This window comes from Vigna unguiculata, chromosome 5, assembly GCF_037176805.1.
Source record: "Vigna unguiculata cultivar grain cowpea cultivar isolate G323 ecotype 2 chromosome 5, ASM3717680v1, whole genome shotgun sequence".
Classification (NCBI taxonomy): domain Eukaryota; kingdom Viridiplantae; phylum Streptophyta; class Magnoliopsida; order Fabales; family Fabaceae; genus Vigna; species Vigna unguiculata.
In genome coordinates, this window is record NC_140796.1 from 6395343 (window position 1) to 6517238 (window position 121896).

Sequence of the window (121896 nt, forward strand, 5' to 3'; positions counted from 1 at the left end):
AATCTCGAAACCTGAAACACGAAACCCCAAACCACAAACCTGTAACAAGAAACCCGTAACCGTAACCCGAAACTCGAAACGCGAAACCCCAAAATTGAAAACCCGAAACCCGAAACCCTAAATCTGAAACTCCAAACGCGAAACCTGAAACTCGTAATCTAAAATTCGAAACCCGAAACTCAAATCTCGAAACTTGAAACCCGTAAGCTGAAAACCCCAACCAGAAACCCGAAACTTTAAACCTGAAACCCAAAACACAAAACCCCAAACCCCAAACCCGTTACCCTAAACCGTCACCCGAAACTCAAAACGCCAAACCCTAAATTCCAAACCCCAAAATCAGAAACCCGAAACCCAAAATCCGAAACTCAAAACCTGAAACTGAAAACCTGAAACATGAATCGTGAAACCCGAAATCGGAAACATGTAACTCGAAACCGTAATCCGGAAACCCGTAACACAAGCCGCAACCCGAAATCCCCAATCCGAAACACCAAATCTCAACCCCAAACCGCAAACCTCAAACTCGAAACCTGAAACTCGAATCGCAAAACCCGAAATTCGAAACATGAAACCCGAAACCTGAATCTCGAAACTCGATCCTCGAAACCCGTAACCCGAAATCCCCCACCCGAAACTTCAAACCTCAAACCCAAAACCCGAAACAAGAAACCCACTACCTGAAACCCGAAAGTCCGAACCCAGAACCCGAAACTCAAAACTCAAAACCGGAAACCCGTAACCCGTAACCCGAAATCCGAAACCCGAAACCTCAAACCCGAAACCCGAAATCCTAAACCTCAAACCCGAAACCCGAAGCCCGAAACTCGAAACAAAAACCTGAATCCCAAAACCCGAAACCGGAAACATGTAACTAGAAACCCTAATCCGGACACCCGTAAGCCGTAACCCGAAATCTGTAACCGGAAATCCAAAACTCGAAACCGGAAACTTGAAACATGAATCCCGAAACCCGAAACCGGAAACATGTAACTCGAAACCTTAAACCAGAAACCCATAACCCTAGATCCCCAACCCGAAACCCAAAACCTCAAACCCGAAACCCAAAATTCGAAACTCGATACCCGAAACCTGAAATTCCAGACTCACAACCCGAAACTCAAAACTGGAAACAAGAAACCCGTAACCCGAGATCTTAAACCCGAAACGCCAAAACCTCAAACCCGAAACCCCAAACCTTATATCCGAAATCCGAAACCTGAAACCCGAAACTCGAAACAAGAATCTCGAAACTCGAAACCCGTAACCCAAAATCCCCAACCCGACACCCAAAATCAAAAACTCGATTCCTGAAAACCGAAATTCCAAACCCACAATCCGAAACTCAAAACTCAAAACCAGAAACCCGTAACCCAAAACTCGAAACCCGTAACCCGAAATCCCCAACCCGAAACCAGAAACCGAAAACCCGAAACCCGAAACCCGAAACTTGAAACCCCAAACTCGAAACCTGGAGTTGGAAACCCAAAACTCGAATCCCAAAACCCGAAACTGGAAACATGTAACTCGAAACCCTAATCCGGAAACCCATAAACCGTAACCCAAAATCCATAACCCGAAACCCAAAATCAGAAACCCGAAACTCGAAACCCGAAACATGTAACTCGAAACCCTAAACCGGAAACCCGTAACCCGAAATCCCCAACACGAAACACCAAACCTGAAACCCCAAAGCTCGTGACCCGAAATCCGAAACATGAATCTCGAAACCCGAAACACGAAACCCCAAACCACAAACCCGTAACCAGAAACACGTAACCATAACCAAAAACTCGAACCGCGAAACCCCTAAATTGAAAACCAGAAACCTGAAACCCCAAATCTGAAACTCCAAACGCCAAACCTGAAACTCGTAATTCGAAATCTGAAACCCGAATCATGAAACTCAAAACCCGTAAGTTGAAATCCCCAACCCGAAACTCGAAACCTCAAACCCGAAACCCGAAACACGAAACCCCAAACCCCAAACCCGTAACCCTAAACCGTAACGCGAAACTCGAAACACCAAACCCTAAATTCCAAACCCCAAAATCGGAAACCAGAAACCCAAAATCGGAAACCCAATACCCAAAACCCATAACCCGAAACCTGAAACCTCAAACCTCAAACCCTAAACCCAAAACCCAAAACATATAACCCGAAATCCGAAACTCCAACCTCAAACTTGAAACCTGAAACGCGTTACTCGAAACCCGTAACCCAAAACTCGAAACCCAAACCTCAAACCCGAAAACCAACCGAAACTCGAAACCCGAAACATGAATCCCGAAACCCGAAACTCGAAACCGGAAACATGTAACTCGAAACCCAAAACCGGAAATCCGTAACCTGAAACCCGAAACTCGAAACTCGAAACCGGAAACCTGACACATGAATCTCGAAACCCGAAACTAGAAACATGTAACTCGAAACTCTAAACTGTAAACCCGTAACCCGAAACCCGTACCCCGAAATCCCCAACCCGAAACCCTAAACCCTTAACCTGAAACCCAAAACTCGTAACCCGAAATACGAAACTCCCAACCTCAAACCCGAAACGCGTAACTCGAAACCCGTAACCCGAAAACCTGAAAACCGAAACCTGAAAACTACAAACCCATAATCCGAAACTCAGAACTCGAAACCAAAAAGTCGTAACCCGAAACACGAAACCCGTAAATCGAAATGCCCAACCCGAAACTCGAAACCCGAAACCCGAATCCCAAAACCCGAAACCGGAAACATGTGACTCGAAACCCTAATTCGGAAACCCATAAACCGTAACACGAAATCCGTAACCTGAAACCCAAAATCGGAAACATGTAACTTGAAACCCTAAATCGAAAACCCGTTACCCGAAATCCCCAACCCGAAACACCAAACCTGAAACCCCAAACCCTACACCCTACACCCGAAACCCAAAACGTGTAACCCGAAATCTGAAACACGAATCTCGAAACCTGAAACACGAAACCCCAAACCACAAACCTGTAACAAGAAACCCGTAACCGTAACCCGAAACTCGAAACGCGAAACCCCAAAATTGAAAACCCGAAACCCGAAACCCTAAATCTGAAACTCCAAACGCGAAACCTGAAACTCGTAATCTAAAATTCGAAACCCGAAACTCAAATCTCGAAACTTGAAACCCGTAAGCTGAAAACCCCAACCAGAAACCCGAAACTTTAAACCTGAAACCCAAAACACAAAACCCCAAACCCCAAACCCGTTACCCTAAACCGTCACCCGAAACTCAAAACGCCAAACCCTAAATTCCAAACCCCAAAATCAGAAACCCGAAACCCAAAATCCGAAACTCAAAACCTGAAACTGAAAACCTGAAACATGAATCGTGAAACCCGAAATCGGAAACATGTAACTCGAAACCGTAATCCGGAAACCCGTAACACAAGCCGCAACCCGAAATCCCCAATCCGAAACACCAAATCTCAACCCCAAACCGCAAACCTCAAACTCGAAACCTGAAACTCGAATCGCAAAACCCGAAATTCGAAACATGAAACCCGAAACCTGAATCTCGAAACTCGATCCTCGAAACCCGTAACCCGAAATCCCCCACCCGAAACTTCAAACCTCAAACCCAAAACCCGAAACAAGAAACCCACTACCTGAAACCCGAAAGTCCGAACCCAGAACCCGAAACTCAAAACTCAAAACCGGAAACCCGTAACCCGTAACCCGAAATCCGAAACCCGAAACCTCAAACCCGAAACCCGAAATCCTAAACCTCAAACCCGAAACCCGAAGCCCGAAACTCGAAACAAAAACCTGAATCCCAAAACCCGAAACCGGAAACATGTAACTAGAAACCCTAATCCGGACACCCGTAAGCCGTAACCCGAAATCTGTAACCGGAAATCCAAAACTCGAAACCGGAAACTTGAAACATGAATCCCGAAACCCGAAACCGGAAACATGTAACTCGAAACCTTAAACCAGAAACCCATAACCCTAGATCCCCAACCCGAAACCCAAAACCTCAAACCCGAAACCCAAAATTCGAAACTCGATACCCGAAACCTGAAATTCCAGACTCACAACCCGAAACTCAAAACTGGAAACAAGAAACCCGTAACCCGAGATCTTAAACCCGAAACGCCAAAACCTCAAACCCGAAACCCCAAACCTTATATCCGAAATCCGAAACCTGAAACCCGAAACTCGAAACAAGAATCTCGAAACTCGAAACCCGTAACCCAAAATCCCCAACCCGACACCCAAAATCAAAAACTCGATTCCTGAAAACCGAAATTCCAAACCCACAATCCGAAACTCAAAACTCAAAACCAGAAACCCGTAACCCAAAACTCGAAACCCGTAACCCGAAATCCCCAACCCGAAACCAGAAACCGAAAACCCGAAACCCGAAACCCGAAACTTGAAACCCCAAACTCGAAACCTGGAGTTGGAAACCCAAAACTCGAATCCCAAAACCCGAAACTGGAAACATGTAACTCGAAACCCTAATCCGGAAACCCATAAACCGTAACCCAAAATCCATAACCCGAAACCCAAAATCAGAAACCCGAAACTCGAAACCCGAAACATGTAACTCGAAACCCTAAACCGGAAACCCGTAACCCGAAATCCCCAACACGAAACACGAAACCTGAAACCCCAAAGCTCGTGACCCGAAATCCGAAACATGAATCTCGAAACCCGAAACACGAAACCCCAAACCACAAACCCGTAACCAGAAACACGTAACCATAACCAAAAACTCGAACCGCGAAACCCCTAAATTGAAAACCAGAAACCTGAAACCCCAAATCTGAAACTCCAAACGCCAAAACTGAAACTCGTAATTCGAAATCTGAAACCCGAATCATGAAACTCAAAACCCGTAAGTTGAAATCCCCAACCCGAAACTCGAAACCTCAAACCCGAAACCCGAAACACGAAACCCCAAACCCCAAACCCGTAACCCTAAACCGTAACGCGAAACTCGAAACACCAAACCCTAAATTCCAAACCCCAAAATCGGAAACCAGAAACCCAAAATCGGAAACCCAATACCCAAAACCCATAACCCGAAACCTGAAACCTCAAACCTCAAACCCTAAACCCAAAACCCAAAACATATAACCCGAAATCCGAAACTCCAACCTCAAACTTGAAACCTGAAACGCGTTACTCGAAACCCGTAACCCAAAACTCGAAACCCAAACCTCAAACCCGAAAACCAACCGAAACTCGAAACCCGAAACATGAATCCCGAAACCCGAAACTCGAAACCGGAAACATGTAACTCGAAACCCAAAACCGGAAATCCGTAACCTGAAACCCGAAACTCGAAACTCGAAACCGGAAACCTGACACATGAATCTCGAAACCCGAAACTAGAAACATGTAACTCGAAACTCTAAACTGTAAACCCGTAACCCGAAACCCGTACCCCGAAATCCCCAACCCGAAACCCTAAACCCTTAACCTGAAACCCAAAACTCGTAACCCGAAATACGAAACTCCCAACCTCAAACCCGAAACGCGTAACTCGAAACCCGTAACCCGAAAACCTGAAAACCGAAACCTGAAAACTACAAACCCATAATCCGAAACTCAGAACTCGAAACCAAAAAGTCGTAACCCGAAACACGAAACCCGTAAATCGAAATGCCCAACCCGAAACTCGAAACCCGAAACCGGAAACATGTGACTCGAAACCCTAATTCGGAAACCCATAAACCGTAACACGAAATCCGTAACCTGAAACCCAAAATCGGAAACATGTAACTTGAAACCCTAAATCGAAAACCCGTTACCCGAAATCCCCAACCCGAAACACCAAACCTGAAACCCCAAACCCTACACCCTACACCCGAAACCCAAAACGTGTAACCCGAAATCTGAAACACGAATCTCGAAACCTGAAACACGAAACCCCAAACCACAAACCTGTAACAAGAAACCCGTAACCGTAACCCGAAACTCGAAACGCGAAACCCCAAAATTGAAAACCCGAAACCCGAAACCCTAAATCTGAAACTCCAAACGCGAAACCTGAAACTCGTAATCTAAAATTCGAAACCCGAAACTCAAATCTCGAAACTTGAAACCCGTAAGCTGAAAACCCCAACCAGAAACCCGAAACTTTAAACCTGAAACCCAAAACACAAAACCCCAAACCCCAAACCCGTTACCCTAAACCGTCACCCGAAACTCAAAACGCCAAACCCTAAATTCCAAACCCCAAAATCAGAAACCCGAAACCCAAAATCCGAAACTCAAAACCTGAAACTGAAAACCTGAAACATGAATCGTGAAACCCGAAATCGGAAACATGTAACTCGAAACCGTAATCCGGAAACCCGTAACACAAGCCGCAACCCGAAATCCCCAATCCGAAACACCAAATCTCAACCCCAAACCGCAAACCTCAAACTCGAAACCTGAAACTCGAATCGCAAAACCCGAAATTCGAAACATGAAACCCGAAACCTGAATCTCGAAACTCGATCCTCGAAACCCGTAACCCGAAATCCCCCACCCGAAACTTCAAACCTCAAACCCAAAACCCGAAACAAGAAACCCACTACCTGAAACCCGAAAGTCCGAACCCAGAACCCGAAACTCAAAACTCAAAACCGGAAACCCGTAACCCGTAACCCGAAATCCGAAACCCGAAACCTCAAACCCGAAACCCGAAATCCTAAACCTCAAACCCGAAACCCGAAGCCCGAAACTCGAAACAAAAACCTGAATCCCAAAACCCGAAACCGGAAACATGTAACTAGAAACCCTAATCCGGACACCCGTAAGCCGTAACCCGAAATCTGTAACCGGAAATCCAAAACTCGAAACCGGAAACTTGAAACATGAATCCCGAAACCCGAAACCGGAAACATGTAACTCGAAACCTTAAACCAGAAACCCATAACCCTAGATCCCCAACCCGAAACCCAAAACCTCAAACCCGAAACCCAAAATTCGAAACTCGATACCCGAAACCTGAAATTCCAGACTCACAACCCGAAACTCAAAACTGGAAACAAGAAACCCGTAACCCGAGATCTTAAACCCGAAACGCCAAAACCTCAAACCCGAAACCCCAAACCTTATATCCGAAATCCGAAACCTGAAACCCGAAACTCGAAACAAGAATCTCGAAACTCGAAACCCGTAACCCAAAATCCCCAACCCGACACCCAAAATCAAAAACTCGATTCCTGAAAACCGAAATTCCAAACCCACAATCCGAAACTCAAAACTCAAAACCAGAAACCCGTAACCCAAAACTCGAAACCCGTAACCCGAAATCCCCAACCCGAAACCAGAAACCGAAAACCCGAAACCCGAAACCCGAAACTTGAAACCCCAAACTCGAAACCTGGAGTTGGAAACCCAAAACTCGAATCCCAAAACCCGAAACTGGAAACATGTAACTCGAAACCCTAATCCGGAAACCCATAAACCGTAACCCAAAATCCATAACCCGAAACCCAAAATCAGAAACCCGAAACTCGAAACCCGAAACATGTAACTCGAAACCCTAAACCGGAAACCCGTAACCCGAAATCCCCAACACGAAACACGAAACCTGAAACCCCAAAGCTCGTGACCCGAAATCCGAAACATGAATCTCGAAACCCGAAACACGAAACCCCAAACCACAAACCCGTAACCAGAAACACGTAACCATAACCAAAAACTCGAACCGCGAAACCCCTAAATTGAAAACCAGAAACCTGAAACCCCAAATCTGAAACTCCAAACGCCAAACCTGAAACTCGTAATTCGAAATCTGAAACCCGAATCATGAAACTCAAAACCCGTAAGTTGAAATCCCCAACCCGAAACTCGAAACCTCAAACCCGAAACCCGAAACACGAAACCCCAAACCCCAAACCCGTAACCCTAAACCGTAACGCGAAACTCGAAACACCAAACCCTAAATTCCAAACCCCAAAATCGGAAACCAGAAACCCAAAATCGGAAACCCAATACCCAAAACCCATAACCCGAAACCTGAAACCTCAAACCTCAAACCCTAAACCCAAAACCCAAAACATATAACCCGAAATCCGAAACTCCAACCTCAAACTTGAAACCTGAAACGCGTTACTCGAAACCCGTAACCCAAAACTCGAAACCCAAACCTCAAACCCGAAAACCAACCGAAACTCGAAACCCGAAACATGAATCCCGAAACCCGAAACTCGAAACCGGAAACATGTAACTCGAAACCCAAAACCGGAAATCCGTAACCTGAAACCCGAAACTCGAAACTCGAAACCGGAAACCTGACACATGAATCTCGAAACCCGAAACTAGAAACATGTAACTCGAAACTCTAAACTGTAAACCCGTAACCCGAAACCCGTACCCCGAAATCCCCAACCCGAAACCCTAAACCCTTAACCTGAAACCCAAAACTCGTAACCCGAAATACGAAACTCCCAACCTCAAACCCGAAACGCGTAACTCGAAACCCGTAACCCGAAAACCTGAAAACCGAAACCTGAAAACTACAAACCCATAATCCGAAACTCAGAACTCGAAACCAAAAAGTCGTAACCCGAAACACGAAACCCGTAAATCGAAATGCCCAACCCGAAACTCGAAACCCGAAACCCGAATCCCAAAACCCGAAACCGGAAACATGTGACTCGAAACCCTAATTCGGAAACCCATAAACCGTAACACGAAATCCGTAACCTGAAACCCAAAATCGGAAACATGTAACTTGAAACCCTAAATCGAAAACCCGTTACCCGAAATCCCCAACCCGAAACACCAAACCTGAAACCCCAAACCCTACACCCTACACCCGAAACCCAAAACGTGTAACCCGAAATCTGAAACACGAATCTCGAAACCTGAAACACGAAACCCCAAACCACAAACCTGTAACAAGAAACCCGTAACCGTAACCCGAAACTCGAAACGCGAAACCCCAAAATTGAAAACCCGAAACCCGAAACCCTAAATCTGAAACTCCAAACGCGAAACCTGAAACTCGTAATCTAAAATTCGAAACCCGAAACTCAAATCTCGAAACTTGAAACCCGTAAGCTGAAAACCCCAACCAGAAACCCGAAACTTTAAACCTGAAACCCAAAACACAAAACCCCAAACCCCAAACCCGTTACCCTAAACCGTCACCCGAAACTCAAAACGCCAAACCCTAAATTCCAAACCCCAAAATCAGAAACCCGAAACCCAAAATCCGAAACTCAAAACCTGAAACTGAAAACCTGAAACATGAATCGTGAAACCCGAAATCGGAAACATGTAACTCGAAACCGTAATCCGGAAACCCGTAACACAAGCCGCAACCCGAAATCCCCAATCCGAAACACCAAATCTCAACCCCAAACCGCAAACCTCAAACTCGAAACCTGAAACTCGAATCGCAAAACCCGAAATTCGAAACATGAAACCCGAAACCTGAATCTCGAAACTCGATCCTCGAAACCCGTAACCCGAAATCCCCCACCCGAAACTTCAAACCTCAAACCCAAAACCCGAAACAAGAAACCCACTACCTGAAACCCGAAAGTCCGAACCCAGAACCCGAAACTCAAAACTCAAAACCGGAAACCCGTAACCCGTAACCCGAAATCCGAAACCCGAAACCTCAAACCCGAAACCCGAAATCCTAAACCTCAAACCCGAAACCCGAAGCCCGAAACTCAAAACAAAAACCTGAATCCCAAAACCCGAAACCGGAAACATGTAACTAGAAACCCTAATCCGGACACCCGTAAGCCGTAACCCGAAATCTGTAACCGGAAATCCAAAACTCGAAACCGGAAACTTGAAACATGAATCCCGAAACCCGAAACCGGAAACATGTAACTCGAAACCTTAAACCAGAAACCCATAACCCTAGATCCCCAACCCGAAACCCAAAACCTCAAACCCGAAACCCAAAATTCGAAACTCGATACCCGAAACCTGAAATTCCAGACTCACAACCCGAAACTCAAAACTGGAAACAAGAAACCCGTAACCCGAGATCTTAAACCCGAAACGCCAAAACCTCAAACCCGAAACCCCAAACCTTATATCCGAAATCCGAAACCTGAAACCCGAAACTCGAAACAAGAATCTCGAAACTCGAAACCCGTAACCCAAAATCCCCAACCCGACACCCAAAATCAAAAACTCGATTCCTGAAAACCGAAATTCCAAACCCACAATCCGAAACTCAAAACTCAAAACCAGAAACCCGTAACCCAAAACTCGAAACCCGTAACCCGAAATCCCCAACCCGAAACCAGAAACCGAAAACCCGAAACCCGAAACCCGAAACTTGAAACCCCAAACTCGAAACCTGGAGTTGGAAACCCAAAACTCGAATCCCAAAACCCGAAACTGGAAACATGTAACTCGAAACCCTAATCCGGAAACCCATAAACCGTAACCCAAAATCCATAACCCGAAACCCAAAATCAGAAACCCGAAACTCGAAACCCGAAACATGTAACTCGAAACCCTAAACCGGAAACCCGTAACCCGAAATCCCCAACACGAAACACCAAACCTGAAACCCCAAAGCTCGTGACCCGAAATCCGAAACATGAATCTCGAAACCCGAAACACGAAACCCCAAACCACAAACCCGTAACCAGAAACACGTAACCATAACCAAAAACTCGAACCGCGAAACCCCTAAATTGAAAACCAGAAACCTGAAACCCCAAATCTGAAACTCCAAACGCCAAACCTGAAACTCGTAATTCGAAATCTGAAACCCGAATCATGAAACTCAAAACCCGTAAGTTGAAATCCCCAACCCGAAACTCGAAACCTCAAACCCGAAACCCGAAACACGAAACCCCAAACCCCAAACCCGTAACCCTAAACCGTAACGCGAAACTCGAAACACCAAACCCTAAATTCCAAACCCCAAAATCGGAAACCAGAAACCCAAAATCGGAAACCCAATACCCAAAACCCATAACCCGAAACCTGAAACCTCAAACCTCAAACCCTAAACCCAAAACCCAAAACATATAACCCGAAATCCGAAACTCCAACCTCAAACTTGAAACCTGAAACGCGTTACTCGAAACCCGTAACCCAAAACTCGAAACCCAAACCTCAAACCCGAAAACCAACCGAAACTCGAAACCCGAAACATGAATCCCGAAACCCGAAACTCGAAACCGGAAACATGTAACTCGAAACCCAAAACCGGAAATCCGTAACCTGAAACCCGAAACTCGAAACTCGAAACCGGAAACCTGACACATGAATCTCGAAACCCGAAACTAGAAACATGTAACTCGAAACTCTAAACTGTAAACCCGTAACCCGAAACCCGTACCCCGAAATCCCCAACCCGAAACCCTAAACCCTTAACCTGAAACCCAAAACTCGTAACCCGAAATACGAAACTCCCAACCTCAAACCCGAAACGCGTAACTCGAAACCCGTAACCCGAAAACCTGAAAACCGAAACCTGAAAACTACAAACCCATAATCCGAAACTCAGAACTCGAAACCAAAAAGTCGTAACCCGAAACACGAAACCCGTAAATCGAAATGCCCAACCCGAAACTCGAAACCCGAAACCCGAATCCCAAAACCCGAAACCGGAAACATGTGACTCGAAACCCTAATTCGGAAACCCATAAACCGTAACACGAAATCCGTAACCTGAAACCCAAAATCGGAAACATGTAACTTGAAACCCTAAATCGAAAACCCGTTACCCGAAATCCCCAACCCGAAACACCAAACCTGAAACCCCAAACCCTACACCCTACACCCGAAACCCAAAACGTGTAACCCGAAATCTGAAACACGAATCTCGAAACCTGAAACACGAAACCCCAAACCACAAACCTGTAACAAGAAACCCGTAACCGTAACCCGAAACTCGAAACGCGAAACCCCAAAATTGAAAACCCGAAACCCGAAACCCTAAATCTGAAACTCCAAACGCGAAACCTGAAACTCGTAATCTAAAATTCGAAACCCGAAACTCAAATCTCGAAACTTGAAACCCGTAAGCTGAAAACCCCAACCAGAAACCCGAAACTTTAAACCTGAAACCCAAAACACAAAACCCCAAACCCCAAACCCGTTACCCTAAACCGTCACCCGAAACTCAAAACGCCAAACCCTAAATTCCAAACCCCAAAATCAGAAACCCGAAACCCAAAATCCGAAACTCAAAACCTGAAACTGAAAACCTGAAACATGAATCGTGAAACCCGAAATCGGAAACATGTAACTCGAAACCGTAATCCGGAAACCCGTAACACAAGCCGCAACCCGAAATCCCCAATCCGAAACACCAAATCTCAACCCCAAACCGCAAACCTCAAACTCGAAACCTGAAACTCGAATCGCAAAACCCGAAATTCGAAACATGAAACCCGAAACCTGAATCTCGAAACTCGATCCTCGAAACCCGTAACCCGAAATCCCCCACCCGAAACTTCAAACCTCAAACCCAAAACCCGAAACAAGAAACCCACTACCTGAAACCCGAAAGTCCGAACCCAGAACCCGAAACTCAAAACTCAAAACCGGAAACCCGTAACCCGTAACCCGAAATCCGAAACCCGAAACCTCAAACCCGAAACCCGAAATCCTAAACCTCAAACCCGAAACCCGAAGCCCGAAACTCGAAACAAAAACCTGAATCCCAAAACCCGAAACCGGAAACATGTAACTAGAAACCCTAATCCGGACACCCGTAAGCCGTAACCCGAAATCTGTAACCGGAAATCCAAAACTCGAAACCGGAAACTTGAAACATGAATCCCGAAACCCGAAACCGGAAACATGTAACTCGAAACCTTAAACCAGAAACCCATAACCCTAGATCCCCAACCCGAAACCCAAAACCTCAAACCCGAAACCCAAAATCCGAAACTCGATACCCGAAACCTGAAATTCCAGACTCACAACCCGAAACTCAAAACTGGAAACAAGAAACCCGTAACCCGAGATCTTAAACCCGAAACGCCAAAACCTCAAACCCGAAACCCCAAACCTTATATCCGAAATCCGAAACCTGAAACCCGAAACTCGAAACAAGAATCTCGAAACTCGAAACCCGTAACCCAAAATCCCCAACCCGACACCCAAAATCAAAAACTCGATTCCTGAAAACCGAAATTCCAAACCCACAATCCGAAACTCAAAACTCAAAACCAGAAACCCGTAACCCAAAACTCGAAACCCGTAACCCGAAATCCCCAACCCGAAACCAGAAACCGAAAACCCGAAACCCGAAACCCGAAACTTGAAACCCCAAACTCGAAACCTGGAGTTGGAAACCCAAAACTCGAATCCCAAAACCCGAAACTGGAAACATGTAACTCGAAACCCTAATCCGGAAACCCATAAACCGTAACCCAAAATCCATAACCCGAAACCCAAAATCAGAAACCCGAAACTCGAAACCCGAAACATGTAACTCGAAACCCTAAACCGGAAACCCGTAACCCGAAATCCCCAACACGAAACACCAAACCTGAAACCCCAAAGCTCGTGACCCGAAATCCGAAACATGAATCTCGAAACCCGAAACACGAAACCCCAAACCACAAACCCGTAACCAGAAACACGTAACCATAACCAAAAACTCGAACCGCGAAACCCCTAAATTGAAAACCAGAAACCTGAAACCCCAAATCTGAAACTCCAAACGCCAAACCTGAAACTCGTAATTCGAAATCTGAAACCCGAATCATGAAACTCAAAACCCGTAAGTTGAAATCCCCAACCCGAAACTCGAAACCTCAAACCCGAAACCCGAAACACGAAACCCCAAACCCCAAACCCGTAACCCTAAACCGTAACGCGAAACTCGAAACACCAAACCCTAAATTCCAAACCCCAAAATCGGAAACCAGAAACCCAAAATCGGAAACCCAATACCCAAAACCCATAACCCGAAACCTGAAACCTCAAACCTCAAACCCTAAACCCAAAACCCAAAACATATAACCCGAAATCCGAAACTCCAACCTCAAACTTGAAACCTGAAACGCGTTACTCGAAACCCGTAACCCGAAACTCGAAACCCAAACCTCAAACCCGAAAACCAACCGAAACTCGAAACCCGAAACATGAATCCCGAAACCCGAAACTCGAAACCGGAAACATGTAACTCGAAACCCAAAACCGGAAATCCGTAACCTGAAACCCGAAACTCGAAACTCGAAACCGGAAACCTGACACATGAATCTCGAAACCCGAAACTAGAAACATGTAACTCGAAACTCTAAACTGTAAACCCGTAACCCGAAACCCGTACCCCGAAATCCCCAACCCGAAACCCTAAACCCTTAACCTGAAACCCAAAACTCGTAACCCGAAATACGAAACTCCCAACCTCAAACCCGAAACGCGTAACTCGAAACCCGTAACCCGAAAACCTGAAAACCGAAACCTGAAAACTACAAACCCATAATCCGAAACTCAGAACTCGAAACCAAAAAGTCGTAACCCGAAACACGAAACCCGTAAATCGAAATGCCCAACCCGAAACTCGAAACCCGAAACCCGAATCCCAAAACCCGAAACCGGAAACATGTGACTCGAAACCCTAATTCGGAAACCCATAAACCGTAACACGAAATCCGTAACCTGAAACCCAAAATCGGAAACATGTAACTTGAAACCCTAAATCGAAAACCCGTTACCCGAAATCCCCAACCCGAAACACCAAACCTGAAACCCCAAACCCTACACCCTACACCCGAAACCCAAAACGTGTAACCCGAAATCTGAAACACGAATCTCGAAACCTGAAACACGAAACCCCAAACCACAAACCTGTAACAAGAAACCCGTAACCGTAACCCGAAACTCGAAACGCGAAACCCCAAAATTGAAAACCCGAAACCCGAAACCCTAAATCTGAAACTCCAAACGCGAAACCTGAAACTCGTAATCTAAAATTCGAAACCCGAAACTCAAATCTCGAAACTTGAAACCCGTAAGCTGAAAACCCCAACCAGAAACCCGAAACTTTAAACCTGAAACCCAAAACACAAAACCCCAAACCCCAAACCCGTTACCCTAAACCGTCACCCGAAACTCAAAACGCCAAACCCTAAATTCCAAACCCCAAAATCAGAAACCCGAAACCCAAAATCCGAAACTCAAAACCTGAAACTGAAAACCTGAAACATGAATCGTGAAACCCGAAATCGGAAACATGTAACTCGAAACCGTAATCCGGAAACCCGTAACACAAGCCGCAACCCGAAATCCCCAATCCGAAACACCAAATCTCAACCCCAAACCGCAAACCTCAAACTCGAAACCTGAAACTCGAATCGCAAAACCCGAAATTCGAAACATGAAACCCGAAACCTGAATCTCGAAACTCGATCCTCGAAACCCGTAACCCGAAATCCCCCACCCGAAACTTCAAACCTCAAACCCAAAACCCGAAACAAGAAACCCACTACCTGAAACCCGAAAGTCCGAACCCAGAACCCGAAACTCAAAACTCAAAACCGGAAACCCGTAACCCGTAACCCGAAATCCGAAACCCGAAACCTCAAACCCGAAACCCGAAATCCTAAACCTCAAACCCGAAACCCGAAGCCCGAAACTCGAAACAAAAACCTGAATCCCAAAACCCGAAACCGGAAACATGTAACTAGAAACCCTAATCCGGACACCCGTAAGCCGTAACCCGAAATCTGTAACCGGAAATCCAAAACTCGAAACCGGAAACTTGAAACATGAATCCCGAAACCCGAAACCGGAAACATGTAACTCGAAACCTTAAACCAGAAACCCATAACCCTAGATCCCCAACCCGAAACCCAAAACCTCAAACCCGAAACCCAAAATTCGAAACTCGATACCCGAAACCTGAAATTCCAGACTCACAACCCGAAACTCAAAACTGGAAACAAGAAACCCGTAACCCGAGATCTTAAACCCGAAACGCCAAAACCTCAAACCCGAAACCCCAAACCTTATATCCGAAATCCGAAACCTGAAACCCGAAACTCGAAACAAGAATCTCGAAACTCGAAACCCGTAACCCAAAATCCCCAACCCGACACCCAAAATCAAAAACTCGATTCCTGAAAACCGAAATTCCAAACCCACAATCCGAAACTCAAAACTCAAAACCAGAAACCCGTAACCCAAAACTCGAAACCCGTAACCCGAAATCCCCAACCCGAAACCAGAAACCGAAAACCCGAAACCCGAAACCCGAAACTTGAAACCCCAAACTCGAAACCTGGAGTTGGAAACCCAAAACTCGAATCCCAAAACCCGAAACTGGAAACATGTAACTCGAAACCCTAATCCGGAAACCCATAAACCGTAACCCAAAATCCATAACCCGAAACCCAAAATCAGAAACCCGAAACTCGAAACCCGAAACATGTAACTCGAAACCCTAAACCGGAAACCCGTAACCCGAAATCCCCAACACGAAACACCAAACCTGAAACCCCAAAGCTCGTGACCCGAAATCCGAAACATGAATCTCGAAACCCGAAACACGAAACCCCAAACCACAAACCCGTAACCAGAAACACGTAACCATAACCAAAAACTCGAACCGCGAAACCCCTAAATTGAAAACCAGAAACCTGAAACCCCAAATCTGAAACTCCAAACGCCAAACCTGAAACTCGTAATTCGAAATCTGAAACCCGAATCATGAAACTCAAAACCCGTAAGTTGAAATCCCCAACCCGAAACTCGAAACCTCAAACCCGAAACCCGAAACACGAAACCCCAAACCCCAAACCCGTAACCCTAAACCGTAACGCGAAACTCGAAACACCAAACCCTAAATTCCAAACCCCAAAATCGGAAACCAGAAACCCAAAATCGGAAACCCAATACCCAAAACCCATAACCCGAAACCTGAAACCTCAAACCTCAAACCCTAAACCCAAAACCCAAAACATATAACCCGAAATCCGAAACTCCAACCTCAAACTTGAAACCTGAAACGCGTTACTCGAAACCCGTAACCCGAAACTCGAAACCCAAACCTCAAACCCGAAAACCAACCGAAACTCGAAACCCGAAACATGAATCCCGAAACCCGAAACTCGAAACCGGAAACATGTAACTCGAAACCCAAAACCGGAAATCCGTAACCTGAAACCCGAAACTCGAAACTCGAAACCGGAAACCTGACACATGAATCTCGAAACCCGAAACTAGAAACATGTAACTCGAAACTCTAAACTGTAAACCCGTAACCCGAAACCCGTACCCCGAAATCCCCAACCCGAAACCCTAAACCCTTAACCTGAAACCCAAAACTCGTAACCCGAAATACGAAACTCCCAACCTCAAACCCGAAACGCGTAACTCGAAACCCGTAACCCGAAAACCTGAAAACCGAAACCTGAAAACTACAAACCCATAATCCGAAACTCAGAACTCGAAACCAAAAAGTCGTAACCCGAAACACGAAACCCGTAAATCGAAATGCCCAACCCGAAACTCGAAACCCGAAACCCGAATCCCAAAACCCGAAACCGGAAACATGTGACTCGAAACCCTAATTCGGAAACCCATAAACCGTAACACGAAATCCGTAACCTGAAACCCAAAATCGGAAACATGTAACTTGAAACCCTAAATCGAAAACCCGTTACCCGAAATCCCCAACCCGAAACACCAAACCTGAAACCCCAAACCCTACACCCTACACCCGAAACCCAAAACGTGTAACCCGAAATCTGAAACACGAATCTCGAAACCTGAAACACGAAACCCCAAACCACAAACCTGTAACAAGAAACCCGTAACCGTAACCCGAAACTCGAAACGCGAAACCCCAAAATTGAAAACCCGAAACCCGAAACCCTAAATCTGAAACTCCAAACGCGAAACCTGAAACTCGTAATCTAAAATTCGAAACCCGAAACTCAAATCTCGAAACTTGAAACCCGTAAGCTGAAAACCCCAACCAGAAACCCGAAACTTTAAACCTGAAACCCAAAACACAAAACCCCAAACCCCAAACCCGTTACCCTAAACCGTCACCCGAAACTCAAAACGCCAAACCCTAAATTCCAAACCCCAAAATCAGAAACCCGAAACCCAAAATCCGAAACTCAAAACCTGAAACTGAAAACCTGAAACATGAATCGTGAAACCCGAAATCGGAAACATGTAACTCGAAACCGTAATCCGGAAACCCGTAACACAAGCCGCAACCCGAAATCCCCAATCCGAAACACCAAATCTCAACCCCAAACCGCAAACCTCAAACTCGAAACCTGAAACTCGAATCGCAAAACCCGAAATTCGAAACATGAAACCCGAAACCTGAATCTCGAAACTCGATCCTCGAAACCCGTAACCCGAAATCCCCCACCCGAAACTTCAAACCTCAAACCCAAAACCCGAAACAAGAAACCCACTACCTGAAACCCGAAAGTCCGAACCCAGAACCCGAAACTCAAAACTCAAAACCGGAAACCCGTAACCCGTAACCCGAAATCCGAAACCCGAAACCTCAAACCCGAAACCCGAAATCCTAAACCTCAAACCCGAAACCCGAAGCCCGAAACTCGAAACAAAAACCTGAATCCCAAAACCCGAAACCGGAAACATGTAACTAGAAACCCTAATCCGGACACCCGTAAGCCGTAACCCGAAATCTGTAACCGGAAATCCAAAACTCGAAACCGGAAACTTGAAACATGAATCCCGAAACCCGAAACCGGAAACATGTAACTCGAAACCTTAAACCAGAAACCCATAACCCTAGATCCCCAACCCGAAACCCAAAACCTCAAACCCGAAACCCAAAATCCGAAACTCGATACCCGAAACCTGAAATTCCAGACTCACAACCCGAAACTCAAAACTGGAAACAAGAAACCCGTAACCCGAGATCTTAAACCCGAAACGCCAAAACCTCAAACCCGAAACCCCAAACCTTATATCCGAAATCCGAAACCTGAAACCCGAAACTCGAAACAAGAATCTCGAAACTCGAAACCCGTAACCCAAAATCCCCAACCCGACACCCAAAATCAAAAACTCGATTCCTGAAAACCGAAATTCCAAACCCACAATCCGAAACTCAAAACTCAAAACCAGAAACCCGTAACCCAAAACTCGAAACCCGTAACCCGAAATCCCCAACCCGAAACCAGAAACCGAAAACCCGAAACCCGAAACCCGAAACTTGAAACCCCAAACTCGAAACCTGGAGTTGGAAACCCAAAACTCGAATCCCAAAACCCGAAACTGGAAACATGTAACTCGAAACCCTAATCCGGAAACCCATAAACCGTAACCCAAAATCCATAACCCGAAACCCAAAATCAGAAACCCGAAACTCGAAACCCGAAACATGTAACTCGAAACCCTAAACCGGAAACCCGTAACCCGAAATCCCCAACACGAAACACCAAACCTGAAACCCCAAAGCTCGTGACCCGAAATCCGAAACATGAATCTCGAAACCCGAAACACGAAACCTTAAACCACAAACCCGTAACCAGAAACACGTAACCATAACCAAAAACTCGAACCGCGAAACCCCTAAATTGAAAACCAGAAACCTGAAACCCCAAATCTGAAACTCCAAACGCCAAACCTGAAACTCGTAATTCGAAATCTGAAACCCGAATCATGAAACTCAAAACCCGTAAGTTGAAATCCCCAACCCGAAACTCGAAACCTCAAACCCGAAACCCGAAACACGAAACCCCAAACCCCAAACCCGTAACCCTAAACCGTAACGCGAAACTCGAAACACCAAACCCTAAATTCCAAACCCCAAAATCGGAAACCAGAAACCCAAAATCGGAAACCCAATACCCAAAACCCATAACCCGAAACCTGAAACCTCAAACCTCAAACCCTAAACCCAAAACCCAAAACATATAACCCGAAATCCGAAACTCCAACCTCAAACTTGAAACCTGAAACGCGTTACTCGAAACCCGTAACCCGAAACTCGAAACCCAAACCTCAAACCCGAAAACCAACCGAAACTCGAAACCCGAAACATGAATCCCGAAACCCGAAACTCGAAACCGGAAACATGTAACTCGAAACCCAAAACCGGAAATCCGTAACCTGAAACCCGAAACTCGAAACTCGAAACCGGAAACCTGACACATGAATCTCGAAACCCGAAACTAGAAACATGTAACTCGAAACTCTAAACTGTAAACCCGTAACCCGAAACCCGTACCCCGAAATCCCCAACCCGAAACCCTAAACCCTTAACCTGAAACCCAAAACTCGTAACCCGAAATACGAAACTCCCAACCTCAAACCCGAAACGCGTAACTCGAAACCCGTAACCCGAAAACCTGAAAACCGAAACCTGAAAACTACAAACCCATAATCCGAAACTCAGAACTCGAAACCAAAAAGTCGTAACCCGAAACACGAAACCCGTAAATCGAAATGCCCAACCCGAAACTCGAAACCCGAAACCCGAATCCCAAAACCCGAAACCGGAAACATGTGACTCGAAACCCTAATTCGGAAACCCATAAACCGTAACACGAAATCCGTAACCTGAAACCCAAAATCGGAAACATGTAACTTGAAACCCTAAATCGAAAACCCGTTACCCGAAATCCCCAACCCGAAACACCAAACCTGAAACCCCAAACCCTACACCCTACACCCGAAACCCAAAACGTGTAACCCGAAATCTGAAACACGAATCTCGAAACCTGAAACACGAAACCCCAAACCACAAACCTGTAACAAGAAACCCGTAACCGTAACCCGAAACTCGAAACGCGAAACCCCAAAATTGAAAACCCGAAACCCGAAACCCTAAATCTGAAACTCCAAACGCGAAACCTGAAACTCGTAATCTAAAATTCGAAACCCGAAACTCAAATCTCGAAACTTGAAACCCGTAAGCTGAAAACCCCAACCAGAAACCCGAAACTTTAAACCTGAAACCCAAAACACAAAACCCCAAACCCCAAACCCGTTACCCTAAACCGTCACCCGAAACTCAAAACGCCAAACCCTAAATTCCAAACCCCAAAATCAGAAACCCGAAACCCAAAATCCGAAACTCAAAACCTGAAACTGAAAACCTGAAACATGAATCGTGAAACCCGAAATCGGAAACATGTAACTCGAAACCGTAATCCGGAAACCCGTAACACAAGCCGCAACCCGAAATCCCCAATCCGAAACACCAAATCTCAACCCCAAACCGCAAACCTCAAACTCGAAACCTGAAACTCGAATCGCAAAACCCGAAATTCGAAACATGAAACCCGAAACCTGAATCTCGAAACTCGATCCTCGAAACCCGTAACCCGAAATCCCCCACCCGAAACTTCAAACCTCAAACCCAAAACCCGAAACAAGAAACCCACTACCTGAAACCCGAAAGTCCGAACCCAGAACCCGAAACTCAAAACTCAAAACCGGAAACCCGTAACCCGTAACCCGAAATCCGAAACCCGAAACCTCAAACCCGAAACCCGAAATCCTAAACCTCAAACCCGAAACCCGAAGCCCGAAACTCGAAACAAAAACCTGAATCCCAAAACCCGAAACCGGAAACATGTAACTAGAAACCCTAATCCGGACACCCGTAAGCCGTAACCCGAAATCTGTAACCGGAAATCCAAAACTCGAAACCGGAAACTTGAAACATGAATCCCGAAACCCGAAACCGGAAACATGTAACTCGAAACCTTAAACCAGAAACCCATAACCCTAGATCCCCAACCCGAAACCCAAAACCTCAAACCCGAAACCCAAAATCCGAAACTCGATACCCGAAACCTGAAATTCCAGACTCACAACCCGAAACTCAAAACTGGAAACAAGAAACCCGTAACCCGAGATCTTAAACCCGAAACGCCAAAACCTCAAACCCGAAACCCCAAACCTTATATCCGAAATCCGAAACCTGAAACCCGAAACTCGAAACAAGAATCTCGAAACTCGAAACCCGTAACCCAAAATCCCCAACCCGACACCCAAAATCAAAAACTCGATTCCTGAAAACCGAAATTCCAAACCCACAATCCGAAACTCAAAACTCAAAACCAGAAACCCGTAACCCAAAACTCGAAACCCGTAACCCGAAATCCCCAACCCGAAACCAGAAACCGAAAACCCGAAACCCGAAACCCGAAACTTGAAACCCCAAACTCGAAACCTGGAGTTGGAAACCCAAAACTCGAATCCCAAAACCCGAAACTGGAAACATGTAACTCGAAACCCTAATCCGGAAACCCATAAACCGTAACCCAAAATCCATAACCCGAAACCCAAAATCAGAAACCCGAAACTCGAAACCCGAAACATGTAACTCGAAACCCTAAACCGGAAACCCGTAACCCGAAATCCCCAACACGAAACACCAAACCTGAAACCCCAAAGCTCGTGACCCGAAATCCGAAACATGAATCTCGAAACCCGAAACACGAAACCCCAAACCACAAACCCGTAACCAGAAACACGTAACCATAACCAAAAACTCGAACCGCGAAACCCCTAAATTGAAAACCAGAAACCTGAAACCCCAAATCTGAAACTCCAAACGCCAAACCTGAAACTCGTAATTCGAAATCTGAAACCCGAATCATGAAACTCAAAACCCGTAAGTTGAAATCCCCAACCCGAAACTCGAAACCTCAAACCCGAAACCCGAAACACGAAACCCCAAACCCCAAACCCGTAACCCTAAACCGTAACGCGAAACTCGAAACACCAAACCCTAAATTCCAAACCCCAAAATCGGAAACCAGAAACCCAAAATCGGAAACCCAATACCCAAAACCCATAACCCGAAACCTGAAACCTCAAACCTCAAACCCTAAACCCAAAACCCAAAACATATAACCCGAAATCCGAAACTCCAACCTCAAACTTGAAACCTGAAACGCGTTACTCGAAACCCGTAACCCGAAACTCGAAACCCAAACCTCAAACCCGAAAACCAACCGAAACTCGAAACCCGAAACATGAATCCCGAAACCCGAAACTCGAAACCGGAAACATGTAACTCGAAACCCAAAACCGGAAATCCGTAACCTGAAACCCGAAACTCGAAACTCGAAACCGGAAACCTGACACATGAATCTCGAAACCCGAAACTAGAAACATGTAACTCGAAACTCTAAACTGTAAACCCGTAACCCGAAACCCGTACCCCGAAATCCCCAACCCGAAACCCTAAACCCTTAACCTGAAACCCAAAACTCGTAACCCGAAATACGAAACTCCCAACCTCAAACCCGAAACGCGTAACTCGAAACCCGTAACCCGAAAACCTGAAAACCGAAACCTGAAAACTACAAACCCATAATCCGAAACTCAGAACTCGAAACCAAAAAGTCGTAACCCGAAACACGAAACCCGTAAATCGAAATGCCCAACCCGAAACTCGAAACCCGAAACCCGAATCCCAAAACCCGAAACCGGAAACATGTGACTCGAAACCCTAATTCGGAAACCCATAAACCGTAACACGAAATCCGTAACCTGAAACCCAAAATCGGAAACATGTAACTTGAAACCCTAAATCGAAAACCCGTTACCCGAAATCCCCAACCCGAAACACCAAACCTGAAACCCCAAACCCTACACCCTACACCCGAAACCCAAAACGTGTAACCCGAAATCTGAAACACGAATCTCGAAACCTGAAACACGAAACCCCAAACCACAAACCTGTAACAAGAAACCCGTAACCGTAACCCGAAACTCGAAACGCGAAACCCCAAAATTGAAAACCCGAAACCCGAAACCCTAAATCTGAAACTCCAAACGCGAAACCTGAAACTCGTAATCTAAAATTCGAAACCCGAAACTCAAATCTCGAAACTTGAAACCCGTAAGCTGAAAACCCCAACCAGAAACCCGAAACTTTAAACCTGAAACCCAAAACACAAAACCCCAAACCCCAAACCCGTTACCCTAAACCGTCACCCGAAACTCAAAACGCCAAACCCTAAATTCCAAACCCCAAAATCAGAAACCCGAAACCCAAAATCCGAAACTCAAAACCTGAAACTGAAAACCTGAAACATGAATCGTGAAACCCGAAATCGGAAACATGTAACTCGAAACCGTAATCCGGAAACCCGTAACACAAGCCGCAACCCGAAATCCCCAATCCGAAACACCAAATCTCAACCCCAAACCGCAAACCTCAAACTCGAAACCTGAAACTCGAATCGCAAAACCCGAAATTCGAAACATGAAACCCGAAACCTGAATCTCGAAACTCGATCCTCGAAACCCGTAACCCGAAATCCCCCACCCGAAACTTCAAACCTCAAACCCAAAACCCGAAACAAGAAACCCACTACCTGAAACCCGAAAGTCCGAACCCAGAACCCGAAACTCAAAACTCAAAACCGGAAACCCGTAACCCGTAACCCGAAATCCGAAACCCGAAACCTCAAACCCGAAACCCGAAATCCTAAACCTCAAACCCGAAACCCGAAGCCCGAAACTCGAAACAAAAACCTGAATCCCAAAACCCGAAACCGGAAACATGTAACTAGAAACCCTAATCCGGACACCCGTAAGCCGTAACCCGAAATCTGTAACCGGAAATCCAAAACTCGAAACCGGAAACTTGAAACATGAATCCCGAAACCCGAAACCGGAAACATGTAACTCGAAACCTTAAACCAGAAACCCATAACCCTAGATCCCCAACCCGAAACCCAAAACCTCAAACCCGAAACCCAAAATCCGAAACTCGATACCCGAAACCTGAAATTCCAGACTCACAACCCGAAACTCAAAACTGGAAACAAGAAACCCGTAACCCGAGATCTTAAACCCGAAACGCCAAAACCTCAAACCCGAAACCCCAAACCTTATATCCGAAATCCGAAACCTGAAACCCGAAACTCGAAACAAGAATCTCGAAACTCGAAACCCGTAACCCAAAATCCCCAACCCGACACCCAAAATCAAAAACTCGATTCCTGAAAACCGAAATTCCAAACCCACAATCCGAAACTCAAAACTCAAAACCAGAAACCCGTAACCCAAAACTCGAAACCCGTAACCCGAAATCCCCAACCCGAAACCAGAAACCGAAAACCCGAAACCCGAAACCCGAAACTTGAAACCCCAAACTCGAAACCTGGAGTTGGAAACCCAAAACTCGAATCCCAAAACCCGAAACTGGAAACATGTAACTCGAAACCCTAATCCGGAAACCCATAAACCGTAACCCAAAATCCATAACCCGAAACCCAAAATCAGAAACCCGAAACTCGAAACCCGAAACATGTAACTCGAAACCCTAAACCGGAAACCCGTAACCCGAAATCCCCAACACGAAACACCAAACCTGAAACCCCAAAGCTCGTGACCCGAAATCCGAAACATGAATCTCGAAACCCGAAACACGAAACCCCAAACCACAAACCCGTAACCAGAAACACGTAACCATAACCAAAAACTCGAACCGCGAAACCCCTAAATTGAAAACCAGAAACCTGAAACCCCAAATCTGAAACTCCAAACGCCAAACCTGAAACTCGTAATTCGAAATCTGAAACCCGAATCATGAAACTCAAAACCCGTAAGTTGAAATCCCCAACCCGAAACTCGAAACCTCAAACCCGAAACCCGAAACACGAAACCCCAAACCCCAAACCCGTAACCCTAAACCGTAACGCGAAACTCGAAACACCAAACCCTAAATTCCAAACCCCAAAATCGGAAACCAGAAACCCAAAATCGGAAACCCAATACCCAAAACCCATAACCCGAAACCTGAAACCTCAAACCTCAAACCCTAAACCCAAAACCCAAAACATATAACCCGAAATCCGAAACTCCAACCTCAAACTTGAAACCTGAAACGCGTTACTCGAAACCCGTAACCCGAAACTCGAAACCCAAACCTCAAACCCGAAAACCAACCGAAACTCGAAACCCGAAACATGAATCCCGAAACCCGAAACTCGAAACCGGAAACATGTAACTCGAAACCCAAAACCGGAAATCCGTAACCTGAAACCCGAAACTCGAAACTCGAAACCGGAAACCTGACACATGAATCTCGAAACCCGAAACTAGAAACATGTAACTCGAAACTCTAAACTGTAAACCCGTAACCCGAAACCCGTACCCCGAAATCCCCAACCCGAAACCCTAAACCCTTAACCTGAAACCCAAAACTCGTAACCCGAAATACGAAACTCCCAACCTCAAACCCGAAACGCGTAACTCGAAACCCGTAACCCGAAAACCTGAAAACCGAAACCTGAAAACTACAAACCCATAATCCGAAACTCAGAACTCGAAACCAAAAAGTCGTAACCCGAAACACGAAACCCGTAAATCGAAATGCCCAACCCGAAACTCGAAACCCGAAACCCGAATCCCAAAACCCGAAACCGGAAACATGTGACTCGAAACCCTAATTCGGAAACCCATAAACCGTAACACGAAATCCGTAACCTGAAACCCAAAATCGGAAACATGTAACTTGAAACCCTAAATCGAAAACCCGTTACCCGAAATCCCCAACCCGAAACACCAAACCTGAAACCCCAAACCCTACACCCTACACCCGAAACCCAAAACGTGTAACCCGAAATCTGAAACACGAATCTCGAAACCTGAAACACGAAACCCCAAACCACAAACCTGTAACAAGAAACCCGTAACCGTAACCCGAAACTCGAAACGCGAAACCCCAAAATTGAAAACCCGAAACCCGAAACCCTAAATCTGAAACTCCAAACGCGAAACCTGAAACTCGTAATCTAAAATTCGAAACCCGAAACTCAAATCTCGAAACTTGAAACCCGTAAGCTGAAAACCCCAACCAGAAACCCGAAACTTTAAACCTGAAACCCAAAACACAAAACCCCAAACCCCAAACCCGTTACCCTAAACCGTCACCCGAAACTCAAAACGCCAAACCCTAAATTCCAAACCCCAAAATCAGAAACCCGAAACCCAAAATCCGAAACTCAAAACCTGAAACTGAAAACCTGAAACATGAATCGTGAAACCCGAAATCGGAAACATGTAACTCGAAACCGTAATCCGGAAACCCGTAACACAAGCCGCAACCCGAAATCCCCAATCCGAAACACCAAATCTCAACCCCAAACCGCAAACCTCAAACTCGAAACCTGAAACTCGAATCGCAAAACCCGAAATTCGAAACATGAAACCCGAAACCTGAATCTCGAAACTCGATCCTCGAAACCCGTAACCCGAAATCCCCCACCCGAAACTTCAAACCTCAAACCCAAAACCCGAAACAAGAAACCCACTACCTGAAACCCGAAAGTCCGAACCCAGAACCCGAAACTCAAAACTCAAAACCGGAAACCCGTAACCCGTAACCCGAAATCCGAAACCCGAAACCTCAAACCCGAAACCCGAAATCCTAAACCTCAAACCCGAAACCCGAAGCCCGAAACTCGAAACAAAAACCTGAATCCCAAAACCCGAAACCGGAAACATGTAACTAGAAACCCTAATCCGGACACCCGTAAGCCGTAACCCGAAATCTGTAACCGGAAATCCAAAACTCGAAACCGGAAACTTGAAACATGAATCCCGAAACCCGAAACCGGAAACATGTAACTCGAAACCTTAAACCAGAAACCCATAACCCTAGATCCCCAACCCGAAACCCAAAACCTCAAACCCGAAACCCAAAATCCGAAACTCGATACCCGAAACCTGAAATTCCAGACTCACAACCCGAAACTCAAAACTGGAAACAAGAAACCCGTAACCCGAGATCTTAAACCCGAAACGCCAAAACCTCAAACCCGAAACCCCAAACCTTATATCCGAAATCCGAAACCTGAAACCCGAAACTCGAAACAAGAATCTCGAAACTCGAAACCCGTAACCCAAAATCCCCAACCCGACACCCAAAATCAAAAACTCGATTCCTGAAAACCGAAATTCCAAACCCACAATCCGAAACTCAAAACTCAAAACCAGAAACCCGTAACCCAAAACTCGAAACCCGTAACCCGAAATCCCCAACCCGAAACCAGAAACCGAAAACCCGAAACCCGAAACCCGAAACTTGAAACCCCAAACTCGAAACCTGGAGTTGGAAAACCATAACTCGAAACCCGTAAAACGAAGCCCCAAACTCGAAACTCGAAACCCGAAACCCGAAATTCGAAACCCCATACCACGAACCCGAATCCCGTAACCAGAAACTCGAAACCCGAAACCTGGAACCCGAAACCTGAAACCCAAAACCCTTAAACCCAAAACCCAAAACGCGTAACCCAAAACTCGAAACTCCAACCTCAAACTTCAAATCCGAAACACGTAACTCGAAACCCGTAACCCAAAATCTGTAACCCGAAACCCGAAATCGGAAACCTGAAACATGAATCCCGAAACCCGAAACCGGAAACATGTAACTCGTAACCCTAAACCGGAAACCCGTACCTAGATATCCCTACACCCGAAACACCAAACCTGAAACCCCAAACCCTACACCCGAAACCCAAAACTCGTAACCCGAAATTCGAAACACGAATCTCAAAACCTGAAACACGAAACCCCAAACCACAAACCCATAACAAGAAACCCGTAACTGTAACGCGAAACCCCAAAATTGAAAACTCGAAACCCGAAACCCCAAATCCGAAACTCCAAACGCCAAACCCGAAACTCCAAACGCCAAACCCGAAACTCGTAATCTGAAATTCGAAGCCCGAAACATGAATCTCGAAACTCGAAACCCGTAAGTTGAAATACCCAACCCGAAATCCGAAACCTTAAACTTGAAACCCGAAACCTTAAACCCGAAACACGAAATCCCAAACCCCAAACCCGTAACTCTAAACTGTAACCCGAAACTCGAAACACCAAACCCTAAATTCCAAACCCCAAAATCAGAAACCCGAAACCCAAAATCTGAAACTCGAAACCTGAAACCAAAAACCTTAAACATGAATCGTGAAACCTAAACCCGTCAACCGGAAACCCGTAATCCGAAATCCCCAACCCGAAACACCAAACCTGAAACCCCAAACCCAAAAACCGAAATCTGAAACTCCAAACCTGAAACCTGAAATCCGAAACGCGTAACTCGAAACCCGTAACCTGAAACCCGAAACCTAAAACCTCAAACCCGAAACCTGAAATCCAAAACTCGATACCCGAAACCCAAAATTCCAAACCCACAACCCGAAACTCAAAACTCGAAACCAGAAACCTGAAACCCGTAACCCGAAATCCCCAACCCGAAACCCCATACCTCAAACCCGAAATTCAAAATCCCAAACCTCAAACCCGAAACCCGAAACTGGAAACCCGAATTTTGAAACCGACACCCGAATCCCAAAACCCGAAACCGGAAACATGTAACTCGAAAACCAAATCCGGAAATCCGTAACCCTGTAACCCGAAATCCAAAACTCTAAACCTCAAACTCGAAACCCCAAAATCGGAAACCCGAACCTTAAACCCAAAACCCGAAACCCAAAACCTGAAACCCGAAACCCCAAACCTAAAACTCGAAACTCGAAACTCGTAACCCGAAATTCGAAACCGAAACCTCAAACCCGAAACCCGAAACCCGAAACACGAAACCCCAAACCTGTAACCCGAAACTCGAAACACCAAACCCTACACCCCAAACCCAAAAATCGGAAACCAGAAATTCGAAATCCGAAACTCGAAACCTGAAACCGAAAACATGAAACATGAATCCTGAAACCTGAAACCAGAAACATGTAACTTGAAACCCTAAACCGGAAACCCGAAACCCCAAAATTGGAAATACGAAACCCGAAACCCGAAACTTCAAACCTCATACCCGAAACTCGAAATCCGAAATTCGAAACACAAATCTTGAAACTCGAAACCCGTATCCCAAAATCCCCAACACGAAACCCGAAACCTCAAACCCTAAACCGTAACCCGAAATTCAAAACACCAAACCCCAAAATCGGGAACCCGAAACACGAAATCCGAAACTCGAAACCTGAATCCGAAAACCTGAAACATGAATCCCGAAACCAGAAACCGAAAACATGTAAATCGAAACCCTAATCCGAAAACCCATAACCCGAAACCCGTAACCTGAATTCCCCAACCCGAAACACCCCACCTCAAACCCGAAACCCTACACCTCGAACTTTAAACCTGAAACTCGAAACACGAAACTCGAAACACGAACCTCGAAACCAGAAACCCAAAACCTGAATCTCAAAACTCGAAACCCGTAACCCGAAATCCCCAACCCAAAACTTCAAACCTCAAACCCAAAACCTGAAATCCAAAACCCGCTACCCGAAACCCGAAATTCCGAACTCAACCAAAAACTCAAAACTCAAAACCAGAAACTCATAACCCGAAATCCCCGACCTGAAACACCAAACCTCAAACACGAAACCTTAAATCTGAAACCCGAAATCCGAAACTCAAAACCCGAAACACGAATCTCAAAACTCGTAACCCGAAATTCCCAACGAAACCCGAAACCTCAAACCCCAAACACGTAACCCTAAACCGTAACCCGAAACTCAAAACACCAAACCCTAAACCCCAAACCCCAAAATCAGAAACCGAAAACCCGAAACCGATACCCCAAACCCGAAACTCAAAACCCTAAACCCAAAACTCCAAACCTGGAGTTGGAAAACAATAACTCGAAAGTCGTAACACGAAGCCCCAAACTCGAAACTCGAAACCCGAAATCTGAAACCCGAAACTCGAAAAACGAAACCCCATACCACAAACCCAAATCCCGTAACCAGAAACCTGTAACCCGAAATCCTAAACCCGAAACCAAAAACGCGTAACCCGAAATCTGAAACTCCAACCTCAAACTTGAAACCCGAAACGCGTAACTCAAAACCCGTAACCCGAAACTTGAAACATGAAAACCTCAAACCCGAAACCTAGAACACAAATCCCGAAATCGGAAATATGTAACTCGAAATCCTAAACCGGAAACCCGTAACCTGAAATCCGTAACCCGAAACCCGAAATTCGAAGCTCGAACCCGAAACCCGAATCCCAAAACCCGAAACCGGAAACATGTAACTCGAAACCCAATATCGGAAATCCGTAACCCGAAACCTGAAACTCGAAACCCGAAACCTGAAACATGAATCTCGAAACCCGAAACCGGAAACATGTAACTTGAAACCCTGAACCGGAAACCCGAAACATGAATCTCAAAACTCGAAACCCGTAACCTGAAACCTGAAACCCGAAACCCGAAACACGAAACCCCAAACCCCAAAACCCAAAACTCGAAACACCAAACCCTAAACCCCAAACCTCAAAATTGAAAACCCAAAACCCGAAACTCGAAACACCAAGCCCAAAATTCGAAACCCGGAGTTGGAACACCATAACCCGAAACCTGTGACACGAAGCCCCAAACTCGAAACCCGAAACCCGAGACTCGAAACCCGAAACCCGTAACCCGAAACCTGAAAGCCGAAACCTGAAACCCCAAACCCTAAACCCAAAACCCAAAACGCGTAACCCGAAATCCGAAACTCCAACCTCAAACTTGAAACCCGAAATGCGTAACTCTAAACCTGTAACTCGAAACTCCAAACCCCAAACCTCAAACCCGAAATCTGAAACCCGAAATCTGAAACTCAAAACCCGGAACACGAATCCCGAAACCCGAAACTGGAAACATGTAACTCGAAAACCAAAACCGGAAACCCGTAACCTGAAATCCGAAACTCGAAACCCAAAACCGGAAACCTGAAACATAACTCTCGAAACCCGAAACCAGAAACATGTAACTCGAAACCCTAAATTGTAAACCCGTATCCTGAAACTCGTACCCCAAAATCCCTAACCCGAAACACCAAAGTTGAAACCCCAAACCCTAAACCTGAAACCCCAAACCCGTAACCCAAAATCTGAAACTCCAAACCTAAAACCCGAAACCCGAAACGCGAAACACGAAACCCGTAACCCGAAAACCTGAAAACCGAAACCTCAAACCCAAAACCCGAAATCTGAAACTCGATACCCGAAACCCGTAATTCCAAACCCACAATCCGAAACTCAAAACTCGAAACGAAAAAGCCGTAACACGAAACTCGAAACCCGTAACCCGAAATGCCCAACCCGAAACACAAAACCTCAAACCCGAAACCCGAAATCCCAAACCTCAAACCCGAAACTCGACACCCGAACGAATCCCGAAACCCGAAACTGGAAACATGTAACTCAAAACCCTAATCCGAAAACACATAAACCGTAACCCAAAATCCATAACCTGAAACATGAATCCCGAAACCCGAAACCCGAAACATGTAACTCGAAACCCTAAACCGAAACACCAAACCTAAAACCCCAAACCCTACACCCGAAACCCAAAACTCGTGACCCGAAATCCGAAACACGAATCTCGCAACCCGAAACCCGAAACACTAAACCCCAAACCCCAAACCCGTAACCAGAAACCCGTAACCGTAACCCAAAACTCGAAACGCGAAACCCCCAAATTGAAAACCCGAAACCCGAAACCCCAAATCCGAAACTCCAAACGCCAAACCTGAAACTCCTAATCCGAAATCTGAAACCCGAATCTCGAAACTCAAAACCCGTAAGCTGAAATCCCCAACCCAAAACTCGAAACCTCAAACCCGAAACCCGAAACACGAAACCCCAAACCCCAAACCCGTAACCCTAAACCATAACCTGAAATTCGAAACACCAAACCCTAAATTCCAAACCCCAAAATCGGAAACCCGAAACCCAAAATCCAAAACCCAAAACCCAAAACCTGAAACCTGAAACCCCAAACCCTAAACCCAAAATCCAAAACGCGTAACCCGAAATCCGAAACTCCAACCTCAAACTTGAAACCTGTAACGCGTTACTCGAAACCCGTAACCCGAAACTCGAAACCCCAAACCTCAAACCCGAAAACCGACCGAAACTTGAAACCCGGAACACGAATCCCGAAACCTGAAACCGGAAACATGTAACTCGAAAACCTAAACTGTAAACCCGTAACCCGAAACCCGTACCCCAAAATCCCCAACTCGAAACACTAAACCTGAAACCCAAAACTCGTAACCAGAAATCCGAAACTCCCAACCTCAAACCCGAAACGGGTAACTCAAAACCCATAACCCGAAACCCTGAAAACCGAAACCTCAAACCCGAAACCTGAAATCCGAAACTCGATACCCGAAACCTGAAATTCCAAACCCAAAATACGAAACTCAGAACTCGAAACCAAAAAGCCGTAACCCGAAACTCGAAACCCGTAACCCGAAATGCCCAACCCGAAACACAAAACCTCAAACCCGAAACCCAAAACTCGAAACCCGAAACCCGAATCCCAAAACCCGAAACCGGAAACATGTGACTCGACACCCTAATCCGGAAACCCATAAACCGTAACCCGAAATCCGTAACCCGAAACCCAAAACCGAAAACATGTAACTCGAAACCCTAAATCGAAAACCCGTTACCCGAAATCCCCAACCCGAAACACCAAACCTGAAACCCCAAACCCTACACCCGAAACCCAAAACTCGTAACCCAAAATCTGAAACACGAATCTCGAAACCCGAAACCTGAAACACGAAACCCCAAACCACAAACCTGTAAAAAGAAACCCGTATCCGGAACCCGAAACTCAAAACGCGATACCCCAAAATTGAAAACCTGAAACCCGAAACCCCAAATCTGAAACTCCAAACGCCAAACCTGAAACTCGTAATCTGAAATCCGAAACCCGAAACACAAATCTCGAAACTCGAAACCCGTAAGCTGAAAACCCCAACCCGAAACCCGAAACCCGAAACACAAAATCCCAAACCCCAAACCCGTTACCCTAAACCGTCACCCGAAACTCGAAACGCCAAACCCTAAATTCCAAACCCCAAAATCGGAAACCCGAAACCCAAAATCCGAAACTCGAAACCTGAAACTGAAAACCTGAAACATGAATCGCGAAACTCAAAACCGTAAACCGGAAACCCGTAACCCAAAACCCGCAACCCGAAACACCAAACCTCAAACCCCAAACCGCAAACCTCAAACTCGAAACCTGAAACTCGAATCCCGAAACCCGAAATTCAAAACATGAAACCCGAAACCTGAATCTCGAAACTTGAACCTCGAAACCCGTAACCCGAATTCCCCAACCCGAAACTTCAAACCTCAAACCCAAAACCCGAAACAAGAAATCCGCTACCTGTAACCCGAAATTCCGAAATTCTGAACCCAGAACCCGAAACTCAAAACTCAAAATCGGAAACCCGTATCCCGAAACTCGAAACCCGTAACCTGAAATCCCAAACCCGAAACCCCAAACCTCAAACCCGAAACCCGAAATTCCAAACCTCAAACCTGAAACCCGAAGCCCAAAACTTGAAACCCGAATCCCAAAACCCGAAACCGGAAACATGTAACTCGAAACCCTAATCCGGAAACCCGTAAACCGTAACCCAAAATCCATAACCTGAAACATGAATCCCGAAACCGAAACCCGAAACTTGAAACCGGAAATCCAAAACTCGAAACCCGAAACCAGAAACTCGAAACCCGAATCCCAAAACCCAAAACTGGAAACATGTAACTTGAAACCCTAATCCGGAAACCCATAAATCGTAACCCAAAATCCATAACCTAAAACATGAATCCTGAAGCCCGAAACATGTAACTCGAAACCCTAAACCGAAAACCCGTAACCCGTAATCCCCAACCCGGAACACCAAACCTGAAACCCCAAACCCTACACCCGAAACACAAAACTCGTGACACGAAATCCGAAACACGAATCTCGAAACCCGAAACCTGAAACACGAAACCCCAAACCACAAACCCGTAACCAGAAACCCGTAACCGTAACCCAAAACTCGAAACGCGAAACCCTCAAATTGAAAACCCGAAACCAGAAACCCCAAATCCGAAACTCCAAACTCCAAACCTGAAACTCATAATCCGAAATCTGAAACCCAAAACCCGAATCCTAGAACACGAATCCCGAAAACCGAAACCGGAAACATGTAACTCGAAACCCTAAATCGGAAACCCGTAACCTGAAATCCGTAACCTGAAATCTGAAACTCGAAACCCAAAATAGGAAACTTGAAACATGAATCTCGAAACCCAAAACCAAAAACATATAACTCAAAACCTTAAACTGTAAACTCGTAACCCGAAACCCGTACCCCGAAATCACCAACTCGAAACACCAAACCTGAAACCCCAAACCCTAAACCTGAAACCCAAAACCCGTAACCCAAAATCCGAAACTCCAAACCTCAAACCCGAAAACCGAAATGCGTAACTCGAAACCCGTAACACGAAAACCTGAAACTCGAAACCTTTAACCCGTAACCCAAAACTCGAAACGCGTAACGCGACACTCGAAACCCGTAACCTGTAACACGAAGCCCCAAACTCGAAACCCGAAACCCGAAACCCGAAACCCGTAACCCGAAACCTGAAAGACGAAACCTGAAACCCCAAACCCTAAACACAAAACCCAAAACGCGTAACCCGAAATCCGAAACTCCAACCTCAAACTTGAAACCCGAAATGCGTAACTCTAAACCTGTAACTCGAAACTCCAAACCCCAAACCTCAAACCCGAAATCCGAAACTCGAAACCCGAAACACGAATCCCGAAACCCGAAACTGGAAACATGTAACTCGAAAACCAAAACTGGAAACCCGTAACCCGAAATCCGAAACTCGAAACCCAAAACCGGAAACCTGAAACATAACTCTCGAAACCCGAAATCAGAAACATGTAACTTGAAACCCTAAACTGTAAACCCGTAACCTGAAACCCGTACCCCAAAATCCCTAACCCGAAACACCAAACCTGAAACCCCAAACCCTAAACCTGAAACCCCAAACCCGTAACCCAAAATCCGAAACTCCAAACCTAAAACCCGAAACCCGAAACGCGAAACTCGAAACCCGTAACCCGAAAACCTGAAAACCGAAACCTCAAACCCGAAACCCGAAATCTGAAACTCGATACCCGAAACCCGTAATTCCAAACCCACAATCCGAAACTCAAAACTCGAAATGAAAAAGCCGTAACACGAAACTCGAAACCCGTAACCCGAAATGCCCAACCCGAAACACAAAACCTCAAACCCGAAATCCCAAACCTCAAACCCGAAACTCGAAACCCGAAACTCGACACCCGAAACCCGAATCCCAAAACCCGAAACTGGAAACATGTAACTCAAAACCCTAATCCGGAAACACATAAACCGTAACCCAAAATCCATTACCTGAAACATGAATCCCGAAACCCGAAACCCGAAACATGTAACTCGAAACCCTAAACCGAAATCCCTAACCCGAAACACCAAATCTGAAACCCCAAACCCTACACCCGAAACCCAAAACTCGTGACCCGAAATCCGAAACACGAATCTCGCAACCCGAAACCCGAAACACTAAACCCCAAACCCCAAACCCGTAACCAGAAACTCGTAACCGTAACCCAAAACTCGAAACGCGAAACCCCCAAATTGAAAACCCGAAACTCGAAACCCTAAATCCGAAACTCCAAACGCCAAACCTGAAACTCGTAATCCGAAATCTGAAACCCGAATCTCGAAACTCAAAACCCGTAAGCTGAAATCCCCAACCCAAAACTCGAAACCTAAAACCCGAAACCCGAAACACGAAACCCCAAACCCCAAACCCGTAACCCTAAACCGTAACCTGAAACTCGAAACACCAAACCCTAAATTCCAAACCCCAAAATCAGAAACCCGAAACCCAAAATCCGAAACCCAAAACCCAAAACTCGTAACCCGAAACCTGAAACCTGAAACCCCAAACCCTAAACCCAAAACCCAAAACGCGTAACCCGAAATCCGAAACTCCAATCTCAAACTTGAAACCTGTAACGCGTTACTCGAAACCCGTAACTCAAAACTTGAAACCCCAAACCTCAAACCCGAAAATCGATCGAAACTCGAAACCCGGAACACAAATCCCGAAACCTGAAACCAGAAACATGTAACTCGAAACCAAAAACCGGAAATCCGTAACCTAAAACTCGAAACTTGAAACTCGAAACCGGAAACCTGAAACATGAATCTCGAAATCGAAACCAGAAACATGTAACTCGAAACCCTAAACTGTAAACCCGTAACCCGAAACCCGTACCTCAAAATCCCCAACTCGAAACACTAAACCTGAAACCCCAAACCCTTAACCTGAAACCCAAAACTCGTAACCCGAAATCCGAAACTCCCAACCTCAAACCCGAAACGCGTAACTTGAAACCCGTAACCCGAAACCTGAAAACTGAAACCTCAAACCCGAAACCTGAAATCCGAAACTCGATACCCAAAACCTGAAATTCCAAACCCAAAATACGAAACTCAGAACTCGAAACTAAAAAGCCGTAACCCGAAACTCGAAACCCGTAATCCGAAATGCCAACCCGCAACACAAAACCTCAAACCCGAAACCCAAAACTCGAAACCCGAATCCCAAAACCCGAAACCGGAAACATGTGACTCGACACCCTAATCCGGAAACCCATAAACCGTAACCCGAAACCCAAAACCGGAAACATGTAACTCGAAACACTAAATCGAAAACCCGTTACCCGAAATCCCCAACCCGAAACACCAAACCTGAAACCCCAAACCCTACACCCGAAACCCTAAACTCGTAACCCAAAATCTGAAACACGAATCTCGAAACTCGAAACCTGAAACACGAAACCCCAAACCACAAACCTGTAACCAGAAACCCGTATCCGGAACCCGAAACTCAAAACGCGATACCCCAAAATTAAAAACCTGAAACCCGAAACCCCAAATCTGAAACTCCAAACGCCAAACCTGAAACTCGTAATTTGAAATCCGAAACCCGAAACACAAATCTCGAAACTCGAAACCCGTAAGCTGAAAACCCCAACCCGAAACCCGAAACCCGAAACACAAAATCCCAAACCCCAAACCCGTTACCCTAAACCGTCACCCGAAACTCGAAACGCCAAACCCTAAATTCCAAACCCCAAAATCGGAAACCCGAAACCCAAAATCCGAAACTCGAAACCTGAAACTGAAAACCTGAAACATGAATCGCGAAACTCAAAACCGTAAACCGGAAACCCGTAACCCAAAACCCGCAACCCGAAATCCCCAACCCGAAACACCAAACCTCAAACCCCAAACCGCAAACCTCAAACTCGAAACCTGAAACTCGAATCCCGAAACCCGAAATTCAAAACATGAAACCCGAAACCTGAATCTCGAAACTTGAACCTTGAAACCCGTAACCCAAATTCCCCAACCCGAAACTTCAAACCTCAAACCCAAAACCTGAAACAAGAAACCCGCTACCTGTAACCCGAAATTCCGAAATTCCGAACCCAGAACCCGAAACTCAAAACTCAAAATCGGAAACCCGTAACCCGAAACTCAAAACTCGTAACCCGAAATCCCAAACCCGAAACCCCAAACCTCAAACCTGAAACCCGAAATTCCAAACCTCAAACCTCAAACCTGAAGCCCGAAACTCGAAACCCGAAACTCGAAGCAAAAACCGGAATCCCAAAACCCGAAACCGGAAACATGTAACTCGAAACCCTAATCCGGAAACCCGTAAACCGTAACCCAAAATCCATAACCTGAAACATGAATCCCGAAACCCGAAACTCGAAACCCAAAACCCCAAACCCCAAAATCAGAAACCCGAAACCCAAAACCTGAAACCCCAAACCCGAAACTCGAAACCCAAAGTTGGAAAACCGTAACCCAAACCCCGTAACACGAAGCCCCAAACTCAAAACTCGAAGCCTCAAACCTGAAACCTGAAACTCGAAATCTGAAACCCGAAACCCGAAACACGAAACACCAAACCACAAACCCGAAACCCGTAACCCGTAACCTGAAACCCGTAATCCGAAACCCGAAACCCCAAACCCTAAACCCGAAACCCAAAACGCGTAACCCAAAATTCGAAACTCCAACCTCAAACTAGAAACCCGGAACACGTAACTCGAAACCCGGAACCCGAAACCCCAAACCTCAAACCCGAAATCCAAAACCTGAAACCCGAAACCCAGAACACGAATCCCGAAACCCGAAACCGGAAACATGTAACTCGAAACACTAAACCGGAAACTCGTAACCTGAAATCCGTAACCCGAAACTCGAAACCCGAAACTCGAAACCCGAAACCCGAATCCCAAAACCCGAAACCGGAAACATGTAACTCGAAACCCTAATCCAAAAACCCGTAACCCGAAATCTTTATCCCGAAACCCGAAATCTGAAACTCAAAACACGAAACCCGAAACCCGAAACCCAGAACACGAATCCCGAAACTGAAAACATGTAACTCGAAACCTTAAACCAGAAACCCGTAACCTGAAATCTGTAACCCGAAACTCAAAATCTAAAACTTGAAACCCGAAACCCGAATCCCAAAACTCGTAACCCAAAATCCAAAACTCGAAACTCGAAACTGGAAACCTGAAACATGAATCCCGAAACCCAAAACCGGAAACATGTAACTCGAAACCCTAAACCGGAAACCCGTAACCCGAAATCCCCAACCCGAAACACCAAACCTAAAACCCCAAACCCTAAACCCGAAACCGAAAACCCGTAACCCGAAATCCGAAACTCCAAACCTCAAACCCGAAACCCGAAACGCGCAACTCGATACCCGTAACCTCAAACCCGAAACCCGAAATTCCAAACCCACAACTCGAAACTCAAAACTCGAAACCAGAACCCGTAACCCAAAACTCGAAACCCGTAACCCGAAATCCCCAACCCGAAACACCAAACCTCAAACCCAAAACCAACTCCAACCTCAAACTTGAAACCCGAAATGCGTAACTCGAAACCCGTAACCCTAAACCCCAAACCCGAAGTCCGAAATCCGAAACTCGAAACCTGAAACCCAAAACCCAAAACCCATAACACGAATCCCGAAACCCGAAACCGGAAACATGTAACTCGAAACACTAAATCGGAAACTCGTAACCTGAAATCCGTAACCCGAAACTCGAAACCCGAAACCTGAATCCCAAAACTCGAAATCGGAAACATGTAACTCGAAACCCTAATCCGGAAACCCGTAACCCGAAATCCGTAACCCGAAACCCGAAACTCGAAACCAGAAACTGGAAACCTGAAACATGAATCCTGAAATCGAAACCAGAAACATGTAACTCGAAACCCTAAACCAGAAACCCGTAACACGAAACACCAAACCTGAAACCCAAAATTCTAAACCAAAACCCAAAACTCGTAACCCAAAATCCGAAACTCCAAACTTCAAACTCAAAACCCAAAACGCTTAACTTGAAAAGGTGAAAAAATACGGTGATGGGTTTGAAAGGTTAGAAACTGAAAAAGAAAATACGGCTATGAACATTCATGGTCGACTTCTAATTTGAAATGTTTTCTAAATGTAACTCAAGTTGCATAATGTAAGTGAGAACAAGAATTTAGTGAAGGGGCATGTAAGTAATTATCAACTATCGAATGCACTTGGGAATCTTCTCCTTATGTTCTTTTCTTTACAACGACGCATATTCAACTGATAGCTCGCTAGTTTGGGATACGTGTTAGTATGTTGGTATATACTAACATAACATTTCAGTTTTTTTTTTTCTCTAATTTTGAATTGTACTACTTTAACTACTATAAGCGTTAGTTAAGTTATTATTTTTTCTTTAATAAAACATTATCAAAAATACAAAAAATGGGCGTAATTTGATTTTTCAAATTTTTTCGCTCAAAAATTCAAAACTTATAATTTTAGTTTATATAAAATAACTAGGAGAGTGCATTTATGGTTTCACTTATTTATTGTCAAATCAGTAATCTGTAAATAGGAGAGTGCTTTATCACTTTTGGATAACTTTTTTTCAAATAGTTATCAGACATTAATTAATTTGTCATTTGTATATAATCTTAAAAATGATATAACATTTATGCTTATTGAAAATCTATTATTTGTAGATTAAAGTTAGAACAAACCCTACACTACTGGTTATTAGGTTGTAGTTCGGCAGTAAACATGGAACAGTGGAAAGATTAACATGGCATAGTTATTTGATATTAGATTATCATGAATGTAAGTGAGTTAGGACCATTCTCCGTACCCAAATTCAATTAAGTCATTTCTTTTTCCATACATATTAGGCTTAACAGTTTATTTGTATTGATAATCAACTCAAAGATGACAAACATGAAAACAATGTGAGAAGTGCAAGTGATCCTCCACAATTCCACTCAACACATCATGCAAGAGTAAAACATGATAAAGAAAAAGAGTAGAACATATGAGCAAGAGGCACTTTGTGCCATTGCATTTCATTATTGCAGCTGCATGAATGCAAAGCTTTTGAAATCATTTAAAAGTTGGACAATTCTTGCCTAACATAGAAAAGGCCAGAAGGGGAACCATCAGGCAAAAGTGCCAATCTCACAACACTAGCAGCACCTTCATCAACTGATAAGATGCCAGAGTTTTTGTTGATGTCTGTTTTCACAAAACCAGGGCACAGACTGTTAATAATCATGTTTTGATGCTCCTTTGCTAGAATCCTTGTGTATGAATTCATGGCTGCTTTTGAGACCATATAGGCAGACAAGAAGGTTGGCCAGCCTTTAGTTTTTAAGGAATCTTCTTTGAAGTCTTTTATAAACTCTTTGAGCACCTCATCTATTTTCTCTTCTGTAAGATTTTCAGCATCATTAAGCACTCCTTTAGCCCATTCATTTGCTATGAGCTGAAACATCACCATAACAAAATTTTGCCAACGTTTAGAAGGGAAAGTAAACATCTTTCAAATGAATTGTTTTGGCATTCTTATACCTTTAACAATCCTCCTTGGGAGGAAACATTCACAATCCTAGGAGAGTTGGATAATTGCAGAAGGGGAAGAAATGCCTCAGTTACTTTCTTTGCACCATAGTAGTTTGTTGTTAGGCACTCTTCAACCATAGCATAAGTTTGAGTGAGTTCCTCCCAGCTAAATTTTGATCCCTCCTCCTGAATTCATGTTGAAGAAACTCAAAAAAACATTAACAGAGGCTCCACAGAGACAATAATCATATATATATACACACACACACATTCTCACCACTTCATCCAGATTGACTCCACTTATTCCTGCATTGTTCACCTGCACAAGAATTTGTTATTCTTAAATGGTTAAAAATTGATTTGTTCATAGTAAGCTAAAGAATAAAAAGTTCTTAAGTACATTCTACAAATGCAACATTCCATCATATTTCCAAATTGCAATTCATTAATTTGCTGCTTTTACTGATAACAGCAACAAGAAATGAGAAATTGGATCTTCTTACCAAAATATCAAGTTTTCCAAACTGTGTCTTAACATACTCTGCTAGAGAATCAATACTAGCAGAGTGAGTGACATCAAGCTGGTGAAAAGTCACCAAATCAGAGAGACCATAGTCTTTCAATTTCCCAATGGCTTCTTGGCCTCTGTTCTCATCTCTGGCTGTGAGCACCACCTTGACTCCATTTGAGGCCAACTGTTTAACTGTCTCAAACCCTATTCCTTTATTTGCTCCAGTAACAACAGCGTATCTTTCAGAAAAAACCACACACATATATAAGTACAATACTTTTTCTCTCCTGGTTTTGTAGATTGGTCTTTAATTCAAATTATAAAGTAAACAATCATGATAATTCTAGAAATTGAAAGAAGCTATTGCATTAGTTTCTGAAATGAAAAGAGTTTCAAACAAGTTCGTACACTTAGGTTTCCAAGTCACATTTTTAAACTTTTGAACTAATACCTCTGTAAATTTGTATTTTCAGGAAACCCTTTGACAGATGTTAGTTTCTATCAGTAAAAGATTCAAACTTCTTACCTATCCCTCCTTTTCATCAACTTTTACTGTCAAGTGAAGCTATTTTCAGGAACTTAGAGACTAATTTAACACTAACTTCAAATAAATTGGTGTTTATTCCAAGTTATAAGTGTGGTAAGTTGGAATAGTGTGGCCATGTCTAATGAAGAAAGCATGGCCTAAAGTGGTGCAATACTAACCTTAGTTTTGGCTCTGCCATAGAAATGCTGAAACTCAACGGATGTGTTAATAATGTTTGTGGTTTTCTCCAAAACCAAGTGCCAAATATAATGAAGTGTATGAGCTTGTTTTATAGCTGATGTTTTTTTTTTTTTTGCATAGCTTCATTGATTTGGACACGAACAATTTTTGTAGTGGTGGTGGAACATTGGCGCAAGTGGCGACGTGGGTGCATCAACAACGTACAATTTTTTTCATCATTATTCAGATATTTTTCAGATATATTATGATTTGTGTTGGAAACAAAATAAGATATATGAAAGTGAGTGGTTAATACACATGCATATATATGGATTGAAAATAACTAAAGCTTATATATTTAAGAATATTTCATCATTAAACATTATATTATAAATAATTAATATATCAACATTCAATTCATAGAATCGCTTTTCATATATCTCTTACAATTTTAAATTGTAACTGTAAAATTCTCTCACAATTTAATCATTGACAACAAAATAAAAATTCTCTTCAAAATTCCATTTCAAAATTAAAAAAATTGAACACATAAATATAAGAACTAAGAAAAAATGTTAAACCATCAATATAAAGATAAAAGATGACATTAATTTATTATTCATAATCAATAGAAGATAATAGACTTAATTTAAAAATTGTGACAACATGATAATTTTTATACCAATAAAAATTATTAAATTAAAATATCCATCACTAAATTATGTTTAGGCTTAAATACCTTTTTTGTCATCATTTTCGTAGTGTTTATTGCGGATGGTCCTTATTTTCACAGAATGTTTAGAATGGTCCTCATTTTCGCAATTCGTGTTTTATTTGATCTTTTTCTATAACGTCGTTTAAATCATTAACGGAACATTATACAGGTGGCACGATTTGTATTAGGGTGTGTTACATGTACTGTACAAGTGGCTAATTAACGTTAATTTTTCAATTTAGGGGAAATTTTGCAAATAGGGAAATTTCTTCATTTTCGTCTTTCTTGAGCTCAGATTTGCAGAGGAAGCAACTAATGCTTTTCATTTCATCATTGGATTGCAGTTGCACTCTTCATTTCAATTTTCCAATTAATCATCATCAACGAGGTAAATGAGTTTAGGGTTTTCTGGGTTGTGTTTGCTCGTGGGTTAGGGTTTTCGTAATTCTATTTTTGGGTTTGTTTGTCTTTCGATTGTTGTGATGTTCTGCATGGTTTCTAAATTACTTCCATGATTTTGTGTAGTTTGTGTCTGTAGGTGGGGTTCAGTGGGGTATTATTTTAGTTGGTTTGGTTGTTGGTTGTCGATGTTGGTGTAATGGTCCCCATTATTTTATTTGTAATTGATTGTAGCAGTGGTCCCCCATTGCGTTAAAGTAGGCTTAATAATACATCTTTTTTATCTGTTTAATTTACTTTAGGGCAATGAGTGATGATAGGTTCGATGTTATTGTCCACCACGGTGGTGAAGTAGAAGCCCATGAAGAGGCTGCTGAAGTAGAGATTGGGGATGCCAGTGGTCTGAATAGTGATGTTGAAGTGGGAGGTGAAATTGAAGTGGAAACTATGCATGAAAGTGATGATTCTAGCAGAGGTAAATTTGAAAATAGAGCACGTCATTATCTGATGATGAATGGCATTCAGAAGAATCACTTAGTGGGCCAGATAGCGAGAGTGAAACAGCTAGGGATGAAGAAAACAATGATGAAAGGACAGGATGTGGTCCATTCCAGACATTTGTAATGCCAAAAAGTATGGCGGATTACAAATGGGAAGTAGGAACTGTTTTTCTAGACAACAACCACTTCAAGGATGCCATTAGGGCTTCTATTCATGCAGGGAGAAATCTGAAATTCTTGAAAAATGATAATAAGCGAGTTAGGGTTGGTTGTTTGGGTGCACAAAATAAATGTCAATGGTCCGCATATTGTTCCTATGTTCGTAGCCGTAAGATTTGGCAATTAAGGAAACTATTTGATGTTCATTCTTGTAGCAGAGAGTTCAAGATTAATATCATTAAAGCAAAGTGGCTTAGTGAAACCTTGGACCAAACTCTAATAGAGAATCCAAATCTAAAGATAAATGATGTAAGACAAAGGACTTTAAGAAAATGGAATACACATGTGTCAATATCAACAGCTCGTAAAGCAAGGGCAATAGCTGCAGATATAGTAGATGGGTCATTTAAAGAGCAATATAAAAGAATCTACGACTATGCACATGAATTACTAAAATGTAATCCTGGATCAACTATAAAAATCAAAGTGGAAAATGATAATGATGAAGCAATTTTTCAGAGGTTTTACTCCTGTTTAAAAGCATGTAAAGATTCCTTTGTCTTCTGTAGACCCATCATAGGTTTGGATGGTTGTTTTTTAAAAGGAAAATACGGAGGTGAGTTGTTGAGTGTTGTGGGTAGAGATGCTAATGATCAGTTACTGCCCTTAGCGTATGCTGTTGTGGAAGTTGAAAATAAAGAAACTTGGACATGGTTCTTGGAATTGCTTATTGGTGATCTTGGAGGTATTGACGTGTGTGGGACAATGACCTTTATGTCTGACCAACAAAAAGTATGTTTAATATATGTTAAATTTATTAATTTTTGTTTAATGTTGTAAGTACTAATAATCTTATCATTGCACAGGGATTAGTGTCTGCCATTCAGGACCTATTACCGACTGTTGAGCATAGGTTTTGCATGAGACATTTGTATGCAAATTTCAGAAAAAGATTCTCTGGCCAAAAATTAAAGATACTCATGTGGAAGGCTGCTAGGAGCACACACCCAGCAGTTTGGGAAAGAGTGATGTTAACAATTAAAGAGTTAAATATTGATGCTTACAGATATCTTATTGTCATACCTCCAAGGTATCTCTACTGTACAAATACCTGATTTCTATACAAATACCTGATTTCTGTACAAATACCTGGATTTTGTACAAATACCTTATTTCTGTACAAATACCTGATATCAATACTGACATTATTATTTATGCAGGTTCTGGTCCAAGTCTAGATTTAGTGGTCGAGCCATATGCAACACAATTGTCAACAATATGAGTGAAGCTTTTAATAGTGTCATAGTGGATGCAAGAGGCAAACCCATAATCACCATGCTTGAGGAAATCAGAGTTTATTTAATGGAAAGGTGGGTCACCAAGAGAAAAAAAGTTACAACTTTTGAAGGAAACATTTGCCCCAAGGTCCTTGACAGACTACATAAAGAAAAGGAGTTAACCAAATATTGGATCCCAAGGTTAGATTTTTGTCTTTTTTTTAACACAATCAACTTATTTGTGTACTGATATGTGTAATGATATTTGCAGCTGGTCGGGAGAAAAGCTATTTGAAGTGAGGCACATATCCATGATTGGAGATAAGTACACGGTGGATGTGGATGCTCAACATTGCAGCTGTAGGAAATGGCTTCTGACTGCTATCCCTTGCTGCCATGCTATTGCAGCAATGAATTTCATCAATGTCAATGCTGAGGACTCCATACCAATCTGTTTCAGGAGATCCACCAATGAAGAAATATATCAATCCATCATCTTTCCAGTCAATGGTGAAGTCTTATGGGAAAGAACTCCCTACCCTGACGTCCATCCACCACATAAGAGGATCTTACCAGGAAGACCCAAGAAAAAAAGAAGGTTGGAAGAGTGGGAGTTGAGAAAGGATAACACACAAATCAGCAAAGGAGGTCATAGAAAAAAAATGTAGCATATGCCGTCAGATTGGACATAACAGGAACAATTGCCCAGATAAGCCTATGGATGAGCAGACTACAACACCTGCTGAGATTGCACCAGATGCCCAACCTGTTGAGAATGCACCAACTGCTGAGAATGTACCAACTGCTGAAATTGTTGAGAATGCACCAACTGTTGAAACTCAAATAACTCAACCACCAAGGAATGAAGTGGAGAGTCAAGCAACCCCACTACCAACACCAGAAGAACCATCTCAGCAGTTTATGATGAAATTACAGATTAGGAGGAGGCCATGATAGCAACTACAAACGTCTTAGTTATTTTTTAGAATTTCTGATGTAGAATTCATTATTGATGTACTGTATTTTGACTTTCCTTAAACTTCGTTCAGTTTCACTTTTGCCAAACATTGATGTAGTGCATTTTGATGAGGATGAATTAATGTTATGAATTTAACTTCTTCCACACTTATATCAATTTAATTTTTCCCAAACTTAAATCAATATCACTTACTTCAATCTCAAATTAAGATGTCATTTTGAACATGTTGAGACTAATATCAACATAATCAAACTAATTCATTTCTTCATTTAACAATAGTACAAAACAGATTGGACTTTAAAAGATTACACACAATAACAGTACGAATAATACAATAACAACACAAGTGAACCATATTATTAATTGCAGCCTCTTCTCGGCAACCTTCAATGACTTCTCCAAATCATTAATCTGTCTCATTTGTGTCATGATGATGACATCCTTTTCATCAATACCACCATTTGAAAAAGTTGCAGCCCACATTATTGGAATCACCACTCTGTAAATCAATAAACCAAAAATTAAAACCAATTTATTATTAACACAAAAATAAAAACAGATTGTACCCAAAATTTTCTACCAATATTCTTTGGAGTTCTTCCATCCTCAAAGCTGCCATCTCTCTGCAACTACAAATCAGGATTAATTTGTTTCTCGTTGAACCACCAATAGTGCACGAAGTGATACAACACGGTTGCCTCCAACGATTACAACCAGAGGTAAAGGAAGAAGATTGAAATCGTAACATACCTATATAATGGGATTGCAGGAAGAAGAAGATTGCAGCAGCACCAATGAGGACCATTCTAAACATTCGGTAAAAATGAGGACCATTTTAAACATTCTGTGAAAATGAGGATCATCCGCAACAAACACTACGAAAATGAGGACCAAAAAGGTATTTAAGCCATTATGTTTAATATGTTGATTCTTAATATGTATATAGGCTCCAATGTAAGTTTTACAAATTGTCATGGGCTTAAGCTATCATCTCTATTTGTCTTTTCATCCTCTTGCCCACTACTTAAATATTTTTGTTTTCTTTTTTCTTCTTCTGTGTAAAGGATGTAAAAATTAAAATTTATTATCATTATAAAAAAATTATTAAATAATAATCAAATTTAAAAAAAAATAGTCATTATATTAAATAAGTTAAACATCATTTTATAAATTAAAAATTATTGACATATAAATAATTTCTATTATTAATAAAAAAAATTATACTTAATTAATTTATAAATTAGAATCTAAACTAGTTTCTAACATTATTATCAAGGTTTTAATTGATTTTAGTTTCTTTTAAGTGATTTTCTATAACACAAATCAAAAGTTATGAACAACAAATAGTTAATCTATAGGTTCCTAAAAACATCAAGTGTTTCGAACATGTCAAACAAGAAATATTAGATGGAAACAAAATAGAAAAGAAAACATGAAGGAAACTAAATTGTAAAGTATTATACACAGAAAATATGTATTACTCAGCATTTTAAAAAGATTAACATAACTGTGTATATAGAACTAAGTCAATTCATAAAATAATTAAGAAAACATCTTCTAGGAATTCTTCATCTTAACACAGCTAAATATAAACTGGTTGACGATTTTCTGCTATCTTATTAAGTCAATTATAATTCAGAATCAAAACATCATAAGGACTTTTGATCATGCTAAGTGATCAATGTGAGAATCAAAGTCTAGAACTGGCATGTATTCTTCAGCAATTATGAATCTATCATGGAAAAGAAAGAAATTAATTATTGAACATAAAATATCCTCTTCTGGATTTCTCCTCTAGCTCTTACTAATAATCTCTTCCTTCTTTTATTCCTAATTCCTAACAGTGACACAGATATAAGGGTAAGAACAATATCATCAACAGGAACATTCTCTAGTGTTTGTTCTTGAATCTGCACCATCTATAAGCTTTTTTAATGATTCAAAAATTTGACATTTCTTGCCTACTATAGAAGAAGCCAGAAGGGGAACCATTGGGAAGCAATGCTAATCTCACAACACTAGCAGCACCTTGATCAACAGATAAGAAACCAGTGTTTCTGTTTATGTCTGTTTTTACAAAACCAGGACACACACAATTGATGCAGAAGTTTGGATACTTCTTTGCTAGAATCCTTGTGTATGAATTCATGGCTGCTTTTGAGACCATATAGGCAGATAAGAAGGTTGGCCAACCTTTGTTTCTGAATGAACCTTCTTCAAAGTCTTTCATAAACTCTTTCAGTACCTCATCTATTCTATCTTCTGTAAGATTTTCAGCATCATCAAACACCCCTTTTGCCATTTTGTTTGCAATCCCCTGAAACATCACCACATCACAGTTTTTCCAATGTTAAGAGTTTTGAGAACTGATAAAATCATGTTATGGCACTCTTGTACCTTTAACAACCCTGCTTGGGAAGAAACATTAACAATCCTAGGTGAGTTGGATAGTTTCAAAAGGGGAAGAAATGCCTCAGTTGTTTCCTTTGCACCATAGTAGTTTGTTCTTACACACTTTTCTGCCATTTCATAAGTTTGAGTAAGTTCCCTCCAGTTAATTGTTGATCCTTGCTGCATACATGTAGAAGAAACTCAGCTTCAATAAAGTTTTTACATATACCATAAATCTCTTACATTAACAAAAAAATGCACACTGACCATTTCATATGGATTGACACCACTGATTCCTGCATTGTTCACCTGTACAAGAATTTGGGATTTTTCAAGGGTTAAAATGATGCATTCATATAAAGTTAGAGGGATACAAAGAAGATGACTTATAATTTAGACATTCTTATAAGCATGAAGAAAAACTTTTTTAAGTACTTTTTTTGTGGTTTTGTGTGTAGTCATAAGAAGTTATGAATGTTGATAAACCATATTGAAATTACTAGGAACAGATATAGAATTGAGTACTTAGAATACACTTTTTATAGCTATAGGAAAAAAACCTTAGCTATCTTTACTAATGGATCGATAGTCCAAATTTTATTTCTTTTTATATGATTTAAAGGATCGAGGATAGAACAACCCTAGCACAATAAAAAAAATGCTCTTATTAGACATGCAAGGGTGTACTACTAGACAACAAACTATAGTAAAAAAAAAAAAACTTATAATATTTCAAGGTTTTAAAAGAGTATATTGCTTAGGAATTAGGATTAAAAATAATTTAAATACATATTTTTCTTTCTATCTTCCAAGACATCTTTTTCGAAAACAAAATTCTGATGAGAGTTTCAGATTTTAAGAGGATAATATCTTAAATGTAACCCTATCAATACTATCTCAAGGTACTTGAAGTGAGGTAAAAGGAAGAATCAACCTATATTGATCACTATAATTTTTCACATAATGCACAAAACTAAGTGGGTGCACTTGCACAATTTATGCATAAGGTTTTAGTTTCAATTTTCTCTTGTTTCTCTTTTCTGGAATGGATTTGCTAGTTCTAGCAATTTTTTCATACCCTTTGTGTTAACCTTGCATTATTTTGTGTTAATGGTAATATTTTACTTACTTTTTGATGGTTCAGACTATCAACTTTTTCATTTGATTTTCTATATATAGTTTTCTATTTGATCCTCGATTTACTAGAGCCAGGTATAAGAAAATGTTTTAGATAGACTGGACTGCAACTATTTTAAAAATGGGAGAAAAAAACTCAGACCAAAAGTCATGCTTAAGTCAAGTCACAAATTAAAAAATTTAACTTTGTATATGAAGAAGGAAAGAATAAGAAAAAAGTTATAAAACAGTTTAAGATTTTCATGTGTCTACATTAAGGACATAGAATGGTTCCTAATCATATAATAATTTCTAAAACATAAGAGATTGAAAATGAAGCATCCACTGTTATATGAATATTCAGCATGTCTTCTTCTTACCAAGATATCAAGTCTCCCAAACTGTGTCTTGACAAAGTCCACTAGTGAATAAATACTAGCAGAGTGAGTGACATCAAGCTGATGAAAAAGCACCAACTCAGAGAGACCACATTCTTTCAAAATCTCAATGGCTTCATAGCCTCTTCTCTCATCTCTGGCAGTGAGCACCACCTTCACTCCATTTGAGGCCAACTGGTTAACACTCTCTAACCCTATCCCTTTGTTTGCCCCAGTAACAACAGCATACCTGAAATCACAAACAACAACCACATCATAACATACAAAAACAACATGCAAAATGAATCGTTGAATGTCAACAATGTTGTTTCACTTGAGTAACCAGCCAACAAACCTAGGTTTTGGCTCTGTCATAGATGCTGAAACTTGATGAACTGCTTAAGGAGAGAGATGAATATGTATAAGAAAAAGGTAGAGGTGTAGCTTTCTCAAAACAAAAAGAAAGAAATGGCGGCTAGTCAAATGGGTTAGTTGTGTTGTTACTTGTTACTGCACTTGTTGTTGTTGTAGTTTATTCCACAGCATCATTGTTCTAGATATGAAAAAATTTGTTAGTGTTTGTTGCACAGTGTGGTGCATGATGAAATGAGAGTGGTCACAACATGTGAAGAAAGAGACAATGCAAAAATCCAAAGAATGCTTCACCTAATCAGGTATGGACATTCTCATGTGGTCCATATAAAGTAAAATATAAGTTTTCATGGTATAACTCTTAAGTTGATTTGTAAATTTAAATTGAATAGCCAAATTTGGGATTTAGGGTTAGGTATCCTAATCCAAACTAAAGTTTTTAAATTTTTTCTACCCATTTAGAACTTGAGTTTTTTTTTTACAACCTGGATTCCAACCATCTTTTTTAAGAAAAGTTGTCTTTTAAAAAATTATATAAACTATAATATTTTAAAATATTCTAAACAAATCAATGAATTAATTCATAGCTTAAATCAATTAAGAAAATAATGAATTGGTAAACTAATAACCAATAATTTAGTAAAATTATTTATTTATTAAGTAATAAAATAATAATTAAATGAATTGATGAAGTAACAATTTATAATTAACGAGTTAATGAATTTAAATTAGTAAGTTGTTGAAATGATAAGGAATTAATAGTGAAGCAATATAAAAATATGTACAATGTCCAAAGACAGAAAGGAAAACAATAATTTAAAGAGACAACAATTAAAATAGCTTAGAAATAGAAATTTTGTACTTTGGTCTCTGAAGTCAATACTTAAGATGTTGCTTTCAATTATTCTGTAAAAACAATTGTGTGAGAGAGTAAGAGAAAATTCAGTATACAATGTATTTATTTAATTAGAAAAATTAATGTAAACAGAAAAAAAAAAAACACAAACCTCGGCAATATTATTCATGATGACGTTCAAAATTAACATAATTAAAAACAATAAATATGAATTTTAAACATGTTTTGACATTTTTGTTTACGTAACAAGTATTCATCAACTTTGTTGTTGATTTTTTGTTCGTCAAATTTACTGAAATCTCTCTTCTCTGCCAAATATGTTTCATCCAAAACTTGATCTCCAACTATATTATCTTGTTAGTGCCTAGTGTAATGACGTGAAAATGAAATAAATATAAATAATAAATTTAAAGTGTTCAATACAGTAAAACCTTTAACTATAAAAAGAGAAACCAACGTAATGTTAGAAAAACATAAACTTTTTATATAATTCTACGAAATTTTATGGTGATATATTTTTAACAGTCTAGTTTGACCGGTTTATTTATTATTATTAAAGCGTAAATAAGGTTGAATAAAATATCTCCATCAAGTTTAATTTTAATCTTCCAACCTTCTTTCATTATTACAATCTTCTAGAACGACTACCACACACACGTCCTACATTAATTGTCTCAATTCACCAAAAAATTCTCTTCTGAAATTTTTTTATGCTCAAACTGCAACTTGGAGCTGTTGTTTGTTGATCAATGGTAAGTGGAATCACTTAACTATTGTTGGTCAAAATGAGGCAACTTCATACACATCAAAGATTGAGATCATTCTCAATATAGTATATTATGTGTCACTTGTTCTTTAGAGTTTAATTTTTCTCTTCTTCTTTTTTTTAACAAGAGACGTGCAGTCTAGGAAACAAACTACTCTCATATCAATCTTATTTGTTCGCAACTCAATGTCTCATCAATGATTATGCAAATCTAAAACTCAAACTTAGGCTTATTTGACTCAATCACCAAAAACATTCCACATAGTGTATTTGACTTGGATTATCTTAATTGGGTTATCTAATGAACTCCTATTATAAAATAGTATATGGTTGAATACAAGAAGAGCATTAGGTTGTGACACTAGAACAAGTGAAACAATAAAAAATGGGTAAATAAAAGGAGAGTTACGTGAGATGAATAAACCATTTTTCTCTTGCCTTGGTCATTATAGTGTGTTCTTTCCTTGGTTAATTGAGATTGAACTCATAGGAAAAGTCCTAGTTGTTCCGTGTAACTCTTTCTGATTTAAAAATTAATCACTTGTTAATTTTAATTAGATAGATTATCTTTAAATTACTTTTCACCAAAAGTTAAAATCAATATATCTTAATGGAGAAATTAGAGTCATCCAATAGTTCAAAAATTTTAACATTTAGAAATTAAAATTGTTGTGTTAGAATAAATATAATTATATAGTTATTTTATTTTCAGATATTATAAATATTATATATAATTAGCTATTTAATTTCAAGATATTATAAATATTATATATGATTAGTTATTATACTTATAGAGTCATACAATAAAAAAATACAAATTTTCTTTACAAATGCTTCAGAAGTCGAGAAGCCAACATTTAGATACATGTGAGAGCTCCCTCAAAGTCTTCAACATATATGACATGTTAAGAACTCTCTCAAAGTTCCTTTACATTTAAAGACATGAATTTTTTGAAAGTTTTAAGAAGACTTTGCAGAGTATACTTCAATCTTGCAAGAACAATTATTTCTTTTATTTCAATTATAGATATTATTTTAGCATATTAGATAGTAAAATATTAAAGATTATCGTAACCTTATACAATTTACATATTTTATTACATGAGAAAACTTTTTTTCAAAATCATATATTTCCTAATAGAATATTATCAATCACTAACAACACAAGCGAAATGGTTGAAGTTAAAATTTAGAAAATTTTATTTAAGATTTACAATGTACAGCAGATATTAAATATATTGACTTTATTTTTAACTGAAACAAATGTTAAGAGACATAGTTTTCAATCATTTAAAATATAAGTTGTGTATACCAAAACAACTTCAAAAAAGAAGTAAACTTAGAACAAAGTATAATCATTTAATAAAATAGTTATTATTACTATTTTATACAAAAGATATAATTTAGTAAAAGTCTCTCAACTCACATCTCATTAACCTAAAATCAGGGCGGAGCTGCTTTATACTTTAGGGGAGCTATGACCCTCTCAAAATAATTTTAATACAAAAAAATATATATAAATAAAAAAATTCTTTTAAATTTTATTAAATGTTATATACTTGACTTCTTCAAATTCATTAATATTAATAAAAGAAAATTTTGACACCCCAAATATTTGTTCTCCGTACCTAAAATATACATGAGATAATTCAAATCTTAATATTCTTCCGTCTATCATTATAAATTTAAAAGAATGCATTAGGTCTTACATTTAGCGTGAAAAAAGAAAGAAAAGTCGAACTGCACTGCGTTTTTGTTGGTCTAACCTTCATAAAAATATATAATGTTTAAGTGTCAATTGGTCTATCATAGCACTTTTTAAAATTAGGGTCGATCAACATGAAATTAATTGGGTTTAACCTAGATGTATGTTTAATAGTTTATTTTGTTATAAAATCTTTAAAAGACTGATTAACTTATTATATTCTTAACCTAAAGTCTATTAATAATTATAACTTTTATATTATGATATATATATATATATATATATATAACATATAATATAATATAAGATATAATATAATATAAGATATAAATTTAACTTTTATAATTTTAAATTTGTGTAAATCAACATGGTTAATAGATAATGAATTATATTACAACAAATATAGTAAAAAAAATAAAAAATATTAACATTTTATAAATAAGTTATAATCTATTACACATAAAAGGTTTTTTTTTACCTTTTTAAACAAGCAAGTTACTATGAAAGTTTAGATTTGATTTAATTCTTAAAGAGCGAAGTCTAGCTAGGCCTAATAATGTAAGTTAAATGATAGGTTCACTTTTCTGATCCAAAACATTACAAGTAAACTCTATTCTTAAAAACAAATTATGAAATCATTGTCCATGAACTCTAGGTATCTTTCAAACGAATTTTTAAAACTATTTATTAACGTGAATCAGATTGTAAGAATGCATGATTTTCACAGTTGTAAATGTGAATAAGCAAATGAAGCAGTGTAAGGCAGTTGTCTATAATACTAGTGAAGCTTCACAATGAAAGGGACTAAAACAGAATTCACTGCCTACGCAGCCTTTTCCCCTTCTCACCCACCACTTCAACAATCAAAACCTTGCTAGTCATCAATAGCTAAGATCAAAAATGAAAAATAGTAAACGGCTTAGTTGAGGAACTGAACTGAGCTACGATTACCAAAAGGACTTCCTTCAAACAATTTCATTTTTCATGAACAAGGGGGCAATACTCAGGTAACCACATATTGCTTCTCACATACTCCACAGTATCCTCCTGCAACCAAACCAACAAGCATGAGTTAGCAGCAGCAGAATTATACATCAGACCAAGGTAGCATCCACATGCTCAGAACTAAGGCACAAAATATGGGGACTAGTCAATTTGCAATATTTAGACGCAAACTGCAACTGTATTAAACTTCAGAACTTCACCCTCTCCTCAGAACATGCAAATTTAACAGTACAGTCAACCAGATTATGAATATATAATGTATTATTAGTGAGAAATTTGAAATTCCCATACTTTTGACATGTTTGCTAGTTCTCTCAACCCTACTTCACCATGTCCTTCAGCCTGATTTTCTGCAACCGCAGCACCAATAACAGCAGCTCCAACCTCAGCTGTAACATTCCGAATACTGCCCAACAAAGTACCGTTTGATTACAGAAGGCCACAATGAACATCTTTGTTAAGGGATGAGTAAACCAAAACTATATTGTTAGATTTAGTACCGTACATGGCATCCATATCCAATATACGTTCCAAGAATCAGTTTTAGTGTTTATACAGATTAAGTTTTAATTATCATAGTGGTTCAAAAAGGATCCATGGAAAAGGAGAGGAGAGCCCTGACAAAATGAAAAACAAGTCGTAACAAGGAAAAAAGGGAACGTTACCAGTCAATAGATGGAAACAAGATTCCTTTTTGGACCTCCTCATCTGTCATATATGAAGCAAGGCTGAGAGGATAAAACAGCAAGTTAGTAATGTATTTAAAACGGCCCAAAGAGGCATCTCATCAGAGCGGAAGTTATTTATTAATGAGCGGCAATGTACACCCAGAAAACTTATTAAGCTTTTCAACGAAAGTAGGTAAAGAACAGATAAAATGACTTACACAACACAACAAAGAATACAAGGTCAGACTGCTCAATTGAGAGCAGCCCTACATACATCAAGAAAATAATTCATACATTTCCATTGAAATCGAGTCTAATAGCTTTTGGTTGAACAAAAGAACTGTACAAATTAAATATACCATTCAGCTGCTGCTCGCAACATTTCGTCTGTTATATGACGAGCACCCGATAGAAGTGTACCCAAACCAACCCTGAATGAAATGTTGCAATATAATTACGTCAATGTTTCCACTGAGTGGCATGATTTGTGAAAAAAAAAAATACAGGGCCACAAAGGCACGCCTACCCTGGGAACAGATACATATTGTTGGCTTGATTGACATGGCCAACTTCATTTCCTGTACAAAAATTCATTTGGAGGCTATGGTAAAACATAATATTGAAATGAACGTCGAAAATGTAAAGAAACAAGAATCTTCCTACAACAAAGCCTCCGCGGCTGAAGAATTTTGAACTTGACAGCATACTTCAAAAACCAATGAATCATATTACAGAGTGATAATTACCGAGATCTACATTGTCAAAAGGGCTTCCACTCGCAAAAACTATATTCTTTCCAGCATGACTGAAAGCTTCAATAGCAGTGCACTCAGCTGTCCCAGTGATAACGAAACAGGTGTCAAAATGAAAACGTTGGACATAATTAAGCAATTGCCCGTACTGAATAAGCCTTGTAGAAACAAACCATTCACGGTGGGATTAGACATTGCAAAGATAGCAGGCTTTGTTGAAGCAGATTCTCTCATTGCCTTAAGCACCTGAGTTGAATCTCAACCATTAAATTGAAGAAACCCAATTGCAATAAAATGAAGGAAGCAGAACTCAAAGATATAAAAACAAGACATTTTTTCAATGCAAATGTATTTCACTTAATCAAATATACTTCACTGAGGAATAAACATAAGGTAATTACCTCCGTGTCGAAAACACCACCAACTCCAGACAATCCAAGTAGCACGTGTGGCTTAACCTTCTTAACCTAAGGACCATTAAACAATTAAAGTATGGCTTAGAATGCATAATTTTTATTCTTCATAAGCATTATTTAATTTACTCTTACACAAAAATAATTGTTCATTATGATATAAATGTAAAATAAATAACATATGAAAGTGAATAAAGTTTTTCTCCAACAAATTCCGTAGCATTTACCACTTCAATTATACTAGCACCCTCTGTAAGTCCTTCAAGATCTCTTGGATTTTTGGCAAATGGAACAGCAGCTGGATCTAGATTGCTCCTTTCCGTGGTGACAAGACCCTACATTCAACAATCACATCATTATTAAAAACGTGATGTATCATAATAAAAATAGAAAAAAAGAAGCATGCACAGAAATAACAGAATCCAAAAGAGGATACAAAAAAATATGTATGACGATGTTACTCATAAATGAAGAGAATTTAAGACAGAATTTGAAAATAAAAAATGAAGATATTTGAATAACAAAGTTGAGCCAAAATCACGAGGGATCCAGATAATATATTATTACGAATACAATTTTTATTTTTGAGAGTTGTAACTTAATGCACACTGAAAGCAAAGAACATGAAAGCATACATCTTTATCAATTAAAAAAAACGGGCTGTTAGCAGTGGTAGCCGTTCCACTGCCCCCTGACATTCTTGAAACAGCCTGGGCAGCCATCTTAAGAACACCAAGCCCTGCACTGCCCACCAGGCAAAAAAGTATCACGTAAAACAGAATTTTGGCAGCAAGATTAAAGCAGAAAATACCAATATAAGGAGCATGATAGAACAACAAAACAAACAGATACATCAAAATTAGTTTTGCAAGTACCTCCCAGCTCCAACAACAACTATCTTTTGTTTCAAAAAATCAGACAATGGTCGACCTTGGGATCTTATAGCTCCCAATAGCCCAGCAAGTGCAACCCCGGCGGTGCCCTATTAAACAATGGAAATGATGAAAAAATTGACGTTTTTAGAAGTCACTTAAGAAAATAACGCATTGCTTAGCACCTTGAACATTTTAAATGTAACAAAATATAATATCACTTTCTTACCTGTATATCATCATTAAACATGCAAAACCTTTGTCTATATCGATTCAGGGTTTCAAAAGCCCACTTCATTTGGAAATCCTCAAACTGAAAAAATAAGTTAATCATCCGGTTACTAGATGATTAAATTCTAAACTGAACACTGAGAGAACCATGTTTTAAAAGAAAAGCAAACCTGAACAATAGCCTTAGGCCATCGAGCGTGTACAGCTTCCATGAATTCATCAACAATCGATAGGTACTCTTCACCTTCCAACCTAGGCTGTCGAACTCCTAAATCTGACAAACGAGAATCATGTCAGAATATAGTAACTTTTATGATGTCAAATACGTGGAATTACCATATTATCTTTTTGCATGCTCAAGAGATCAACAATGCCAAAGTGATTCAAAAATCCCATTCGAACTCATCATTGGAGCACAATATAATCAGATAAACTTTGCTAAATAAAGCAGAAAAGCCATTGCTTAATAGGTTATATTACTCAACCACAAAATCTAGGATACTGGAAAACATGAAATCTTCCTCATCTTACAAAGCAAACATGTCCATGGTAAATGAAAAAGTGAGACAAACAACAACCATAGAAATTAGGAGCAGAATTGAGTTCTACTCACAAAGGGGATCTTTGAGTAGCTTTTCATTGTTTGTACCAACATCTAACATAACTGGAAGTATCTGAAACAATTGGAAAAACAGCACACTATACAAGTTAAATCAGAGTTACTAAAATTACCAAGTAGCAGTTAAAAAGTAAAGAAAATCAAAATTAAAACATTATTCAAAATCAACAATTATAAGTTTATAACAAAAGATCAATTGGACAAACTTCTCCATAAACACTCTTAAGAGAGAAAAATAGGTCGAAAAATTGAAATTAGTTTCCCCCCATAATTTAATTTGTAGAAGTTTTTCATAGAACTTCTCTAAAAATTTCACTTGTAGATAAATTAATTTTAGTTTATAGAGAAGTCCGTTTCATTTTTTTTTTCTCCTAAAAGTACTTATGAAGAAACTCATCTAAACAGACCCAAAGTCAAGATTTATGAACTCGTTTCCATTTCATTTGTTGATTACGTGTAATTGTACACAAGATAAACGTACAAATATAAAACATAAACAAAATTAGATTTATTCAGCATCATAAAACAGTTAACAACCCAACCCACCCTACAAAAATTCATCTATCCATTTCACTAAAGAAAATAACCTCTCAGCTGGCCTGGGCCACCAGTAACACATGATGTGCCCAAGTTATGATGAAATTCAAGATATAAAGAGAAAGGAAGGGGAAAGACATACTTTTCGTGGGTTGATACCAGCAGCAGCAACATACATATCAAGTTTTCCGATAGGTATTCCTATGCCCTGAACGCCAAGGTCACCCAAGCCAAGAATACGACTGCCGTCTGTCAGGACAATCATGTCTACCTGAACCGAGGAAACAAGATGATTACAATATATAACCAATAACATATCAAGCCAGGGAGCAATTTTGCTATCCACGGAACAGAAAATTTCAAAAATTTTCGCAAAGCATGTAAATAGTTGAACCGTACCCAGTTACCAGAACATTTATCATTGAAGTCAGGTAAAGTGAGAAAACACGAAGTAACCACAATCACAACTAAATAGCAAAATCACGAGAAAAATTCAGTATAAAACTAAAACAATTATCAATTTCATGCAAGGCAGATAATATGACAGCATAGAATAATGTCACTTAACAACAACGAAACAAATATAATATACTCACCCTCATGAGCTACCTATTTAGGAGGGAGAATCGACTCAAGATCTCATACTTACTTCATATGAGAGTTAGGCACCCCATGGTACCAAAGTTCTTATAAACCTTCTACATTATTCTATTTTTTTGAACTACCTCCCCTCTGTTTTATAAACCTAATACCTACATAGTCCTCCCTCTAACGGAGAGTAAATTTAAAAAAAAAAATAACGAGAAAATACACTAATATTCATGTCCAAGAAAAGTCATCTTTGATACCAAAAAATGGATCCTCATAAGATGAAACTTCTTCGGGTCCCTGACAAATCTGTCAATTTCTTAGAATTTTTTTTCTACAAAAGAAACAGCAATATCCCAGATTATCCCTCAGGGAGTACAGATAAATATAATAAACTCTGCCAAAGAATTCACCAAGTTTCAATAGTTTTAACCCTTGCAAGTCAAAATCTTAAGAAAGCTGTATGGATTACAGGGGAAGAATGAAAAGTAAAATTCCCTTCCATTTTCTATCATGAATGAAAAGAAAGGAAGGCATAATTTTACCAAGACGAGTTCAATACCTCGTCAGATGGCCAGTTATAGATCATTGACATCATCTCTCCTTTATCTTTGGCACTAAAATACATTCCACGCGGGCGTCTAAATAACCCTGAATAATTTTCACACACTAATCCAACGGTAGGAGTATAGATTATTGGAGCAAACTCTTTGATGTTACGGATAAGAACCTGAGATAGAAAAAGGTAAGCAAGATAAAAATCCCATAATAATACGAATAACCGTTGTAATATATTCTCATATCCGCAAGCCAACTTCATCATCAAACTCACTCGGTAATACAGAGTCTCATTCCTGTCATGCAATCTATTTAAGATCCTCCATTTGGATAAGGAAACAAATTTATCTGATTGGCACCGTGTATTCTTCTCCAAAGATCTATATGAATCCACTGAAAAATAATAATATTACGGCTGTCAAATATAATCGAAGAAGGAGCAAACACGAAGCCAAACACACAAGTGGGGTCTAAAGATGAGCAAGCAATAATTCCTGAGACTGACGAACAGATACATATAGCATGAAACGGATAGGTTTAAAACTTACTAAACCGATCATATTGATTCTCAAATGAAATGACACGAGGAGGAAGAAGGCCCCGAAGCCCCAATCGATCCCTTTCAGTTATGGGAAAACCAGTATCCTACATATAAAAAATTAATTAAGTAAATAAAGTACTAGAATCCCAAACAGTGATCAAGCACAGCCATGAGTAGCTTGAATTTTTTATGTCAGAGATAGTAAACATAATATATTTATCTCAATGAAAAACATCTTTTAATGAATCCATATTAGTCATTTACCCAAACTAACTCAAAACAGATACCGCGTAAATATAATAACAAATTTTGTCCACTTTAGATTGTACATTTCATGCATGTCTGTGGGTTCAACTCCCCACTACCGGGAGTTATAAGTTGATTTGATGGATTTAAATATGTTGTGAGTTCAATTTTTCCCACTAACAAACTACCAACTAACATTTATCCACCAAAACAGAAAAAACCTTTCATGCATGCACTGAGGGTCCCGATTACACACTTTCTACATAAATAAAACAAATCACAGAGCTACAAATTTATACAAAAAATTCATTTGGAATGTTACTAAAATTACGTTTGATACAATCTATCTGAATTAATTTAGCGTCAACTAGAACGGTAACAGTAAAATAATTAAATATTCACTTTCAACCTTTCTAAGAAAAGGCATGTATGGGGAAAAAATTACCAGATGCTCTGGTTCATTATGTTTATGGTCTGGTCCATTCTTAACGTGACACTTTTCAAATTATAGGAAAAAATTAACGACACCAAATTATAAGTGATGATCCTGAACCGCTTAACAATAACTTCCTCTTGTAACGTATAATGCTATTAGCAAAAAATACTCTCCTTTGCACCTATAAACTCAAGGTTTTAACTCAAAATCACTCGTTAAATTGAACAACTCCACACAAGTTGATGCAGAGGTCTTCTTAAAATAATTATATTGTATGAAAAGATAATAATCAATCGCTTCCATCTCTTTTCAGGTTATAGCTAGTTTCCTTTCAACCGAATAAACTAAACTAGCAAACAAACAAACAAACAAATTCACCAACATAAAAAACACGATTAAATAAATAAATAAAAAACAAAGTTAGCAAAGTGAAAAACAGTGTCGATCGAAAACAGGGCGAACCTTGTTGAACCAAGGATCATGGAGGATATCAGTGCCGCGCTTGTGGACCTTGCACGGCCCGGGAATCGCCGTGGAGAATCGCCGTGATCTGGACGCCGCGAATCGCACAACCTTCCACATTCTTGGAAATCGAAATTAAAATCAAATGCAGCACCAACAACACCACCTACAACACTACGATAAACCGAAGCTAAAAGAAATTTAGATTTGGTTCGGTCTTTGTGAGCTGCGAGGCATCTTCAACGAAGGAGAGAACTATGTAGTTTGTGAGGTAATGATTGAGGGAGGTGGTAACGAACGCCAGGGTATTTATAGCGTCAGGAACTTTCTCTCTCTAGCTTTCTCTCTCCTCAGTTTGTTTCCGAGAGTTGAAACAGTTTGAAGCAGTTAGTGTTGCAGGTGCTACCCGATGAATTCGGGCAGTCTGAGATAGACAATTACAGAAGTAAAATCTGCCCGGGAGAGATTCGGGTAGGGATGCCCAAAGATAGCGACTATCATAACTCGCGTGAATAAAACACATGCACTATTTTCTTTATTACCAAAAAAAAGTGTTTTATTTATTTATATATAAGAAAAAGAAAAAAAAAAGAGGTTGGTGGCGATGGGGATGGCAAACGCTAGTTAGTTTTGTCTATGTCGTACTTTGTCTTCTTTTTTTCATAAAATTATTTAGATTTTTTTAAACTATGTTTTAGATTCTAATTTTTTTTGGTTAATGAAATAATTACGCATTAACCAATAATTAGTGGTTAAAGGATTACAAGTTAAGTATTACAAATAATAAAAATTCAATTTTTATTTGAATAAATATGACAATTTTTCACAAAATATTTGCAGATGTATTTAATTTTTAACGAAGGTCTTTATGATAATCTTTAACCCAGAACATGATGAAATATTAATCTAATGAAAAAAAAAAACAGTAAAATTTTTAATTCGGTCCTTCACATATCATTATAGTATTTTTTTTTTTTAAATTGAGACTAAATTAATTTCCCAAAGATTTGTATGGTCGTTTTATTAGTCTACCAAATTTTATATCAACCAATGATTTGTTGATATTTGTTCCTTAAAAGTATAAATGTTTCAATATTGATCCATACGAAAGACTAAAATGGCAAAACAGAGAGAATATTTGAGAAATTAAATATTTAAGGTAAAAGATTCAAATTTTCAGAAAATTGATCCTTGTGGATAACTAAATTGATAATAAAAAAGAATATAATTTAATTCACTAATTTAGTAAGAAATTAAATATTTAAAAAAAAAATATTTTTCGAGCAAAATTTGTAGTGATAATATTGTTTAAGAGATTAATACGATGACACATAACTTTGAAAATTCAAAATGAGAATTAAAGTAAATAATATCATGTCACCGACCAATAAGTTAGCTTCTTAAAAGTAATGTCAAATACATGAAAAAACATTAATTTTTATAATTGTTTCCATCAATCTCTCTGTCGAAAACAATTGGAAGAAAAAATATATATGACACGCCACCATACAACACAAATTGATTTAATAAAACAAATTAAAAACGAATAACGAATAATGTAAATGATTAATTAATTTTTATAAAAGAAGATTATTGGATAAAAAGAATGACACATCGCCACGAGAAAAGTTGACTAAATAAAACAATTAACAAATACATAAGAAAATATTAACTTTTATAATTGTCCAAATGTCTCTTCCACAATATCATTATTTAGGGTTATGCGAACCCAACATTTATTTTAAAGTTGAATACAATTGATATTTAAATAGTTAATCTATACAACAACTTGTACAGTATAAAGTGAGAAAAGAGAGGAAAAAGAAAAGTATGCGGTGCAATTAATATATGATCAAAAGATATAGAAAAATATATATATAGATGAAGTAAGGTTTATTTGTTTAAAAATAGTGTTCGTCAAAAACTAATTTACTTTTAAGTGATTCTTATATAAGTTTAAAATGATGTGTGAATGTTTAAGGTAAAATAAAATTTATCTATTTTTTTATCCCATCCGTTTTTTATATACGCACGGGCCTTTTCATTTTTCGGTTTTTTTTCAATTTCTTTTAAAATAATAATACAATTGTTATGATATTTATCTCAATAAATTTTAATAAAATTATTTAACCATTAAAAATATTAATAAATAATATTAATATAAATATAAAGTATAATATTTTAATAATATTAAAAATATATTTATTAAAAGTATTTAGTTTTATAATTAAAAAAAACACTTACAATAATAATACCACTATCAATAATAATAATAAAAATAATAACAATAAGAAACTAATAATAATAATAATAATGTTTATCCTATAAATATTAATGCAATGTTAATACTAATGTTAATCTTAACAAAAATAATTTATAATTATATATAAAGATATACATTTACTATAAAATAAATTTAAAAAAATCAAGTAATTGAAATATTATTATATAATAATAAAAATAAAATATGTGTCTAATTATAATAATAATACAACTATATAATATCTTGTATGGATAAAAATAAAAATAATAAAAATTATAGTTAATAATTATTATTATTATTATAATTATAATTAATAATAGTAATAATAGTTGTATTATTTATAATAATAATAATTATTATTATTATTATTATTATTATAGTTGTTAATAATTTAATATTTTGAGAATGACAATTTTTGTAAATTAGGTACTATAGTACATTTATAATAATATAATCAAAATTATAGTTCTTAATAATAATAGTCAAAAAATAATATAACAATAAAAAATAGCTATATCTGATAAAAATAATTATAATTTATAATTACAATAATAATAAATATAATTCTTACTAATAACAATACTTATAATAATAATATTTAATAATAATAATAATAATAATAATTTTTATAATAATTATAATTGGTAATAATTTAATTACAATTATAATTGCAGTTGAAAATAAAATAATAATTATTATAATAATTATAGTTTTTATTAATAATAATTATTGTTATGATTACTTATAATAATAATATAATAATCAGAACATCTATAGTTGATATAGTAATGAATAATACTTATACTCAAATAATAATAATAATTATAATTATAATTGATAATAATAATAATAATAATTATTATTATTATTATTATTATTATTATTATGATTTATAATAATAATTATTATTATCATTATAATAGTTGATAATAATATAATAATTATAATTATAGTTGATAATAATATAATAATAATTATAATTAATAATAACAAAATAAAAATTATTGATAATAAAAATAATAGTAATTATAGTTATTAATTTAATATTTTGATAATCATAATTTTGTAAATTAAGTATGATAGTAGTTATAATAATAATATAATAATTAAAATTATTGTTATAAGTTTTAATAATAATAATTATTATTATTACTAGTAAACATACATGTTTTGTCGTGCTTGTGTGTTTTTATTTTTTAATTTTTAAAAAATTTAGGTTAAGATCAATAATAAATATATAAATAATTTTTAAAATAGTTTTTTAATGTAAAATTAAAAAAAATAAGATATGTATAAAAAAATTATTAAAATAATGATTTGAGACAAAAGAGATTTTTAAAATAATAGTTAAAAATAAATTATTTATAAAATAATTAATTTTTTAAATAATTAAAAGTAAACTGGTATTATGAAATATGGATACAAAAGAAAAAATCTCTTTATATATTATTATAGATTGTTAATATTATTATTACAGTTATAATAATAATAATGTAATATAAAAATAATTATAATTAATAATAAAAATTACAGTTGGTAACAATTATTATTAGTAAAATAGTCATAGAATAATAATGTACTAATAATAGTAGTCTATAACAATAATTATTATTGTTAATAATATAATTATAATATTATTTACAGTTGATAAGAAAGTAATTATTATAATAATAATTATAGTTCTTTATAGTTAATAATAATAATTATAAATGAAAATAATAATAATAATAATAATAATAATAACTATTATAATAATTATAACTCTTAATAATAATAAGTATTATTATTATTATTATTATAGTTTTAATAATAAAATTTAATAATAAAATAGTTATAATAGATAATAATATATCAATAATTATAATTAATAATAATAATTATTGTTACAATTACAATTATTAATAATAGAATTATAGTTCTAATTACAATTAGAATTGATAACAACAATAATTATTATTATAATGGTGATAGTTCCTAATATTAATAATAATTATTATTATTATTACAATAATTATAATTCTTAATATTAATAACAATAATAATAATAATATAATAGTAAAAATAATTATAATTAATATGAAAGAATAATAATAATTAATAATAACAATAATAATTGATAACATTAATAATAATATAAATAATATTTATAGTTATAGTTGATTATAAATAATAATACTATTATAGTTATAGTCAATAATAGTAATAATAATAATAATAATAATAATTATTATTATTATTATTATTATTATTATTATTATAGTTACAATAATGATAATATATTATTAAAAATAATTATAGTTGATAATATTAAAGATAACAATAACAATAATAGTTGTAGTTAATAATAATAATTGTTAATAATAATAATTATTATTATTATAATCGTTAAAAATTTAATAGTTTGGAATAATAATTTTTTAAATTAGGTATAATAGTAGAGGTATTTCATAAGTGACAATTTTGTAGATTAATAAAGTTGGTAAGGATACTTTTGTCCATTGAATAGTAGTCGGAGACAAAATGACAGCAAATCTAATGAAATTGACACGTGTCGAAGTGTATAAGATGGATATTTTGAAAATTTTACTGGGATATTGTTTTCTTATATTATAGTTGATAAGTGGCAGCTTTGTAGATTAATAAAGTTGATAAGGATATTTTTGTCCATTGAATAGTAGTTGGAGGTAAAATGACAGAAAAATTAATGGAAATGATACGTGTCAAATGAATAAGATGGACATTTTGAAAATTCTAATGAGATATGGTTTTCTTATATTGTAGTTGAATAAACTTCTAGTTACTTCTTAAAAAATAGATTTTTCTTTTATTTTATTAAATAAGTTTGCTCAAACTTATTTAAAGTTATAATAAATAGTTATTTTATTAAAAAAAAACCATTTTTTAAAAAATTAAGTAGTGAAATTAATTATTTTTATTAACATTGAATTCAGATTCTATAATTAATCCCACCACAAGGAAGTGAAGCAAGCGTCTTAAGTTTAAGTTTAAGTTTTTATTTCTAGCAAATGTAACTATTTTTAACTTTTGAAGGGAAGTTTTTGCCACACTTTATGATACTAACAAATTCAGTACGAAATAGTTAAATGTTGTAATACAAAAACATCATTTTATTTTTTAATGTCAACTTCTTCATTTGATTGAATGATGATAGAGCATTTAAATGTTGTAACATATATTTTAAATTTTATTTTATTTTTCATTTGTGTGGAACAGAGCATCATTGATTTACAATTACATAGCAGTGTCCTGTTTCAATGTATGTCTTTTTGACAGGCTAAAACTGGACATGTGAGTCTAAGTTTTAGGAAGTGGTGTTAAGAATATGCCATGTCCACATTAGATGGCCAACAATAGCAACACTACCTTCTACTCAGACTGGTCCCCCATAGACACATGCTCACCAAACTAAACCACTGCTCTCTCAAAACAACACAGACAACAGTAAGATTTGTTGTCAGAATACATTCCTCATGTTCCTTTTCAAGTGGTTAAAATTTCACTCAATAGAATAAAACCCATTTTTCTCTTTCCATATTACCAAGAGAATATGGTTCAACCTGGTGAGAGTCTGTGAATGGGAAAAATTAATGCTAAAGAGGATCTTATCTACTTAGACTAAGTTTAATAAGAGCAGGTAAAAAATACTAAGAAAATGAAAAAAAAGAAAAAAGAATTTGATTCCATTTAACTAGCTTCAATGGATGGATATAGCTTGACCCTTCTAAACCTTGGAACCAAATCTTTTCATTCTATTATTTTGCGACTTTCAGCTCATTCGTTCAGTTGGCAACTGGGCATTCATTATTTGGCCATAGCATCGTAGAAGAATCAAAATTGTTCACGACTTCACTTGCCACATTACACGTAGTTATGCAAATACCTTTCCCACATATAATGTAAGGAAAATAACAATAGCATCAGATTGTTCTTCATAATACATACTTGGGTATTTCTAAATTTGAAAAACCTATAACATCACAAAAGTTATGCTTAGCAAGGCTATTTCTGTGCAAGCTTACCTCCTAAACATCAAAATCATAAGGTCATGCACCTAAACATAAAATTGTGAATTTAGAGAAATCGATATATTTTTAAATATTCGATCGTGCAGGTTGGAATAACTTCAACTTTTTCATTCATTAAAAACACTAAAATTCTACTTTCTTTTTTTCTACATGGCATTTAAAAGGGGAAAGAACTAATGCGAGAAGGTATAGGCAAAGTTATAAAAGCACAGTTACAATTATTACAGTAACGAGTAATATCGGTTCCAACAGGCTCTCGAATCAAAACTTCAGAAAATAGCACTTATTTAATTTCATCATTTCTAAAATGGATGTCCATCAAATATAGCCAAAAAATAAAGTATGTCACTACTTGATCCTAGATCAAAGTCTTGGATAACATCAACAACAGCAACTCTTTAAGGCTGTTCATATTCTTAGAGCATTTAACAAATAATGTTTGCTTGACATGATATGGACCCCCACACCAGTGATGCAATTGATATTCCGATTATTCATAGTCTTTAGTTCCAAAGTTCTTGCACCAGAGTTGGGAAGGGATGGGGCGAACAGGATGATGTGGTCGTTGCTGAAAGATAAAAAAATAATTCTTAGCCAATCCATACAGTCATAGTTACGAGCAAACATAAAACAACAAATTACCAAAAATGAATAAAGTAGAAAAAAAAAATGAGTACACCATATAGCATCATCCCAGCAAGGTCACAAGGCAGCAACTTGAGAAAATAATTAATCTGAGCCAAGACTCACCCTACCCTCACATTTACAGAAATAAAGAACAGCAACTAAAAAAGGTTGAACCAGATTCTTCCACTACTTATATAATAGAAATTCAAATCAATCATCTATTCAGGCATATCAAACTAAACCATAGGAAATTAATCAGGTTGCTGCTAACCCAAAATATGAATTTTATATGCACATAAATCTAGAACCAGAGAGCATAAGATCTAAATAATGGACAAAATATGCTCCATAGTATGTAACTATCAAACAGGTTTATATGCTCAATAATTTCAAAGTATTTGATGCCCAAAAAGCATCGAAATGAAAGAGGTCAAGACAAAAAGTACACATCCAATTGTCTGTCAATCTTAACCCCACGTTTTAGTATGGGTATACACAGATCAGTTTGATTCAATCTTAATTTCAGTGCCGTCTTTGAAGAAACTAAAGACAGTTTTAGTTCATAACTATTTGTACCTAGTAATGAACTTAAAGCTTCAGCCTAAGGGTAAGTGTAAGAATTATAGTAGTAAAATTGTCATTCAGATATTAGCCCAACACCAAGGAAGTTTACGGAATCCTACAGGCTGTTGTTCTCTGATCAGGAACACAGAATACCTGCTCAGGACACTACTTTATAGTTAGTTTCTTATAGGCTTTGTCTCTGACCAGGTAAAGTTTGAGTGTTGCTTCTGATTGGTAGCTTATGCTGTTTGCTGTTGGAAAATGTCATCGAGAATGCTAGTGCTCCTTCAGATTGGTTCTAGTGCACCTGCAGTACTAGTACCCCTACTTTTGCTGGTGCTCCTACTGTTTTGAAAGTTTAAAGTTTTAACAAAAAAGGATATTTTATAGTTCCATTATTCGAGCACATGAAATAATTGACACCGTATGTGACACCATGTATGATTATCTCCATCCCTCACTTTTATACTTATCTTGTGCACACATCTCAAATATTCCCCAAAATAAAAGGAGACCAAAACAGTTTCCCAAGAAAGTTGTGCGAAAGCATTTGGATATTACTCATGATTGTCATCGTCTAACTATTTTCTTATTTGCCTTATTTTATGTGTATATATTCTTAAATATAATTTTACATCTTGTCTTAAATTATGATCTCAAATTCTAAATTTCTACCCCTGTTGTCTAATCCAAGGAAGGGTCTACAATTTTGACAACCATGGTTGGAATGTTTACAAAATGTTACACAATGTCTTGATAGTATCTAGAGAAAAAAAAATTAGACCATCTTAAATTATCTCCCTTGATGGTTCTCATATTTCTTTTTATTTCTTATTTTGTTTCACTATCTGATTTATGAGTCTGAATTCCTATAGAAACTAGTTTTTCATATTTTGTATCATATCATTATCATAATGCATTTACCATACAATATCTTGTATTCAGAGTCTATATCCATTACATAAAACCAGCAATTTCTACAACTAATAACAAGTTTAGCAACATATATTAAATAGTTATCGCTAACAAGTTTAACATTATACTTTAAGTGATGTTACCAGTCTCAGGCTAATAACCCTAGCACAGCCTTGTAGAAAAGAATATAGTAACATTGTCTTTTAGAAAATTAAAATAACATAATTAAAGCTAGCAGTAGAATCACCAAAAGAAACAAGAAATGTGCTCCATCTTGAAAATAAAAATGTGAGGGAGATGATTGTTGTCATTTTCACATCAAAGTGAAACTCAACTGCCCATCTTCTCCAAATTTGTTTTTTCTGGGAACTCCTCCAGAGTAAAGCAAAATATTACAGCACAACACTGTTATACACAATCCCCACCAAAACAACAGGGCCTTACTCCACCCCAGTCTATCAACCTACACCTTTTGGAATTGACTTAAACAACACATTCTTGCATACCACACAGAAAAAGTAGTCTAACTCGTCTTCTTTAAAAAAAAAAGAAGAAAAAGCTAAGGTAATAAGGATACTTGACATTTGGTTGCATACCATGAAATAATGTCCGACTTAGACCAACCATTTGAAAAGGAATATAGCTATGTATATCTCAAAAAATTAAAATAAAGATAGTAGAATCACCAACTAAGGATACAAAAAAAAAACTCGCTGACAAAACAAAAATTATTTGACAATTGTTTCCCCTTATGGAAAATAAAATGTAAAGGAGATGATTGTTGTTATTTTCAACAGCAAACTGAAACACAACTGCCCATCTTCCCCAAATTCATTTTGCAGGGAACACTTTCGGAATAATGCAATGATTGTAGCATAACACCGATACACACAACCCCTGCCCAAAACAAAGTCCTACTTCACCATTTGGAATTGATTTAAACTCTGCATCCTTGTATACCACACAGGAAAATGAGTCTAAATAATTTCCGTTTTAATTAAAGAAAAGGTTAAGAGGAATACTGGATAGATGACATTTGCTGACATAAACTATAAACGAAAAATCCAACTAAGGACAAAATTGTGAAATGTGAAAAAACATTGTATTTCTAAAAAATAAAATATAAGCTAGAAAAATCAGCAACAGAAAAAGTTTGTAATTTGTTCCCTCTTTCAGAAAAAAAAAATGTAGTGGAGATGATTGTTGTTATTTTCAACAGCAAACTGAAACACAACTGCCCATCTTCCCCAAATTTGTTTTGCAGGGAACTCTTTCGGAATAATGCAATGATTGTAGCACAACACCGATAAACACAATCCCTGCCCAATACAAAGTCCTACTTCATTATTTGGAATTGCTTTAAACTCTGTATCTTTGTATACCACACGAAAATGAATCTAAATGATCTCCTTTTCATTAAATAAAGGTTTTAGAGGAATACTGGATAGATGACACTTGCTGACATAAACTATAACATCCAACTAAGCACAACCTTGTGAAAAGGGAAAAAACATTGTATTTTAAAAAAAAATAAAATATAAGCTAGAAAAATCACCAACAGAAAAAGAAAAAGTTTGTAATTTGTTTCCTCTTCAGAAAAAAAAAATGTAGTGGCAATGATTGTTGTTATTTTCAACAGCAAACTGAGACACAACTGCCCATCTTCCCCAAATTTGTTTTGCAGGGAACTCTTTCGGAATAATGCAATGATTGTAGCACAACACCGATACACACAATCCCTGCCCAAAACAAAGTCCTACTTCATTATTTGGAATTGCTTTAAACTCTGTATCTTTGTATACTACACACGAAAATGAATCTAAATGATCTCCTTTTAATTAAATAAAGGTTTTAGAGGAATACTGGATAGATGACACTTGCTGACATAAACTATAAAATCCAACTAAGCACAACCTTGTGAAAAGGGAAAAAACATTGTATTTTAAAAAATAAAATAAAATATAAGCTAGAAAAATCACCAACAGAAAAAGAAAAGGTTTGTAATTTGTTTCCTCTTCAGAAAAAAAAAAAATGTAGTGGCGATGATTGTTGTTATTTTCAACAGCAAACTGAAACACAACTGCCCATCTTCCCCAAATTTGTTTTGCAGGGAACTCTTTCGGAATAATGCAATGATTGTAGCACAACACCGATACACACAATCCCTGCCCAAAACAAAGTCCTACTTCATTATTTGGAATTGCTTTAAACTCTGTATCTTTGTATACCACACACGAAAATGAGTCTAAATGATCTCCTTTTAATTAAATAAAGGTTTTAGAGGAATACTGGATAGATGACACTTGTTGACATAAACTATAAAATCCAACTAAGTACAACCTTGTGAAATGGGAAAAAGCATTGTATTTCTTTTAAAAAAAAAAAAACTAGTAAAATTACCAACAGAAAAAGAAAATGTTTGTAATTTGTTTCCTCTTTTGGAAAAAAAAAATGTAGTGGCGATGATTGTTGTTATTCTCAACAGCAAACTGAAATACAACTGTCCATTTTCCCCAAATTTGTTTTGCAGGGAACTCTTTTGGAACAATGCAACAATTGTAGCACAACACAGATACACACAATCCCTGCCATAACAAGGCCTTTCACTAGCGTTTTTCAGTCCACACTGATCGGAATTGATTTAAACTCTGCATCTTTTTGTAACCCAGAGAAATAATAGTATACCTTATTTACTTTTAGGAAAAAAGAAGTTAAGGAGATTACAGGATAGATGAAATTTACAGACATATATGAAATGATATCCTTTTAAGTTTGAGATATCCATTTTGGTGAAAGAAAAAAATATATGGCCAATCTAGGCAACTATATTAGGCTAAAAACGGGCACTTTATTCAAGGATGCGGTCTTCCCGAAACTAAAAAAAGGTGGACTCCTTAAACCCCATTATGAATAAAAAGGTGGGTAATTAACCGATAAGTATTAAGTGTCTAGCAAGAAAATAAATGAGCTTGGCCAGCTAAGTGATTGGTGAGGCAAAATTGGGGTGAATTTGAGCAGAGGAATTGCAAGCTATCAGAACCTAGACAGAAAATGAAGTAGTCAAAGTGCTGATAGGAAATATTTGCATACGGTGGATACTCAGCCGCAATTTCACCACCATTCCCACACCACTAAACACAACCTCGGCACGATGGTAGCATTATTTGCCGCCATTGATAACTAAAATCGAGACACTGCGGGCTTGCGGCAACATAATCAAGAATCAATAAAAGCAAAAAAAAAAAACATCGGAGAAAAAGTCCACAACACCATTTGAAAAAATCAATTGAAATAAAGCCACCATTGTGACAACATAATATTGCCTCATTGAACCTTATAGTTTGCAAATATATACATTTTCATCCATACAATCAAACAATCAATCATCAACCTATAACAGAAAAATAAAATAAAAATTCGTTTACTAAATCGAATCGAGGAAACGGATCGGTGTGCGTGTGTGTGTTTGTGTGAGAGAGAGAGAGAGAGGGACCTCAAGTTCAGCGGATTTCATGGCGATGGGGATGCAGACGAGGACAACGCCGAACATGGCAATGGCAGTGTTTCGCTTCCAGTGCTTGGGACGACAGTAAGGGCCACCGGTCATACTCCACACCTTGGTCCTGAAATCGCCGTTTCCATGGCCGTGATCGCCGCCGCCACCGCCCATTTCTTCCGATTCCGATTTGGTATGATTGAAAATTTGAAACCCTACTCACTCGCTCACTCTCTCTTTGGGATAGACGCACGAACGAAGGAATGAGGACAGAGAGAGAGGAACTAAGGTTTCGTTTCGTTCAGGCTGGGATCCCCTAAGGGAGTGTCTAACTGCCTTATGCTGCTCTCGCTCTCTCTTCACCAATCAGGACTCGGTCAGTATAATCGTCGATCGATAACAACGCATCTAACTCTTCCCAATCTACAATACGGAAAATGTTTCAAAATTCAATATTAATTAAGATTATAATCCTTTAAAAGAGTATGAGACCTAAAATTACAAAAAAAAAAAGTACATAAAGACCAAAATTGAGATTCTGAAATTAAAATGGAAAAAATGCAATTTAAATTTTTATTTTTTTAATTGATTTTGATATTTATATAAATCACAATCTTTTATTTGTATAATAGCAGAACTACTCTAACAATAGAAAATAATGTGGGTGGGCTTTTGTTAGCCCGGTTATATTTAATGCAATGAAAAACAAATGAAGGAAAATAAATGGATGCGTGTTTTTTCCTTCAATCCTTAAAAAAAAATTATAACCTCAAATGCATTTATCGCATCATTATCATATATATCATTGTACACGTGTTTCACCAATTTAACATAGCTTTGTTATTTTCATATTTGATTGACCAGCCTTATCCCCTTGAATAAAAAAAAAACTTTCAGCATCTACAACTTCGTACATACATACATATATATATATATATATATATATATATATATATATATATATATATATTAATAATTTCACCGTAAAAGTATATGCATAGCATAATTATCATAGTATTTGTGTTGAAAAAAAAAAAAAACCTTCCTCACTTGCATTCTTTACATCGCATAAGTTATGTTAATTGTAGATGAGAGAAATTTAAGATGGTTTATCTCTTACTTGAACTCTATCTCTCTTGTTAGGTAACTAATTATTTTTCCCTTGACGATCATCATCCTTTCTTATTGTTCAAACACCATATCAACACTTTAGTGAAAAACTTATTGTATAATTCAACAAGTTTTAATGGCTTTGTGCACTATCATTATATTTCAACATTTGAACTAACCATTTCTTCACTTAAACAAGTCTCAAGTTCTAGCTTTAGCATCCATAATAATGCTTAAGGGACATTGAGCTATGTATGCATTGCTTAAGTAACATTTTAACACTTAAGTGACATATATCTAGATTATAAGCTCACATGTAGTAGTACATTGAAATTACCATTTTACCAATTATAATATGTTTTTACTTATCCAAAATACCAACATTTACATTTCACTGTCATTATAAATGACCTAAAGTCAAAAGTTATATTCAACTTAGTATGAGTTAAGTCTATAAATATGATGTTTTCCAAACAAGTATCACATAAATAAAACTCCACTTGAACCCAAACAACAATACATTTCACACATCTAATTCAACATTACATTGAATAAATATAACTTAATTAACTCATTTTATCTAAAGGTAACATGTCTCATGTTGGAGTCAATTATGAGTTAGAAGTCCTATATTGGACAAAGATAAGCAACATCTAAGAAGTAAGACTTGTAAATTTATTGTTTAAATGTCTTTAAAATTAAAATTGGCGTCATGATATCTTATATGAACGTTCTAACAATCAGTTAGGTCAAAATTTTTAATGTGTTTGTTTAAAATGAAAGTAATGCTTCACTGGTTTAATTTAGTTGAGAATGTTAACTTATTCAAATTAATATTATGATTGACCTATTTTACATATTATTTATCATCTCTTTAGTGGTATTTTTTATTAATAAAATATTATAACCTATTTATAAACTTATTATTGTTTATTATTATTTTTTTCACTATATCTATTAGGTAAATAACTGTTATTAAATTAAACGAGTGTTATCATATCCCATTACTTATAAGCAAGGGTTGATTTTTTTATTATTTATATTGTTATTAAGTTGTAGTAAAAATAAATATAATTATTTTTTAATTTATTGATTGAAGTCCATTTTAACTTTTTGAATTGTTTTAAAATTTGTTTTACAGGACTTTTTTTATTTTGAAGAAGGATTTTTTATTGAATAGAGAAATTCATTACTTATGGGGAGGAACTTCTTCTCTAATCCTAAAGACAAATGTACTAAACATCAAGTTTGAAGAGTCATTGATTTATTATCAGAAATTTCGTGGTTTTCATCAAATATTGAACTTTTATAATTTGAAGAAAATATATTATGCATGTACCGTGTTCTGTGGTAGGAATTTTAACCTATAAATTTTTAGTATGGATTGGCGTGAAATTGAGTATCCCGTTCCAACGATTTCTATTTTGCCCATGGAGCCTTTTTGTTCATCAAGTTTTTTTACATCTTTCGTAGTCTATTTATGCTCATTGAAGGTATGCTTATTTATTATTGTTGGTTTACAATTTATACGTATCAGTTGTTTAATTTATTTGACTTTGATCTTTTTGAATAGTGGTACATAATGTTGAACACGTCTTTAACTAGTTTTGGGAGCACAATCTTGTGTTTGCTCATTGATTCATTTTCAAAGAATTTTGAGCTAACTATGGACATAACAATTGATGATAGAATTTTAGCTATAGTTCTTATAAGAACCCGCTTTTTTCTATTTGCATATATGAATTGTTTGCTTATAAGGTCGATATCTCAAATTCCATTTAACATCAAATTGTTTAATGATATTTTTAAGTATTATTACTAAATTTAAGTCTTCTTTTAAAAATGCACTCTAAAATAAGTTCAACCTAACTAAAGTTTTATTTGATGTTATAAAGCATCAACTTTGATGGCTAAACTTTGATGACTAATCTTGTACTAATTATTTTTTTTTTCCATATATTGGACAAAAATTGGATGTAAAATATAATAATCGATAAACATACACAAAAGGTAAAAATACATAAAAAGTAATATAAGACAATAGAGAATCTAAATAAAATTATTATCACTCAAAAATCTAACTGTAAAAAGACTAAAAGACCAACACTATTATTTTATTGTTTCTACCACTAACCAAGCAACATTTAAAATTGAAGTTTTTATAAGAAAACTAATTAATGGCTCATTAACAATCAAAGGAAAATATATATTAATAATTAAATTTGAATGAACTTTTCTTACGATCTAAATAATATCTTTTCAATAATTTTCTATTTTTCTAATTTTTTATTCTCTATATTTTAAAATTATTTAAAATATATTAATTAAAATTGTAAAATAAATTGTTAAAATATCATTACCTACACTCGAAATGCTATATAAAATATGCAGTCATACATGTATAGTTATTGTATTTTAAGTAAGGCTAGACATAATTTACCAAATTGTACTGAATTGCAGATTATTCATATTATTTTATACTAAAAAAATTAAATTACTTTTAACAAAAACTAAACTGGACTATTATGTAATTCAATTAAAAAAAAAAAAACTAAACTTGTTGTGTTTGGAGTTCCTACTTGAACTGCCTTTTTCATGTTTTCCTTTCGGACTTATTGCCGTAACATACGTTTTGTAGTCTAATAAAATAGTGGCTAGGAAGCAAGATGAGTAAGTAAATTTTTTCAATGTTATTTATCCATTATATTTGACAATCATGTGTTTACAGTTTTTACTTTAATACGATATGTTACCAATTTAAATTTTTTTATATTATCAAATAATTAAAAATTATATTATAATATAATTTAAAAATAATTATTATAAAATCAAATAAGTTTATTATTTAAGTTCACAAAATAATGATGTTTAAATATATTATAATAGCTTTTATATATATATATATATATATATATATATATATATATATATATATATATGAGCAAGGATTTAGAAAATAAGTAAGAATAAATTTTTTATAACTAAAGTTTAAATATTTTATTATTAAAGTATTAAACATATAAATAAAGAAAAATATTCCCATTATCTTATTATATATTTGCTTTTCCTAATCAAACCACGTTCATTTTAATTTTTTTTTCTTCTTCCAACTATTGTATCTCCTAAAAGAAGAAAATTAGAACCGAGAATGAAAAAAAAAAAAAACTCTGCATTAATCCCAATTCTAATTAAAATTATATATGCCTCAAACCATCAAAATTTTATAAATTAAAACAAAAAACGTGAAAATTCATTAAGTCATGATTGTATCAATGGAGTTGTTAAGTATATTTCAGTTTAGTTTAAAAATAATACAGTTCAGTTTAAAATTAGTGTAATTTGGTTTAAAAATAGTATAATTTAGTTTTAAAATAGTGCAATGAGTTCAAAATCAGTACAATTCGATTCAAAAAATAGTTCAAAAAAAGTACAAACTTCAAAAGTAGTGTAGTTAAATTCAAAAATAGTACAATTTAGTTAAAAAATAATGCATTTTAGTTCAGAAGTAATGCAGTTTGTAAAATATTTCAGTTTATAACAAATTAGTTAAGTGCATATAATAGTGCAGTACAATTCAGTGCAGTTCAATTTTTTAGAAAAAAAAAATAGTTTAGTTCAGTTTGTCTGAACTGTTTTTCAGTTTAGTGCAGTTCAGACAAACTATTATTCTGTTCAGTGCAGTTTTTAATAGTGCAGTACAGTTCAGTATGATTTGCCCGTCCCTAATTTTAAGCAACTAACTAGAGATGTAGCCAGTTTTAGATTATTAAAAGTTGATCAAGTTATAATTTGGATTCAAGCAGGTTCAACACAAACTTGTTTTATTCCAGAGACACACACAGGATAAAGTGGATAACCCTTATCTTGAGCTATCCTATAAAACAGAGAAAAGAAACATGGGACCTTTTTTCACATTTGTGGTGAACAGAATAAGGACAATTTTAACTTTGGACTATGTCATTACACTTAGATTCTACACCAGAACAGCATATGTCATGAAGAAGGTACATTCTTTTTCTGTGGCTATGAACCAGAGATATTTTGTTATAGTTTCGAGATAGAAAATTTAAATATTTCCATTCACATTAGCTATTATCAATAAATTATGATTGAAACAGAACATCATGGTTGATACTGTCACCAAAGTAATGATTAATAATTCTAGAATAAATTCTATCCTCTTCTTGGAAAGATTCTGAAGTAATAATTCATTAAGAGAGAAACAATCACATTTTTTCTTCTTGAATGACACTTCTTGAACATCAGAATTGGTATCCAAAAGCTAACGAGTAAAAAGAAGAACAATTTGATTATATGTTTTGCTGATATATTGACCAAAATGAATGTTCTTCTGAGGAAAAAAATAGAGAATCTACTTAAAACTTCACTCTATGGTAAGGAAGAAGAAAAAGCTCCTATGATGAACAACCATAACATCACTGAAAAACAAAACAACCACAATAAAGAGAAAAATTTGAACTTGGATGCACTAAATTTTCAACTCTGCTGAATTGAAAAGTGAACAGTTTAAACTGAGTACAAAAATCCGAGTTTCTTAACTCATCTTAAGAAGATTATAGAAGAAGAAAAGATGGCAAACCTATGAAATGTCAAAAGAATTCATCAAATGTAAGTGGACATTTCTTTTGATTCGTCTCAGAATGAGATGGTGAAAACATTATCTGGTTTTGGAGGAGAGTTCTTTCTCAATGAATTTTTTCAACCCTTTCTCACCTCCAGGGAACCCCCCAGTAAGTCCCATCATTTCTTTCTCAAAACCATCTTCTGGAACCTCACCACCTTCATCACCATTTTCATCATCATCTTCTTCTTCTTCTTTTCCACTTGATGCTGATGGTGGAGGCTGGTCAACAACAATAGGTTGTCTTTTGAGCTCTTGCTGAATACCCTTTTCTCCATTGCACAGTCCTCTCCCTCCCATCATTTCAAATATGTTGAACTTGGCTTGTGGCTTTAGCATCTCATGAGTTGGTGGAGCTTTTGGTGGTGGTCTGAGAGGGTGTTCTTGGCCTAGGAATTGAGATCGAGGAAAAGGGTTGTGCAAGCCGTGGAGAGTAGCAAAAGTAGCCATTCTTAGATGTTTGATAAACAAGACACAAACATCAAGATTATGAACACAGTTTATGTATTGGATATATAATAGTTAGTCTCTATCTTTTCTTGTAAGAAAATTTAATGAACAGTTTCCTTGTATGATTGTAACCACATGTTAATGTCGTACGATTTTGACATATACAATTGGTGCCACTGCAATATTTCTGACTCATTGTTATCCTAATAAAAATTAAAACAAAAATCATAAATTCAACATTAGATCTTTGTGATAATAGTTAAAACTACTTAATTTTTTTTCCAGTTATTTAATTTTTGTATGTATCATAATTTTCCATTTTTCTTTTAATAATGATGTAAAAAAATTATTTACTTAATTATTTTCACTTAATATTTGAATTTTAATATTGTGTACCAAACTTTACTAGTTACTATTATGTTTCATCTAATTTTATTTTATTATAATTATTTAACATTTTTTTAATTAATTTAGTTCTATTATGTTATCTGATATCATTTTCCTCAAAAATGAAATATATAAAAGAGTACACGATGTACAAAATTGTGATGTGAAGATCATATTCGACTTATATTATTATGTTTAAAATATTTTCTTACCATAGTTTTCTTTTTATTTTTTATAATATAATACATAAATATGAACTCTCTTTCTCTGTATATAATAAAATATAATAAATATTGTATCTAAATTAATCCATAGATACAGTATCTTTTTATTATAACTTACTGTACAATTAAAATTAAGTTTATTTATAACATTATATATGAAATCAAAATGTGAACACATAAGTATCAAAATTGCTTTTATGAAATAAAGTAATATCTTTCAAATCCACATTTTCCTAAATGTTTTACCGAATAATTTTAAAAAAATTAAAATACTTTGTTTGTAATTAATATATTTTCATGTGTATTAATTATCTATAAAAATATTTAAATTTAATTTAATTTTTTAAAATTACTGTCCGAAATTAATTTCAAACAGATAATTATATATTTTTTATTGTTTAGTAACAATTATTCAAGATTCTATTTTACAAAATTAAATTTTAGACAACATATATTAAAATTAATATACATATATTAAAATTAAATCTATATAACAAAGATATCACAATTTATTTATAAAAACAGAAAAATTATTGTACTGTACTATTTTAATTAATATAACAAAATTAAATAAATAATCTTATTCAAAGCATTATTATTCAAAGCGCTTAATAGGGAGATACAAGATTTAGCAACACAGACAAATCATATTTATTGTTTCCTTATTTTTCAACTTTTGGTCACTCTAGATATACAACATAGTGTAAATAACATAATATTATACAGAGAACGAATTAAACAATATGCACAACATTTTAAGGCTTGAAGGCTAGTTCATATGGCCATGGCCATTGATGTTGAAGGTATGAAATGTTTGAGACTTGTTTAACTTCTACATATCTCAGCTCAGGAAACAATGCTTTCAAATAGTCTATGTCCACCTTCAATTGCTTAAGGTACTTCAGACGTACTATTTCCACAGTCCCCCGTTCAACATTTACTTCCATACTTTCTAGTTTTCCTCCAGTTATCTTTAGCTCCGTCGATATGAACCTGAACCTATGAATGATTGGCAGAACCCATCCTTCCAAAGACTTTCCAGGAAAACATTCAAGATGTAACTTTCTCAAACTTGATGGCAAAATAACACCAATATAAGCGTACTTTGGATCAGACACACTCCAAGATATCTTCAGCTTCTCAAGTGCTAAAAAATCTTCCAAACCTTTAAACTCCCCATCCCTGATCTCGGCCTCACTTCCAATACGTATGCTGAGTTGCCTTAGTTTTCCCAAATTTACCAGATCTGATATTTTGCAAGGAGTCTTTTCAGGAGTGCTTATTAATAATCCCTTGAGTACTTCCAGATTAGTGAGCTTCTCAATCCCCTTTGGCATGCCCTCCAGTAAGCAACAATCAGACATAATAAGGTGTGTCAGACTTTTCATTGATGAAATATCATCAGGTAGTCTTTCCAAATTATGGCATGCTTTCACATCAAGAATCAGTAGCTTCTCAAGTTCTGCAATGGAGGATGGAACCTCGAATATTCTCGACATCCCACGCAGACTCAGATACTTCAACTCTTTCAGATATCTCAGATCTTTCAAGAATTCTTGACTCCCAACTTCAATGTGATGCAAAGCTGAATCTTGCCAACGCCCAAGTTGAAGCACCTCTAAATTCCTCAATTCAGTGGTCCATTGCGGTCTGAAATTCAGATAACTTGCACCAATATTAAAAATATTACGTAAAGTCACATTTTTTGTATGAACCCCACCTACCGTAACCTTTTTACTATCAAGCTGTAACGGCGATGATCTGATATAATCGAAATCTCTAATTAAATTCGACACACCATGAAGGTCTCCTGGAAGAATTCGAAATCTATTGGCAAAGGGATCATTTCCATTGCCACAGCGTACAATCACACCACATTTCAAAAGATCATCAATCACATCCTCGCCCTCTTCCTCTGCTGTTTCCTTCTTATTATTTGTAATCAAACCCTCTCCAATCCACAAATTAATTGCATTTCTTTTCTTTATCACAGCGTTCTCAGGAAAAATGAAGAGAGATAACAAGCAATTTCTTGATGGAAGGCTTAGTTGGTCATAATCTTCCATAGTCCAACTATCTTGATGGGGCTGCACCAAGTCTTTTGATGAGTGAAATATTTTGTCATCCTCCTCCTTAGATGAGTCATCAAAAACAAGCGTTGGGAGCAAGTTGTGAGCAGAATCTCTGATTCTCTGGCAAATGCCATTCATGTCTTCATCCAGTTTCACGCGTTCTAACTTGCGAAGATGGTCATACACCTGTGCTAATGTGTCAAGCAATTCTTCTTCCTTCTTCTTCACTTCCACAAACACATCTTTTATCTTGTTCAGATCCAACCTCAACTTCTCCAACTTCCCATCAAATGATTCATCTCTTCCCCTCTCATGGAATTTCCTCCTTGTTGTCGTCAACTGCTTCAGCAACACAGCTACTGCTTTCATCTTGTTTGTTCGAATCGACATTTTACTGCAAACAAACAAATACTCACAAAGCTAAATAGGTTTTTATATCAAATTCATGATACAATCATATATACAGATTCATTAATCTTTCAATTTTTCTTTTAAATCTCTAAAATAAAAACATTATTGATAGGAGTTGTAACCAATACCTTTCGTATGTTATCCAAGTATTCTATCTAGATAAGCTATATAATTTGTCTAGATATTTTATTCATTCTAAAATTATAATTTAAACTTAACAAATTATTTTCATTATTCTCCTAAGTCAACATAGATTGTACACTCAAGATTATTTAATTCGAAGATATGAAATACAGTAGAAAGTTTGAACTCTAAAAGGATTTGGCTATAGATGATATACAGAGTTTCATTATCAATGATGATATAACAATATTTAGAAGCATTATATAAATATTATTTTTAATTAAGTTAAATGACAAAAATAGAGTTGAAGCTTTGAAATAATTGGAAGCAAAGAAAAGGTTGGTGTAGGAATGTATTCACTCTGTTTGTTACAACCTGCTACTGAAAAACAAAAATCTGGCTATAAATAATCAATCATACAAACACACCTCTCTCTGTCTATATTTATCTATATATATTATGAAAACGAAAGAGAACTTGAGTTACATCTCACCAAACACCTGCAGGAATTTGAAGAGAAGGATCCAATTTTGTCACAGAAATTTGGGAAAAACATTCAAATATTGCAGTAAAGGTAATGCTTAGGAAGAAGCTCAAATAGTTAATATATATGCTTTGAAATATTGAAATATAACCTTAAATAATTAGAAATGGTTTTGAAGGAAAGTATACTTGATACATAGGGAAGAAGCTATAATCATTGCATCAATTTTCAGTTTGAGTATGATTCGAAGGAAGGAATTGCACCACAAAAGTTTGACGTCATTCTTTGAGTACCTACGACTTCAGTGATCCCAAAATCAAAGTTTGATTCCTCATGCTTCCTTTGTTTCCTTGAAAGAGAGAATCTATATCTATATACAAATGTGAACTAACAAATGGCAAAATTTTTAATATTTTAATATTTCTAAAACAGTTGAATTCAAATTTTTCTTCTTATAATAGGAAAATATGTTTACGTGTCATCTTCTCAGAATTTTAAAGATTAAAAAATAAATCAAAAACAATCATTTTCATCTCTCCGTATCCCACACACTATTATCTCTTTCAAACTTCTCTCTCTTTCTCAAACCCCTTCATCTTTTTCTCTCTTTTCCTCAAACCTTTTCATCGTCTTCTCTCTCTTTCTCACGCCTCCCAGCTTCTTTATCTGTCTCTAGATCACCCACACACCACATCATGACGAACACCAAATCTTTAGCTTCATCTCTCTCTTTCTCACTCACACAGAACACCACACCATGGCGAGACTTCATCTCTGTCTTTTCTGACTCAAACATTCAGATCTACTCAAAAAATAATCTTTTTGGTTCTTTTCTGTTGGATCTCGAGTTTTGATCTCGATTTTGCTCTTAGATCTACTTTGTATTTGTTTTACGAGACTTCATCTCTTTCTAACCCAAACAATCAGATCTACTCAAAAAATAATCTTTTTTGTTCTTTTCTGCTGGATCTTGAGTTTTGATCTAGATTTTGCTCTTAGATCTACTTTGTATTTGTTTTATTTTTGTGTTGCATTGATGTTTTGCTCTCAGAATCATGAACAACGTGAAGAACACAAAAAAGGTAACAACTTTTCTGCGATTTTTCGTTCTTCTACCATATTTAACTAATCTTCTTTGTTGTATCAAGGTTTTTGTCTCATATATACTGGTGGATGAATTTGTTCTTCTCAGATCTACTTTTCTTTTGGTTCATTTTTTCCTCTTATATTCCTGAGCACCTTCACGAGACTTAGAAAAAAGGTAACCACTTCTCATTTTTGTTGTTCTTCTACCTTCTTGTGTTTCTTTCTATTTTTGTTTTGTTTGATGCATATTTTTCTCTAATATCTACTTATTTTTGTTTTATTTTTTTGGTGGATCAATGTTTTTTTTTCTTTCAGATCTACTTTTCTTTTGTTACGAGATTTGTTGGATTTAGTTTTTTCTTTGAGATCTATTTCTCTTTTGAATGGTTTATTTGCTTTCCGATTTCTTTTTCCATGTATATTGTTCGATGAATTTTTTTTCTTCTCAGATCTACCTTTCTTTTGGTTGATGTTTTGCTCTGAGAGCATTGAGCAACTTGACGAATACAAAAAAGGTAACAAGAATTTTTTTTCGTTCTTCTACCATCTTCTCATATCTACTTTATTTTCTATTATTTTTGTTTTTCGTGGATATTTTTCTGTAAGATTTACTTATTTTTGTTCGGTGAATTTTTTCAGATTTTCTTTTCTTTGTTGACAAAATGTGTTAGGTCGAGATTTTTTTCTCAAATCTACTGTTTGATGGATTTTTCTTCTCATATATGTTTTGTTGATGTTTTCTTCTGAGATTTTTGAGAACCTTCACCGTACTGAAAATAAGGTAACAACTTCTAATTTTTGTTTTCTCAGATCTACTACCATCTTTTTAGATCTACTTTGTTTTCTATTATTTTTGTTTTTCATGAATATTTTTCGGTAAGATCTACTTATTTTTTGTTCGGTGGATTTTTTCAGATTTTTACTTTTCTTTGTTGACAAAATGTGTCGAGTTTTTTTTCTCAGATCTACTGTTGGAAGAATTTGTTCTTCTCAGATATACTTTTTTTTGTTAATGTTTTCCTCTGAGATTTTTGAGGACCTTCACCGTACTAAAAACAAGGTAACAACTTCTAATTTTTGTTATTCTACTACCATCTTCTCAGATCTTATTTTTTTCTATTATTTTTCTTTTTTATGGATATTTTTGTCTGAGATCTACTTATTTTGTTCTATTTTTTTGTTGGATAAATGTTTTGTTTTCATATCTACTTTACTTTGTTGCATTTATCTGTTTGATTGGTGTTTTTTTCTCATATTTACTTTGTTGTTCGTATTTTTGTTCTTCTACATATGTAACTACTTGTTTTGGTTATATTTCTCTTTAGGAAGGTTAATCTTGCTCTCAGATTTTCTTTTTGTTGTATATTGTTCGATTGATTTCTTTAGGTCAATTGATTGTATATTGTTTGATCAATTGATTGTATACTGTTTTGTTTTTTTACTTTCTTCTACCATCTTCTTATATCTTTTTTTGTATTATTTTTGTGTTTGATTGTTTTCTTTCTCTCAGATTTTCTTTATTGAAATTCTCTGTTGTGTCGATGTCAGAAAGGTAACTACTCTTCTTTTGTTATATTTATATGTTGGATGATATTTTGCTCTCATATTAATCAGAAGAAGTACTCATATAATATTAAATGAAAATATTGATTTTCCAATGACATGCATTAACTTTGAACCATCATGAGAAATAGTTTTGACGTTTGGAATACCTATCTTTATCGTTTTGTCTTGATATTATATATACTCCTAATGTTTATCAATTTCTTACATCCTCATTATCAAATTTCTTCTGTCTGCTTACTCTTCTACTCTGTTAACAATCTTCTTTTATTACAAATCTTCTTCTCTAACCAATATTCTATTACCAAACATTTTGCAACCATGGAATCAATGCAAACTCCTGTTGACAAAAAGAAGAAGATGAACATCTTCCTCCAATAAGGAGTTTTGATGATGATGATGACTTATGAAGAAGTATGGAAGACTTGATGATGATGCATGGAAAAATGTTGAAGACTTAAAAAAATGCTTCGATTCAAGAGATACATTGAAGACTTATGGGTTTAGTTATTTAGGTTTTTTAATATGTGTATGTTATTTGAAATAGTTAAATTAGTATGTCAAGAGTCAAAAGGCAAAACCCATGTAGTAGAGCACTAAGAGAATTTTATTTATTTGCAAAACTCACTGGAATAATCGATTATTCTTAGTGATAATCGATTATCTCAACTAAAATTGATTTTTGAGAAAAGCCTCTAGAATAATCGGTTATCACTGTTGATAATCGATTATCACCTGCTGATAATAGATTATCCTGACTGATAATAGATTATCACAGCGAGAAAAATATTTTCATAAAAGTTTCTGTGATAATCGATTATCACTTATGATAATCGATTATCTATGGCAGTTGTGACTTAACTTTTCATATTCTTAACCTAATTCCTAAATAGGCTTCTATAAATAGAGTGGTAGGCTTTCATTATAAAATAGAAAAGTTAGAGAAGTCTGAGTACTTGAGAACTCTCTGTGGGAAGGCTTTGAAAAACCTAGTGTGGGTAGAGCGATAACTTTCATTAAGTGGGATCTTGAGGGATTGAGTGCTGCTGCTGTTGCTAGGAGAAGCCGATCATCCTTTGTGTGATTCAAAGGAGGTGTTCATTCCTTGTGTGATTCAAGGAAGGTGTTTTCATCCCTTGTGGATTTCAAGGGAGGTGTCTTCATCTCTTGTGTGATTCAAGAGAGGTGTTTTCTAAACCCTAATCTTTCTTATCATTGATTGTAAGTTTGGTTTATTTTAGTGATTTAGTTAATCTCGTTTTTTGAAAGATTAACAACTAGACGTAGGGTCTTTTGATCCGAACCAGTATAAATACTTTGTGCAATTTTCTCTTCTCTACTCTCTTTATTTTATTGTGTTTATTAGAAAATAAAGGAAAGAAATTTAATTGATCTTTGATATTAAAAGGGAAAATATTAAAAGCACAATTTTTATTAAGAACCCAATTCACCCTCCTCTTGGTTTTTGTCCACACGCCCAAACATTCCGCTGCGCGATACCAACAACTCCACAATCCATACGTTCTGCTGAAGTTATTGCAGGATTCATTACGATGTTCATCGATAGCCAGGTTCATATCTTTTTTTATTTACATTATCATGTGGTTTTTATCTTCTTAATGTTGTTTGGTATTTGATTTCAATCTTTTTCTTTTACAAGGCATTTGGACACATTGATCGAATGTTCCTAATACGAATTCAGAATGAGATCGGTTCATAGTGGACTATTGTTGATGATGACCTTAATATTTACCAGGTTACATACAACATCTATTCTCATAATCCAATGATTACCCAAGGCTGGGAATATTTAAAATCTTTCCATGGTAGTAAGTCAGAAAAGATCTTTGTTTTATACTATGTTGGAAATTGTTGTTTTAAAATTCTCTTATCTAGATGTTCTGTTGACCCCCAAATCCAATCCAACTTCCTGAATAATATTGCCCTCCATCGTCCTTTGACTACGTCAAACATTATTCACTTTAAAGTTAATCTGACCCAATCTTATTATCAAGCCAACCACTTGGTAATATCTTTTGTTGTTTAATATTTTTATCCATTTTTTGTAGTTCACTTTAATTAATAATAATAATATGTTTGTTTTTGTTTATGCAGTATTTGAAGAAAGACTTTGCCAATTATTATCGCAATAGTGGACTCTCAAGTCTTGTGCTCCATGGACCGTTAGGAGAAATCGAATGTAGGTTAATCATAACAACAACATCTGTCAAGATAGGAGTTGGCTGGAAGACTTTTTGTTCGCTTCATCGTCTATCAGTGGAGTTCTTATTTGATTTATTCTTCGAAGTTCAAAGTGAACGACCTAGCAGTCATGTGAAAGTCCTATATAATTTAAATTTGTTTTGATATTTGTACTTTTGAAAGCCATCTTCTAATGTATGTAGTATATTAGAATTTTTATTAAAAGTGTTTTTATTTTGTTTGTAATGTCCCATTTAATAAATAACTTAATTAAATGAAACATCACGATGAATAATATAAAGAGAAAAGTCTTGGAGTATAAATGTCACTCCTTACAGTTATCCAGAATAAACTAGGAAAGAAACCAAGGTACATCATGATGCCATTAACAATCTGAAAAAGAAGTTTAATAGGAGCCAAAATATATGCTCCAAGAGCAAGGCAATACAGGGGCTACAACCTTAAGAGAGAACTCAGAAATAAGAGGATCCGACCCTAGGCAGGTTACGCAACAGAATCTCCATCACCCTGATGACCACGAAGAGTCCTCACATCTGCTCACATCAATAAATTGATGATCATCGCAAAAGGAGAAAACCACACATCAAACAGACAATCAAACAGAAAGGGTAAGCTAAAGTAAAAAAGGTTTTCATCATGCAATTGAACATACAATATAAAAGTCATGAGTACATAAATCAACCAAGCATCTAATGACCGACAAGCAAAACACTGAGACTCAAAGACACGATTATCCGGATACATATAATCAGTCAGATTCATTGGATGCTTGCACTTATGGTGGCCTCAACTGCTCTACAGAGCCATTCCCAATGGGTTTCACCCTACCACGCACAAGGTTAGCCTTCAAACATCTAAGACAATTATCCTGCCAAAGACTAAGGTCTCCTACTACTCTCACCACTTGAGTCAGTACGTTTTACGTGGGACTAACTGACTCTTAAGAGTGTTAGGATGTAATCCTTACTTGAATCCTTACTAAATTATATAATGAAGCACCACCATGAAACCTCCGTGGAATTACGTCCTGACCATGAGGCACCACCATGAGCTCCCACTAACAGGGGTCATGGAATTACGTCTTGACCATGAGGCACCACCATGAAACCATCATGGAATTACGTCATGACCATGAGGCACCACCATGAGATCTCACCTAGAGATTCATGGAATTATGTCCTAACTCATACCAAAAATCATGTCTTACCAACCAGAATAAAGTTATCATGCATATCAATCTCATGCCAATATATATAACCAACCATCCAACAAATATCATACTTTCCCTTCCAACATAGCAACATCTCATCCCCATTTAATCTCATACAATATTCATGGCATCATAAATCATACATTTCATGCATATTCACATACTTCATACTTTAAATAGGGTACTCCAACCAACCATACAACCAACAACCAAAAACATGAAAAAGAACACAATTTCAAGTACCAGCCTCGTTCAAGCTATGAATCCTCGTTTTCAGGCGAAAGAGGTCTTTCGCTCAAGCTACAAGCCCTCACTTAGGCGAAACTGCCAACAGAACACACAACAGGGTTCGCGAGTTCTCGCTTGGGCGAGACCTCTTCGCCTGAGCGAGACTGCCCTTCGCCCAAAGGTGAGGTCTCTTGCCTGAGCTACAACTGCAGCGAAACACATCAGGCTCCCGTTAGTTCTCGCTTAGGCGAGCCCCTCTCGCCTGAGCGAGATGACACCTCGCTCAAAATGAAAGCTCTCCGCCTGATCGAGAGCTCGAGCAGGAACTTGGGCTAGCCTCTACTATTCTCGCCTAGGCGAGACGAGCTCGCTTGTGCGAGAATATCAGTTCTTGCCACTGTTCGTACCTGCATCAACCATACTTACAAACCCAAGCCACAAAACAAAGCATTCCATATAACCACGGTAGCATACAAGTCATACAAACTCAAAGCAAGCCAAAAATAGACAAACATTCAGAAAATACGAGGAACCCTAGCTTCCCATACCTTTTCAAGAGCTATTGCGAGGGGGTTTAAGCAAGCAGAATGGTACCACAGCTCCAAGAACTGATTCGTAAGCTGGAAGCACGAACATAGGAGCAGGAATGAGTCTATAAGGATGAGTCAAGACAAAACAGTGCAATTGGCAAGGGAAAAGAGAAGAGGAGAGTGAAGTCTAACTTACATGAGCGAAATGCACAACAACCTTGGAGAAAAAAAAGGACTCTCACTCAAATCCTAACAGAGTACTGTTGAGAGAAAATGAACGTGAGCAAAGTATTGTTTTGCAAAGTGAGCTGAAAATGAGAAGTTAAATTGACTTAGGGGTTTTGGTCACCCTATGGACCAGCCTTAGGTCCAATTAATTAGAATAAGTCCTTAAGATTAAGACAGAAATTAAAGTGGACCTTATTCATGTTATATAATCTGTAGATTGCATTTATTAAATTTATAGGTTATTTAATGAGTTTAATTAAAATGAGACGTAATTGATATGTATAACAAAAATCAAGATAACTTTCAAATATTTTATAATAATAATTTAACAATCTGGTTTAAGATGTTATCGTATTTATATAAAAAAAATGACGGTTTTCGCTTCCCAACACTGACTGCCTAATTTATCTACAATGATACTTTCCATACTGAAATATGTTTTAGTCGTTAAATTTTGGAATCAAGTCGGAATTCATTTCTCTTTCAATTTTTCTTTTTTATAGAGTGGTCTCTAAATTTAAAAAAAAAATAGATATAACTTTTTAAATTCAATTATATTACATTACTTTTACATGTCGATCAATATTTCAAACTAACAATCAAATTATTTATACCGATGATATGTTCTAATTCAAATTCTAATTTAAAATATCTTAAAATTAATATCATTAAATTAAGAATACTATATTATTTGATTTTTAAAATATAGAAATAAAAATATATTAAAATTTGAAACACATAAAAATTTCAATTTTAACTTCGGTAAACATATTTAACCCTACCTCATTCTACCTTCCTTACAATGGAGGAAAAGACTATTTTAGCTTAGACTAAGACTAAATATACTTCACATCTATAGAAAGTTATAGTAGTTTCAATCATGTGTTAAAGGAGATAAGCATAGGTTCACATTCCAACTCTACCGTAGAAAAATTGTAGTAGGTAAGAGAGATTTTACTTAACAGTTAATAAGGTTTTCTGATAGATATTTATTACTAATAAAATTAGTGAGTATTTTGTATTGATAAAACACTGTTTTAATTTTAAAAACGAGTATACATTTTGAAATTGCAAAGACTGGAGCTAAGCATGTTTGGGTTACAAATTCAGGGGAATTTCATGTAATTTTATTCAATTTAACTTAAAAAATAAACAGTGAATATAACATGTTTCGGGCAAGAGTTTTTTTTTTTTTTTTTTTGGCCTTCAATATATTACTTCGGTCCATATTTTTTCCTACCAAAATCCCTTAAACTATCATTTTATGTTCATATATATTGGGTTTAAATGATGGGATTTGAATATAAATTAGTTTTAAAAGAATAAATCGGAAATCATGTAAAAAAATTAATAAAATTTGATAGATTTCACAAAATGACATATTAAGGTTTGAAGAAGAAAAATTTCGATATTTGTTTGGATGAAGTTTGATGTTTGGCCCATAAGTGAAGTAAAAGACATTTTAATTTATTCAATTTTATAAATGTTTCAAGGAACAAGAGAATGTAAATATTTTACACAGAAGAAAAATTACAAGAGACCAAGTATTGAGGGAATTTAGTTATTATATGAAGGGAAAAACCAAAAGAGGCTTTTGGTATATATCAATAGGGCTATATACAATTAAAAATCTAGAGTGGAAGAAAATAGTAAAGATAATAATGCAATCAAAATTTGAGGTTCTAAAATCTACAATCCTCAGCCGGAATTTTCTATAGTCAATCATTGATAACAGTGACTGAGTTGCACTAACATAATGAAATCATTATTTACTATTTCCATAGTTAAATAAGGATCTAGTCATTTGGAAACTCCTTTCAATTCAATTTAATTCTTGCAGTGCTAAACTATGGTGCCTTCATCTGATGGAGGGAGAAGCATGCGACTTCTCAATAAGCAGCTCAAGTCTCTGCTCAAAACAAATACAGAGAATAAAAACAAGTCAGTAAAAGATGAATGCAAATAATCTAAAACAGAATTGAACAATGCAGTTTCTAGACCTGATCAAACAATCACTCATGCCAGTGGGGTGATTTTTGAGGGAGGGGAAGAACAGAAATTCATTAAATAAGACCATGCTAATGAAGTTGAATTGAAATCAGTAAATGGTCAACAAATACATAATTTTTTCTAAGAAACAGTAATGTTTTGGTTCCCTAATGCAAGACGAAACTTAGAAATGGTGCTTTTATCTAGTTAGAGTGAGAAAAATCGGAAGTTCTTCAAGAGAATAATGGTATCTTAGAAGAAGACACAAACCTTTACTGATTTATTGACTTCTTCAAGTTTAGTAAGCAGCAACCCTCCAGCTAGTCTGCGCTCCAATGAAGCATGTGATGAGCCTGCCATCTGCAGATGAGAATACAATTCAATGTTAATCAATTCAACTGTTACAAAGATCACTTATGGCTACAAATCATTCTATGTTAATCAAAGGTCATATTCCTACAAGCTCAAAGATCATAAAACTAACAACCAAAGTTACTAAAGGTACACAAATCAGCATTCATCCAACCCCATAAGGGTGAATTTGTCATGGTGCATGAGCAGAGGTCTAGGATTACCTTCAGACTTTTTGATGGTGATCTCAAATCAACTGATCCCTCAGTAGCTGCTGGCATAAGAGAGATGTTTTCCACATCTGTGATTGGAGCAGCATGCATCGCACTTGTACTTACATCTTGTGTGATCTTTGAAGCCTCGGTTACGATCATCTGCAAACCAATTGTAGCATTTTAAGACGATGGCATCCCTTTGTTAGTAGTTGGTAGTATAATGATATAAGAATCCCTACAGGGTAAATGTAAAGAATGGTATTGAAGATTAAAATCTGACTCTAAAAATGAAAAGAATCATATATCAGGAAACATTTTGTTTCACCTTTCTCAAAAGAGAAGGGTCATAAACTCCCTGAACTTGTAGCTCATCTACAGGAGCAGCTTTTCCATGTGCTATACTTTCAAGTCGAAAAGTATGAATGCCATATATAGACTGCAGGCAACCTGGACAATGAAATGAGAAATTCTAGTCAAAGAAAAGAGAATAAGACATAACAAACATCATGTAGGTAGTGTTTTATTAAGCACAAGCTAAAATGTGCTTCGTTACGAGTATTTAGGCAATAAGTTTTAGCCATTCAAAACCCCAAAGTCCCTCTCAGTCTTTTGAAAGATATAAAACTCACAAATTGTGAGTAAAAGTTGACGTGCTAGTGTTAGTCAACATAAACAAAAAAGTATTATCCCAATCTTATTACACATTAATTTCAAAATTTAAAATTTATAAGAGTCCAGAAAGGCATTCATATCAGTCCTTTCAATCTCACAACAGAATCAACAGACTATAACCATTTTCTAAGAACACTTCATTGTTCTTTGCAATGATGGAAGTTGAATACGAGTCCAGATTCTTCCTTGGGTTTTTTGGTGCTGTCTTTTACTAGACAATAAAAATACACTGATGTTGGTACTTTAAATTTTTTTAATATATTTTAAAACATCAAAATCAATGTCTAACAATGTATTCTAAAGACACAGAAGGGTAACAGTATAGAAAAATCCAGCAGAGAATCCAAATTCGGATGAATACAAACACATTCAATTCGCATGAAACATATCAAGAAGGTAAGATCAATTATTTTAAGGAAAGCATACTAAAATAGGGTGCAAGAAAAATTTCTGGTATGCCTGCATCAGTACCTTGTTCAATAATAATATCAATCACCAGAGAAAGAGGTACACGCCTCTCAATTGTCACGGTCCCCCAAAATGGTATAAATGAAGGCCTTGATACCTTGACCAAAGGAAAAAGGGAATAAAAATCACTTCCCGTATCAAAACTCATATTTCATATCACAACATCACAATTATGCAGAACAATTCTTATATACCTTATAAACCACTTCAGTATGTGTAACATATAATCTGCGAGAAGAAAAATCCTTTTGGAGTACATATCTCCTGATGGGCAGGTAAAGCAACATAAAAAGGCCAATTCCCCAAGCCAAAACCAGTAGCAATGATATAGCAAGCCATATGACTGTGTCGTATTTAACGCTGTTGCTTGCAAGCTCTTCAAACGATGCTGAGTAGAGTATCTGTTCCAAATAATCTTCCTCTTCATCATCAACTAAATCAGACCCAGACTCAGCTATCTGATCCTTAACTGACCTAGACTCCGATATGTGATCTGCGTGACCAATCAACATCTCTTCAACCACAAACTAGTCAAGAAGAAAGGTACACAAATAGAATAACATTAGCTCGAAAAGAACTACAAAACATCATTATTCTAGTGCAACTACTTCAGACATCCATAATGCTCATCTTTCAGAGTGAAATTAGAAACCTCAGATATCAGAAGGCTAGCAAATTGAGATAAAAAAAAAAATGAGATTTTCCACATTAAATATTCATGTTAATTCAACCGGATTAAACAATGCAGGAAACTCTAAAATGCCAAAAAAACTGGGCAGCTTTTTCAAATGTCTTTATACTCACATCTCTCAAAAAATACAAACAACTATCGTAGCTTTCCCTCACAACTCATTATTCAACTCGAAATATAACTCCAAACAACGACCTAATTGGCAACCTTAAAATCAGGACAGAAGGAATATAACAAAACATCAACATCACAAACCATTCATCACATCCTAGAGACACACAAATAACAAAAAAGAAATATGGGTACCCATTTGCTTTAGACCCTACAGATAGAGAAGTTGCCTCAGAATTTGAAGGAAACAGACGAGATTGATGAAATCTAAGACAAAGGTGAAACCTTTACCTCTGCTTTGAGAAAAAAACGATGAAATTATTTAACGGGTACGTGCGTGGAATCTGCAGGATGGTGATTTCAGTACTCTCTCATGTGCAGGGTTTGTCGTATGAGATGCAAGTGAAGTGAAGTGAAACTGAAAGAATGAACACCAAACGTTCAATTGACTGAAAATGTGATTGTCACTGGTTTCACGGGAAAGATGCAAAATGAATTGCACTGCTATGTTTTTTTTTTTTTTTAAAGTAACACATATTAGAAAAATCAACTAGTAATCTCAAATGATAAGGTTTAATATATCTTAAAGAAGAATATTAAATTAAAGATGCGTGTCTTAAAAGAACTTTTCATTACAACAAACTGATTTCTATTAAGGTTTTAAAATTTATAATTCACGACTGATAAGATCTTTAATTTTAACAATAAAATTAATATTTAGTAATTAAATTAATTTTTAAATTATAAAATTGTTAATGTAAATAAAATATTATAACAATGAGTTCTTATAATAAAAGTAGGGGATGAATGAAGAGTTCATTTTCTTTTTCTATATAGACATTTGTTCCTAATAGATATGTAATGAAAAATATTAACACTTAAATATATACAAGTCCACCCATAACTTTTTTTGGGATCATGTGTAATTCTCTTTTAAAAACTTTTAAGAGATTCAATAATTAAATGTCAAATTACAACAATTATGTTAATTACTCCTCACTTTTTTTTTATTTACTTGTGAAATAATTCAATGAATAAAGAATATAAAATTATCACACTTTCCTTGTTAATAAAATAATATAAAGTATTGCAAGTATTATATATATATATATATATATTTTTTTTTCTTTTTTTAAATTTTATTATAATTTAGTTCTTTTCTTTCATGGTGTGATGATGTGATTAGCTAATTTAGTTAAAATGTGTATTATAATCACTTTAAATAACTATAAAGCTCCCATATGAAATCTGCCTTTATGATAATATTTTTGATAATATATGATATATAATTTTTATAATAATAAAATAAATAACTGAGGATTGATTTCTTGTTTTTGTTATGCTTGGATTGTGCACGGATTGGTCCCAAAGGGAACCAGAATTTTGGAAACATGCATTGGATTCCTCATAATAGAGAGAGTATATTCCCTCTTCCCAATTCCCATCGTTTCCCTCTCTTTGCCATTCATTTTTTCACCAACTTGTTTCTCTCTCTAAGATCCTTTCCTTACCATTCTTTCCTTCTACCCTTATACCTGACTCCTTCAAGGTACACTCTATATCGACGATTTCACCCTTTTAATCATTTTTTCTTTTGATATTATTTTTAGCAAAATGTATACGCAAAGTTTGAATTTTGGGGTGATCTGGATTGGAAACACAGAAAGGAACCACAAGGGTATGAGATTCGATTGGGTGGATTTTGGTTTTGGAAACTGAGGTGGTTTTACTGATTTCTGAAGTATGCTTTTGTTGGGTGCTTCCTAATCAATCAGTGAATACTAATAAGTCTTCAGAAACGAGTAAACTTGATGTTGGCTTCTGATGAATGGTATGGATTGTGATTTTTCTTGTTTCCTCTAATTTGTTCCGTAATGGGTAAAATAGATTTCTTTTTAAAAAAAAATGGGATTTGTGACACTTTCCTTTATATATATATATATATATATATATATATATATATATATATATATATATATATATATATATATCAGACGATGAGAACCTTTTTATGTCAAATGCACCATGGCTAATTGTTATTATGGATCATGGAATGTGTGAACAATGCAGACTACTATTAAAAGCTTCATAGTCCGGGCAGCACCAACCTTTTTTAAATCCTATTCATGTTTGTTTGCAGTATACCTAAATACCTATTAATCTCTGTAAGGTGGTGGGGATATATTTTGTGTGAAATTATAACTCTATTTTTTAAGAAGTTTTGTCTTTAATGGGTGGTGCTAATCTGCCTAACATGTACTTTTGGAGGCTTCCCGATATTTTAAAACTTGTAATCTTATAATATGCACCAATGTGTATTGTTATTATATGTCTCAGCTGATGTTGATGTTCGATTTATTTTTTCTTTCTTATTCGTGGTTTTTGTGTATAATAAATGTCGGATAATATTTCTATTTTACCATTTTGCAGTTGAACTGATCATTTAGTTATCCTCTAAAGCTGTATTTTGCTGGTGATTTTTCTCTGCATTTGAGTTCTGAAACATGATGATCAGATCTCTGAGTTGAACCTAACCAAGAAACAGATGGATAAGAAAGAGCATATTGCAATTTTTACTACTGCTAGCCTTCCGTGGTTGACAGGAACAGCTGTGAACCCACTGTTTCGTGCTGCATATCTCTGTAAAGGTGGGGAAAGAGATGTTACCTTGGTGATCCCTTGGTTAACTTTGAAAGATCAAGGACTAGTATATCCCAAAAATGTCACATTTGCTTCACCCAAAGAACATGAGGAGTATATCTGCCAATGGCTGGAGGAAAGAGTTGGATTTAGTCCTGGTTTCAGCATACGGTTTTATCCAGCAAAGGTGATAATTTCTTTTTATGTAAAACTATTTGTTAATAGACTTGAACATCTATCAGCTTTTACTTTTAAGAAGTAGTGATAATTTGTTTTATATTTGTAATGTAGTTTTCAATAGATAAAAGGAGCATTCTTGCTGTTGGAGATATTTCAGAAATTATCCCTGATGAAGTGGCAGATATTGCTGTGCTAGAGGAGCCTGAGCACTTAACATGGTATCACCATGGGAAAAGATGGAAGACTAAATTCAGGCTAGTTATAGGGATAATTCACACAAATTATTTGGAATACGTGAAGAGAGAGAATAATGGAATGTTGCAAGCCTTTCTGCTGAAACATTTAAACAATTGGGTTGTTGGTATATATTGTCACAAGGCAAGTTATTATACCCTTATAAAATAATAGTATATGTGTATTCAATGTTTCCTTGTCATTCTGGTTTTTTCAGTAAGTAAAGGTAGAAATTTGAAATTGTGTTAGTTTTCAATTTTTAGCTGCAAAGATAAATTGAGTGTTCCTCTTGTCAGCAGCATTGGTAGCGAAGTTGATAGTGTTCAGTGAATGTTTTCTGGTGGATATGATATTCAAACTAATATATATTGTCCACTTAATATATAAGTGTGTTGGTATGTGTATGTATTGAAAGATTGTAATTATACGTAATTATCCATATTTGGATGAATTTGAGGTACTGAACAAAATTTAAACATTTGGTTGGAGTCAAACACTATTTTTAATTTGGTTTGTTTTATTCATAAATTGATTTTAGTTGAGATTGACTTTAGGTGATTGACTTCTATTTGGTGCAAATAGTGTGACCATATAGCAGAGGGATTGACACTTCCTTTTGTTGTTTTTCTTTTTCTTTGCTGTTTTATACATCCTTTTTATCTTAAAATTTCATTTTTTGACTCGGGAAATAAATGAAGAAAATATTGACTGAGTTAAATATTTATGGTATCCATCCTACTTTATGTGATACACTGTTGAGTACATTTTGATTTCTCAACTGGTGATTGTTTTAACTCTGAATGAATAGATCAGTTCTGTTTGATAGTCTGCACATCTGCGTGCTGTGCTTAGGTAAATAAAATGTTTGATGATTTTTCATAGTGTATTATTCTTTTTGTGTGGATAAAAATCTAACAAAACCTGTACTCAAAGCAGCAGTTTATGCTTAACTTAAGTAAGTGAATATCATCCTTTGAGAATGAGAATGAGACTTTATTTATTTATTTCTTTTTGTGAATTGTCATGAAAATAATATTAATTGTTCTCTTAGATCTGATTAGCTGAATAATTGCAGGTTATTAGATTATCTGCTGCCACCCAGGAATACACGGAGTCCATCATCTGTAATGTTCATGGTGTTAATCCGAAATTTCTTGAGATTGGTGAAAAAAAGAAGGAGCAACAACAGGAGGGAGTCAAGGCCTTTACCAAAGGTGCTTACTTTATTGGAAAGATGATATGGAGCAAAGGATATAAGGAATTACTCCAACTTCTTCAAAATCATCAGCAAGCGTTATCTGAACTTGAGATTGATTTATTTGGCAATGGCGAGGACTCAGACGAAGTTCAGAAAGCTGCAGAAAAGTTGCAAATGACAGTTAGAGTTAACCCAGGTCGTGATCACGCGGATGCTCTATTTCATGAGTAAGTTCCCTGCTTATCTTCAAACATCATCATGTTTGACTTTCATTTTATTTATATATGTTCAATGTTTTAATTATTTGTAATAAAACAGTGGTGCTTAATTTGGAAAGGAAAGAAGTAAATGGGAATCTGCATTTTAGTATTCAGTTGGAGTTAATTGATCAAATATAGAAACCATAACATTAAGTAAGTCACTTTAGGTTAAACGATAAGAATATCTGATTCTGATTTTCATACAGAGTAGTTTTCTGATCCTTGTGAGCTCCTCCAAACCCTTTAGTCTTTTGTACAGGATTTGATGATAATCTCCTTCCAAAAGTGGGAAATATGTTGAACTATTACAAGAAATATTGCACATTGTGAACATTAGTTTGCAAGTATGAAAATCATTCTGTTATTTGTTAGAAACAACCAATTTTGCCTCTGTCTTATCATACTTCATATTTGTTTCTCTTGGTTATCAGTTTGTCACCTCGTCAGCCTTATTAAGATTTATATAGTTGAGCATTGCATAGATGTAACTATAAGCTGATAATATCTTAGCCTATGATATTTTGCCACCATATAATCAATTATGAGTATAAAAGTCAGTTTTCTTCATTTTCTCCATTCTTTTTTTAAACATTTTGCATAGTCTTTCTAATTATCCTATCTGTAATGAAATTCCTATTAAGTACCAAGGAAAACATATGTATGCTAACACTCCACTTCATTTCGTCAGTTACAAATTGTTTCTTAATCCAAGCACAACAGATGTGGTTTGCACAACAACAGCAGAAGCTTTAGCAATGGGTAAAATTGTTGTGTGTGCCAATCATCCCTCCAACGAGTTTTTCAAGCGGTTTTCAAATTGTTGGACATTCAATAACAGCGATGAATTTGTTAAACTTATACTCAAGGCATTGGATGAAGAGCCTGCACAGCCTACTAATGCTGAGAGACGTGAACTCTCTTGGGAGGCTGCGACAAATCGGTTTCTTAAGGCTGCCGGCATGAACAACCCATTAGATAAAACGTTGTCAAGAAATTCTTCAATCTTTATGGCTGCCTCATTAAATTTGCAGCAGACAGTAGATGGAGCATCAGCATATGTGCATCATGTAGCTTCTGGGTTTGAGGTATCAAGAAGATTCTTTGGTGCTATTCCACATACTTTGCAGCCAGATGAAGAGCTACGCAAGGAACTTGGGTTGACTAATGCTGTCACAAAAGAAAAAAATTGATGTTGTAATGCTGTGATATTAGTGTAGAGATTGTTTGTTTTGTGCCTAAAATGTTTGTTGCAAATAGTCTCTTCCTAGCCTTGGTGGAAAATGTTTGGTGTTTGGAACATATATATCTGAAGAAAGGCATTCCTGTAAGTGTAGCATTAGAATGTGTCCATCTATTACACAGCTTCTATTGATCCAAGTGATATCAATTTATAAATTATTATGAATAATTTATTGCAAAGGAATATTTTTAAGAGGATATTTATAACTTTTTCTTAGGAAGTTAAAAATAAAAGTTTTAAATAAATTATATAAGAGAATTTCTAAAAAGTAGTTCATACATAGATTTTTTTAATTTTATCTTTTTAATATTTTTATATAAAAATATTATATATATATATATATATATATATATATATATATATGTGTGTGTGAAAAAATATATATTAATTTGTGCATACATACATGCACATATTTGTGTCTAATATTTTTATTATGACAATAAATAAATAATTTTAATAAGTATTACTAAAATTATAAGAAAAATGTATATTTAGAAAATAATCATAAACAATATTTTATATATTAATTATTGTTTGAAATCTTTTTATCTAATAGAAACTAAAATTTATCTATCATAAAAATACTAATAATAAGTGAAGAAAAAATATAAAATATAAAATTAAAAAAAATCCAATCTATTATATATATATATATATATATATATATATATATATATATATATATTTTGTTGTTATCTCACCGAATGAAGACGACTTAACATTATTCACCCCACCGAATGAAATGGAAAAAATAATATACTAAGAAGATTGTGTCATAATTATTTTTAAAACAATTTTAATATTCTTTCATCTCAAATGAAAAATAAATTCCAATAACATTTATGTTTAGTTTTTAAATAAAAATTTGTAATATACTTTGACACATTGTTAAATTTTATGTTAATATAAATATTATTTTCTATTTCTCATAAACAAAGTTTTTTAAACAATAATAAAATAATAATTATTAATATTTACACATGAACGGAGAGAGATTCTTCAAAAACAGATAATAATATTATTAACAATTTAAAGTGATATTTTTTAGTTTTGTAAGTTTTTATAATGCATATACAAACATTTAGTGAATTATTTTGAATATGGTATAATTATCTGTTTCTTGCTTGTGGAACACAAAGAGTAAAAAATTAATTGCTACATCCAAATTACATAAAATATAAAATTGAGATTGAAATACTTAAACTTCTGACATGCGTGAGAGGTACATAAATTATTAATAATAATTATTATTGTATTCAAATATAGAATTGATTTCTCACTTATCATCAAAATCAGCTTAAAAGGGAAATCAATTAAGTTAAGATGAAAGAGAAATATAGTAGTAAATATAGTAACTCAAATAAACAATGACATGTCATAAGATAATTTAATCCACATTACATACATAAATAAATGCATTTAATTTAAAAGCTGTCATATTAAGTGTCTGATAGGTTTATCAAATTGTATAATATCTACTTTAGAAATTATTTATTTAAGAACTTATGATTGCTTAGTTGTGTGAAGATCTCACATGAAAATTAGATTAGAAATATGCTCAAATTAATCTTGATTTTGGACACTTCAACAACTGTAAGAACGACGTCGTATTATTGGACCAGCAACCTCAGATCGGACCTAACATTATTTAAACAAGCAACTGTTGTTTCCATAATCTGGTCTGGCGCCTCAGAATCCCAGAAACTATCAGCAAAACGACGAAACTACTTCCAACCCAGTTTTTCAAATTCATGTGCAAAATCCCACCACGAAGTGCCGTTTGCAATTTGTGCAGTGTTTCATGCACTGAACACGTTATGGTCATTCCTCAGCATGGAATGTATGACACGTACTCAAAACAAGCTTTACTCATTACCCCACTGTTGTTTTTACTTAGTTTGGACCATTTGCAGGTATAAATTTGCCATCTTTGATACTACTTTGCTGTGGATTCTGCTGCTTGAGGCTCTGCAACAAAAAGGGGGTTTCAAGCTTATGTTTAATTCCTCAATCAATAGCTTCATTGATCCTCTGAGGTAAGCTCGCTGATTAAATTATTTTACAACACGTTTTCTTATTCTATCAACACATTCTTCTTGAATTTCAAGACTTGCAACAGGATTGTGTAATGGTGGATTTAATTTCTTTTATTTCATTTTCACTAGTTTTCTTTCTGCCCTTTCATATTCATTTCCAGTATCATCTATCATCTACTGATTTTATTTTATTTTTTTCTATTTAAATGGATTTTGTGTATTCAGTTTGATGTATCAGAATTCACAACAGAAATCAGTTCGGTTGCCTTTGCTTGTGTTGGAAGGAAATATTTATAGTGAATTCAGTGCTCAAATCCATCTATCAATTCTTCTTTCATATGTGGACTAGCCTCTTTTTCTCATAAGTTTGATTTGGTTGTTTGCTCTATATTAGATAATTTAGGGTTATTACTTGGTTGTTTTCCCTATTTTAGAGCTTCTTTTTGAGAAATGAAATTGATATGTTGCATGCACCGTATTCTAACCACTAGTCTTAATTCTATGTTTGATGAACTAAGTTTCTTCTTTCTCAGTCCTAGGTGTTACCCAGAAGATTGGTCATTCATCTAAGATCCCACCTTGTCTGGTTAGAGTAACTAAAACCATTCTTAAAACTTTGCTAATAACCTTAGGTATGCAGGTTAAGCAGTTTTTTCTTCTTACAAGAACAAATAATATAATCTAGCAGGTGGTAGACCCGAACACCAATTCTTTTTTACTGTTTGCTAGATTGATATTAATATCCATGAGTATTACATGCCAAAAATTACAATGTGCTATTTTTTCTATTAATCCCAGGAAAAATCTGAGGTAAAGCTTCTGATGGAACAAGTGCTTAAAACCTTTGTTCCACAGGAATAATATACATAATAGCATGCATTTATATCGTACAGTACTAAGAACCACTAACAGAAGCTACAAGTTTAAATTATAATCAACAAGTCACAAAAAGAAAAAGATGTTTTAAAACCAAATACACTGAACTAGAATTGTCGCTAGTTTCACCGGATCTCTCTGGCTGATATTGTATACATTATGAGAATACACACTTTTGTCTAGTTGTTTCAGCTTTTATAATCTATTTTTTAATGGTTCATTTGGTTATTAGTGGTCAAAGAGGAGGCCTTCCTATGGATAAGTAAACATGGGTGAATGCTATTTTTGTGCCAATTTGTTGAAATGCAATGAGTTCCTTCATTTCTTTTCAATGAAAGACATTACTGAACCATCTTTGGAGGCCTTGGCTTTTCTTCTTTAGGATAGGGCTTGCATGTAGGAAATTATTATAGTTTAGAATAGCAACTTTGAATTTGTGATTATTTTGTTACAGAAATTTGGACACAAGGGATGCATTTTGTTAAAGTGAGGAGCTGTTTTGCTTTACCAATCTGCCTCATCATCTTAGAATATGAGAGCTTTTACTTCTTTTTGTTTATTGTTGAGTAGTTTTCTATGTGCATTACTAAGAGCTAGCTTAACAATTAGCATGGTTGGTGCATGCCCTTGTATTTACTCTCTTTCTTTGTAGTTTCTGACTTCGCAGTCTTGGCTAGAAATTATGAAGTGTTAAATTTGTCATGGTTTGAGACTTTTTCACCCTTTTTCCTGAATTTATGCTTCCAGGGGAAAATGAGAAAATTAGAAACTGGAATTTTGTATATGTTCTTTATGGGCAAAATAGGGTTTATAAATTTTTAGTTATACGAATATATTATTAACCCATCAATCACTTCTTAATAGTTAACCACTTTGTCTAACTGATTATTCCTAATATAAACTTATTTCCAGATCCAGTGAATCTAATTTAATAGCAATATAATAAAAGTTCAAAATATACCATTCACTTATATTTTTTCCTTATTTTTTTTGTCAACTTCTTCGTATTCGGTGTCAAAATAGGTTGTAAGTCATGAGCGAACCTCGCTTATCATATGTTTGAATCAGGTAGGGTAGGAAAAAATTTAGTTTTTTTAAACGTGGGTTAAGCTCAATCCGACTTATTTAACCTATGAATTAAATGGGTGCGAGTTATGTTGGAGGTGGTTTAACCTGTAATCCCCTAATACAACTCTTTATTATTTTTTTATCATTTTTTCATAACCTTTTTATTATAATTATTTGTTATTTCTAATTATGTTGGTTGAAAATTTGATATTTTTAAAGACTACAATATTGTTAAATAATGTTTGAATAGTCTGGATGTTTAATTATTTGTTTATCCAATTACAATGAGATAGATGGACACTTTTATTACATTACTACAAATAGATGAAGCTAGTTAATCTTTTTTTTTTTTGTACTACAATAAATATAGAAAATAAATTAAAAGAACAAACATTCTTAAGTGAGTAAATCCGTGTAATCCACTTAAGAGAAGACATATATTGTATAGGCCTTTAAGAACGACTCTTAGGATTATTTGTAAATACAGTTTGTTTTTGTTGTGATTGTAAAAGCATTATTTTGTGATAATATACAAAATCTATTCTTCTGTTTTTTCTCATCTTAATTTAACCAAAATATATTTCTCATTTACTCTAATTATCTACACCATTCTTAACACTTTAACATAGTCCCTTACTGTGTAAAATATGTGAATGCATTTATATTTTTTATCTCATTAGGAATCAACTCAGTAAGTGACCTGGTAGATATAGGGTGTTGATTAGTTACTATTTGGCATTAGCAATTCATTTTTTTCATCTTCTTGGAAAATGATCAACAGAATCAGCAATTGTGTCACATGCCAAATAAAGCATGCGGCCTTGTTATTTTTTGTTTTAATCACTTGACAAACTGTCTTGTCATGAGATGACTTATCAAAGGTATCCTTTTTCATGGATGAAGTGCTCCCAAATTCAGTACAAAGTATGGTGGCATGCTTTTCTTTCAAAATTTGTCATAATTTCTTACAGAAATGAAATGCTTGTTTAATAGAATCATCCATAGCATATAGTACGTAACCGTATAAGGTAGAAAATGAAGGCTTTGAGACAAAGAAGCAGTTGCTGGGAATAAGCTAATTGCATCTTTATATGGTTGTATAGTTGCTTGTTAAAGGTCTTAAGTGAATCTCCATCATATATAAGTGAAAACAGGCTACTAATTTTGTTACCAATTTGTATGCGTTTCTATTTATCAAGTTCTTTGACTTCTTTGTGGAAGAATAAGACTTTGATGATTTTATCTGTGAGGATATAGTACATGCACTAAGGTTTTATATTGCTACAAGATTGAAAGAATGCAATTTGTGCTTGTAGTGTTACGCGATTATGGATTTGGAGGATAGATTAAGTTCAACAGACCCACAAGGTTTGGCTAACAAAGCAACTGCAGAACCTGATGAAGTTGTTTCACAAAAGGTAAGATTTTACTTTTAGTTGCGTTTTATTTTCTGTTCTTTTCTTTATCACTAACATAAAAAAAAGAATAGTTTATCACGAGCGAACCTCTCTTTTATAGTAATTGCTTTTCAAGTTGTCTGGCTTTGAATGCTTTAGACAAATTAAGCGTTGTCTAGTCTGGTTTCGCCTTTGTTTCATTTTATTTTCAGCACTGATCATTTTAGGTGAAAGGTAATTAAGGTATACATCTGTCATGTGTTATTTGTCTCTGTCTTCAAATGGAAAGTCTCAAGGAGTTAGATTTTACTTCAAAGAAGAGAGTATGAGAATTTATATTTTATTTTCTGAGTAAATGATATACTTGATATTGTAATTTGGGATGGGATTTTGTTTCTGGCTACCTTGTAATTCCCATTTGACGTGTTTCATAAGTTTTCTTATATTGATATTATTTTCTCAAATTTAGTAAATCATACAAGAACAGCAAAACCTTTCGGCACTAGATGGGTCGACTGTAGGATCATATAATACCGTAAGTTTCTGTCATGTATGAAGTGTACTATTAAACTATTTACCTCAAAGGTTCTTCTAAATCACTTCTAATGATTTGACTATAGTTTTTCTATGACTCCCTCTACCTCCAATTTATTGACTTTCATCCCTTCAACCACCCTCTTTGTGTTTCCATGGCTATTCTCCATACATGCTCAAAACCAATTATCCCCCACAACTTTCAACAGTTTGGTTTCTTTAGTTTAAGGGCTATTTTGGAGGGAGGGTAAACTTCAGGAACTAAATTAATGATTTATTCTTTTCTCTACAACGGGACTACCCCAACATTTCTTTAACACTGCAAAATTAAACTTTCTTTCTTGCTGGCACCCTATTATCTATCAGACACTCATTCCCATAAGCATTGTATTGTATCACACTAACAATACATTTAGTCTTAATGGGTGTGATAAATTTTGTCTTGGAGGTAAGGCATTTCTATAAATTTTCTCCTTAAATTGAAGAAAAAAATCATCTGGGAAACAGATATTCAAGAACCACTATGAATATCCACTTATGACTTTAGTACTCTTATCTTATAAACTGATCATACTTGATATCCGTTCTAGTTTGTATCATTCTTGTTCACACATATTTATGTGCAGAAAGAACTACCATTACGTTTGTTTTTTGGGAATGGTCCAAGAGTCCACAAGAAACTATGCATGGCATGGGGTTTGGCTAACAGACGCTGTGAGCAATGTGGTAAAGTTGGACAGCTAGTTTGCTTTTCCTCAAACTTCCGAAAATGGGTATGTAAAACTTGCATGTGTTCTATAATCCAACTAAATTACTGTGAATACAATTATTCAGAAAACTATATTTTTGACAATTTGTTGAGCTCGTTTTCTTTTTCCAGAATGATTACATTTTCATATATGCATTTATGATTTTAGGCCTTAAGGAGAGTAACCGTTGAAGAGCTCAATCAAACTTGCAATATATGTAATGAACGTGGACACCTCGATATGGAATGCGATCTCTCTTTCACAACTCAAAAACCGGTACTTGAAGAATGAATTACATAGATTTTGTTTATGATTAAATAAAATGACTCAAAGAAAAGTATACATGAATAGTAAACAAGAGTAGTTGTAATGAATGCAGAAGATGAAAACTAAGAAACTAAATAAAGCATGATGCTCAATGGAGCACATGGAAATATGATAAAATGATAAGAATTGAAATGCATTTTTTGTAGACAAAATTTTACTTTGTGAATAAACTGAATTACTTTTATTGTGTTATAAAGGTTGATTATAACATACTAATGACCATTAACAACACAATAAACTCCTGAAACAGACAAAAACGGCATTATCCATAAAACTGTCCATTTAAGTTTATTCCAACCCACATTTTAGTGTGAAACTTCCCATATAAAGGAGATTGGAATCTTTGGAGTACAATGAACTTAGAAGGAAATTTGCATGTGACATTGGTTTGATAATTATAGATAGTTACTCCAACTTCTTATTCTGAATTTTGCAGGCTGAAGTTCCTGTTCCCAAAAGGAGGTTAGTGCACTGTGGATTGTGTGGTAAAGTTGGGCATAACCGAAGGACATGTATGCAAGCAGGACGTGATTGAATGTTTATGGCTACAATATGTTATGAAGAATATCAGTACCTTTTCCTATCATTTCCCAACATTCTCTTTTAAACTTTTTCATCATAAACAAACTGATTATGAAGAGAGATTTGGTTATTCCTAATTTTTCTGCATTCGGGCATGGCTTATTTGTATGGATAAGCTCTGTCGCAATATTAGACAATGTTTAGCTCTCTTAACTCTATCACAAATATTGATCATGAATTCATGTTGAAAAAAGTTATTTTAAGCATCATGAACTAAATCACGGCGTGGTGGCGAATGACTTTTTGAGAAGCTAAATATCCAAATGTTTGTATGCAGAATTTTATTTCGTTGGTGCTATTACATAGAGCTTCCTGCCATATCTACTAAGAATTTACTATAAAGAGAAAACTTGAATACATTAGAATATAATATAAGATAATTAGTGCAAAATTATTTTTAGTGATGATAGAAAATCTCCTAAAATACATATTTTGTGCTAATATAAGATGCAACTTGAAACGAAACAAGCTGCTGAGTGATGATAATACGTCGAAAGACAAAATTTCATAATCTTAACCATTATCTCACATGTTAATCCATGAACACAAGAGAAAACCCCTAACTTTTTTACTTCCTGCACCCCAAAATCTGTTTGCGCAGCCCCACAAAATTTTAAAATGACCCTTATACCTTCTGAAAAAGTGACTTCGGAAATATATATTTCGGAAACTTTCCGGAATTTCCATAATAAAGTTTCCGGAACAAATTTCTATGTAGAATTTTTGGAATTAGAATTTCGGAATAGAATTTTTAAAATTAAATTTTCAAAACACATAAAATACATTTAGAAAAAAGTTTTCCAAAATAGAATTTCTAAAATAAACTTTTTAAAATATATATGTCTTTTGAAATGAGTTTTTAAGAATATTCTTACATGAAATATATTCCAGAAAGAATATTTTGAAATACATAAAATATGTTTCAAAAAGAATTTTTTAAAATGCATAAAATATGTTTCAAAAAGAGCTTTTCAGAATTTTTTTTAGTATTTTCTCTTTTTCCTCTACAATGTTCTTCCTCTTTTTTATTTTATCTTAAACAAATGGTAATGATAGAAGCAATGATGTGGTAGAGGATATTTGAGTCTTTTTCTATTATTATCCCTAAACTGGTCCATTCTCCAACAATTCGTACAATAAACTACATTTTGGACATACAGTTATATGAAAAAGATAAAATCATTCCTCAAATTCTTGAAGACACAGGTCTCATGTGAGTAATTGAAACCCTAAGTTTAACAAAGCAGTAATGAAAAGAAAATTGTAGTCGCAAAATATGTATTAAACCTATTCGATCAATGTAACAATCGCATTAGCAGTACATTCAGCAATCATATTAATTATAAAAATTAAAATTTTTTCAGAATCATTGATTGAAACTTGAAATTGAAAGATCAAAATTTCAAATTAATTCGTGGATTTTAAAATGTGTATCCATTCCATCAAAAGAAATATGTAATAATTAGCACTTAGGTCCTAAATCACAAAGTTGGCTCTTCTACTATATGCAAGAAAAATTATACCAAACATGGAACACTTTTTTATGAATTTAGAGCATTGATTTAAACATTTATAGAAGACATGCGCAAATGCATGAAAGGTTAATAAATATCACGAACAACTTGATTGGTTATAGAAAATGTTCTATGTTTAAGATTCATAAATCTATTATTGTAAGATTTAAATATCATATAGAAATAAGATCTATAAATACGTTGTTTTAAGATTTTTAGATGAAATTGGCTAGAATATCTTATATTTTGACTCTTTTTTCATTCCCTTATATTCGTAAGATATGAAAAAAAAAAGCTTTGAAGACCAGTTGATGTTGACACCTAATATTCTCAATATTATTTCTTATCTTATACAAACTGCACCTTTGTTCTTATTATGGTTATCAATCATGTTTCTTTTAAGGTTCTATCATTTTTATATGGATCCGTGAATGTTATTATTTATTCATTATTATTTAGGCTATATTCTTGCTGCTAATCAAAATCAAGAAACCATTTTTTTTACATGCAACGATAATGTTTATCATCCAAATAATAACATACATGCATTAATCATCGTTACGCCAAGCATATACATAGTTTCCAAACATATATATTATGATCAAATCGTAATAATTATTTCAACTATTCTTTTTGCATGTACCTGGTTATATAGTATTGAAAATTTTCAGTAGGAGAGAATATACAAAGAAAAGTCGAAAAGCTAAAACTGTTTAACATAAGTTTTAACCACTTGTATGTATCTATCTCTCTTACTAAAATTTCCGATGAGATTACGGTCTGAATATTTATTGTAACTAGGACAAATATATGTTCCAAATCCAAATCAAACGTTATTTGAATTTCTGCTTGTCATTTTGACAACACAAGACAATTTATAAATCATTGCTTGACCCTAAAAGAAACCTATATTTCGAAGCAAAATCGTGTACCTGATCAAGAAGCCTCTATATATACAAGCTAAAATCTTCATATTCAAACATCAAACACTCAAAAGAAAAACAAAGTGTAGTAGAAACAGAGAAGTTGATGGATAGAATGAAGAGGTTTTGTTCAAACGCATCCTTGATTTTATTAGTCAGTCTCATCTTAACAAGTAGTTTTGAGTCTGAGGCTCAAAAGTGTCGACCAAGTGGGAGAATCAGAGGAAAGAAAGCACCAGCAGGAGAATGCAACCAAGAGAATGATTCAGATTGCTGCATAGAAGGAAAACTTTACACAACATATGAATGTTCACCACCTATGTCCACCCACACAAAGGCTTACCTGACTCTGAACAGTTTTGAGAAGGGTGGAGATGGTGGTGGCCCTTCAGAATGTGACAACCAATACCATTCTGATGACACTGTTGGGTTTTTATTTTAATAAACTTAAATGTATTAGCCGTTGGGTGGTTAATGTACTAGCCGTTGGGTGGTTAATGCACTAGCCGTTGAATAGTTAATGCACTGGCCGTTGGGTAGTTAATGTACTAGTCGTTTATAGCCGTTGGGAGTACAACAGACGAAAATTGTAAGCCTATAAATTGTATTGCTTATGGCATGAATAATCACAATGCAAAGTGAATAAGTTTTCCATTTTAGAACCTCTTTCTCCTAACAGACACACCTGTGGTGGCACTGTCTACAGGGTGGTTCAACCACAGAAGCAGGTGCCTCCAAAACATCACCATTAGTGGAAATGGAAGAAGTGTGGTGGCCATGGTGGTTGATGAGTGTGACTCAACTAAGGGATGTGATGCAGACCATGACTACCAACCTCCATGTCCCAACAACATTGTTGATGCTTCTAGGGCTGTCTGGAAAGCATTGGGAGTGCCCCCAAATGAATGGGGTGGCTTTGACATCACATGGTCTGATGCTTGATGTTATAATATGTTTCTGTATTGGATAAGATCTTTAGTTTTTATTCTGTGTGTATCATCTATCATGTACATGTTGTGAGGGTGTGTGAGTGTGAGGTTATCATCCTATTGTATTATATTAACTTTTATGCACCAGTTCCTTTTGCTTAACCGGTTCAATAGGATCTATATTCAAATGTCGTTATGTTTATCAGATGAAAATCAACGGTAAAATTCATATTGAAGGTCCATCGAAATTGCAGTAATGTAAATGTGACCAAAAAAGGCAAATCCAAACCATCAAACTTTCTTTTGTACAAAGCTTCTTTTGAAGTAACTGAATTTTTTTATAAATACCTCTTAAGCAAAACAATAGATTCAATACTTCTTTCGAGGATATCAGAATTAGGAAGATAAAACCTTAAAAGAGTAAATTACTAAATCTGTATTAACCAAGGTGTCTAAGACACTTAAAATAACATTGGTCTTGCTACCACTGTATTTTGATACTGGTAAAGGAGAAACCATGATGAACAATCATCCTCTGGAGAGATATGTTCCAGCTTTATCTTTAAAACCATATCAGTAGATGTCAAAAACGTTATTCTGTCAACTTGATTCAGTAATCTGCTGACACTAACTATTACAGTATTTTACTGATCACAGATAAGTGATCAGTTTGCACAATCACTATATACACTTCAGATTTCAATGCTATTGTTCTAATAAAGAGAGTTGTAGCTGTAGCAGGTAGCAATAATGGATGAGACGCAGATGAGAAGTGCAGGGAGTAAGGTGGTGTTGAGAAGATTGCTTTCACTGAAATATCCAGAGATTGTTATTGTTCCATCTGCAATTACTCGAGCTAGAGTTCCAGCTTCTGTCGACAGCAATCCCCCATTGAAGGTTCCACGTGAAAGCCTTGATGACATCATTTTTGATAGAAGTGAAAGGTTCACTCCTGAATTCACCAAACAAAAATAAGAGGGCATATTCAAAGAAGCAAATTTCAGTCTCAGATTGTACCACAAGATGTGAACCAATTTAATAGATTTAAAATTTCAGTATGATGCTTGTCTTCTCGCTCTGTATGATGTCCGAAATTCATCTGATGCAGCATATCAGATAAATTTTGGACATTATATAGAGTGAGAACAAATTACCTTCAAGAACTTCAGCAGACACAAATGTGAGAAGGGCTGATCCAACATATTGAGTCACTGAATAAGGAATCATTATATGGAAGCTTAGAAGTAGTCCAATGCAAACCATGATTTCTGATGTGAGTAGAACTTGCCTACAAGCAGAAGCCAACCAAAATGGAATCATCAAATGTGTGAGAAAGCAATAGAAAGAGGTAAGATTAGTTGTTTTGAGATAGCATATGACAAACGTGGTACAAACTCCATTTAAAATGTACATTAAACCATGAACAATTTGCTGATAATACTTGAATCTGTACCTTTCTTCAAATATGTTGCTGATGTAGTTTCCAACAACAATATTTACTGGAAGCACTGTAAGACCAAGACATGCAAGAAAAATGGATACGTTGCTGGTTGACCAAATAAAATAGTATTCCGTGACGAGGCTTGATTCGGCAAGTACGATCTCCATTGCATACTTGAGCATAAAATACACAAATAACTGAACCTGATAAATATGTTTATAGTTGGTGCAAAAGATTGAATATTAGTTTCATACCATCACATCACAACTCAAACTCATTAATTTTTCCAGCACAAAAGCCATGATAAAGATTCTACTACAATGCTACAAAAAAAAAAGAAGCAATCTATCCAGCTCAAAATATTTCCTTTATTAAATCCATAAAGTTTCAACAATAAAAATATAAAATTATGTACATGAAACAAAAGTCATAATGATGGATTTCTGACCTTTACTGCTGGTGTAAGTAACTTGTATGCCACCACAATAGAAGTCACCGGTTTCTTGGTTTCTTCAGCATTATCATTTTCCTCTTCTCCTTCTTCATCCTGCTCTTTTTCCTCTGAGTTCATTAGTAATGGTTGAGTAGGCTCGTTCTCTACTGCAACATGCACTGCTGGTCCTACGCATTTTAATAAAATGAAAAAATAAACCTAATGGAACAGTGTGATAGATTCTACAAACTAGCTCAGGGAGAAGCTTATTCAATTTTTCTTATTTTTCTCTCTTAGAAGTGCTTATGGACCATGTAACAAAAAGTGATCATGCTAACATACCTGTATCTGCTTCATATAGCACAAGATTTGCTTGATTCTCATGAGCGGGTTCCTTGAAACAAATCCACAACCACAGTAGATAGATAAGCCATGCAAGAGACATTACCCAGCCAGGTAAAGTGTCTTGGTTCATGGTGAACCTGTAAATCCTAAAATCTGTCTGTAACAAACAAGCAAGAGCTGGACCACAAGCCATTCCCAGAGCACTTGCACTAACAAAACCTGCTGAAGCCTGCATCCGAAGTTTCGAAGGTACACAATCACTGATATAACGCCTGTTAATAGCCCTTGCAGATCCTAATCTGAAATATAATTATATTCATCACATCAATTATGTCAACTTAATAAAACATGACAAGCACATTTCAAACAATCATGGTAAAGTGTAGATGTCCACATTTTTTCCTTTGAGATCGTTGGAGATCCCACATTGAGTTATATATATAAGTGGGTCCAAACCTCACCTTACAAGCCGGTTATGTAAGATTGAGTTAGATTTAAAATTCAATTTTTGACATGGTATCAGATATGTGAGTTGGAGCATATTTTAGCGAAATGTGTTGTTTGTTGGGTTTATTTTGTTCCATCTGTTATCGGGCTCTTATCATATGATGGGTGTGTTTGAGATCCACAACAACTAGAGATAATGCAGATTCATCACCTTACAAGTTAGTTTTGTAAGGTTGAATCAGGCTTAAAGTGTCTGCAGGCTTAAAGTGTTTGCTTCTTCACAGAGGTAGTATTTAGTATACTAGTTGATCCATTGTATGCATGTTAGAAAGAGAACAGGACAGGACAAGATATTGAAAAGTCATACACTTTGGTTGTTCTAAAATGGGTAGAACCAAAGAGAATGGGAATAACTTACCCGCAGAAAAGGCGACCTATGAGTAGAACTACTATTGAATTCATATCAAAAGCCAATGCATACAAGGTGTTTCCGATTAGAAGAACGATGCTACTGAATACGAGTGGTCTTAGATATGATCGGTTTGACCATGCACTGAAATAAACCGAAGAAAACATCTGTGCAACAGCCATTGTACCAATGACCACACCGCAAACACTTGCTGCAGCTCCAAGGTTCAAAGTGTAGTTGTCTGCCGTAGGTACGATAATGTAAGTGTTCACCATATACAAAAATGTGTTTGCCAAGTTCAAAAGAAGTGACATAAAATGATATCTTTCATCAACAATATGATCTTCAGGAGGAGATGGTAGCTCCTCTTGCATGATAAAAGCATGTCTTCCCAAAAACTGAAGAAAGTTTGTTGAGTTTGATAATCTGCCTACAGCTTCTTTGATAGATTTCAGAACAGGATCCTTCAAGAGAAATCAGAAGGAGACAATAATCAAGTACTATTGCAAGAATACCTTAGCAAATAGAAATTGAAAACAGAAAACAGTAAAACAGAACATAAAACAGGAACTACTAACTTGATGAGTATAAGAAGGTTGGTCATATATAGAAATGTAGCTTCCTTGACTTTGTTGTAAATCTTGAAGGTCTGCAAGACCATGAGATAAAACACCAACAACTGCCCCAATTCCCTGCAAAACAACTATTACTGATAAAGAAGCTTCAAATAATTTGAAGCAAAATTTGAAAAAAGTGGTATTCAGAGATAGAAACATTACCACATGCCTGAAAACCTGCCTTAGTTGGGAATAAGGATGATTTGCACGTGTCTTCACATAATAGTCTGTGAATTTATAGCCAAACCGTTTGTCAATCTTCTTCAAGATCTTTCTCAGACCAATAGCATTCATTTCCAAAAAATTAAGAAGCCTTAAAAGATCTCGTCCCACATCTCTATATGCTTCTTGGAGTTCAGAGATCTTTACACTATTTGGGTGCTCGAAAAGAGTGTGATGCTCTTTTCCAATATCTAAGAGCCTATGTGCAAGTACTCCTTGTTGTTCAAGCAGAAACAAAACAATTTTTTCAATCTGAAATTCAAGATCAAGGAAAGATTACTCAGTCTTTTTCATATTATATTTCAATGTTATTTTCCACACAAAGTGGAAGGTGTATTTCAATGTTATTATATATGCTAACCATGTTCAGTGAAGACATTAAGGTACCTGATTGTCTAGCAGCATTGAAAAGTCTCTGAGAACATTATGGCGATTTTGAGCTCCAACCTCCAATTGTTCTACATATCTCTTCACTTTCTTCTTCATTAACTTATAGTTGATATAATATCTGAAAAAAGTTTAAACAGTTTTACCAGAATTTAAACAACCATTTCTCGTTTTTGTGCTAGTATCACTACCACCATTAAAACAAAAAGAGTTAAAATTTGATATAAATAAATAAAAATCTTCAAAATTTTGACAGAGATGATCAAATGAACGTACCCTTTCCATTCTTGAATCTGCAATTCTCTCAACTTTTTACCGTAGCCAACCATGCTCAAGAAAGAAAGTCAGTGAACTGTAGCACACCAGAAACAAGAGTTATGACCCCTGATAATAATTTCAAGCTTTGTAAGAGTATGGAAATGGAATCATGAACCTGATAATAATAGCTGAAACTCTCTTTCCTCTCAGAGATCAATACTTCAATCGGAAGACCACAGAGAAAATGAATACTAGTAAGGGTACAGCATCATGGACTCTGCAACCTCAAACACTGAAACCACAGTTGTTAAGCCAAATCAGAAAGAGTCGTCATTCAATGAAAACTTATGATCTTCTTCATGGACTACTGATATCATGAACACAAAAATTCATTTTGAAAATCAGCACTAAATTTAAAATCCAAAATTGCAATAGTGGTATTATGCAGAAGTAAAAACTAAATGATCACCAGGAAGTGAGGAAAGAGAGTGCAGAAAGTAAAGAAACCAATTCCAAGTTCAAAATATTAAAACATAAGCACCTTTGTCTATGTCATTGTCAGGGACATAGATATAGTGTCTTGTGTGTTCTAGTTTCATCAGAAACAACAAAAACATGCATAAACAATTCAGAAACTCAAGTTCCCATGACAGAGACAAACCAAGGAAATGCTGTTAAACGGTAATTGCATGTGACAGAGTATCACATATATTTGGTATTCTAGAAATAGAAGTATGCATGTTGCCGATAGAAAATTATTGTATTTAAAATTTAAATTTCTTCTCATTCAGTATAAAAAGTTCAATGACTATTTCTTAACAAATAACAAACTTCTGTTAGATCACTTTTAAGCAAACAAATTTATCGTAATTGATATTTTATGATTAAAGGAAAGTATACAACTAAATAACTTATTTTCAAAATTAAAAATAAGTAATGGGCAGTCCAATTTTTTTGGGAGTATATTTATACAATTGATTGTGTAAATTTATATATATATATATATATATATATATATATATATATATATAACTTTTATTTGAATTGGATTAAATTATTTTTTAAATTTATATTTAAAATTCATTGCATTATAATAAAGAAAATGTTTTTTAGTTTATAAAACACCAATTTGAATTTATTTAAATTTGCTTTTTAAAATTAAATTCAAAATCCAATCTAATCTAAAAAAAATAGTATATATATTTAATTTGTTAAATTGTTAACTTACTCGGGTTTTTCGTCTTTAATTATTTTTTCAGAGTTTTATTAAGTTGAATTAGTTTGTTGAAGCTTAAATAAATTTTAAATATCTATTTTTTAAATTAAATATTTAACAAAAAAATACTATTAGGTCTTCAAAATAAAAATGAATCACATACAATTTCCTCAAACTTATTTAAGCCTTTTATTTATTTATAAACAGCAATTGGAAGTAACAAATGTAACGTTGATAGACGAAGCACGTGACATGAAGGAAAACACTCTTTGCCACCACACACGTATGCACTAACCTATGTATGTGGAGACAACTTTTCTCAATTTTTCACCATCAACTAATTAAAAATGTACTTTAATTTTTTATGAAAAAGTTTATATACATTATTTTTGTAAGACTTCAACTAATTAAATTTTTCTTTTACTGTAAAAATCAATCAATTTATATAAGCTTTTAACGTAAAAATTATATGAATCTAATTTACTTATAAAAGAATTTAACTACAGTGTAATGTAATGATAGACTAAAAAAACTTATTTATTGTAAGAGAATATAAAGAAAAACTGAGCTTCTCAATAAATAGTAAGACCAAACACACTCTGTTTTTGTATCATTGATCTATTATACATACATATATATATATATATATATATATATATATATATATATATGTATATATATATATATATATGTATGTATATATATATATATATATATATATATATATATATATATATATATATAAATTAAAGACTTAGAAAATATTTTGACACAAGAGTCATGCGTGTGATCCTGATGATGAGAAATCTCTTTTAGAAAGAATATGGACCAAGTAAAAATATATTTATACAGAAAGAAATATTAGAGCAAAAAGTTGTGATTATAATAGAAAGCATGAGCAAGAGCATGAAGGTGATAGAGAGAATCTTAAGAACACATACAAACAAAATGATTCTTCCAAAAGAATATACAACACAGAATAAAACTGGTATATCACATACTGACTTATCAGTTTAGCTTTCTGGGATATGCATAGGTAAATCTTGAAAAATCATGCATCTATCAGCAAAGTTGCTTATAATTTTTTTACAGAACTAACTACATAAGAAAAATAACTTTTCAATCTGAAACAGAGTTCCTATTGTGTGAGTGGAAAATAAAATAAATTAAGAACTAAAGTTGAGTGTTTTTTATTAGTACGTGGATATGAAAAACTTTATATAACTAGAAAGGACCACCAAAGACAGAGTTAAGAACTCATATTGAGTTTTTATGATAGAGATAGAGATACTCTTGCACTAACTAAAATATTACTTAATTTATGATGAGTATGGGACCCAATTACCCTTCTGATTAGTAAAGAGGTAATAATATGAAATCTAACACAAAGCTCTAACCAATAATTATTTTTTCCGTACGATGGATATATGGTCTACTTTTTCAGATTTGGCTCAGTAAAGTAAGTCATATCAATAATTAGTGAAAAAATAATGGCCAATATTTTAACAGACATGCATACATGATATTTACCATGGATTTTCTCAATGATAATATATATTATTTATAGAGTTAAGAATCTAATCCTACTTTTCCTTGTCTCATTCTTTCCTACTTCTGTGTTAAAGCCATATTCACTTGCTGATACAGAAACCATGAGGAGAGAAACATGAGTTTCATACACTGTCAAAAAATTCGATTATGACACAGTACTCAAGAACAAGACTTATATATATACATCATAAGAGGCACATCCTATATATTTTAACAAATTGTATATTTCAAAATATGAAGTATGTGTACTTTTAACTTGTCCATGAAAGTGAAAATGAAAACGGAAAAACATATGCACGTATTCAAATTAGAGATATGCATTGGAGTTACCATAGCTGAGATGAGATTGAAGATATGGTTCCATTTCAATCATGAGTGCAATGTTTCTGGTTTTGTAGTACTCTAGCCACTTCAGTTTGACAGAAGCTGAACTCAATGGAGAAAAAAGTTACCTGAAAGCAAGTATGGAAATTAAGTTTACTAGCAAAATGCATGTTGTAATTGAAAAGTGAATGACTTGAACAAGTCCATTTTTACAGGCCAAACTCACCAGTAAGCACTATGCAGCACTGAGACACTCCTGGCTTTTAGAAAAACAAAAGGCCACATTCACATATTATACAGAACCTCTCTATTCAATTTATAGCCTGGTAAGAATCACCATGATGATCTTAGTAAATGATGGATTACCAAACTTTTTTATCAGTAGTGGACAGGTGTTTTGTCCTCAGTGCAAAAGTGACTTTATGCAGTTTAGTTAATTATTTTTGTCCATATATACTTGTTGATAATTACTGTTATATATATATACATATATATATATATATATATATATATATATATACATATATATATATATATATATATATATATATATATATATATATCCCTTTTTCTGTCATTAACAGTGTTATGAACAAACTAGAGTACCTTTTTTATTAAGCACTAACCCTACCAAAAACATGAAGGACTTCTAGAGTTCATCAGAAACTATAGGGATTGTTTCCATCAATGAGTCTTAACACATACTTTTCAAGAACTTTATGTCATATAAACTATTCAAAATTCAACTATTAAATCATAACTACATATATACTATCATAATTGTGGAGTCAAATCTTATAAAAAGAGTCATAATATGATCAAAATTCTTATTTTCAATTTGTTTAAATGAGTAAATACTTAGATAAAATAAAATGAGATCTTTCTAGAGTTAAAGTTAGTTTATGTTATGAAAAAAAAAATATTAATTGTTTTTCTATCAGTATATCAGTATTTATGAAAACATATTCTTGCGTTAATCATATCAAGCAAATATGAATTAATCTAAAATTTTTATAATATTTAAGAATTTCTTTTATTAAACTTGTTTAAAAATTATAAATCACTTACCGTACAAACTTAAAATTTGAAGAGACATGCATATGAAATCGTAGATATAGAAAAGAGTAATTTGGCACGAAAAATTATTGTTTAGATATTAATTTATAAATTAAATATTATTGGTTTCTAAAATAATATAATCAGTAATAATTTGACTATCATTAATATTAGTTATTAATGATTTGGTTACTAAATGAATTAGTGTCTGAATTGATTTTTAATTAATAAATTGTTCATAAAGTTTTAATATTATTTATGTAATTTGTGGATTATTATTATTATATATATAATAAAATAATGTATAAATTATATAAAACAATTTTATATAGGTTAAAAAAAATGTGGAAGAAAAATTCCAAATAATCCTAACTGTGTTTCAGATGCATATTCCTAAACTAAAAATTGAGTATAGGACATTACAAAATCTAGTTAGGGTCGATTTTTGTAGCATTGCCTAGTGTCCCTGTCTGGTTAATACCATTGCACATGTCTTTCATTTTTTAAAATAATAATAGACTATTTTGTATGGTCCACAAAGAATATTCTTTTCTATCCATATCACATTGATGAAGAATAATATACATGGTCTCACTTTTTCCCACAATTTCTTTGTTTAAGTATTCTTTACCCACTCAGACATGTAGAT

The 121896-nt window shown here is 35.6% G+C and overlaps 11 protein-coding genes, 1 long non-coding RNA gene, 6 other non-coding genes and 1 pseudogene across 28 annotated transcripts; 5 read left to right on the forward strand and 14 right to left on the reverse strand.

Annotated features, from left to right (window-relative positions):
* Positions 1–41109: 41109 nt before the first annotated feature.
* On the reverse strand, positions 41110–43069 carry LOC114183121 ((+)-neomenthol dehydrogenase-like). The gene is made up of 5 exons (XM_028070017.2): positions 42935–43069; positions 42222–42468; positions 41996–42037; positions 41728–41904; positions 41110–41641 (listed from the first exon to the last, which is right to left on the reverse strand). The coding sequence occupies exons 1-5, from the start codon at positions 42952–42954 to the stop codon at positions 41264–41266; spliced, it is 864 nt and encodes a 287-aa protein (XP_027925818.2). The 5' UTR covers positions 42955–43069; the 3' UTR covers positions 41110–41263.
* A 1286-nt stretch (positions 43070–44355) lies between these two features.
* Positions 44356–47922, forward strand: LOC146886015 (uncharacterized). Its single transcript, XM_085672885.1, has 7 exons — positions 44356–44524; positions 44575–45500; positions 45575–45798; positions 45929–46078; positions 46257–46583; positions 46681–46816; positions 47911–47922. The coding sequence occupies exons 1-7, from the start codon at positions 44356–44358 to the stop codon at positions 47920–47922; spliced, it is 1944 nt and encodes a 647-aa protein (XP_085529011.1).
* Positions 47923–48555: 633 nt separating this feature from the next.
* On the reverse strand, positions 48556–51342 carry LOC146886016 ((+)-neomenthol dehydrogenase-like). Its single transcript, XM_085673967.1, has 5 exons — positions 51204–51342; positions 50852–51098; positions 49623–49664; positions 49362–49535; positions 48556–49281 (listed from the first exon to the last, which is right to left on the reverse strand). Exons 1-5 carry the CDS (start codon positions 51221–51223, stop codon positions 48904–48906), a joined length of 861 nt encoding a protein of 286 aa, XP_085530093.1. The 5' UTR covers positions 51224–51342; the 3' UTR covers positions 48556–48903.
* Positions 51343–55249: 3907 nt separating this feature from the next.
* LOC114183224 (NAD-dependent malic enzyme 59 kDa isoform, mitochondrial-like) lies at positions 55250–62835 on the reverse strand. 2 transcript variants are annotated; one of them, XR_003604313.2, is made up of 19 exons: positions 62476–62835; positions 61339–61435; positions 61065–61183; positions 60795–60962; positions 59787–59915; positions 59102–59162; positions 58659–58762; positions 58487–58570; positions 58261–58367; positions 58021–58129; positions 57613–57720; positions 57374–57439; positions 57146–57218; positions 56977–57053; positions 56747–56798; positions 56580–56651; positions 56218–56280; positions 55844–55958; positions 55250–55594 (listed from the first exon to the last, which is right to left on the reverse strand). XR_003604313.2 is itself a non-coding variant. In XM_028070157.2 (19 exons), exons 1-19 carry the CDS (start codon positions 62593–62595, stop codon positions 55523–55525), a joined length of 1806 nt encoding a protein of 601 aa, XP_027925958.1. In that variant the 5' UTR covers positions 62596–62826; the 3' UTR covers positions 55250–55522. The 2 variants fall into 2 exon arrangements, 1 of the variants encoding a protein (XP_027925958.1); XM_028070157.2 differs by having other exon boundaries at positions 56967–57053; positions 62476–62826.
* Positions 62836–69052: 6217 nt separating this feature from the next.
* On the reverse strand, positions 69053–74684 carry LOC114183260 (uncharacterized). Its single transcript, XM_028070202.2, has 2 exons — positions 74384–74684; positions 69053–69352 (listed from the first exon to the last, which is right to left on the reverse strand). The coding sequence occupies exons 1-2, from the start codon at positions 74558–74560 to the stop codon at positions 69275–69277; spliced, it is 255 nt and encodes an 84-aa protein (XP_027926003.1). The 5' UTR covers positions 74561–74684; the 3' UTR covers positions 69053–69274.
* On the reverse strand, positions 71175–71318 carry LOC114186392 (small nucleolar RNA snoR135). The gene has a single exon (XR_003605051.1). It is a non-coding gene; the product is annotated as a small nucleolar RNA snoR135 (small nucleolar RNA).
* LOC114186387 (small nucleolar RNA snoR135) lies at positions 71652–71794 on the reverse strand. Its single transcript, XR_003605046.1, has one exon. It is a non-coding gene; the product is annotated as a small nucleolar RNA snoR135 (small nucleolar RNA).
* LOC114186389 (small nucleolar RNA snoR135) lies at positions 72074–72216 on the reverse strand. The gene has a single exon (XR_003605048.1). It is a non-coding gene; the product is annotated as a small nucleolar RNA snoR135 (small nucleolar RNA).
* Positions 72494–72636, reverse strand: LOC114186390 (small nucleolar RNA snoR135). The gene has a single exon (XR_003605049.1). It is a non-coding gene; the product is annotated as a small nucleolar RNA snoR135 (small nucleolar RNA).
* On the reverse strand, positions 72920–73062 carry LOC114186388 (small nucleolar RNA snoR135). Its single transcript, XR_003605047.1, has one exon. It is a non-coding gene; the product is annotated as a small nucleolar RNA snoR135 (small nucleolar RNA).
* On the reverse strand, positions 73340–73482 carry LOC114186391 (small nucleolar RNA snoR135). Its single transcript, XR_003605050.1, has one exon. It is a non-coding gene; the product is annotated as a small nucleolar RNA snoR135 (small nucleolar RNA).
* A 5273-nt stretch (positions 74685–79957) lies between the features above and the next one.
* LOC114184276 (NAD(P)H-quinone oxidoreductase subunit S, chloroplastic pseudogene) lies at positions 79958–80656 on the reverse strand (annotated as a pseudogene).
* A 1154-nt stretch (positions 80657–81810) lies between these two features.
* Positions 81811–84354, reverse strand: LOC114184248 (disease resistance RPP13-like protein 4). Its single transcript, XM_028071534.2, has 2 exons — positions 84299–84354; positions 81811–83665 (listed from the first exon to the last, which is right to left on the reverse strand). Exon 2 carries the CDS (start codon positions 83659–83661, stop codon positions 81955–81957), a length of 1707 nt encoding a protein of 568 aa, XP_027927335.1. The 5' UTR covers positions 83662–83665; positions 84299–84354; the 3' UTR covers positions 81811–81954.
* Positions 84355–84822: 468 nt separating this feature from the next.
* LOC114182947 (uncharacterized) lies at positions 84823–89379 on the forward strand. Of its 7 annotated transcripts, XR_014995064.1 has the most exons (6): positions 84829–85550; positions 85825–86156; positions 86339–86435; positions 86886–88509; positions 88599–88694; positions 89054–89379. It is a non-coding gene; the product is annotated as an uncharacterized LOC114182947 (long non-coding RNA). The 7 variants fall into 7 exon arrangements; XR_014995062.1 differs by having other exon boundaries at positions 84823–85371; positions 85438–85550; positions 85825–88509; XR_003604275.2 differs by having other exon boundaries at positions 84823–85371; positions 85482–85550; positions 85825–88509.
* A 3615-nt stretch (positions 89380–92994) lies between these two features.
* Positions 92995–96381, reverse strand: LOC114183742 (uncharacterized). The gene is made up of 7 exons (XM_028070871.2): positions 96146–96381; positions 95247–95579; positions 95056–95149; positions 94238–94359; positions 93922–94071; positions 93617–93706; positions 92995–93266 (listed from the first exon to the last, which is right to left on the reverse strand). Exons 2-7 carry the CDS (start codon positions 95562–95564, stop codon positions 93216–93218), a joined length of 825 nt encoding a protein of 274 aa, XP_027926672.1. The 5' UTR covers positions 95565–95579; positions 96146–96381; the 3' UTR covers positions 92995–93215.
* A 797-nt stretch (positions 96382–97178) lies between these two features.
* On the forward strand, positions 97179–101774 carry DGD2 (digalactosyl diacylglycerol deficient 2). Of its 3 annotated transcripts, XM_028073326.2 has the most exons (6): positions 97210–97403; positions 97518–97685; positions 98285–98681; positions 98786–99052; positions 99984–100333; positions 101055–101774. In XM_028073326.2, exons 3-6 carry the CDS (start codon positions 98400–98402, stop codon positions 101554–101556), a joined length of 1401 nt encoding a protein of 466 aa, XP_027929127.1. In that variant the 5' UTR covers positions 97210–97403; positions 97518–97685; positions 98285–98399; the 3' UTR covers positions 101557–101774. The 3 variants fall into 3 exon arrangements, with proteins under 3 accessions (XP_027929125.1, XP_027929127.1, XP_027929126.1); XM_028073324.2 differs by lacking the exon at positions 97518–97685 and having other exon boundaries at positions 97179–97403; XM_028073325.2 differs by lacking the exon at positions 97210–97403 and having other exon boundaries at positions 97421–97685.
* Positions 101775–103274: 1500 nt separating this feature from the next.
* On the forward strand, positions 103275–109340 carry LOC114183991 (uncharacterized). Its single transcript, XM_028071215.2, has 6 exons — positions 103275–103446; positions 103520–103642; positions 106903–107004; positions 108144–108290; positions 108435–108542; positions 109030–109340. Exons 3-6 carry the CDS (start codon positions 106915–106917, stop codon positions 109126–109128), a joined length of 444 nt encoding a protein of 147 aa, XP_027927016.1. The 5' UTR covers positions 103275–103446; positions 103520–103642; positions 106903–106914; the 3' UTR covers positions 109129–109340.
* A 2221-nt stretch (positions 109341–111561) lies between these two features.
* LOC114183125 (putative ripening-related protein 1) lies at positions 111562–112703 on the forward strand. Its single transcript, XM_085673988.1, has 2 exons — positions 111562–112036; positions 112273–112703. Exons 1-2 carry the CDS (start codon positions 111719–111721, stop codon positions 112552–112554), a joined length of 600 nt encoding a protein of 199 aa, XP_085530114.1. The 5' UTR covers positions 111562–111718; the 3' UTR covers positions 112555–112703.
* Positions 112704–112953: 250 nt separating this feature from the next.
* LOC114183498 (SPX domain-containing membrane protein At4g22990-like) lies at positions 112954–120561 on the reverse strand. Of its 2 annotated transcripts, XM_028070532.2 has the most exons (13): positions 120418–120561; positions 120198–120319; positions 117276–117392; positions 117119–117194; positions 116843–116963; positions 116396–116707; positions 116195–116308; positions 115626–116080; positions 114758–115059; positions 114431–114603; positions 113995–114185; positions 113696–113829; positions 112954–113493 (listed from the first exon to the last, which is right to left on the reverse strand). In XM_028070532.2, the coding sequence occupies exons 4-13, from the start codon at positions 117169–117171 to the stop codon at positions 113255–113257; spliced, it is 2094 nt and encodes a 697-aa protein (XP_027926333.1). In that variant the 5' UTR covers positions 117172–117194; positions 117276–117392; positions 120198–120319; positions 120418–120561; the 3' UTR covers positions 112954–113254. The 2 variants fall into 2 exon arrangements, with proteins under 2 accessions (XP_027926333.1, XP_027926334.1); XM_028070533.2 differs by lacking the exons at positions 120198–120319; positions 120418–120561 and adding an exon at positions 117570–117588.
* Between the last annotated feature and the right edge of the window lie 1335 nt (positions 120562–121896).

Bases quoted from the DNA above. Each gene is read 5' to 3' on its own strand.
- LOC114183121 (XM_028070017.2), bottom strand. From the start codon at position 42,954: ATGGCAGAGCCAAAACTAAG. The intron at 42,469-42,934 runs GTTAGTATTGCA...TTTTTCTGAAAG, and splicing joins ATGGCAGAGCCAAAACTAAG to ATACGCTGTTGTTACTGGAG. The intron at 42,038-42,221 runs GTAAGAAGATCC...ATTCTTGTGCAG, and splicing joins TTGGAAAACTTGATATTTTG to GTGAACAATGCAGGAATAAG.
- LOC146886015 (XM_085672885.1), top strand. From the start codon at position 44,356: ATGAGTGATGATAGGTTCGATGTTATTGTCCACCACGGTGGTGAAGTA. The intron at 45,501-45,574 runs GTATGTTTAATA...ATCATTGCACAG, and splicing joins TTATGTCTGACCAACAAAAA to GGATTAGTGTCTGCCATTCA. The intron at 45,799-45,928 runs GTATCTCTACTG...TTATTTATGCAG, and splicing joins CTTATTGTCATACCTCCAAG to GTTCTGGTCCAAGTCTAGAT.
- LOC146886016 (XM_085673967.1), bottom strand. From the start codon at position 51,223: ATGACAGAGCCAAAACCTAG. The intron at 49,536-49,622 runs GTCAGTGTGCAT...ACATGTATGCAG, and splicing joins GTGTCAATCCATATGAAATG to CAAGGATCAACAATTAACTG. The intron at 49,282-49,361 runs GTACAAGAGTGC...GTGATGTTTCAG, and splicing joins CCCAAGCAGGGTTGTTAAAG to GGGATTGCAAACAAAATGGC.
- LOC114183224 (XM_028070157.2), bottom strand. From the start codon at position 62,595: ATGTGGAAGGTTGTGCGATTCGCGGCGTCCAGATCACGGCGATTCTCC. The intron at 61,184-61,338 runs GTAAGTTTTAAA...ATTATTTTTCAG, and splicing joins GAATCAATATGATCGGTTTA to TGGATTCATATAGATCTTTG. The intron at 55,959-56,217 runs GTAACGTTCCCT...TTTGTTGGGCAG, and splicing joins TTGTTTCCATCTATTGACTG to TATTCGGAATGTTACAGCTG.
- LOC114183260 (XM_028070202.2), bottom strand. From the start codon at position 74,560: ATGGGCGGTGGCGGCGGCGATCACGGCCATGGAAACGGCGATTTCAGG. The intron at 69,353-74,383 runs GTCCCTCTCTCT...TTTATCTTTCAG, and splicing joins TGAAATCCGCTGAACTTGAG to CAACGACCACATCATCCTGT.
- LOC114184248 (XM_028071534.2), bottom strand. From the start codon at position 83,661: ATGTCGATTCGAACAAACAAGATGAAAGCAGTAGCTGTGTTGCTGAAG.
- LOC114183742 (XM_028070871.2), bottom strand. From the start codon at position 95,564: ATGTTGATTGGTCACGCAGATCACATATCGGAGTCTAGGTCAGTTAAG. The intron at 95,150-95,246 runs GTATATAAGAAT...CCTTTGGTCAAG, and splicing joins ATACTGAAGTGGTTTATAAG to GTATCAAGGCCTTCATTTAT. The intron at 93,707-93,921 runs GTAATCCTAGAC...TCTCATCTGCAG, and splicing joins CACCATCAAAAAGTCTGAAG to ATGGCAGGCTCATCACATGC.
- DGD2 (XM_028073324.2), top strand. From the start codon at position 98,400: ATGGATAAGAAAGAGCATATTGCAATTTTTACTACTGCTAGCCTTCCG. The intron at 99,053-99,983 runs GCAAGTTATTAT...GAATAATTGCAG, and splicing joins TTGGTATATATTGTCACAAG to GTTATTAGATTATCTGCTGC. The intron at 100,334-101,054 runs GTAAGTTCCCTG...TCATTTCGTCAG, and splicing joins GCGGATGCTCTATTTCATGA to TTACAAATTGTTTCTTAATC.
- LOC114183991 (XM_028071215.2), top strand. From the start codon at position 106,915: ATGGATTTGGAGGATAGATTAAGTTCAACAGACCCACAAGGTTTGGCT. The intron at 107,005-108,143 runs GTAAGATTTTAC...ATTTATGTGCAG, and splicing joins ATGAAGTTGTTTCACAAAAG to AAAGAACTACCATTACGTTT. The intron at 108,291-108,434 runs GTATGTAAAACT...TTATGATTTTAG, and splicing joins CCTCAAACTTCCGAAAATGG to GCCTTAAGGAGAGTAACCGT.
- LOC114183125 (XM_085673988.1), top strand. From the start codon at position 111,719: ATGGATAGAATGAAGAGGTTTTGTTCAAACGCATCCTTGATTTTATTA. The intron at 112,037-112,272 runs GTTGGGTTTTTA...TTTCCATTTTAG, and splicing joins AATACCATTCTGATGACACT to AACCTCTTTCTCCTAACAGA.
- LOC114183498 (XM_028070532.2), bottom strand. From the start codon at position 117,171: ATGGTTGGCTACGGTAAAAAGTTGAGAGAATTGCAGATTCAAGAATGG. The intron at 116,708-116,842 runs GTACCTTAATGT...CTTGAATTTCAG, and splicing joins CAATGCTGCTAGACAATCAG to ATTGAAAAAATTGTTTTGTT. The intron at 115,060-115,625 runs GTAAGTTATTCC...ATTATATTTCAG, and splicing joins ATAGGTCGCCTTTTCTGCGG to ATTAGGATCTGCAAGGGCTA.